The 144179-nt window shown below is 46.9% G+C and overlaps 1 protein-coding gene, 1 long non-coding RNA gene and 1 pseudogene across 2 annotated transcripts; 1 reads left to right on the top strand and 2 right to left on the bottom strand.

The window, feature by feature from the left end:
• The first annotated feature begins 23827 nt into the window (after positions 1–23827).
• On the top strand, positions 23828–63316 carry APOB (apolipoprotein B). The gene is made up of 29 exons (XM_004274849.3): positions 23828–24036; positions 24349–24387; positions 25414–25529; positions 26579–26724; positions 28979–29132; positions 29986–30141; positions 30584–30708; positions 31699–31784; positions 33274–33493; positions 34250–34477; positions 34699–34816; positions 34908–35054; positions 35760–35971; positions 36227–36464; positions 37025–37201; positions 38629–38820; positions 40316–40483; positions 40940–41151; positions 43688–43870; positions 44576–44697; positions 47585–47795; positions 48351–48526; positions 48653–48840; positions 49310–49455; positions 51243–51616; positions 52132–59691; positions 60072–60186; positions 60285–60471; positions 61376–63316. The coding sequence occupies exons 1-29, from the start codon at positions 23961–23963 to the stop codon at positions 63014–63016; spliced, it is 13713 nt and encodes a 4570-aa protein (XP_004274897.1). The 5' UTR covers positions 23828–23960; the 3' UTR covers positions 63017–63316.
• A 120-nt stretch (positions 63317–63436) lies between these two features.
• LOC125960903 (uncharacterized) lies at positions 63437–101788 on the bottom strand. Its single transcript, XR_007471055.1, has 3 exons — positions 101671–101788; positions 64187–64263; positions 63437–64080 (listed from the first exon to the last, which is right to left on the bottom strand). It is a non-coding gene; the product is annotated as an uncharacterized LOC125960903 (long non-coding RNA).
• A 7819-nt stretch (positions 101789–109607) lies between these two features.
• Positions 109608–110957, bottom strand: LOC101278983 (beta-1,4 N-acetylgalactosaminyltransferase 2-like; annotated as a pseudogene).
• Positions 110958–144179: the final 33222 nt, after the last annotated feature.

Here is a 144179-nt window from a genome sequence, read left to right on the forward strand (position 1 = left end):
ATTAAGGCACCGTTAAGGCACAGCAGGCCTCTGGGACAATGCCAAAGCCTCAGGATCAGGAGTTAAAGTCATGTCGCAGGTCACATGTACTTTAGGAAGGTTATAGCCTTGAAATACCCCTGGAAGCACAGATTGAGCCCACAGCTTTGGGACTTCCTTCTCTGTCCCCTGTCTGTCTGTCTCCCTCTCTCTCTCTTTCTCTCTCTCTCTCTCTCTCTCTCTCTCTCTCTCTCTCTCTCTCTCTCTCACACACACACACACACACACACACACACACACACGGCAACACCCTGAGGAAAACCCGATTCTAAGGCTGGAGCATGGACTACATTTGAAGCCATTTGCTGCATTCTTTCCATAGCACACATTTTCCCTGTCAAGACAATTGGTTCTGGACCTGTGACTCAGTGCACTCATTGTGTGGCTCCCTCCAGGATTTCTTGATGACACAGGAGCAGTTAACTGTACTATTTATTGAAGGATAGTGTTATTCTAGCATCTAATATCATGAGCCAAAGAACCAAAAACCCAGGTCATCCTAACAGCAGTGACCACACACTCATGACTTGCCCAGTGTGTTCAGGTTGGGGTTGCTACTGCCGGCATGTGGGTGTCCCCGACACCCAGTACTCACCGTGCTGCCCAGCCTTCTTGAAATCCTCTCTCCTGAACGCCCAGTGGCTGCAGTGGGCTGGGAGTGGGGAGGCAGGGTGGGACTAGACCTCTGGAGATGCTGGCACTAGTGCACTGAGTTTCTCGGAGGTTTCCTACCGGTGCTCTGGAGCTCCCTGTGGCTGAGAGCACCAACTCCGACCCCTGGTAAATTGTTCATTTCCAAAGACTCTGAAATCCTACTCTAGGCTGGTCACTGTGCTGGGAAGTTTAAAGATATAGAGACGGATAAAGTATGAACATGGTTAGTTGTCGCATTAAGCAACTTAACTAAGGAGTTGTTGGGGGCCATGGATGGACTCCAGGGGCTTCACAATTTCTTGAAGTTCTGTGCAAAACTTGCTGGTCCTTTGTAGATATTTCTAGGAAGAGGATGCTAGCTCTTGTTAGATCATCAAAGGGCAGGGTTCTGTGGCCCCCAAATTGTTAAGAACAATCAGTTTTCTCAAGTATAATTTTTAGATATTCTTATATTAAGAAGAGTAGTTCCATAACCCTGGATGAAAAGGAGAGAAAAGGCCTTTTGAGTAACAGAAGCTGACTTCTATCTGACTTACTGCCCCAGCATTTACTTAGTAAGTGGTCAGGGTCTTACTGCCTCAGTGGGAATGTGGACCCTTAGAAGATCAGTCAGAAGCGCTTTGACCAAATCTAAAGGCTGACCCTCAACTCCTTAAAATGTAGTGTCGTATGTCACTAATCCCTATACCATTGGTGCAAGCATTTGTTTCTGTCCTACTGTAGCAGCATGTTCAAAAGCAAGTAAATTGAAGAGAGTCGATTTGTTATGCAATACAGCCAATCCCACTGCTTCCGTCATCAGCGTGAAGGGTATAGATCGCCCCATGGTGGATTCTGTCCCTCTGATTGCTGCTGGTGAAAATATGGAGAGAATAGACTGTGTTGACTCTGTTGTATCCAGCTTGGCCATGAAGTTTCTTATTGAGTTGGCTTCTTGCAATTCAGAGTCCCATTTGCTAATTGTTATTGACCACATTGTGTATATACAGTCTAATTTTTAAAATTTTGAATCTAAGCAAATCTAAAATTTATTCTTTGAAATTGGGATTTCTCTTCTCTTCTCTTGTGGGAGAGGCATTCCTGTCTTTATTGCTGAATATCTGAGAAAAAAGTTTACCTGATGTCCTCTAAATGACTAAATAACTTTTACACAATTGTGTAATCTAAATCAAGGTGTTTTTATCAGAAGATTAACTGTGGCCTAATTTCACAGCCTGTAGCTTTCCTGAGTTCAAAGAAGGTTAATCCCATACCTAAACTGGAATTGCTTCTTTCTCTTTGTATGAAGATACCTAATTATTTAAGTATTACATTTCTTACAGATAATTAATATCAGCAAAATTAATTCATTCACTTTTAAAAGCAGTGGTCTGCGAACAAGTGAAAAATTCAGGCTGTAGAATATGTAAGTTATCCTCTGTTCACTCTTTAGTCTGTTGATAAATCAATAACTGTTTCTATCATAACTGAGTCATTACTGATGGAATAATGAAAAGTAGGAAAGTTAACAGTTAACCATACCATGTGACTTTAGTTATGTAATGTTGATTTTAGAGAGTTGCATAAAATAAGCTCTAGTTGGCTGCTGAAATAATAGAAAATAATATCAAGCAGCTTTATGACCAGTGGAAATCTAACATGACAATTTTAAAATATCCATTTAGTTTATGATGCTGTATTTCAAATATACATTTAAATGGTAATGGGAAAGATGATTAAAGTTGGCCCAGTGACATTTTTCAGATAGCTGAGAAATGAGAAATATATTCTTCCCTTCACAGCTTTATGTTTCATTGGTATGAATTGATAGGTTCTTTTGCTGAAGAAGTGAGCCAGTGGTCCATGTACCAGAGCATTTATATTTTCAATTCTAAACCACTTCATTTTTCTAAACCCCAAAGAATTTTACTAGAGTGGAAGTTATATCTCATTACATACAAATCATACAAAAAGAATTAAAAAGTAGGCTCTGTTCTTTTGCTCAGAGTAGAACAGTGTTTTATAAAGTGTAGAGCTAGAAGGAATTTCACATGACACAAAGGAGGAATATTTTCTCACTCTGACCAAACAGATAGTAGAAATTGCTAAAAACCATCTATTGCACTAAGACAATGTGAGTTGAGTTTTTTTCCTTGTTTATTCACTAAATGTTTTGAGGTTTGTGAACTTTTGCAAATGGTTGTGCAATAGAAATTATCTTTCTTAATCTTTTAAAATGCATGCCAGGTAAAAAGGAAACTTCTTGAAATACTAATGTCCTGTTCAAATCCAACTGTGCATTTAGGAAGCATTCCTATTAACAGTGTGCTTTAATTCAAACAATGATCTTTCCATGAACAATGGAAACTTCATTGGAGGTTTAAAAGTCTTATTTGTCACACTGTGTAGGAAACTGAGGCTTGAGAAGGGAACACGTTGTTAATGATAGATAAGAACTACTAGGTTATGAATCTCCATTAATCAAGACATATGATTAAATATGTGCCACCAAAGGTGATGAAAATGCCCACACTTAAGATACAGAAGGTGAAAAATATGTGTTCAACTAATTCATTCATTCAACAAACATGTCATGTTTGAAAGGTTTGTGGGATATCCAAGTGGAGATGTTTTGATGTGCCGGGCATTGAGATGACAAAAATGAAAACACAGGACCTCTGCCCTTAAAATGCTCAGAGTAATGAAGAGATGGGCAGACAAATGTTCAATTACAGTACAATCAGATATTACTATAATGGGAATATATACAAAGCACACAGATAGCATTAAGAGCAGCAACTAAATTTGTTGGGGACATCAGGGAAGGCTACAGAGAGGACTTTAAGTTTGTTTGTCAAACTAATGGGAGGAGAACATTCCAAGCAGAGAGAATGGCATCTTCAAGGACTCAGAGAAATGAAAGACCTTGAAATATTCAGGGAACTACATGTTGAATTGTGTGGCTGTAACTAGGGTGCAAGAAGGCTATTGCAGTAGTACAGGCAAGACATGTCCAGATCAGTGGCAGCAGAGAATGGCAGGAGAAACAAGTGATGGAGATATTTAGAAAGTAGACTTGACTAGGTTTTGTGAAGAGGGAGGAGGCTCTAATGACTCCTAGGGTTCTGCTTTGCACACACGGAGGACACCGTTTAGTAAAATAGGGAATGTACATGGGGAAGAGACTTAGATTCAAGGATGGGTGAGGTAGTGTATTCATTTTTGAATATGTTGTATTTGAGATGCCTGCAGGACATCCAATTGGATGGCAATTATATATGTAGGTGAGGATCCCAAATAAGAAAACTGGGCTGAAAATACAAATGAGAGGCCATCAGCATATAGATAGAGGTTGAAGCCACAGGATAGGTGAGGGAGAGAGTAATAAGAACAGAGCCCGAGGGAAGGCAGACACTTAAAGAACAGATAAAGCAATAGTTGGGTAAAGTAGGTTGCAAAGATTATACGCAGGATAGGAGGAGAACTAGCAGATTGTAATGACATGAAACTCATCAGGAGAGTAGGACTTCAAGAAAGAGGCAACACGTATCAGTATGGAAAGCTGAAGTTAAGTCAAGCAGAATAATGATTGAGATGCTGACACTGGATGTGTTAAATAAGTTTTGGCACCCTTAATAAAGCAGTTTTCATGGGTTTTAGTGGTGGAGAGGGTCTCCACCAGATTGCGTTGAGCTGAGACGTGAATTGGAAGTGAGAAAATGGAGGCAATGTATATGTGAACTGCATTTTGGAAAAGCTGTGGGAAAATCAAGGAGGAATAGAGGGTGGTAGTTAGTGATTCAGTATCAAAAACATTTTTTAAGATAGTCGGGAGTTGACAAGTTTTATATATGCAAACAACAGAGCATGTTTTATATGCAGTTTTAATCATTATAGATATGCATTCTTGGTTAATTTTCAGAATAATTCTGAGGTGGTAACAATAATATTTAACATTTATTGAGTGCTTCCTATGTTCCAGTGTAGGATATGGGCACTTTACATGTATTACCTCATTTAATCCTCAAAACGACTCTTATGAGATAACTGGTATTATCACCCCCATTTTGCAGATGAGAAAATTGAAGGACAGAGAAGTAATGTATAGCTCCAGGCATACAGTTACAAAACAGCAGTGTCAAAATTGAACCAAAAGTCTAATCCCAGAGTCTGTGAAGTAATAAGATAGTTCTTATCACCCTTTTAAAGATGAGAATACTGAGTCTAAGAGGTTAAACAGTTTGCCTACTGTTAGGTCAATCGATGAGTTTCAAAGCAGGATGGGCACAGGATGCCTGATTCCAAAGCTTGGAACAACCATGTTGCTGATGAGCAGAGTCTGGAGATAAGAGAGACAGGGCACAACACGTGGAATAATTCTGACCCAGCACAGCCAAATAAATATTTAAAAGAAAAAAAAAAAGGAAAAAAAGAAGAAAGAACCTCTAAAAGCGGAAGAAGATAACAACACAGGTGAAGCAATTAGTCCGTCACCTGCAACATGGGAACAAATCCAGGAATGTACAAATCACAGGATTGGAAGGAAACTCTTTGAGGCCAACCCTGCTGCTTTCTTAATACACCACAAGCAAAGCCAGACAGGCAAATGTATTGCTTGCCCAGGGAAGAAGGTCAAACACTTCTCTGCAGGCTCTCAAGGCACCAGTATAATATTTACTCCAGCATCCTCTCGGACGTTTGTCTCAGGGAAATGAAAACTTATGTTCCCGCAAAAACCCATACACAGTACTTATAGCAGTTTTTTCCTTAATAACCCAAAACCTGGAAACCACCCAGATGTCCTGTGAAGGGTGAGTGGTTAAACATACTCTGATAAATCTTCACCATGGAATACTACGCAGCCATAAAAAGGGAAAATTATTGATACACACAATTTCTATAGATCTGTAGCTAATTATGAGGGGTGAAAAAAGAAACAATCTCAAAAGTGTGTATACTGTCTAATTCCATTTATATAACATGCTTGAAATGACAAAATTATAGAAATGGAGAACAGATTAGTGGTTGCCAAGGGTTAAGGAGGGGGGTACTGAGCTGGAAGTAGTTGCAGTGATTAAAGGGTGCAAAGGAGTCTGTGAGGGAACAGATTTGTGTCTTGCTTGCGGGGAGCGCTCACACAAATCTACATATGTAATAAAATTGCACAGAACTATCTGCACACACACCACACACAAATGTATGCAAAACTGGTGACAGCTGTACATCAGCGGGTTGTACCAGTGTCATTTTCCTGGTTGTGATATTGTGCTGTAGTTTTAAAAAACGTTCCTATTGGGGGAATCCAGGTGAAGGCTATACAAGACCTCTCTGTATTATTTCTTACAACTGCATGTGAATATGCAATTATCTCAAAACTTGTTTAAAGCTACGTAAGTAAAAGCCTTAGAGATTGCTACGTAGGCTGTCTCTTTTTTTACTTGGATCACCCCAGAATAGATCCGGGGGAAAAACTGTGTGGTGCACTAAAATAGGAATATAAAGTTATTTGGACTTTCTTAAAACTGAGACAAATACATGTTGATCCATGTTTGTTGAATAAATGCAGGATGAATGAATAAAGACAGGACAAGTTTCTTTTTTCATTTCCTGCCAACTTTTTAATAATGTTGGTTTCTAAATCAGTGACTCACCCATACTCTAGACTCAAAGTTCTGTAATCGCCTCAGCTCCAGTGACTTTCACCTATATTCCAGCAACCCACATCCATGGTCACACTCCAAACGGTCTCTCCCTCCAGAACCCCAGAATGATTCTCCTTCTGAAATCTTTTTTTTTTTTTTTTTCCTGTACGTGGGCCTCTCACTGCTGTGGCCTCTCCCGTTGCGGAGCACAGGCTCCGGACGGGCAGGCCCAGTGGCCATGGCTCACGGGCCCAGCCGCTCTGCGGCATGTGGGATCCTTCTGGACAGGGGGACGAACCCGCGTCCCCTGCATCGGCAGGCGGATTCTCAACCACTGCGCCACCAGGGAAGCCCCTTCTGAAATCTTAAAACTCAGAAAGCCAACATCTGACCCTAACTTCTAGTAAGCTCTCTTTTTACCCTCATCAAGATCTTCAGTCCCTTCACCCTTTCTAATCTGTCCATGCTTCACTATCTTTATACCCTCTCATCTCTAGATTCCAGCTCACAGTGAATCCCTCCAAAGACTACCCTACCCTCCTTGGTTACCTGACTTTTTTGTTCTTCTTCACATCCCTAAGTCAATCCCAAATCCTGGCTTACTCTGGCTGTCCAGTATCTGTGTTTCAAGGCTGTGTATCTCTGCTGGAGAAAATTCCCACTGAGTTCTCAGGGTCATTTCAAACATTATTTCCAACTTCCATTAGACACTCAACTCTCCTTGAGAGGGAGTTCATCATCCTATTCTCAGTTTCTTTTCCCCACTGAGATATCCATTTTCAACCTTTACCACATCCCCTTCCCCCTCATTTCCCAACTCTTTTGGGAAAATACTCCGTCGGTTATTCTTTTTATACCATCGACTTTCTCCTTCATAACCTCAAAGCATATCTGTGTTTCCATCTTGCCAAAATAAATTCTTCTCTGTGCTCTTCTCTTCAGATCACCCTTTTTTCCCTATAACCAAATTTTTCAAAAGAGTCTCCTCCTTCTTCTCTCCCATTTACTTCCCAACTTGCTGTGATCTGGCTTTAGGCCTCACACTTTTTCCAAAAAACAAGATTTCAAATAATTTCCTAATTTCCACAACCAATGGGCATCTTCCATCCTTTGGTCCCATTGGACCTCTCTTTGAAGCCTTGGACCCTTCTTAACATCCTCACTTCTCTTAACTTCTGTGAGGCCACTTGTCATAACATGGAAGATGAGGAGCTTTCTAGGGCCTCAGTCCCGGGATAATGGGGGTTGGAGGGGGGCATTGAGGAGCCAGGAGTAGGCAGTGCCGGGACTTGAGGGGCTGACAGGGATCTAGAGCCAGTCTCCAGAAAGGTCAGGATTGTAATTCACAATGTTAAGTGGTGGTTGTCTGACAAACAGATTTTATGCCAAAAATGCTGCTTATTTTAGGTCAAACCACATGAAATTTTCAGTGTTCAGTTATTTGTGACCTACAAAAATGGCATGTCATACATGGTTCAAGCTAATAGTTAGATGCTAGTGTTTTAATAGGTGCTAGTATTTTATTTCCAGAGAAATTCCATCCTGGTTGAAGCAACAGAGAGGGCAACAGAAGAGGGACTGGCAAGGGCGAGGCAGGGCGTCCGCTGTGTAGTTTCCAGTAAGTGGAGGTCCAGTGCAAACCGTGGTTCTGGCAAACATAATACTTGTAACAATATATAAAGCTAATATTTGTATCATACTGCTGCCTACTTTTGTCAGATGCTGTTTACCTATATTAATACATTTAATCCTTATAACAACAGCAACCTTATAAGGTAGGGCTGTGGTTATCACCATTTTCATAGTAAGGAAACCAAAGCATAAGAAACTCAAGTGACTTGTTTAAGGTCGTACAACTGATAAAATGCCAGAGTATGGCTCAGACTGGGCAAGCTAGCCTTGAATGCCACATGCTTAACCACTGTGCCGCACTGCTGCTCTGACACAGAGGTGTAGCTTAGGGCATGGGTTCCAGGGGCACAGTGGAACTGGGACAGCAAGACCCACTTCTAACTTGATCGACTAGTGGGAATGAGGTGCCTCCTGGGCAGGTCACGTGAGCGCTGGGCCAGATGCAGCAGAGCCTGCACCTGAGCCTGCAGTGCCCACATTTACCTGCGTAGGGTGTGAGCAGGCAGGGGCAGGCACCACTGCTCTCTTCTGTGTCTCTTCTTACTCCTCTGAGCTCTTTTTTCTCTGTTTCTTTTTCCCTGTTCATTCTTTAAATGTTCTTGTTTCTGCTGGATCCATATCTATATGTAAAATCCCTCACTGAATCTTCTCTGTTTTATAGGGAGTCTAGAACCTTTAGCCTATCTTACAAAAGCCTTGGCAGTCAACAAATACATGTCAAAAAGCATATATGTAAGTTGAAATGAGTCTCTGTAATGGACATTTTTAAAATGATGTAGTAGTGTGGGTTTGAAAAGGTAGTGACTTTCAAAATATAATTAACATAAAATTACAGAGGATGAGAGCAGAGGGAATAAATAACCATAGAATAAGATTATTTAGTTAAACTCCTGTGATTTGGGGATGAGGTAAGAAGAAGATCCTTAGAGACTCAGAGACTTGGGCAAGGTCTGAAAGTCCGTTTTTCTTTTCTTTTTTTCTTCATGGATGTATCTGGGAGAGTCACAGCCTTAAGCAGCTTGGGAACAACCCATTAGATTAGTGGACAGTTAGAGGCATTTTATCCTCTAGTATTAACCTTTCATGAAACTAAAATTTTGGAGAATATCTCTCTACGTAACAAATCACAAAATTATGAATCCCAATTCTGAATTCTTCAACATAAGAATATCCCTTATCAGACTTCAGTGAGAGGGTTTACTTTCCACCCCTGACTGGAGACCAGAGACCTGGGCAGCCCATCCACTCCCACCCTGTTCAGAAGATTCTAAGGCAACTCAACTTTCAGCCTAACCATGGATATTTTAATTGTGTTACAAACTTTATAATGATACTTACGATGATATTTTTACAAATTGTGTGGGAAAAGAATTACTTGTTTTTCATAAACGTTAAAGCTAGATGAAGGAACTGCCTACCCAAAAATAATTTGAGAGTTTCTAGATTTCTGAGAATCTCCACTAAAAGTGTAAAGATACCAAATAAGAAGCTGAAACTCATTTTACAAAATGAGAAGTTAAGTGTTGCTACTTCAAATGCAAAGATAAATCCCACCTAATAAAGAAAATACCATGGACATATTTCGTAAAACATAAATATCACAAAAAAGTCAGTTGGCCATTCAGCTGGCATCCTAAGGAACTTATTGCAAAATTCCTCAAAGGTTTGGATCGTTCATCATAGCACTTTATCTCCCGTAACCACCTCATGTAACCGCAGCTGCTGCACCTCGTCTAGGGCAATAATATTTGGTCTTATAGTCTGGCTGTTCTCGTAGGTCTTACTTCCTCTATAAGAGTGTAAACTAGCAGAAAAACTTTTTATTCATCTTGGGAAAATACCTGAAGTAGACGTTACGTGTGCACATCAGTAGATCACAGACATTTGGGAGAAGAAAGGGAACTGAATGTGAAAGGATATATTGACAGACCGATGACATTAACTGATATTTATGGACTATTTACCATGCACAAGAACTGTGCCCAGTACCTTATCGGTATTAACTCATTTAATAATCGTAAAACCTTATCAGGTAGGAACAGTCTATTATGTATTATGATCCCCTTTTTACAGATAAGGAAACAGAGGCACAAGAGATTAAATAACATGCCCCCAATCACATAACCCATAAGTGACAGAGCTGTAGTGTAAGCCCAGACCTCTGGCTTCAGAATGTGTGCTCTTAACCATTCTGCTAATGCACTTCCTAAAAAGAAGAGATACATGAGCAAAGGAAGCATCGGGTCCCCAGCTCTGAAAAAAATGGTAGGTTTCTGGGTCTGCTGGAATCAGCTTGTTCTACAAGAAGATGTTGCTCAGTAGATCATCCAACCTGGAAGCCCAGCTTCCTTGTTGTTGGTTATCTAGAACAGAGTCTGGCTGACAGGATGAATTAATTGAACACATAAAGATCTTTATAAAGGGAAGTTACAAATATTTCAGCGTGTCATCATGAGCCCATACAAACTGATTTCATACATGACATAAATACCCAGTTTTCTTAACTAGATCCATATCTACTTTCTTTCACCACCCAGTATAGGATTGAGAGTGCTGAAAAATAATCAATAAATGCTCTTTTGCTGATTGATTGATTTACTGACTGACTGATAGGAGGAAGCCTTATTCTTTTTGTTTTTAGTCCCAGCTTCATTTATAGTCAGGTGCTTCAACACCCCACTCAGCAGCTCATAGAACCAATAAACAAAATCAGCAAGAATATAGAAGAACTCCTCAACCAACAGGATCTAATTAACATTTATAGAAAACTACAGCCAACTCAGTAGAATACACATTTTTTCAAGTGATCATTGAAACATTCACCGATATAGACCATATTCTGGGACATAAACAAGCCTCAACAAATTTAAAATAATTGAAATCATACAGAGTACATTCTCCGACCGTAAGGAAATCAAATTTCCTTTGGGTTCAGTCAAGCTACTCAACTAAATAATATAATGTTAATTTGGCCTTATTTTTGTCATGTTAACCAAATATGCTATTACTGTGCCTTTCTTCACAGGCTGGTTGATGTTAATGGTGTCACTTTAAAAATCTCATAAATATTTCTTCCAGCATTTTTTTGAGAAGCTGGGTATTTCATGTAAATGAGTCTTCTCTAATTTGTATATTTTTGCACCTATTTTTTCCTTGCAAGAGACGCTTTTATTTCTCCGTTCTCCACCCAAAGCATTCACAGTATTAAAGCATTAATCTGCCCTACATAATCAGACCAAGGTTGCTGGCTGCACTGCTCCTGAGCTAAGGGGATTGCTGGCCCACAGGTACAAGGGACTCCATAGTTCTCTGGGAGTCTGTCTTTAATCCCCTAGAGATGAGTTTATTCTGCTAGGAGAAAAATAGCCCCTAAAGAACGGAAGTCAATAAGCTCTGTTACTCTCCTTCTGAGTTATTTTGCTGCTGTTGATAGGCTGTCTAAACTTCCCAGACCAATTGCTTTCTGGATTTGTCCTACCCTTGGAATTACCACAGGATTTCCTGGCTGCCCAAAGGTATGTTCTAGAGGCATTGTTATCCAGCGATATCCTTCTACTGCAGTGATCACATGGCCAGAAGCCATCTCAGGACTCTGAGGAAGCCATTAACTCAGTGAGGCAGTTCCAAGACCATGTGGACCATAGTCCCTAGTCGGCTACTCAGCTAACAGGGTCTTCTTGAAGCTTTCCAGAGTCCTTCTCAGGAGTCACAAGGGGAGTCCATATCACTGTCAATTGTAAGGAAATCATGTACTTCTGTTTACAGAACCCATTCAGACTATTATGGACTCAAGTGTATCCCCCCAAAATTCATATGTTGCTCTGAACAAAATTGTGTTCACCCCAAATTCGTATGTTGAAGCCCTAATCCCCATTGTGATAGTATTTGGAAATAGGGCTTTTGGAGGTAATTAGGTTTAGACAAGGTCATGAAGGTTGTAGGCCTTCATGATGGGATTAGTTCCCTTATAAGAAGAGACACCAAAGAGCTACCCCGTTCTCTCTTTCGCTCTCGCTCTCGCTCTCGTTGTTTTTCTCTTTCTGTCTCCCCCACTATCTCCTACTCCCACTCCCCTGCCATGTGAGGACACAAGGAGTAGGTACCCGTCTGCAATCCAGGAAGAAAGCTCTCACCAGAATCTGATCTCAGACTTCCAGCTTCCAGACTGTGAGAAAATTAATTTCTATTGTTTAAGCCCCTCAGTCTATGGTATTTTGCTACAGCAATCTGAGCAGACTAAAGCATACTTTGAAGTCCTAACTTCCAGTATCTCAGAACATGACTGTATTTGGAGATAGGGCTCTCCGAGGGGTTATTAAGTAAAATGAGACCATTAAGGTGAACCCTAATCCACTAGGACTAGTGTCCTTATAAATAAGAAGAGGAAATTAGGACACAGAGAGGCACAGAGGGAAAACCATGTGAAGACACAGGGAAGAGGAGGTGGCTGTCCACAAGCCAAGGAGAGAGGCCTCAAAAGAAACCAACCTTGCCAGCACCTTGGTCTTGGACTTCTAGCCTCCAGAGTTGTGAGAAAATTAATTTCTGTTGTTTTAAGTCACCCAGTCTGCGGTACTTTGTATGGTAGCCCAGGCAAACTAATACACAGGCTATATTGGGAGTCATTACAGCATATTCACTTATATGCCAGCATCTCAGTCCATAAAGTAACTCAAAATATAAATCAATTCAGAGATAATGAGGTACTAAAATGGTGGCAATGATAAAGCACACATGAAAGAGGAGGAAGAATAGGACAGACAACCTTAATAGAGAAAATGGAGATTAGGGCTGAGGTTTGGTGACCAGGGCAGGAGAGAGAGTTCACTGAGGGAGTGAGAGCAGGAGTGAGAAGGAGCAAAGTAAGGGAGAGAGTGGGAGGGGAAGGAGGTCCCGTAAGGAAGTGCTTCCTCTGCCTCCGTGGGAGGATTTTAGGGAAGGGTGTATTAGGGGGTGAAAGCAGGGCAGCTGCTGCTCTGCCCTAAAGGTGGTGGTGTGCTCATCCATGGGATGGCCTTGGAAGCTGCTTGCGTTATCTGACTCTTCCACCCATGTACCTCCCTCCCTTGAGGAAGGTTCTAGCTTCTGTGAGCAGTAAGGATGCACATAGCTCCTCTGCCCTCTAACAAGGAGACACAGTTCTGTTATTAATGAAGTGAGAATGAAGTAATTATCTGGATAATTCAGACATCCATCACCGTATTCAACTAAGAAGTCCAAGTAAAAGGGGTGTAAGAGTCTAGAGGAATATATTGATTTGAATTAATTGCCTCAATTTACCATTTTATATTGGACTTGTCCAAATTAAGTTACATAGATGGCCTTTAGCTTTGCCTGTGGGTCAGCCAGTGTTCTGCCAGGGGCTCCAGTCCCAAGAGCTGGTCTGGAATAAGAAGACAGACATATCATTTCATACTGACTCATTCTCAGAGATACTTTCTGGATGTGATAACAGTGTCTCACATTCCAGAGTGTTAATCCATAGGAATAATCGTGCAAGGCCATTATGTGCAAGATAAGTATGGAAAAAGAACTGAGGTGTCTGAGCCAGCTTCTTGTTTACCTACTTAATAAAAATGCATGAAGGCATTTAGAAGGGGAAAATTGCAATAAACAGTATTTACATTAACACATCCAAGGAGCAGCGACCACAGGTATTTCACCACGTCTTTGCTTCTTCCCTAAGTACATTCATCAGACATCAGGATGTTATCAAAGGCAGCCCCTCGGAAATGCCGCCAAGCCCCACCTCCTTCTCTGGCAGTGGTTTGCTGCGGTATTTCTATGTTGCCTCTCTGAGTGTCCTCTCTGGGAGCCAGCTACGGCTCAGAACCCCCATGCCTTATCTCTCTACCAAATTCCATAAAAAGTCCTGGGTTCCCTAATCCTCTCATTAAGATTCAGGATGGTGGAGTATGAACTCCTTGGGATATGAAATCAGAACACCTGATTTTGAGTTCTAGCTCAGCTAGTTACATGCCAGGTGATCTCAGAAAGTCATTTAACTCCAGGGAGCCTCAGGTTCCTCACCTGTGATATCTAATATAAAACCCACAGGGTTATTAGAAAGATGAAAAGAAATAATGGATACCAAAGCCTTTAACAAACCTTAAAGCAACATGCAATTGCAGCTCTTGTTAATAAGACACTAGCTTATTTCCCCAGATAAAGGGCAACTTAAGTATATGTGCCCGGGGTCACTGAGATGAACCTTACGTTGCTCATTTGATCCTCTTATACATTCATAGTTGCCTCTTCTAGGGATCACAAGGAAGACATTGCATAACTTATGTAGACTTTAGCCCTTGCTTCCTTATTTGTAGGAACGAGGATTAAAAATACCTATTTTGCAGGTTTTATCTTTTGATTATTAAATCAGATAATTTATGAAAGTGAACTGTAACAATGATTAGTACATTTTGAGTTCTTGATAAATGTTAATTTTTTTTAACATTTATAATGATAGGACTGTTGTTCTGTTACCACTCAGGAGGAGACATGACTATCCCCCCTCCTCAGCATCGGGCACACTGGTACAGGTCTGCAAGGGCCCTCCGTCTCAGTTTGTTGGTTTATTTGTTTATTTTCCATCCTAACTCCCCATCCCCGCCCTCCAACTCCTGATCTTCTCCCCTTCCTCCCCAAAGCAACCATTCCAATGTGTTTGATGTCACTTTATTCTATTTATTTATTTGTTTGTTTGTTTCTAGTTCTGTATTTTTCCTTGTAAAACATGTGAGCTGTTTTGGGTGCAGAAAAGCCTCATTTCTTTAACCACTGGATACTTTCTGAAGGAAAAAGGAAGCATGGTTATCAGAGGATCATGGACTTGAAAAGGAGCTTGGGATTTTAGCTTCAGAGACCAAAAACATCATTTTTCTTTCTGAGAAGACAAGGGCTCAGGGCTTGTGCCCTCGCTGACTGTGGCTCTCAGTCACTGGTGACTGGTCACTGCCTGGAAAGCACCAGGGAGGAGCAGCACCCAATAAGGGACGGATCAGTTCACTGAGCAAAGGGGACTGACATCATTGTCAGGAACAGGTCATGCCCTATTAGCGGAGAGGTGGGAGAGGTTACTCAGAGTCAGGTACAAGCTCACAGAACCTAGAAATGTCCAAAAGCAAGGCTTAGAAGGTAACTTCTATGTACAAAATTTAACTCTAAATAGATCAGAGACATAAATATAGCACCTAATACTATACACCTCCTTGAAGAAAATATAGAAGTAAATTTTCTTGTCCTTGTTTTAGGCAGTGTCTCTTAGATATGACACCAAAAGAACACGTAACAAAAATAAATAAAGCGGACTTTATCAAAGGAGATGTGGGGATATATGTATATGTATAGCTGATTCACTTTGTTATAAAGCAGAAACTAACACACCATTGTAAAGCAATTATACTCCAATAAAGATGTTAAAAAAATAAATAATGAGGAAAAAAAATGTACTTCAAAGGACATCATCAAAAAAAGTGAAAAGACAACCCACAGAATGAGAGAAAATATTTGCAAATCCTGTATCTAATAAAAGGCTTGTATCTAGAATATGTGAAGAACTCTTACAACTTAATAATAAAAAGTCCAAATAACTCAAAAACCCAAGGATTTGAATAGACATTTCTCCAAAGCAGATATACAAATTTCCAGTAAGAGCACAAAAATATGCTCGATATCCTAGCCATCATGGAAGTGCCGATCAAAACCACAGTGAGATACTGCTTCACACCCACTAGGATGGCTGTAATCAAAAAAAACATACAATAACAAGTGTTGGCCAGGATACAGGGAGAGTGCATTACTGATGGGAACATAAAATGGTGCAGGCACTTTGGAAAAGTCTGGCTGTTCCCCAAATGATTAAACATAGAATTACCATATGACCCAGCAATTTCACTCTTAGGGCATATACTTAGGAGAAATGAAAACATATGTCCTCACAAGAACTTGTACACAAATGTTCATAGCAGCATTATGTATAATAGCCACTAAGTGGAAGCAACACAAATGTCCATCAGTTGATGAACAGATAAAATAAGCTGGTAAATCCAAACAATGGAATATTATTTGGCAATAAAAAAGAATGAAATGCTACAGCCTGGGTGACCCTTGAAAATGTTATGCTAGGTAAAAAAACCTGTCACAAAAGACCACACATTGTATGATCCCGTTATATGAAATGTCTAGAATAGGCAATTTGTGGCTGCCTAGGGATGAGGGAATGGGGAATTTAGGGGGTGCTGGCTAATCGGCACAGGATTTCTTTTTGAGGTGTTAAAATTTTTCTAAAAATCAGTTGTGGTAATGGTTGTACAAGTCTCTGAACACACGAAAAAACATTGAATTATATACTTGAAATGGGTGTATTTTATGGTATGAATTTTATCTCAATTAAGCTGATAAAAAAGAAGTCCTTTTCCAAGGTAGCTCTCAAAACAGCTGAACGTGGCCATTATTTTTTAAAATAACTATTAAAAGCTAAGTGCCACTATTAAAAAGAAGACAGAGATACTAAACAGCACGTTTCTACCCACTTTCTGCTTCGAATACCAAGACACCAAACCAGATTGGGTTCTGGGGATGGCCTGACTCCTCCCCCCATGCTAATAGGGAAGAAAGGATGTACAGATGAAAATAACATCAGCCAATCGGGCAGTTATTTGCTCTTGACTTCAAAATACAGATAAAGACAGAATCAGAAACTTCCATCCCCAAACTGGCACCTTTCTCAGCTTTCACTGTGATGGATGGATGGTCTGACCTGGACAGAGGACAGAAATAGAATAAACCTGAGATATGACCACAAGGCATTGCTGTCCATACACAGGATCCATCTGGTCCTCTGCAGATAAACAGGCTGGAGGAATGTCCCTTTTAGGGACTTTTAATTTCTGTGCTGACTAGAGCATCATGTAATTTCACAAAATTCCACCATTTAGGCAGGTTGCTAATGGGTGCCCAGCTATTCTCAGTCTGATGAGATCCCCGTATTAGGAGATGAGTTGGATGCAGTGACTTTAATGGCCCTTTGAAACCCTGAATCTCTGTGATTCTATGTAATTAGTAACATAACAATGTTTATTCTGAATACAAACCCACAAAAAAATCAATTAAGTTTTTCACTTTTAATGAGCAGTAGATTATAAGGAAATACACTGATATCAAAGATTCATTTTCAGTAAAGCAATCTCCAAGCAATTTTATGTAGTCAACATAGATTTAGTGCAATTGGAGTATAATGAATATTCTAAATTATAAACTAGGGGACCCAAGTTCTTGCCCTGCATTTGCCCTTGTTTGGGAAAAACAACAAGAACAAGAAAGAACCTCAGGCTGTCGAGACCTCAGTTTCTCTGTCTATAAAGTAAGAATATTGTCTAGAGTCTGCCTCTAAGACCTTCAGTATGGGACTTCCCTGGTAGCACAGTGGTTGAGAATCCACCTGCCAATGCATGGGATATGGGTTCGATCCCTGGTCCGGGAAGATCCCACATGCCGCGGAACAACTAAGCCCGTGAGCCACAACTACTGAGGCTGCACTCTAGAGCTTGTGCTCTGCAACAAGAAAGGCTACCGAGAAAGCCTGCTTGCAGCAACAAAGACCCAATGCAGCCAATTAATTAATTTGTGTGTGTGTGTGTGTGTGTGGTACACGGGCCTCTCACTGTTGTGGCCTCTCCCGTTGCGGAGCACAGGCTCCGGACGCACAGGCTCAGCGGCCATGCATGGCTCACGGGCCCAGCCACTCCGTGGCATGTGGGATCTTCCCGGACCGGGGCACGAACCCGTGTCCCCTGCATTGGCAGGCGGACTCTCAGCCACTGCGCCACCAGGGAAGCCCTAATTAATTATTTTTTAAAAGACCTTCTGTTTGTCTGACACTCTGGGAATCCCTGTTCCTCCATTTCCCTTCACAGCTCTGGACAAGGAGAATCCAGCCCAATAATCATAGCCTTCTCTACTAGCTAGAGTTTCAGTGCCATATGTTCCATATTTAATGCCAAATGTCTAATGTGCAGTTTACACAGTAACTCACAGTTAAATCAAAGACTGAATTAACCAGCACGCTCTCTGTCCTGAGCACAGCAAGGTGTGCTTCCTGCCGATCCCCATCCTGCTTTTCCCCAGGCTCTTCCACGGACTCAGCTGGCTGGCTGGGTTACAGACTGTCAGGCGTGTCAAACAGTGTCAGCTCCCTGCCGTTGCCCTTTCAGTGGTGCCACCCAGTCCAGTTACCCAAATCCTGCCCATCACCCACCCAAGATCCACTCAAGTCCCACCTCCTCCAGGACCTCTGAGACCCACATCAGATCACTGAAGTCTGGCTGTGCAGACCCCACTCTGGACGCTTTATCTTTTCATTTTTTTATTAGCTGTGATGTGTATTCAGGCCCTTCTCCTCCCCTGTAAGCTCTCAGGAGACAAAGTGCTCAGAGGCTTCCTAAATACCTGAAGAGAATCAGCAGTCACGTGGGGATGGCGAGGCTCATCTAGCCAGCCAGCCATCTGTGTATCATCAGCGCCAGTCAGCCCTTCGAGGCTAGCGCATTCTGAGCCTCAGTCCATGAGAAGACAAAGGAAACTTAGAAAAACAAAAATCAGCGAAGAGCAGCCGACCAAAACCAGCAAAAAGTCTTTCAAAGGAAAAGCTAAGGTATACCTAAGGAAGGCAAGGCAAGGATGACGCCTGAAGTTAGACATGAGGAAGAACTTCCCGAGAGTCCCCAGTATCCCCAGGAGGGCATGGCCTCTCTTTATTTGGAAATCTGTTTAAAATGGGTGAAGGGTTATATTCCTTGCACAGTACTATGAGTGCAGGTCTATGAGGTAGGTGGCCTTCTAGAAATCCATCCCGCTCAGTGATTCCAGATCCTAAGCCACAGCTCCTCATCACAGTGAGGTCCCAGCACAGGATAATTTATGTACTGTTTTATTTAAGCTCCAAAGTCTTCACAGAATCAAAGTAGTCAGAGCTGCAATGGGTTTAAAAGGTCACGTAGGGCTTCCCTGGTGGCGCAGTGGTTGGGAGTCCGCCTGCCGATGCAGGGGACACGGGTTCGTGCCCCGGTCCGGGAAGATCCCACGTGCCGCGGAGTGGCTGGGCCCGTGAGCCATGGCCGCTGAGCCTGCGCGTCCGGAGCCTGTGCTCCGCAACGGGAGAGGCCACAACAGTGAGAGGCCTGCGTACCGCAAAAAAAAAAAAAAAAGGTCACCTAGTCCTGTCCACTCATCACACAGGTGAGGGACCATACTCAGAGTCTGAGACTGTCCCGTGATCCCGGCTCCGAGATCCTGCCTCTCTCGTGCTGATTCAGATTCACCATGCAGTCTAAATTAAGATATAAGCATACACAGCGGCACCTGAGAGTAAAACTGAGTTGCAGGTATGAAAAACACCTGTCTCACAAGGACCATCTCACATTATAATCACAGCGTTTACTCCTTTGCTACCATCTGCCTTGCCTAGTGCGAGGTGCTGGTGAGGGAGAGGGAAGGCGAATACAAAGGTGAAAACGACGCTCAGTTCTCATCCTCCAAGCTTATCTCTCTGGTTGGCAAGTTAACATGTAAACACATGAAAAGTTAGATAATATCACCCGAGACAAATGTAAGTTCAGGGCAACAGCAGGTCTGTATGAAGGCCCTTCACTTGCCCTGTGAAGAAACTGCCTGATAAGAGACCAGGGTCAGACGCCATGAGGTCTTACTGGACTGGAGCCAGAGGAAGGCTCCTCGAAGGAGGTGGGGCTGGAGCAGGCCCCGGCAGGGTGGAGGGATGAGACCTTCATGGTCAAGGAAGTGATAGCTGCACACACATAGAACCTGACTGCACGCTAAACGGTGCTGACTTCGGACTTTTCTCTCCAGTAAGAACCGCTGCTCAACATTCTGAGCTTATCTCTTGGACAGCAGAATAACAAAGTAAGAAAGTTTCTTTCTGCTTCCTCACCGGAGGTTAATCATCCATCAGTAATGTCTTCATCTGGTCGACACTGGGCCCATCCCACCATCTTTCACTTGTACCACTCACCTCAATGCACTTTTTTTCCCTGACGTTTATCATTTGTGTCTGTGTTTGTATATGTGTGTGTGTGCACTTGTTATTAGCATGCACAGACCACGCTGGGCATGGCTCCATCTACAATTCTTGAAGTTTACTTTCCAGCTTCTGGGCATCATGTGCAATTATAATGCTGTCATAGGCAGAAAAGAGATAGGCTAATTAGTCATTGTCAGCACTGGTCCCTATTTGCCAGATGAGTTATTTGAACAGTACAGCTGGGAATAATTTGCATCAGATTGTATCTCCTTGTTTTATGTCACTGTAAAGATTTATTTAGCGTCATGGTCACTGTACATAAATATCCTGGAAGCCGTGGGGTGTAACTGAATGGCGTAGATTCGTTTGTATTCGGCAAATATATATTGAACACCTATTTCAGTATATGAACTACACTAACTCAGGATATTGGGCTGCTGAGGGGCTTTTAATAGTCTCCATAGGTCCCTGAACTTGACCAGGACCCTTCTGGTCACCTGCACATAAACAATGCGTAGTTTCACTTCTAGAGGCTGTTAACTGGAATCCTTGGCATTATCTAATTCCTTGAAGTTCCATTAATCAGGTGACTTTCTGATGGGTACGCAGAGCTTTGTGATTACTCAGACTGATGGTTCACCTTATGGGACTTTGCATTCACAGACTGTCAAGTCATAGCCACTAGCTGAGATTAATCTTTGTGATATCAGAACGTGTCTCTGCTAGAGTCACTAGTCTGCTTGCTGTAGGAAGGCCTCCATTCACCCCCAGAAAGGACAGTGATTTCACATCCCCAGAAAAGTTAGGAATCATCAGAGACAAATGGATGTTCTGTCTCCCCTATGCGCAGCCCTCAAGGATGCCCTGTCTTGTTTCTGCTCTCTTTCCCTAATGCGATTTCCTGTTTTTGTTCTGTCAATCTCTGTCTCTATATCCATTGTGGTTAGCTAGCTCAATAGCTACCCTCTAAATATACTTCCACTCCAACACACACACATAATAAATGATAATTTATCATTCATTGTCTTTTTTGCCAGGCATCGTGCTATCAATGCAATTATTTACATAATTGTTTCACTTAATTCTCACAAAAATTCCTATGAGGAAGGTTGCTATTTTTAATCCGGTTTTAGGGATGGCTAAACAGAGGTTTAGGAAAGTGAAGTCACCCAAGGTTACAAGCCACACAAGAAACCCAGCTAGGACACAATCCCAGGTCTTCTTGAGTCTAACACTCATACTGCTTTCCTTTACATCAGCTGACCTCGCTCGACCTGGGTTTTCTCTGTTCAATGAATACCTTATACTAGTAGATTTCCTGACTCCTGACACCATCTGATGTCTCTGTGAAGACAGGTCACTGTCCTTTGAAACTTTGAATGTGTTTAGTAGAGGGAACTGAGAAATGTTCTTCTTAAAGGCAAAGAGATGAAGGGTGATATCTGTGTTCACAAATAATGCTATATTTTAAAATAGCTTTTGACAAAAGATCTAAGTGGATTTAGTAATGTAAGAATAGTCTACGCATTAATCCTTACAGTATTTCTGTAAGTGTACCCAAGTCAACTCAACGATCCAACACTTCCTCTGTGGTGCTTCTGTACCTGACCTTGTCAGAGGATGAGTACTGCTGGCTGCTACCCAGCACTAGGGTGACCTTTCAGAGGAAATCAGGGGAAGAAAGAGAAGCTGAGCCCAATGCTTCCAAGTCTCCATTTAGAGATGGTGACAGTCACCTCAGGGGCATCTAAGCAACCCACAAGTTTTCCCTGCATCCAAGTTAGCAGATTCATTTTCTGATTCCCAAATCATAAAAATGATGTCCTCTACTTTTTTATATCATCATAATTCAGTATTTGTGTATGTTGTGAAATGATCACAATGCCAACATCTGACACTATACATGCCCCCGCACAATTTTTTCTTTTCTTGTGATAAAGACTTCTACGATCTACTCTCTTAGCAACTTGCAAATACACAAAATAGTGCTATGAACTATGTTCATCATGCTGTACATTACATCCCCAAGTCTTATGTAATGTTCTCTGCTGACAGACTATAGGACAGTGGCTTCATTTGTCATCCAACAGAGAAATCCTGGCCTTGTGCTTATAAATTGAAGTTAACCATCTCATTTCAGTTTCTTTATACCTAAATATTTTTACCCACGTGCATGGGAGCATGACCGTTTCCTGATCTACTAACAGCAGCTCCTCCTGTGGAAAGACAATCCACAGAAAATAGTTCAAATAAAGTGTTCAGAGAAATGGGGTTCGGGGGCAGTTACTTCTTCCAGAACTTTCTGAATTCAGTGGTGTGGGTGTGAGCAGCCTTGGGTTGAAACCTCTGTAATATCCACTTTTAACAATATTAATATACCCTGGATGCAAAGCAGCTCATCACTGAAGGGAGTTTAGCTGCCCACAGGGAGCTCCTGGCTAAGGAAAATACATGAATTGAGGAGAATTGTGGCAACCCAAGTGCCAGTAACAAGACAAACATCCTCCTGCAAGTCTCGGCTAAGGTAATGGGGGGTTTATACACTGTTACTATCTCAGAACTGACCCTTCTGACCATCATGTTTGGCACCAGAAGATTTAAATGACTTCACAGTTAGTTTGTTACATCTGGATACATCTCATAAATAACAAATCGTAACAACAAATACTGACTTCTGCCTCCGGTGCTTCATGTCCCCGTCAGTCCACAGCCCCTTTTCATTGCTCCAGGACCCCCGTCTCCCACGCCTCCCTTTGCTCTCCTCCAGCAGTTATACCCCACACAGTTTAGCATTGCTTTCAGCCTGCCTTCATTGCTCACCAGCAGTTTCCTGTCTACACACTTTGTCTCCCCAACCGGATTGGAGGTGCCTTGTGGACATGGCCAGTCCCAGACATTTGTCCATCCCATCACAGCACCATCCCATCATTCACCCTTTATCATCGCTTCTGAGTCAGTAAGTCAGTGTTGCTGAAATATCTATACTGTGCCTTGGCACAAGTTTCCTGTGGGAAATGGACAGTACCTAGAAAAGAAGGGAAGGATTCATGGAGATGTTTCCGGGATGTTTAGGAGGAACATTATGCATCCACCCACTACTCTACTTCTCCTCGCTGGCCTCCCCCATCCGTGAGGAAACCCAGAAGCTGTTCATGTAGGGAAAAGCCTCCTCTCCTCAATTTCTGAAGAAGAAATTGGGCTGCTGGGGGAAAGACGGGGGAGGCTGGTCTTTTCCAAAGGCCCCACCTTACTGGGGTTTCTAGAAGATTTAGGCTGCTGGATTTCTGCTTTGACTGAGACGTGGTCCCTCAGGTCGAGTGGGGGTCAGTCCCTCACCAGACCTCCCTCCTTCCCCTTGCTGTTTGCTCCCTCCAGATGGGCTGAATCCAGGGCATGTGATCCAGAGCCACGGGTACTGACCTGGGTTACAGGCCCCCATGCAAACTCAGAGTCCACTAAAGGGGGAGGAAGGGGGAGGAAAATGTCTCCACCAAGACGCTGTGAAGGACTGGCTCCCCAGTGGTTACAAAGCTCAGGGAGCAGGGGCGAGATTGGCTCCTGTGCTTGCATCTCCCGGAGGCACCCCTAGCTCAGGGCAGGCGCTTCGGGTGCTGAGCCCACTGGCCCGGGGCCCTGAGACCCCGGGGACAGGAGAGGCGAGAGGCAAGGCTCCAGTGGCCCTGGCTGAGTCCAGGCTGAGCCCCCTCCTCGGGGCTCAGAGCAGGGCCTGGGGCGGAAAAGCAAACAGGCCCAGGACGCTGCCCTTTGGACCTTTTGCAATTTGCCCGGCGCTCTTTCAGCTGCAGCCCTGCGCGGGCGGCGTCCTATAAATCGGGCCCGGGCGCCGGCCGCGCATTCCCAAGGCGGGTGCGGGTGCGGAGCTGCTGCCTGTGGGCGCCAGTCCCTAAGGAGCCAGCGAGCAGCGCGGAGGCCGGGCCCAGCCAGCGGACGGGAGGGAGCCGCCGGTCAGGTCGGCCATGGGCCCCCCGAGGCCTGCGCTGCTGCCGCTGCTGCTGCTGCCGCTGCTGCTGCTTGCCGCCAGCGCCCGGGCCAGTGAGTGAGGCCCCCCGGCCGCTGGGGCGCCAGGTCGGGGGTGGGGGGCGGAAGCCAGGGCACGGGCGGGGGTTGGGGCAGCTTGAGCCTGGGTCAGAGGGAGGACGGCCACAGGGTCGGGGGACAGGGGCACAGGACCAGCTGGGTGGCTTCTCCAGACTCAGGTAATGGGTGGGGCTGGGGATTGGGTTCCTCAAAACCTGCTTCCCTCCAAGACACTGAAAGTCCTCTGCAGTTGTCGTCCCCGTCAGACGCTAGGACCCATCCGGAAGGACGGGAACACCCACAGTTGTCGTTCTCCCTTTCTTACAGGAGACACCGTGCTGGAAAATGTCAGCCCGAGCTGCCCAAGTAAGGCATTTCCCGCAGGGGCAAGGAAGGGCCCCCCCACCCCTCCCCCACCCATCCCCCACCCATCCCCCTGCACCTCAGGCCACTTAAGTGCTGTGATGCTGTGATTGGCGTACCCTGCTCTGAGCCCAAGAAGCCAGTTCCTTGAGCCTCTGACCCCCCTCCAAGGGGTCTCCGCTCTCTTCTACCCACCCTTCCCGTCGGTCCTAAAAGTTCAGCCTGGGAGTAGGGTGGGGAAGGGACCGCCAACTGTTGGTCCATAGACAATTTAAAGAGACATCTGTCCTGTTTGTCAGGGGCTAATCATTAATTTGAAGCGCAGGAAGGTGAGGAAATGCTGACTTTAACCTTTGTGCAGAAATCCAGATGCCCACCCCTTTGTATTTACCTGACCCCTAGGGGTCAAAGGAGCTGGCCTTGCAGTGGTACCCTGTGTTCTCCCAAGAGCCGGAGGCTGCCCTCTGATGGAGCAGCACTGCCACCTCGTGGGCGTCTGGCATCACTGCATCTGGGCTCAGAACCCAAATGTTCTTTTTCTCAAATTGTTCAGAAAATGTCTCTCACGCCCTGTGGAAACCTCCGGAAATTCCTTCTTGGGGGTTTCTTAAATCAGCCGGATACCCTTAATGCTTAGTGAACTTAGCCTCAGATGTTTGGTAGAATCAAAAAAGAACCACAGAATTATGGTATTTTCAAGCTGAAAAGGCAATGAGAGATACTTGCTTTTATGCTATCGACTCTTAATTTTCCAGGGAGTCTTTCCTATAGACTTTCTGAGCCTCATTACTTGACACTCCCTGCCTTGTGTCTCAGATTATATATTCAAGGATTACCAGCTAATTTAAATATTAGCCTCAGCAAAATCATAATGCAGAAGCTAAATCTATAAAGGAAAATTAATAAAAAATAATTTGAGTTTAATTACCATTTTTTATTATCTTTGCCACTACCCCTCCCTGCCCAGGATTGACTGTCCTCGGGCGAGTTATTCCTGCTATGTAGCTGACTGACTTCTCCTCATTGCAGAAGATGCAACGCGTTTCAAGCACCTCAGGAAATATGTGTACAACTATGAGGCTGAGAGTTCCAGTGGAGTCCCCGGGACTGCTGATTCAAGAAGTTCCACCAAGATCAACTGCAAGGTATGAGGGGAGTTGGAGGGCCACTGGAGGACCCTGGAGCCCGGGGCTGAGCAAACCAGCTTGTGCCGGACTGTCGTAATCTCCAAGTGCTGGACTGGCCCTCAGTTTGAAAGTCAGCCACTTTGCTGAGAAGTTGTCTGCCACAGAAAAAAAAAATTTACCCACCAGGTTTATTTTCCCATTAGCTTCCAAGATGTAATTAGAATATGTGATCTAGAATATCAGGATTGCAGACCAGAAGATTTAATATGTTGAGAGATGTCCAGCGGGTGAGCCAAGGGAGGTGAGCATCCCAGGAAAGCATTCTGGAGAGCGGTTTTTATCATCTAAGTCAAATAGTATCTGCTACTACTTATTGTTGAGAATGACTGTACTCCTATCCATGTTCCTGTGGAACAGATCTAAGGGCCACTATTGGGGTTCGTGTGGGAAAGAGAAGTCAGGCTGGGCCACCCTCTTCTTTCTAGGGTCCCAGCATCTGTGCTGTCAGATAAGGTAGCCATTAGCCACGTGTGGATATTTAAATTGAATGAAAGTAAAAATTCAGATTCTTAGTCACACTAGCCACATTTCACATGCCCAATAGGCACCTATACGTAGCAGCCCCCATGTTGGATAGTGAGAATATAGAACATTTCCAGCACTGCAGAAAGTTCTTTAAACAGTGCTGGATAACAACTAGGGATCTGTTTAAACTACAGCTGCATGCAAAGCTCTGAATAGGCCCTGATAGGTACAGTGGTCTTGGATTTTTGGGTTTTCTATTTATATTAAGGAAACATTCGCTGTTGAAAGCAATGATAGCCCTCCTCCTGCCTCCTGGTTTTCTTCCAAACCCTCACTCCTAGGCTGCCTTTCTTCTAGCCAGTTGTACATCTTTAAAGCGCGTACATTTAGAACCAATAAAGATATCATCCTTTGCATGCATAGGGGAAAGCTTCAGAAGCATGGTACCCTAGGACATGGAAAAGGCCAGAAAGCCCTGGGCTGAGGGGGGATCTGGTGTTCTTGGTGGAGAGTCTTAATGTGCTGTTCCCCTCTGTTGTCAGGTTGAGCTGGAGGTCCCCCAACTCTGCAACTTCATCCTGAAGACGAGCCTCTGCACCCTGAAAGAGGTGTATGGCTTCAACCCTGAGGGCAAGGCCTTGCTGAAGAAGGCCAAGAACTCTGAGGAGTTTACTGCCGCCATGTCCAAGTAAGACGTGGGCCTGTGCATTTACATTTCTGAGCTGAGTACCGCTGCACGTGTCGTACATGAGCGTGTGGGTGTGTGTCCACTGAGGCATGAATGTGTGTGTTTATGTTGGGCACGTATGTGAGTGTAAGTATTGGTATTCTCTGTTCACCATGGATCAGGGAATTGCTGAGTTTTCACAACAATTCAAAAGAGGGAAGCAGTATTTACCCTCCCCTACTGAAGTTCCCCTAATTATCATTTAAATGTGGTTCTAAAAGATCTCACGTTTTAAAACTCCTTGAGACAGTAAATCTGAGATGGTTTGTTTAAACAAGTGAACTCACGTTTAAAGAATGAAATAAGACTACGCCTCGTAGTCTTCAGACAGGGTCCCGGCAGGAATTGCTGTGGCCAAACATGGCAGTGCAGGGCCTGCTCAGCAGAGGACACCAGCTTCAAGGGGTCCAGGGAGAGCTGAGGCCTGAGCTGATCTCCCTCCAGGGCTGGCATTTTGCCAGTGCACACTGACCAGGCCGTTCCTCTTGTTTATGACTGGCATCACTTCTGACTGATCCGTGTTCACGTTGTACTGGTTGTTAGATTTTTTTGTGTGTGTGTGGTACGCGGGCCTCTCACTGTTGTAGCCTCTCCCGTTGCGGAGCACAGGCTCCAGACGCGCAGGCTCAGCAGCCATGGCTCACGGGCCCAGCCGCTCCGCGGCACGTGGGATCTTCCCGGACCGGGGCACGAACCCGTGTCCCCTGCATCGGCAGGCGGACTCTCAGCCACTGCGCCACCGGGGAAGCCCTGTTAGATTTTTTGATCATCCCTGCCTCATCTCCAGATCACAGTTTGTAGTGTCCTGAGTGTGTGCAAATACAGACAGTCATGGATTTGTTGATTTGGTAACATCGGAAACTCCCCCCCCTCCGTGCCCTTCTTTCAGTTTGTTAAACATCAGACTCGGAAGCCAGAGTAGGCCTTGATGCTTCTGTCTCTAACCAATACATCTTATTTTATCCAAGACTTAGATGTATCTGAGGGAGTGGGGTGCAGTGACAGAAGGGAGTCAGTTCCTTTTTGGTCCTTACCCTCCTGCAAAAAAGGACTCCTGCTTTTGGCCACCTCAAGGCTTTCCTGTGAGCCTGCATCAGTGTCTGCAATTTTCTGAGAGGATGGACAGCTGTGGGAAACATGCCTGGTCTTCTTTTCTTTACTCTGACTTAACTAGAGCAGGTGCTGCCAGGCCATGTGAAACCCCCTAAGGAAGTCCCCAAAGAAAGGTCCCTTAGATCAGAGTTGACCCAGGCTTTAGACATAGCCTGAGATCATATAAAAGAGTGAATGAATGTCCAACAAATGTATGGAAAGAAGCTCCAATCGCCAGTGGTCGGGAAATGCAATTAATGTAACAATGAGATACTTATCACCTTATACCCATTAAGACTACAGAAATTGAAAACAGCTATAGCACTTGTTGCTAACAAGCCTATGAGGAAAAGTGTACCCTCGAGCACTGATGGTGAGAATGAGTGCCATTAGTCAATATCTACTATAATTAAAAATACTTGTAGCATTTGACACAGCAATTTCAAATGCTTGGATCTAGCCCATGAAAAGAAAAGTAGTAATGTGTGACAATAGATGCATAAAAATGTTTATTTCAGTGTCGTTCGTGTGGAAAAAAAAAACTAAAAAATCTAGGAAGAGAAAGTGAATGCCATCAAACGGGACTATGAATAAAGTATATATAACCACAGAATGGAATGTTATACAGCTTTTTAAAAAGAATCTGTTAGAGCGCTACCAAATGACTCAGAAGGCTTTTCATGGAGTATAATTAAATGAGAAAAGCAAGATAAAGACAAGCATGCATAATACCATCCCATTTGGATAAAACAAGGAACGACAAACTCTTTCTATGCAGATGTTTTCACTCCCACGCTTCTATACGGGATTGTCTGAGTGTGGAGATACAAATGGGGGATGCCCAGTAGGTTGTTCTGTGGGGGAGTGTGACTGCAGAGACCCGATGTGGGTAGAAAAGAGAGAGAGGATGAGTGAGCCAATCAAAGAAGGAAAAGAAATGAAAGAATACCAAAAGCATACACATATTTGTATGCTCTTGAAAAAAAATATATGTGTTGATATGTATGAAGAAAAAATGTAAAAAGAAAATAAGTAAAAAGGAGGCTACAAAGCCACCCAGCTTATGCCCATCAGGTTCATGGTGGAGAAAGGACACTGAGTGACCACACTCTCTCTGGGACAGGTACGATCTCAGGCTGGCTGTTCCTGAAGGGAAGCAAGTTTTACTTTACCCAGAGAAAGAAGAGCCTAAACACATCCTGAACATCAAGAGGGGCATCATCTCTGCCCTCCTGCTTCCCCCGGATACAGAAGAGGCTAAACAAGTGTTGTTTCTGGTGAGAATTTAGAAAGCTGATAACAGTGGCCCTTTGAACGCATCTTCACATATTGGAGCCGGGTCCCACTTATACATCAGGTGGATCATTGACTCAGCTGCATGGCTAGTTACATGGGAGGCCCGATATTGGTGTGAAGCACAGTGCCCAGGGCTTGCCCCAGCCTCTGGGCTCACTGAGGGCTCAGCCCACGCAGCCTGAGCAGGTTGGGTCTAATTTTATAGCAGTTTCTGGGGAGTCCCAACCACCCTACTCCTTTGTTTGATTTTGTTCTGTTTCCACAAGGTATAGCCTCTGTGTGTTTTAAACACAGAAAATAATTGAATCTACTTGCCAGCCTCTTTTAAGAATTTCAGGTTTTGATCGGAGAGAGAATTCAATTTACTTCAGTCCCACTAACACTTTTGAGCCCTTACTATGTTCTGAGTTCCATCCTGTGCTACTCGCAGAGAACTCACTGCTGCATCCTGCAGAGGCCTCTCCTCAGGGAGTTCTCAGGACCTGGGATGAGAACCAAGACACATATAACACAAGGCAGATTGGAATACGAGCCATAAATGAACAGCAGAGAAAACGCTCTGCGAGCACAGAATATAAAACCAGCACTGGCTAGGTCCTAGGAGGGCAGGCAGGTATGCCTCAGAACCAGGATCACCTGTAAGTGGTTTTCTCACTCCAGCTCTGGCCGCCCTTGGAACCAGCAATGCCCACGCTCTGTCAGAGAGGATGAAGCTTTCTCCCAAAGCCACGTTGCATCCGCCTTTTCTCCCTGGCTCCTTTCCCAGCCCCACCCCAAGAACCTAAAGATGTTTCCCCTTGTTGAATACACCAATTGTATCTTTTGCTCCCATAGGACACCGTGTATGGAAACTGCTCCAGTGACGTTACTGTTAAAACAAGGAAGGGAAATGTGGCAACAGAAATATCCATTGAAAGAAACCTGGAGAATTGTGATCACTTCCAGCCCATTAGCACGGCAGTTAGCCCCCTTGCTTTGATCAAAGGCTTGGTGAGTTTCACACCAGCATTGCTATTCACACTGGCAGCAGCCTCTTTACTATTAAAATGATGGAATGGTAGTGCTATAAGGGATCTCAAAGAAAAACTTCTAGGCAAAGAAAACATAAGGAGCAGTAGCAGCTGTGACGTGTTTATGTTTGGTGGGATGGACAGGCGTGTGTAGGACACCAGGTTATATGTACTTTGTGCAGGATCATAGGTCCACTGGGGTAGAATAAGAAGAGTCTGTAGCTTGACTCAGCTTTGGATTTGCCAAGTTGTTGCATCCCCTTGTCAAAATGTCAAGTACCAAGCTCTCTAACTGAATTTATCTAGTGGTACAGAACCCCCATTCCGCCACCTTCTTCCCTGAAGGTAAATACCTATGGCAGGAGACTCAGGTTCAAGCCCCAGGGACTGATGAAAATGCTTCTCCCCGATCTCATTCACAGACCCGCCCCTTGTCAACGCTGATTGGCAGCAGCCAGTCCTGCCACTACACCCTGGACCCTAAGAGGAAGCACGTGTCAGAAGCCATCTGCAAGGAGCAACACCTGTTCCTGCCTTTCTCCTATAAGTAGGTCACCCTCTGCAGCCTTGATTCATTATTTATGGAGCCAGTAGGAGCGGAATGCTTTTCAGGTGCCCTCTTGCAAGCTAGGCTGTGCCTGGGAGGGGGTTGTGAAGAGGTACAAAGCAGAGCCCATCCCTGTCCTCCTGTCTCAAGCTAACAGGCAATTTGGTAGGAAAGTCTTAGGCATGCAAAATAATTTGGAACCAACAAAAGATAGCTGAGACCCAGGCTTTAAGGGCTATAGGTCAGGAAAAACTGGGGATCATTACAGCCTGCCCTGGTTATAAAGGCTTTGCAGAAGATTTGGTAATTGGCATAGAGACTTGTGTATCCAAATCCATTCTGAAAACTGATCAGTCAACTAATGTATATTGAGTAACTGCTATAGTCTTGGCACTGTGCTGTGGGGGGTGCAAAGGAATTTCAAAGCACAATGTTAGTCCATTCCCTCTGGCCGCTCCAGAATGGTGGAGGGTGTAAGGTACATATGTCCTTCTGGTGGAAGGACAGCCAACATGACCAGAAGGAGGTGGTACTGTTCACCAGGGGGATCAAGGACAGTTGGCTTTTTTTTTTTTTAACTGGAGTATAGTTGCTTTACAATGTTGTGTTAGTTTCTGCCGTACAGCAAAGTGAATCAGCTATGCATATACATATATCCCCTCTTTTTTGGATTTCCTTTCCATTGAGGTCACCACAGGGCACTGAGTAGAGTTCCCTGTGCTATACAGCAGGTTCTCATTAGTTATCTATTTTATACATAGTAGTGTATATATGTCAATCCCAGTGCCCCAGTTCATCCCACCCCCCTCCCCCCTTGGTATCTATCTGTTTGTTCTCTACACCTGTGAAGGACAGTTGGCTATAACTATGGGTTGAAAGGTGAGCAGAATTTGGGTAGAAGCGGAGGTGGGGGAAACATTCAACGTGAAAAGAACAGAATGGTCTGGGGAGCCGGCCATTGACGACATGATGTGCCTCCTTTGTTACCAGGAATAAGTATGGGATGACGGCACAGGTTACACAGACTTTGAAACTTGAAGACACACCTAAGATCAACAGCCGCTTCTTTGATGAAGGTAAGACTTTATGTGCACCTGATTGCCAGGGCTGGGGAATCTGCCCACGATGTACCAGCCATGGCTTAGCTCCTTGCTGGGCCCGATGAAATGTCTGCAGGTGATGAGGTCATGGGCTCCAGTGTTCTGGCTGTGGGCCGTTCTACTGAGAAAGCATATTCGCCTCAGAATGTCAGGTGGCAATGGGATAAAGGAAAGGGAGTTCCCCAAAGCTACCTGGGTTTTTGTAAGTAGGAAACTGGTTTCCTAAGTCAACCTTTGGTAGATCTGACAACCTCATACACCCCATGATAAGGCCTGGGGCCTGGACAGGGTGGGGCAAGTGAGAGAGACCCTCAGGGTCAGGGATCAGTCTTTAGAGCTGACTGGAACTATAGAGACCTCTAGTCCAACCCCAGCCCTGCATGTCTTGTACGTGAAGCTGTCGTATGTCTTACCTCGTTGTTCTCAGCAACCTGTGATGTCAGGTGGTAGCAACGTGTGCTTTTATACCCATCAGAGGGGAGAGGGACCCAGAGAGAGGCTTAGTGATGTGTTCACAGTCACAGACTATTAGAGGTGGTGAAAAATAGGCCTCCAGGTCTACTCTAATCTAAGTGGACTCCTTCCACTGCACCGTATTTCCGTGCTGATTCACCTGCCTCCCTGGCACAGGTGAGAGCAGGGTGATGGAGGGGACACAAAAGCGTCTTCCCCTCCCCCACAAACTGCCATTAGATCCCCCTGGAAGAAAGGGTGGGCGAGCAGCAGTGAGTCAGCTTCAGCTGTTGCCACATCAGCAGCAGCGCCTCCTCACCAGGTCTTTTAGGCAGAAGGGTTATCCAATACCAGAGTCACAAAAGCCTGGATTCAGTTCCAGCTCTGCCTCTCACACCCAGAAAGGTCTTGGGCAAGGTGAGTGGCTCACTTAGTGGGTCTTAGTTCCCTTATCTTTATTTTTTTATTTTTTATAAGTTTATTTATTTTTGGCTGCATTGGGTCTTCGTTGCAGTGCGTGGTCTTCTCATTGAGGTGGCTGCTTCTCTTGTTGTGGAGCTCGGGCTGTAGGCGCACGGGCTTCAGTGGTTGCAGCACGCAGGCTCAGTAGTTGTGGCTCGCGGGCTCTAGGCGTGCGGGCTTCAGTAGTTGTGGCGCACGGGCTTAGTTGCTCCGCGGCACGTGGGATCTTCCCGGACCAGGGCTCGAACCCCTGCCCCCTGCACTGGCGGGTGGATTCTTAACCACTGCGCCACCAGGGAAGTCCCCCCTTATCTTTAAATTGAGGAATACTAATACCCTCAGGGAGAGTGTGATGAGTCAATGAAAACACTGAAGTCAGACCCCTAGCACAGAGCCAGATAGATACGTAATGGGCATCAAGTAGAGTACTGGATAGTTTTCTTTTCTTTTCCCCTTTGCTGACCCCTCCTTGATCTCCAGTTTCCAGTAGAAAGATGAGGGTGAGAAGCAGAGGTAAGCAAGAATCCCTCTGACACATTCCTCCTTCCAGGTGCCGAGGCGGTGGGTCTTGCCTTTGAGAGCACCAAGTCCACATCACCTCCAAAGCAGGCCGAGGACATCGTGAAGACCCTTCAGGAGCTGCAGAAACTGGATGTCTCCGAGCAGAATGCCCAGAGAGCTAACCTCTTCCATAAACTGGTGACTGAGCTGCGAGCCCTCAGCAATGAGGCAGTCACATCCCTCTTGCCAAAGCTGATCGAGGTGTCCAGGTATTTCTTGAACGGTCGCAGCTCAATCTTTCATAGATTATACACCTGTGGTAGCTGGCTGAGACCTTGGCCAAACAGAGAATCTCAGGGACCACTGAAATTTCAACCCAGTTAATCAATTAGTCAGTCAGTTAACGTTTACTGGATAGAGAAGTATCGGCTAAGGTGTCTAGAGTTCCATGGGCAAAACACACATACACACATTGCATCCAAGGTAGATACATATTTGTGTATTAAGACAGGAGGAAAATATTTCCCACATTTTGATGTGTATCTTCTAATTCCTAGTTCTATAATGGGTACCCTGGAGTGTTTGAGAGAAAAAGAAGTCTGTGCTCTCTGGAAGCCTATAGGCTAGAGGAGAGAGAACTCAGGCAAACAAAATAATACCGTGCCTTCTCTTTACTCCAATGCACTCACTGTTAGTGCCATGAAGACCAGAGAAGGGACTGAAGGCTGGATGAGTGTTTGCCTGGCATGTTCTGTGTTCTGACCAAAGGATGACAGACCTTTCTGGATGTTGAATCCAGGGGGTCCTTCTTCAGGCTTTGCTCCGTGGTGCTTCTCCGGTGGATAATGCTTATAGGGAAGGCTTTCTGGTTCTAGGGATCTGAGTTAGATTTTGGAAGATGGTTGGATTTGGATTGTGAATAAGGGGAATAAGGGCATTCCTGACAGAGGGAACACCATGGGCCAAGGATATTTTAGCTGCCTAGAAGGTGATGTTTATAACTCTCTCTGCCCTTTTCTTCTCAGCCCCATCACTTTACAAGCCTTGATTCAATGCGGACAGCCCCAGTGTTACACTCACATCCTCCAGTGGCTGAAAAGTGAGAAAGCCAACCCCCTTCTGATAGATGTTGTGACCTACCTGGTGGCCTTGATCCCAAAGCCCTCTGCCGAGAGGCTGCGAACAATCTTTAACATGGCAAAGGAGCAGCAGAGCCGGGCCACGTTTTATGCTCTGAGTCACGTGATCAACAAGTGAGTTCTACACTGGTTCTCCTCGTAGGAGCTAAGGAAGACCCCGCTTCTCTGTATTAAGTTTGTACCCTCCCTCCACTTTCAAATTATGATGCTTACTCTTTTGTTTTTCTACTGCTCATTTTGAGAGTAATGATTTGAAATAAGAAATCAGCAAATATAAGTGTATATTTTAAGATAAAGCTGGCTATGCTCGCTGAATCCTCCCTCTTATTCTGTAGCTATCATAAGACAAACCCTACGGGGACACAGGACCTGCTGGAAATTGCTGATTACCTGTCGGAACAGATTCGCAATGACTGCACTGGGAACGAAGATCACATCTACTTGATTCTGAGGGTATTTTCAGTTTTTTGTATGAAATGCAGTTTTCCTGTACACCCCTCACTTCTTCTGTGCCCTGATTCCCTCTTGTTTCTTTTCAATGCAGGTCATTGGAAATATTGGTAGAACCATGGAGCAACTAACCCCAAAACTCCAATCTTCAGTCCTGAAATGCATCAAAAGTAGACAGCCATCACTGCTGATTCAGAAGGCTGCCATCCAGGCCCTGCGGAAAATGGAGCTTAGAGACGAGGTAAAGTCCACAGAAGAGGACTGAAAGTGAAAAGTTTATTCAGACTGACAAGGATTTGGAATGAGATTCTAAATCTCATCATTCTAGTGACTTTATTCTACTGCTTTTTAATTGCAACTTTCAACACACCTGGTGACTGCCTAGCAGTAAGGTGGACGTGAGAGAAATATTTGAGCTTGTTGCTACTCCAGCAGGCGGAGTGTGAGCTATTCACTATATGCTGTCCTCCCACCAGACTGACCATCGTTCCCATCTTGGGAAAACATGTCTGATTTTTCCCGTTTCCCTAGACTAGGATAGTCAAACTGGCCTCAGAAAGTGGCAGTGGCTCCAGAGCTTTGCAGACAACCTGACTTACTTATTAGTACCAAATTCTCACTGTCCCTTCCCGCCTTTATCCTCATATTGAGATAATCTATGTTAAAACAACTTTATCTTCAGTGAGTGGCAGATCTCCGACAAGTTGTAACTTGGCCATAACTTGTGTATTTTAATGCAGTTGAATTCAACATGCATCTGATAGGTGTCTTCTGAGAACACTTCCTTCAGCTGGTTGCTCTGGGGGGAACACAGGCAAGAAGGTTCAGTACCAGCGTTTGAAGGATTCTTAGAGAGAAATTCAACTTGCGCATAATAAGACCAGGCACGTTTGCCAGGCATGTTCTGTGTTCTGACAGTGATAACAGTCTCCTCTTTTGGCTACAGGTCCGGGAAGTCCTACTTCAGACTTTCCTCGATGACACCTCTCCGGGGGATAAGCGACTGGCTGCCTATCTCATGCTGATGGGCGGCCCTTCCCAGTCAGATATTAACAAAATCACCCAACTCCTCACACGGGAAAAGAATGAGCAAGTGAAGAACTTTGTGGCTTCCCACATCACCAACATCTTAAACTCAGAAGAGCTGTATGTCCAGGAGTGAGTGAAGTCGTCCCCATCTGCCACAGGGGCCTGAAATTCCAAACCTCAATTCTGATTTAGCCGCCGCCTGCCCTTCATACATTGTTCTTTCTTCTGGAACAAACATCTGGGTGAAAGGGTGGCAGATCTGAGCCAAGCTCTTGGGGCAAATGAAACCCAAATAGCTTGGTAGCGATTGGAAATCCATATTTACTTGGGGGTGGAAGAGTAACGTGATGTGTGTCGGCTCACAATATCCTCCCCTTCATCTAGGTTGAAAGAGTTAGTGGAAGAAGCTCTGAAAACATCTCAACTTCCGACTGTCATGGACTTCAAAAAGTTTTCCCGGAACTATCACCTTTCCAAATCTATTTCTCTTCCATCACTTGACCCAGTCTCGGGCAGAATCGAAGGGAATCTTATATTTGATCCAAGTAATTACCTTCCTAAAGAAAGCATGCTGAAAATGACCCTCTCAGTCTTTGGATTTGCTCCAGCTGACCTCTTTGAGGTATGTGTGAGATTGAAGCAGAGCCTTATGTTTTCTAGGCCATTCTGTTCTACATCATAAAGTCAAATCAAGGGAGCCGTGAGCCAGCTACAGAGGAACAGGAATCATCAGGCAGTGGTACCATCACTTCTTGCCCTCCTCCCTTGCCTTCCTGCCTCCCCACTAGGGGCCATCTGAAGCATGACTCCTTATATGAATGGAAATGCAGATGTCTCAGAGAAGCCCTTAGACCCCAAATCCAAGGAAGTGCATGGGCTGCACAGTCAGACGGCTCTGGTTCAAACCCCAAGTCCACTCCCAACTCTGAATCTTTGGTTTAACTATTTATGCTCTCTGAACCTTAGCTGCCTCTTCCAGAAAACAGGCAAGTGATAAGTTCTGCCTGTCAAGATTCTGCTGAGATTTAAATAAGACAACTCACGTGGAGTGCTAAGCTCAGCTCCTGCCCTGTAGTTGTCACCGAATACTTGTTTAATGAATTGGGCATAAAGAGGGGAATGGAAGGCTGACGGACAACAGAGAAACATGATGGCATTTTCTTGCCTGATTTTCTTTCTCAGATTGGTCTGCAAGGAAAAGGCTTTGAGCCAACACTGGAAGCTCTTTTTGGGAAGCAAGGATTTTTCCCAGACAGTGTCAACAAGGCTTTGTACTGGGTTGATGGTCAAGTTCCTGATCATGTCTCCAAGGTCTTGGTGGATCACTTTGGCTACAACAAAGAGGATAAACGTGAGCAGGTATGTTTCTGTTAAGTATCCTCTCAATGAAAGCTTTGGGTTTCAATGCGAAAACATTCTTGTCTAAGCCTGGAAGTCACCAAGGTACTACCTAACTGAAGTGACAACTATGGCTATTATTAACCAGTCCAGTGAGGATAAGAGCCAGTATCCTCTGTAGGTGTGGCCTCCTGGAGATTCAGTCTACCCACATCCAGACGCATTAGAGGCCTCTCTAACATAATTAGAGGCTCTCTAACATTAGAGGCTCTCTAACATAGAGTTCAGAATAGTATGAACTCTGGGGCATGGGTTTGAAATCTAACCTCACTCTCTTCAAGCTCTGCATACCTGGACAAGTTGCTTGATGTTATGTCTGTTTCCACATCCCCAGATTGCTAATAATAATCCGTAGCCTTCACGAGGATATTTAAAGACTAAATGAACTGAAGTATGTAAAAAGCGAAGCCAAGTGCCTGACTCTTAACTTGATTACTCAAGAAGCAGATAGTATTATACTCGTTATTTTCATATTTTCATTATTACTAACTACTTTCTTTGGCTCTCACCCACACCAGTGCACTAGCTTATGGGAAGCTAGCATGAGCCTCCACTTAAGGAGTAGAAAATAGATTGTATGATCTGGAGCTTCTCATGCTTTAGCTTTTTGCTACCCAAAGTGTGGTCATCCTTGGCATCACATCAGAGCTTGTTAGAAATGCAGGTTCTCAGGCCCTCCTGGGCTCTGCTGAATCAGAACCTGCACTCTAACGAGACCCCCAAGGAACTGGTGTGCACATTTCAGTTTGAGAAGCAGGGCCATAATTTACTCCTCCATGCTCGCAAATGGTCCCACCTCTGTCTTCTAATTTACTTACCTCCACTTGAGGCTGAGGGTCTTTGATCTGTTTGGAGCCTTTCAGTCAATCACTCTTTTCTTCCTCAATGCCCAAGCATCAGTCTATGGAATCCTAATCTCTAAGAACTTACCTAGATAAGAACTTACCTAGACCAGGTGTTTTTCAAGCTTTTGGCCAATGTATGTAGCAGCTATGCTTTCCCAAGAAACCCCTAGTGTTTTTGCCTCGTCAAAGGAGAGAGGGAGTAAGCAGGGGAGGGGTTGGCAGACAGAGGGTCTTCTAATCTTGGGGAGCCGTTGGGATCCTGGCATCCTGGAAAGCGTCCCTTACCATGGCTACATCATTCAAGTTAAGAGCAGAGTGGAAGCGCCGTTGTCCCTGAGCGTCTTCGTCTCAGTCTGGAGGAGCTAGTATCTACCTTCTGATAAAAGGTGGGAGCCTGATTTCAGTGTCTGCCCTGTGCCCCCGCCTTGAGCATTTGTGTTTAGGCCCATCCCGGCTGCAGCAGGTAGGTCCCACATCTAAATCTATGGGTGTTTGTTTGACAACACTCACACCTCACTAGACATTTTGTTGTTAAAATCCCAGGACATGGTCAACGGAATTATGCTCAACGCTGAGAAGCTGATCAAAGATTTGAAATCCAAAGACTTCCCAGAAGCCAGAGCCTACCTCCACATCTTGGGCGAAGAGCTTGGCTTTGTCAAGCTCCAGGACCTCCAGCTCCTGGGGAGGCTGCTGCTCAGCGGTGCCCGTACCCTGCAGGGGGTCCCTCAGATGGTGAGTGGGTGACGGGATTAGCCTGGGCTCCTTTTAGGTCTCCCAGGCTCCCTTAAGACCCCAGCCACACAAACCAGAGAAAGTGCTTGTACATCCTTCAGAGAGGCAGGTTTGTCTTGAATTTCAGTGAAGAAGATTCTTGGATCCTAAGGATTGATAACATTTGGAAATTAAGCTATTCATCGTGTTAGATGTATCTTTTAACAGCGTTCGTTTGTTCATCTGGAAAACAATGTTAAGTGTGTCTCCCTCTACCTATGCTACAGGTTCCTTTTAATATTGAAATGATGCAGTGATTATGAAACAACGTATGTGGAAAACTGTAATCCACTATCTAAATATGAACTATAGGGGTTTTTTTTTTAAGTTTTTTTTTTTTTTTTTGGCTGCGTCAGGTCTTAGTTGTGGCACGCGGGCTCTTCGTTGCTGCGCGCGGGCTTCTCTCTTCATTGTGGCACATGGGCTTCTCTCTAGTTGTGGCGTGTAGGCTCCAGAGCACGTGGGCTCTGTAGTTGTGGCGTGTGGGTCCCAGAGCGCATGGGCTCTGTAGTTTGCGGCACGCAGGCTCTCTAGTTGAGGTGCGTGAGCTCAGTAGTTGTGGTGCGTGGGCTTAGTTGCCCCGCAGCATATGGGGTCTTAGTTCCCTGACCAGGGATTGAACCCACGTCCCCTGCATTGTAAGGTAGATTCTCTACCACTGGACCACCAGGGAAGTCCCTATAGTGTTTTATAATTATTAATTTATTAAAAAGGGAGAAAATATCCAAGTATACTCCCTAGGATATAATGAATAATAATGTGGCTTTAATAAAAGAGATCTCAAGTTATTTTGCAGGTGTGTTATAAAGAACAAAGAACAATACATACTTATATGTACATCATCTAAATAGCTCATCAGTTTTGTTTTTTTTATTATTTTTTAAAATATTTATTTATTTATTTGGCTGTGCTGGGTCTTAGTTGCGGCCTGCGGGATCTTCATTGTGGTGTGCAGTATCTTTGAGTTGCAGTATGTGGATCTAGTTCCCTGACCAGGGATCGAACCCAGGCCCCCTGCATTGGGAGCACGGAGTCTTAGCCACTGGACCACCAGGGAAGTCCCAGCTCATCAGTTTTTAAAAATCGGTTTTACCATAATATATTGTGCTGCAAGTTAAACCCTCATTTACATTTAGACTCCAGAAAATCAGAATTAAGCCATGCTATGCAGTGATATTTAAAGTTCATAAATCTCAGAGGCCCAGAAATATTCTGAAATGCCTTCTAAATCACCAGTTGAAAACAATGTGGTATTTACACAGGGCAATTTTCTGTATCCCAATTTGTTGAAATCAATCATCATTCATCTTATTAAACTATTCAGCTAATTAAAATATGCTGGTCCCTTCCTTTCTGGATAAAGAAGAATAACCATTGTCTAATGGGGGGGGAGGTCGCATTTCACAAAGCCCACTTTGATGAGGCGTACTTTTCGTCTCCCCTGTCGGATCTACAGATTAAAGAGCTCGTAAGGAAAGGTTCAAAGGGTGACTTGTTTCTTCACTACATCTTCATGGACAATGCCTTTGAACTCCCCACCGGACTTGGATTACAACTGCAGGTGTCCTCCTCTGGAGTCATCACTCCTGGAATCAAGGCTGGAGTGAAACTGGAAGTAGCCAGTGTAAGACTCCGTCCACTTTTTCCTTCCGTAGGTTGTTCTTTTCCTCCAGGGTGGGTGTCTTGTGCAAGTTAAAAAATGTGTTTCCAGTTCAAGATGAAGTGCGTCACCATTGGAATCACCTCGTTAACTGTTACGACAAACGTCAGGCTTCCACTAGGATGCCCCACCTTGCTAGTCCTGCTGGGGCACGGCAGTAGCATGAGAACTCAGCTGTTTCTGTCGTCCTTGTGTCTTGTTATGCTTCAAGTTAACTTGGGCACTTGCTATTCCTGGGTATCAGTCTGGCCCTGGACGACTGAGAACTTGGCTTTTCCTCCTACAAACGAATGTCAGTAACGTTTCCTCTGGTGTGAGCCATTCAGAGATATTTGCCCAGGGGCGGGAAGGATGGCTGATCTGACTGCAGGGGACTGAGGTTATTTAACAAAGCTGAATAGGTTGTTTTGTGACTTACAGATACAGGCAGAACTGGTGACAAAGCCGTCTGTGTCTGTGGAGTTTGTGACAAGTATGGGCATCATCATTCCGGACTTTGCTAGGAGTGGGGTCCAGATGAACACCAACTTCTTCCATGAGACAGGCCTGGAGGCGAGAGTAGCCCTGAAAGCTGGGCAGCTGGAGTTCATCGTTCCTTCTCCTAAGAGGCCAGTCAGGCTGTTCAGTGGCAGGTAATTCTTTCAGTTAGATCTGATGAGCCAGTCTGAAGGAAGGAATTATGACTACAGGGTTTGGCCAGGCTAGACAGCTGATTGAGATAATTCAGGCCCCAGTGGATCTGGGGGCGGTGGTGGCTGGAGAGAGAGAAGGTACTGGATTACCTATTTTTAACCTGGCCTAGACTCCGTATGTGATTACAGTTTCCTCGACTTTTCACATTTTACTAAGATGAGACTTAAGACCTACTGATTAATTAGTTGCTGTTAGGTTGTGTTTTCTTGTTGTTTGTTTTGAGAATGAAGAAGCACTAGCTATAGACAAGTCATCTTTGGGAAATGGGTATTTTTCCCAGGAAAACCACCAAAGGACATACTGATTTGCAGTGGCTAGTTCAGTGCATGAAGCATGGAAGTCCTACTCTCCTGATTATGGGATGCTGCCTCCTATCGAGAGCTCCATTTTCAATGAAATCTTCAAACATTGATTTACCTTAGTTTCCATATTTTGGACACATTAATTTGCCCATTCAGATATAGTGAGGCAGCAGTGACTATCGAGTGAGGGCTCGGTTAGAGGAAGCAGGAGAGGACCATGAAATGACATATCACGGAGCCTGTGGCAGTTAGGGAAAACCTTCTGAAGAAAGCCACACTTGAGCTGATCCCTGGAAGCTGTGTCGGAGTTATGCAGACAGAAGAGAAAGGAATGACTGTTCCCAGGCAGAGAGAAAAGCACATGAAATGGCCTGAAGGAAAAATGATACGGTTTGGGAACTACAAGAAATTCCATGAGGTCAAGTACATGGGGAGCATGGTGAGAGAGGAAGTGAGAGGCTGGCAAGGGTCAGCCTGTGAGCCGTCTTAGGGAGATTGGGCTCTTCTGAAGGCAAAAGGGTTTCAAGTGGGAGCATAAGTAAAATAAGGTCGGTGCTTTAGAAAACTCTGACTCCAGAGCGGGAAATGGGTGGAAAGGAGGCATGACTGGCAACAGGGAGACCAGTCAGGAGCCTGTTCCAATCACATACAGGAGGGAGACGATAGTGGCCACACCCGACAAGGGCCAGGTTGACAGATGAGTGAGCCAACCCCAGAAATCCTTAGGAGGTAGAAACACAAGTACTTGGTGATTGACTGACTGAATATGGTGGTCGTGGGGGGGGGGGGCGGAGAAAGAGGCAGGAGGAGTCAGGGGTGCCCTTCTTTGAAATAAGGACTAAAGAGGAAGAGCAGCTGGCGTGGGGGACAATGACGAAGTCTATTTTCAACACGCTGCACTGGAAGTCCTGTGAGCCAGCCGACGAGAACACCCAGGCGTCAGCGGACCAGTGGGTCTGAGCTCAGTGAAAAGGTCTGAGCTCTGAATACAGATCTGGGCATCACTGGCACATAGCGGCGGTTGAAGTCCAACAGTGATTAGTATAGAGTAAGGCATGAGGGACTAGGGCAGAAACAGCCAGAACAGACACACGAGAAGGGGAGAGGAATAAGCAGCAACGAGTGAGAAGGGGTGACCAAAGCCGGAAAGGGGCCCAGAAGCCCAGGAGTGGCCACGGGGTGGATCACCCCATAGACAGGCCAACGCTGGCACGTAGGGTCCCAGCCCACCAGCAAACGTTGGTCTTAGGGCACCCCAAGATGAGGAAACAATACTGAGAAAAGAACACGATATATCAAAGATCCTTTCGTCCTTGGATGAAATCAGGACATTGTTGAACTTTCTGGCACTTACTAATTTTTTAAGTACGTACTTGGGAGGAGGATACCATAATCTTTTCAGGGGGTTCGGGTTCAAAAGTCTTAATCTGGCCATAAGTGAGCAACTCTACTGAATGCTTCCAAGAGATCAAGGAAGGCAAAGCCTCAAAATGTCCTTTGGAGCTGACTGGAGCTGCTGATGAAAGCAATTCCAGAAGCACCATGGGGGTGAAAGTCAGATCCCTGTCCAGTGAGATGGGTGTTGAAAGAAAGTGGAGACTGCAAAGGCAGACAAATTTCTTGACTGTGAGGGAGACAAGAGGGGGCTAGAAGGGAAGGAAAGGGGTGTGTGTGTGTGTGTGTGTGTGTGTGTGTGTGTGTACACACAGTGGGAGAAGAAACTTGAGCATGTTTAATGCTGGTGGAAAGAAGCTAGTAGAGAGAGATTTCAGAGGAAAGAGAAGCAGGACACCTCTTATCCACACTTTAGGGAGGAAGGGGCAGCCCTGAGGTCAGATCCCAGCGATGATTACTGACCCCTCTGAGCCTCTTTCCTCTGTAAAAGGAGACTCTTAATGCCCACTGCTGTGGCTATTACAGATAACAAATGTGACGAACTTAGTGCAATATCTTAGTGCAAGTTGTTTCAGGAAACGTAAGAGTCACCGTGATTGTTAGCCTTGTTAATGTTCTTACTTTTCTTTGTTTCTGAGTAAATCAAAGAATCTGAGGTGGGTGTGGACAGAGGGGAGACAGAGGGCAGGATAAGGGGGCGTTTGTGCTGCGAGAATCAGTGATGTTCATTTCGGTCCGTGACTTGAAGATAACTCAGATTTTTTTCTTCCTTCACCAGTAACACATTGCATCTGGTGTCTACCACCAAAACGGAAGTGATCCCACCTCTCGTTGAGAACAGGCAGTCCTGGTCAACTTGCAAGCCTTTCTTTATTGGCCTGAACTACTGCACCACGGTTGCTTATTCCAACGCCAGCTCCACAGACTCTTCTTCCTACTACCCGCTGACTGGGGACAGCAGGTCAGAGATGTCTCAGTGTCCCCACCCAGCACATGCTTACCTCCTACCTTATGGCAACCGAGCAGGGCCAAGAAAAAACGCTGTGTGTTGTAGATGTCACGTCACCAGCCTCAGGAATTTGCACCGTCCTTTGATTATTTAGAACAGTTGTCCTTTGCCCAACACACCTGAAGGGTACCTACCTAACCTTTGAGTCTAGGGTGGGCGTCTTCATAGGTGGGTAGGAGTGGGGCGGTGCTGGAAGGTGAGGCGTCATGACCCCTAAGGGAGGTCTTTGCTCAAAAAATAAACAACAAGGGACTTCCCTGGTGGTCCAGTGGTTAAGACTCCACGCTTCCACTGCAGGGGTCACAGGTTCGATCCCAGGTCGGGGAACTAAGATCCCACATGCAGCACAGTGCAGCCAAAATATAAAATAAAATAAAATAAGAGTTACAGGACAAGTCTTATCCTCGTTCTCAGCTTTGCTGACACAACCAACCAACTCCTGCTTGTCCAAAACCCCAGGCACCCTGGGATCTGCCCTTGCCTTGGGCTTTCAGAGGGACTGAAAGGGATCGTAAAGATCATCATTAGTTAAGGACAAGAGACAATGTTAAATAAGGACCAGATTTTTGTTGCAGTTGAGGCTGACTTGTTTTGGGGACGTTGTCACCATCATGAAAGCTCTAACATTATGCATCACACGCATCGTAACATCTTTAGATTTGAACTGGAACTGAAGCCAACAGGAGAAGTAGAGCAGTATTCTGCCAGGGCATTCTACGAACTCCAGAGAGACGGTGAAGCTTTGGTGGACATGCTGAAGTTTGTAACTCAGGCAAAAGGCAAGTGCCCAGAAAAGGGTCCCTCTATGTCTCTGCCCTCGGTCTCAGGTCCAGGACTCACAAGCAGAATATATTTAATTTAATGTATTTAACAAATATTTACTGAGTGCCAGATAAGCGTCAGGCCTGTTCTGAGAGCTGAGGCTAGAATAGTAAACAATGGAGATAAAGTCCCCATCCTTGTGGAGTTACAGTAAACAACCAAGTAAATATTCAGAAAGTCAGATTAGTGCTGGGGAGAAGAATAGAGCACAGAGGGGTCTAGGGAATGTCAGGAGTGGCAGCAAGGAGGAAGGATGGGGGAAGCCAGTGCCATTTAGAATGATAAGTGAAACCCTCACTGGTAAAGGGAGCATAAAAAAAAGACGTGAAGGAGGGAAGGGGATAAGCCATGTGGAAAGAGCGTTACAGGCTGAGGGGCGAGCTGGTGCAGAGGCCCTGAGGCAGGTGCATGGCTACTGTGTTTGAGGAAAAGGAAGGAAGCCAGTGTGGCTGAAGCAGGAAGATCAGGGAGGAAAATGGTAGATGAAGTCAGAGAGGTAGGGGGTTGTGAGGGAAGGACAGTCTTCTAGGCTGTGTACGGATGTTAGTTTTTACGATGAGTGAAGTAAGAAGCTACTATTTTTTTTTAATTGAAGTATGCTTGATTTAAAATGGTGTGTTACTTTCAGGTGTACAGCAAAGTGATTCAGTTGTACATATATTCTTTTTCAGATTCTTTTCCATTATAGATTATTACAAGATACTGACTATAGTTTCCTGTGCTATACAGTAGATCCTTGTTTATCTCTTTTATATATAGTACTGTGTATCTGTTCATCTCAAACTTCTAGTATACCCATCCACCCCCTTTCCCCTTTAGTAACCATAAGTTTGTTTTCTATGTCTGTGAGTCTGTTTTGTAAATAAGTTCATTTGTATCATTTTTTTTTAGATTCCACATGTAAGTGATAGCATATGATATTTGTCTTTCTCTGACTTACTTCACTTAGTACAATAACCTCTAGGTCCATCCATGTTGCTACAAATAGCAGTGTTTCATTCTTTTTTTATGGCTGAGTAGTATTTCGTTGTATGTATATACCAGGTCTTCTTTACCCATTCATCTGTTGATGGACACTTAACGTTTCTTCCATGTCTTGACTATTACAGATAGTGTTGCTGTGAACATTAGGGTTCATGTATCTTTTCAAATTAGAGTTTTTGTCTAATTTGGATATATGCCCAGGAGTGGGATTGCTACATCGTATGGTAAGTCTCTTTTTAGTTTTTTAGGAAACCGCCATACTGTTCTCCATAGTGGCTGCACCAATTTACATTCCCATCAACAGTGCAGGAGGGTTCCCTTTTCTCCACACCCTCTCCAGCATTTGTTACTTTTAGACTTTCTGATCACGGCCATTCTGACTGGTGTGAGGTGACACCTCATTGTAGTTTTGATTCGTGTTTCTCTAATAATTAGCAGTGCTGAGCATCTTTTCACGTGCTTGTTTGCCATCTGTATGTCTGTTTAGTTCTTCTGCCCATTTTTTGATTGGGTTGTTTTTTTTGATATTGAGCCGTATAAAGCTGTTTGTATGCTTGGAAATTAATTAAGCCGTTGTTGGCCGCATCGTTTGCAAATATTTTCTCCCAGTCTGTAGGTTGTCTTTTCATCTTGTTCATGGTTTCCTTTGCTGTGGTTGTAAGTTTGATTATGTCCTATTTGTTTATTTTTGAAGAAGCTACTGTTTGATTTATGTTTATGTTGAAGAAAGACTTGAGGTGGGGACAAGAGCAGAGAAACTAGTATGTAGGCCGTCAGAGTAATCCAGGCCAGAGACAGTGGTGCTTTGGGTTGGAGTGGTGATGGCAAAGGCGGTTGGACTCGGCCATGTTTTAAAGACTGGGCAGACAACAATCTGCTGATACAGTAGGTGTTCAGGGTGAGAGAAAAAAGGCAATCAGAACGACTCGAAGTTTTTGGCCTGAACAGCTGAAGAACAGGGCTGCCACATCCTGAGATGGGGGCACAGGCTTTAAATGTTCACTTTGGAAGATTTTTTATGTAGGAATAATATGTCACAAAATTCAACAAGGAAAACAAAACCCGCAGGAAAGGCGGGGGGGCACGCAGGGGGCACATACTGAAAAAAAGTGTCAAGTAACGATTTTACAAGAGATGTAAAATGGGTATTGACCTGTGAATTCAAGGAAGCCTGGAAATCTTGTGGCAAAGAAAGGAGGAGCCGGGGAGAGGGGAAGGCAGGGCAGGGTGGCAGCGAACCAGGAACGGTGTCGTAGGCAGACGATCATACAGAGATGTCACGTGTGCCTGACACAGAAGGACCCCGAGCCCTTACTGGTCCCTGAACACGCTGAGTTTTTCTCATATCCGAACGTTTGCCTTTCTGATTCCCTCTGCCTGGAAGGCTCTCCCTGCAGAATGCAGCACAGCTCAGCCTCTCTCTTCATTCAGGTCTCTGCCCACATATCCTCTTGTCAGAACTTCTCTGACCACCACACGTGAAATAGCACCTGTTCTATCCCTTTCTCTCCTTTATCACCTTATCCGGTTTTACTTTTCTTCTGAACAAACATGTATTGCCACCTGACATAAATAATGTACTTGCTTATTGTCTGTACCCCTCCCATTAGAATGTCAGTTCCATGAGGGCAGGGGCTTCCAGTGCCAAGAGCAGTGCCTAGCACGCGATAAGCAATCAGTAAATACTTACAGATTGAACAAATGTGCAAGTACCACTGAGTTAAAAATTTAAGGTAAAATCCTGAACTGTGTCCTCATTTGAGCACATTAAGTACTTGAGGTTTCTCTGCCTTTTTCTCTCTTTCCTTCCTAAACATATCTTCTGAATAGACATCTTGATTCTCTTGTACACTTTTCCAGGTGTGAAGCAGACCGAGGCTACTATGATGTTCACATATAACCGGCAGAGTAAGACTTTGTCCAGTGAAATCCAGATTCCAGATTTTGATGTTGACCTTGGGACAGTCCTCAGAGTTCGTGATGAATCTGCTGAGGAAGAAAAGTCTTACAAGCTCACCCTTGACATTCAGAATAAGAAAATCACTGAGGTCACCCTCACCGGCCATATGAGGTAAGGAAGGCTCAAGGCGGGGTCTGACCTGAGCTGTGGGCCTTCGTGGCTCTTTCCTTTCTTCCTTTTCAGCTTGAAAGCTGACCAAGGGGTCTGCACTTTAAGGGGCAGACAGAGCCCTCAACACTGTGACCCTCTGCACGTGTCCAGTTGGATCTGCCTACCGTTCATTGGGTACTTACTATTCATCAGGCACTATACTGGGTACTTTAAAGAAATTATCTCAGCCCTCATAATAAACTGCAGATAGGTATGAGTTTCCCTGTTTTATAGATAAGGAAATGGTAGCTCGGAGGGGTTAAATAATTCGGCCAAGGCAGTAGAGCTAGTAAATGGTAGAGCAGGATTCAAACAGTTTTCGAAAACCTTCTCTCTCCCATACCTCCCTGGAGTGTCCTGAATTTGTAGTGAGTTAGCTTTAGAAGTTAAGGAGTTCAATCTCTGGTCATTTCTCTGAGCCATTCCACATTCGCCACAAGTGGAACTTGCATTGAACCCTGCCTATCTCTTTGGAATGAATGGAGTCACTGATGTCAACTTTTTCTTTTTCAATAGTTATGACAGGAAGGAAGAAGGCAAAATCAAAGGTGTTATCTCCATACCCCGTTTGCAAGCAGAAGCCAGAAGTGAGATCCTCACCCAGTGGTCTCCCTCAAAACTGCTCCTGCAGATGGACTCATCTGCTACAGCTTACGGCTCAACAGTTTCCAAGAAGGTGGCATGGCGTTATGGTAAGCACGTCTTCCCCACGTGAGCACTTCCAAGAGCACGGTGTACTCGACAGCAGTGCGTGTTGACAGCCACAGGTGGGAGCTGACCTGGCACTACTGACAACTATTTCACGTGTGTGTTTTCAGATGAAGAGAAGATTGAATTTGAATGGAACACAGGCACCAACGTGGATACCAAAAAAGCAGCTTCCAGTTTCCCTGTGGATCTCTCTGATTATCCTAAAAGTTTGCAAATGTATGCCAGTAGTCTCCTGGATCACAGAGTTCCTCAAACAAACATGACTTTCCGGCACATGGGTTCCAAATTAGCAGTTGTAAGTACACATCAGCCAGTCAATAAATACACAGTTATAAGTGCTAATTACATAGTCAGCTCTGAGTTAGGTGAAAGAGTATCCAGAGATGGATAAGGCATGCTTCCTACCCCCAGGGAATTCCTGGGGAGAAAAAGAAGCACTCACGTATGCATAGTTACCCAGTTACACAAGGCTATGTTTTTAAATACCAGATGAATACTACTAAGCAGAAGAGTTACCTAAGATATCACAGGGAGCTTCAGGACACTGACTAGGGGTTTGACTATGCTACGTATTCCTTTTATAAAATACAGGAAGAGATTAATTACTGACAACCAAAATTCATAATTTTTATGATTTATTTTTTAACTTTGAGTATACCGTCCTGCTTAGTGATCGAGCTGCCAAATACGGATTCTCACCTGATGTTAACTGTGTTTGATGCCCACCCATGCCCATTGCTTTCAAAACTTCTATTATTTTGTAGGCAACAAGTACATGGCTTCAGGAGGCATCGAGGAATCTTCCTTATGCCCAGAATTTACAAGATCATCTCAGTGGCCTACAAGAGTTGTACCTCCAGAAAATGGAATTGCCAGACTTCCACATCCCAGAAAACCTCTTCTTAAAAAGGTAAAAAGAGGAACCAGAAAAATTTCTTGAACCATGAAAAGTAAATGGAAGATTTTACTTAGCATGATCTAGACTTCTTTTAAATTTACATTTTTAAGGGAAACAAGGTAAGCATTTTAAGGAGATTAGTAACTGTCACATAAACATTGTGGCATTTTCGCATTTTTAAATATGAGGTCAGAATGTGAATGCCAACCCAGTCGGAAAAAAAAAAAAAAAAAACCTAAGAAAGTAATTAGGAGATGCTGGTACTTCCACCGTAAGATGTTTTATTCACTTAGTTTTAAAACTGAATTTGAAAGCCATTCACTTTTCCTCTGCTGTAAGTGAACTCGCCTTATGCTCAGGATCAGGATATACTCATAATCGTGAAGAATTCAAGAGTGGCTGGCAGACTTGTTGGCTACAGGCTTGCTGTTGAGCTCACAGGGTCAGAACAGCCATTGGGCATGGAATGAAGGCACATTCTGAGAGCATATGTCACTTTAGCAAAATAGCATCATCCTTATGGGGAAGTCAGATTGGAAAATGCTCGGTCCCCTTCTGTACTTACAGAAATACATGTGATGCTTTGATTTCTGTCATGAAAATTTAAAACTCAGAGCATGAGCTGAAAAGACTACAGTCTGTTCTGGATTGGCTGTTCTCTGTGTTATCCTCAGGGTTTAGAAAACAAGTGGCCTGTGTCACATGGGCCTTTCCATAGTCTGTGTCTGGGCAGCAAAGTGTAATAGGCCAGATAAGTGTGTGAAAGGGCTAAAATCTACCAAAACAGTCATATGGACAAAATATGAAGATAAGAGAAAAAAAGTGGCAGCTTCAGAGGACCCAGGAACCTCTTCCTTCACTCCTAGTGTTTCCAACCAACAGTCTTGTCTGTGCTGTGCTGAAAAGGCAGGACCACAGGACCTTAGAAGTGGATGGGGCCTTATCAAGCATGGGATCTCATCATGAATGTTGGGATCTGGATAGGCAGCATCCAGTCCTTGACGGAGTAATGCAATGAATAGTTGTTTGTTTACTACACTTACACTCTGCCATCCTACTTTCCTCTTGTGAGTTGTCAAAACAGTCCATTGTATGTGCATAGTATGGAAAAGATTGGTATTTTAGGTATTTTTTTCTCATTTCATATCCAAGACCAGCTCTGTGAGATCAGCAGAAACGGTACTGTCATCCTCACCACACAGATAACATCACTGAGACTCAGAAAGGCGAATTCACTAGCACAGCTCCCACTGATTGCTGATACTAACGTTATAACTCAAGATTACTGATGCCCATGCCTGTGCTCTTTCCACATGTCAAGATGCCTCAATTCAGTTGAGCAGATACGTATCAAGTATCCCGTGTGCCGTACTAGATTAGACTAGGTGCAGTGAGAAAATAAAAACTGGATAAGGTGTAATCCTTCCCCCCCACAGGAAGACACTGTGTAGACACTGACAACTGAACAAATAAGTGCTAGTTATATAAGCAGATTATGAAAAGATCTTTGAGATAGGTGGAAGCGACTGTGTCACTATAAGAACAAGAGAAATTGACTGTGACTTAGATGGGATGGTAGAAATAAGGACACAGCTCTTGGGAGGGATTTGAACGGATGTGAGTGTTTGTAGGTAGAGGTTAAAGCCAAGGGACGCCAGGCCCGGGGAGCAGCAGGAGGAACAGTGCAGTGCAGGATTGGAAATGAGACACATGCACTATCGCTCAGAAGCTCAGGTGGCAGAGAACTTCGAGGGCTTGCTGTCTTACTGTGGGGACATTGTCTTTGCTCTTCATTTCAGTGACGGTCGGATCAAATACACCCTGAACAAGAACAGTGTGAACATTGAGATCCCTTTGCCTTTTGGTGGCAAATCCTCCAAAGATCTAAAGATGTTAGAGACTATTCGGACACCGGCCCTCAACTTCCAGCCTGTGGGATTCCACCTGCCATCTCAAGAGTTCCAAGTCCCCACTTTTACAATCCCCAAGTTGTATCAACTGCGGGTGCCTCTCTTGGGTGTTCTAGACCTCTCCACAAATACCTACAGTAACTTGTATAACTGGTCCGCCTCCTATACTGGCGGCAACACCAGCACAGACTCCTTGAGCCTCCAGGCTCAGTGCCATGTGAAGGCAGACGCCGTGGTCGACCTGCTCTCCTACCATGTGCAAGGTGAGCCCTGCCCAAGGGGAGGTTCACAGAGCGAATTTGCTGCAGGTTCCAATGGGCTAGCCTCCTCTGGGAAGGGAAAAACTTGGGCTTTCTTGCAGACATTGTTCTTGCTACTTGGAACCCTATTCTTTTTCCTTCCTCCCTTCCTTCCTCCCTCCCTTCCTTCCTTCGGAAATATGTATTAAACACCTATGTATCAAGCATTCTACTAGGCAGTAACAGAGAAAACAGATAAACTGGCAATTAGAATTCAGTGTGAGAGGTGCTGTGATAGGGTATAGTGTGTAAGGTACAGTGGAGGACAAGGGAACCCAGCAAGGTCTGTGGTGGTCAGGGAAGGCCTCCAGGAGGAATGCCTTTTGCTATCAGATTTTGTGCTCATGTTATAAATGGAGGAGACTGTTGCACAACTGACCAAGACCAATGGGACTTCCTTATTGAAAGACTTTCAACATAGAAATTGTTGTGGAAGTGCATGACTTCATTTAACCAATGTGTTTTGATTTTTATGCTAGGATCTGCAAAAACAACGTATGACCACAGGAATACACTCACGTTTTCGGGTGATGGGTCTCTACACCACAAATTCCTGGATTCACACGTCAAATTCAGTCACGTGGAGAAAACTGGAAACAATCCAGCCTCAAAAGGTTTTCTGACATTTGATGCATCGAGTGCCTGGGGACCACAGATATCTGCTTCAGTCCATTTAGACTCAAAAAAGAAACAGCATTTGTATGTCAAAGAGGTCACGATTGATGGGCAGCTCAGAGCCTCTTCGTTCTACGCTAAAGGTGTATATGGCCTGTCTTATCAGAGGGATCCTACCACTGGCCAGCTAAGTGGAGAATCCAACATGAGGTTTAACTCCTCCTACCTCCAGGGCACCAACCAGATAACAGGAAGATATGAAGATGGAACAGTCTCTGTTACCTCCACCTTGGATCTGCAAGGTGGCCTCATGAAAAATACCGCTTCCCTGAAGTACGAGAACTACGAGCTGACTCTGAAATCTGACACCAATGGGAAGTATGAGGACTTTGCCACTTCGAACAAGATGGATCTGACGTTCTCTAAGCAAAGTGCATTGCTACGTTCTGAGTATCAGGCTGATTACAAGTCACTGAAGTTCTTCACCCTGCTTTCCGGATCACTAAACTCCCGTGGTCTTGAGTTAAATGCTGACATCTTGGGCACTGACAGAATTAATAGTGGTGCTCACAAGGCAACACTAAGGATTGCCCAAGATGGAATGTCTACCAGTGCAACGACCAACTTGAAGTATAGTCCCCTAATGCTAGAGAATGAACTCAATGCCGTGCTTGGCCTCTCTGGGGCATCCCTGAAATTAACAACAAATGGCCGCTTCCGGGAACACCATGCAAAATTCAGTCTAGATGGAAGAGCTACCCTCACAGAGGTGTCACTGGGAAGTGCTTATCAGGCCATGATTCTGGGGGTCGACAGCAAAAACATTTTCAACTTCAGAATCAACCAGGAAGGACTCAAGCTTTCAAATGACATGATGGGCTCATACGCTGAAATGAAACTTGACTACACAAACAATCTGAACATTGCAGGGTTATCACTGGACTTCTCTTCCAAACTTGACAACATTTATAGCTCTGACAAGTTTTATAAGCAAAATTTTAATCTACAGTTACAGCCCTATTCCCTGGTAACTACTTTAAACAACGACTTGAAATTCAGTGCTCTGGATATGACCAACAATGGAAAATTACGGCTTGAACCTCTGAAGCTGAATGTGGGTGGGACCATAAAAGGAGCCTACCAAAATAATGAACTAAAACACATCTACACTCTTTCTTATGCTGACTTATCAGCAAGTTATAAAGCAGACACTGTAGCTAAGGTGCAGGGGGCAGAGTTTAGCCATCGGCTCAACACTAACATCGCTGGGCTCGCTTCAACCGTTGACATCAGTACAAACTACAATTCAGACTCCCTGCATTTCAACAATGTTTTCCACTCTGCAGTGGCCCCATTTACAATGACCGTCGACACGCATACAAATGGCAATGGGAAACTGGTTCTCTGGGGACAACACACTGGGCAGCTGTATAGCAAATTCCTGTTGAAAGCAGAACCTCTGGCCTTTACTTTTTCTCATGATTACAGAGGATCCACAAGTCACCATCTCGTGTCCAGGAGGAGCATCAGGACTGCTCTTGATCACAAAATCAGTGCCCTGCTCACTCTGGCCGAGCAGACAGGCACCTGGAAACTCAAGACCCAATTGAACCAAAATGAATACAGCCAGGACTTCAGTGCTTACAACACTAAAGAAAAAGTTGGTGTTGAGCTCAGTGGACGAGCCCTGGCTGACCTCACTGTGCTGGACTCCCCTATTACAGTGCCACTTTTACTCAGTGAGCCCATCAGTGTAATTGACGCTTTAGAGCTGAGGGATGCTGTTGACCAGCCCCAAGAATTCACTCTTGTTGCTTCTGTAAAATATGATAAGAACCAAGAGGTTCACACCATCAACCTCCCATTCTTTAAAATCCTGCCAGAATATTTTGAGAAGACTCGAGAGGTAGTTATAGGTGCACTGGAAGCTATACAGAAAGAATTGAAACACATCAATATTGATGAACGCATGAGGAAATACACAGCAGCCTTGGACAAACTCCCACAGCAAGTTAATGATTATCTGAATGCATTCAACTGGGAGAAACAAGTTTTGAGTGCCAAGGAGAAACTAACTGCTTTCACAGAAAATTATAGAATTACAGAAAATGATCTGCAGATCGTATTAGACAATGCCAAAATCAACCTTAATGGAAAACTATCTCAGCTACAAACATATGTGATACAATTTGATCAGTATATTAAAGATAATTATGATTTACATGATTTTAAGGCAGCTATTGCTAAGATTATTGATCGAATCATTGAAAAATTGAAAACTCTTGATGAACGTTATCATATCCGTGTAACTGTACTAAAAGAAATCCGTGATCTGTGTTTTTTGATTGAAAATATTGATTTTAACAAAATTGGAAGTAGTACTGCATCTTGGATTCAAAATATGGATACTAAGTATCAAATCAGAATCCAGATACAAGAAAAACTGCAGCAGCTCCATGTGCAGATTCAGAATGTAGACATCCAGCACCTTGCGGACAAGGTCAGACAACAGGTTGAAGCTGTTGATGTCAGAGTGCTCTTAGATCAGTTGAGAACTACAATCTCATTTCAAAGAATAAAGGAAATTATTGAGCATGTCAAATACTGTGTTACACATCTTTTTGAAGATTTTGAAGTAATTGAGGAAATCAATGCTTTCAGAGTCATGGTCCATGAGTTCACTGAGACATATAAAATAGACCACCACATCCAGGTTTTAATGGATAAGTCAGTGCAGTTGGCCCACCAATACAAGCTGCAGGAGACTGTTCAGAAGCTAAGCAGTGTCCTACAGCAAGTCAAGATGGCAGATCTTGTTGAGGAATTGATTGGGTTTACCGACCATGCTCTCAGGCAGCTTGAAGCATTGTCTTTTAAACAATTCATTGAGGAAATAAACAGATTCCTTGACATGCTGGTAAAGAAGTTAAGGTCATTTGATTACCACCAGTTTGTAGGTGAAACCAATAATAAAATTCGTGAGGTGACTCAGAGAATCAATGGTGAAATTCGGGCTCTGGGACTTCCACAGAAAGCTAAAGCACTACAGCTGTTCACAGAGGACGTCAAGGCCACAGTCTCAGTCCATCTGGAAAACCTAAAGGCCACCAAAGTAACCTGGTTCCTTGATTGGTTACGGGTTTCTGTAGTTCACATGAAAGCCAAATTCCAAGACACCCTAGAAGATATACGAGACCGAGTGTATCAAATGGATATGCAGCAGGAAGTCCAGCGATACCTGTTCCTAGTTGGCCAGGTTTACAGCACACTTGTCACCTACATTTCCGATTGGTGGAATCTTGCTGCTAAGAACCTTACTGACTTTGCAGAACAGTATTCTCTCCAAGACTGGGCCAAAAACCTGAAAACATTAGTAGAACAAGGGTTCACTGTTCCCAAAATCCAGACCACCTTTGGGACCATACCTGCCTTTGAAGTCAGTCTCCGTGCCCTTCAGGAGGCTACATATCAGACTCCTGACTTCATTGTCCCCCTGACAGATCTGAAGATTCCATCCGTTCAGATCAACTTCAAAAAGTTGAAAGATATAAAAATCCCATCCAGGTTTTCCACGCCAGAATTTACTGTCCTCAATACCTTCCACATCCCTTCCTTTACAGTTGACTTGGTAGAAATAAAAACAAAGATCATCAGAACCATTGACCAAATGCTGAACAGTGAGCTGCAGTGGCCAGTCCCAGAAGTGTACCTGAGGGATCTGAGCGGGGTGGACACGGTTCTTGCTAGAATCCCTGTGCCAGACTTCCATTTACCAGAAATCACAATTCCAGAATTTGTCATACCACATCTCAATGTTACAGATTTTCAAGTTTCTGACCTTCACATACCAGAATTCCAGCTTCCCCACATCTCACACACAACTGAAGTACCTACTTTTGGCAAGCTGTATGGCATTTTGAAAATCCAATCTCCCCTTCTCATATTAGATGCAAATGCTGACATTCAGAATGTAACTGCTTCTGCAAACCAGGCAGAGATTGAGGCTTCTGTCACTGCCAAAGGAGAATCCAAATTAGAAGTTCTCAATTTTGATTTTCAAGCAAGCGCACAACTCTCAGACCCTAAGATTAATCCACTGGTTCTGAAGGAATCTATGAGGTTCTCCAGCAAGTACCTGAAAATGGAGCATGAGAGTGAAGTGCTATTTGTTGGAAATGCTACTGAGGGAAAATCAAACACAGTGGCAGGTTTACACACAGAAAAAAATACACTGGAGCTTAGTAACGGTGTGCTTGTCAAGATAAATCATCAGCTTACCCTGGACAGCAACACAAAGTACTTCCACAAATTGAACATCCCCAAACTGGACTTCTCCAGCCAGGCTGACCTGCGCAGTGAAATCAAGACCCTGTTGGAAGCTGGACACCTAGCATGGACTTCTTCTGGAACAGGGTCCTGGAAATTGGCCTGCCACAAATTCTCAGATGAGGGAACACAGGAATCCCAAAGTAACTTTACTGTGGAAGGACCCATCACGTCCTTTGGATTATCTAATAAGATCAATAGCAAACACCTAAGAGTAAACCAAAATATAGTTTATGAATCTCGCTTCCTCAACTTTTCTAAATTTGAAATCCAGTCACAAGCTGAATGCCAGTACTTGGGCCGCAGTGTTCTAACTGCTAAAGGTATGGCGCTGCTTAGAGAAGGGAAGGCAGAGATAACTGGCAACCACGATGCGCATTTAAATGGAAAGGTTATTGGAACTCTGAAAAATTCTCTTTTCTTTTCAGCACAGCCACATGCGCTTACCGCATCCACAAACAATGAAGGGAACTTGAGAGTTAGTTTTCCATTAAAATTGACAGGGAAGATAGACTTTTTGAATAATTATGCACTGTTTCTGAGTCCTGGTGCCCAGCAAGCAAGTTGGCAATCAAGTGCCAGGTTCAATCAGTATAAGTACAATCAGAATTTCTCTGCTGGAAACAATGAGAAAAGCATCGAGGCCCACATAGGGATAAATGGAGAAGCCAACCTGGATTTTTTAAACATTCCTTTAACAATCCCTGAAATGACTCTACCTTATACAAACCTCACAACACCCCAGGTGAAAGATATCTCCTTATGGGAAAAGACAGGCTTGAAGGAATTCTTGAAAACAACAAAGCAATCATTCGATTTAAGTGTAAAGGCTCAGTATAAGAAAAACAAAGACAAGCATTCCATCCCAGTTCCTCTGGCTGGATTTTATGCATTTATCAATCGTAACATCAATTCCTTCAACAGGCATTTCGAGACAGTCAGAAACAAGGCATTAGATTTTTTTATCAAATCCTACAATGAAGCAAAAATTACATTTGATAAGTACAAGGTTGAAAAATCCCTCAACCAGCAACCCAGGTTCTATAAAATTCCTGGATACACTATTCCAGTTACCAACATTGAAGTGTCTCCATTCACAGTGAAGATGTTGACATTCGGGTATGTGATCCCCAAAGAGATCAGTACCCCCAGCATCACCATCCCGGGTTCTGGCGCCTACGTGCCCTCATACACATTAGTCCCGCCATTCCTAGAGCTGCCAACCCTTCATGTCCCTAGGAATCTTCTTGAGCTTTCTCTTCCAGAGTTCAAGGTATTGAGTACCACAAACAAAATTCTAATTCCAGCCATGGGCAATATTACCTATGATTTTTCCTTTAAATCAAGTGTCATCACACTGAATACCAATGTTGGTCTTTATAACCAATCAGATATTGTGGCTCATTTTCTTACTTCCTCTTCTTCTGTCATTGATGCACTGCAGTACAAATTAGAGGGCACCTCAAGTTTGACAAGGAAAAGAGGGTTGAAGCTAGCCACAGCTTTGTCTCTGAGTAACAAACTCGTGGAGGGCAATCATGACAATACTATTAGCTTCACCAAGAAAAACATGGATGCATCCATGACAACAACTGCAAGAGTCCAAATTCCACTTTTGAGAATGAATTTCAAGCAAGAACTTAATGGAAATACCAAGTCAAAACCTACTGTCTCTTCATCCATTGAATTGAAGTATGATTTCAGTTGGCCCCATGTGTACACTACTGCTACAGGGGCGTTTGACCACAAGCTCAGCTTAGAATGTCTCACCTCTTACTTTTCCATTGAGTCATCTACCAAAGGAGGTGTCAAGGCTTTTATCCTTTCAAGGGAATATTCAGGAACTCTTGCCAGTGAGGCCAGCACTTACTTGAATTCCAAGGGTACTCGATCTTCTGTGAAGCTGCTAGGAGCTTCCAAAGTAGATGGTATCTGGAACCTTGAAGTAAAAGAAAATTTTGCTGGAGAAACCACTCTCCAACGCATATATGCCATCTGGGAACAAAATACGAAAAACCATTTACAGCTAGGGGGCCTCTTTTTAACATCTGGAGAGCATACAAGCAAAGCCACCCTGGAACTTTCCCTGTGGGAAATATCAGCCCTTGTTCAGGTCCGTGCACGTCAGCCCAATTCCCTCCTTAATATCAATTACCTTGGCCAGGAAGTGTCCCTGAATGCTAACACTGAGAACCAGAAAATGAGCTGGAAAAGTCAGGTCCAGGTTCATTCTGGGTCTCTCCAGAACAACATACAGCTTTCCAATGGCCAAGAAGAGGCACGCCTTGACATGGCAGGCTCCTTAGAAGGGTACCTATGGTTCCTCAAAGATGCTGTCTTACCAGTTTATGACAAGAGCATGTGGGACCTCCTAAAGCTGGATGTAACCACCACCAACGATAGGAAACAGTATCTCCGTGCTTCAACTGCCCTTGTATATACCAAAAACCCCAATGGCTATCCTGTTTCTATCCCCGTGCAAGAATTGGCTGATAAATTCATTATTCCTGGACTGAAACTAAATAACCTAAATTCCGTTCATGTCACACCTACATTCCACGTCCCCTTTACAGATCTTCAGGTTCCATCCTACATACTTGACTTCAGTGAAATAAAAATCTACAAGAAGCTAAGTACTTTGCCATTTGCCCTCAACATACCAACACTACCCAAAGTGAAATTCCCCAAAGTTGATGTGTTAGCACAATATTCTAAACCAGAAGTCTCCTCAGTTCCCTTTTTTGAGATAACTGTGCCTGCATCTCAGTTAACTGTGTCCCACTTCACCCTTCCAAAAAGTATTTCAGTTGGCAGTGCTGTTTTGGATCTAAATGTGGTGGCCAGCAACACTGCAGACTTCGAGTTGCCAACAGTCACCATGCCTGAGCAGACTATTGAGATTCCTTCCATGAAGTTCTCTGTACCTGCTGGAATTTTCATTCCTTCCTTTGGAACACTGACTGCACGTTTCGAGGTGGCCTCTCCCTTGTATAATGCCACTTGGAGTGCTGGTTTGAAAAATAAAGGGGATCACGTTGAAACATTCCTGGATTCCACATGCAGCTCCACCATTCAGTTCCTGGAATATGACCTAAACGGTAAGGAAATTTCCTGCCTCCCCTACACGCTTTATTTCTTCAGTGCGAGTTGTGAATAAATAATTATGTATTTAGATATGACTCGAAGCAAAATTGCTCTCTATAGCAAAATTGAAAAGAGGCGGGAAGGAGACACATGTATACCCCACATGTGAAAACCATCCTGTTGAAAACCTACTGACACTGCTGAAGGATAGGTTCAGAGAAAATAGATTTTTCTGTAATCATTTTAGGACTAAAAAGGTCTCCTGTTTTTTTAAGTGAGGACCGCATGTTTCAAACATATAAGACAGTTAAGATAGAATTCTCTGCTTTCACAATGAAAATGTTTATATCCTGCAGTTACTAATCTAATGAAATATAAAATCTTTCCCATACAGTCGTGGGAACACACAAAATTGAAGGTGGCATGTTAGTTTGTAAAACTAACGGATCATTTGCACACCGTGACTTCAGTGCAGAGTATGAAGAAGTTGGCAGATATCAAGGACTTGGGTATGGAACTTCTATTTTCATCTCTTTTCCAGTCATTGTGATGTTTGCCATCTCCACATCCCTTTCGTGACAGCCCATGTGCTTTCTTTTGCTTTCAGGTACTGGAATGGAAAGGTCGACCTTAACATCACCAGCCCGACATTAACTGATGTCCGTCTGCGCTACCAGGAAAGCGAGAACCACCACTCCTCCTCAGTAGCCTCCCCAGCCATAGGCACTGTGGTCATCGACATGAAGAACATTAACGATACCTTACTGAGATGGAACCTCTACTACCGCCCTCAGGTGAGTCCCATCTAGTGGGTTACACACCCCAAGAGCAAACAGAGAATATGGGCAGGTAATACAAAGTATTACCTAGGGGCTTTCCCAAACTAGGTGCAACACAAGCAATGAGCAGGTTGAACTTCTCTTCTGAGCTATTCTCCAGAACGTATTAGGAGTCTTTTATTGATTGTATTACATGCACACATGACCTCGTATGACCACTATTATTTTATTACATTTGGGCAGTTCTAGAAAGATGAGAGTTTTGCCTCATCACCTAAATCATGGAAAAACCCTGCCATATGCTGAGTACATTTTTCAGACTGGGGCTTCTTGGAGTATTTGAGGCTTCAAAATTCTTCCCCACAGTAGGATTGTTAGATGTGCCAGGTTTCTCTCATGTACTTTACAAGCTCTGCCAGGGCCCAGTCAAAGATGCCATCAGTAGAGGAGAGAAAATAATCGGGTTCTGTCATTAAAGTTTATCACAGGCTTAGAGGATGGATGGCCCCTGATATTGGGCTTCTAGGTCTCTGCTCGGTGGGCCCTGGACTTTTTTCTTTTTTGTTACTTCTCCTTTCTCTGAATTAGTCTCTCCCTGTGTTTTTCTCCCCGTTCTTTTCCTCCTCGTCCTCTTCTGATCTTCAGGCCTAGAAAGGCCTGAATGTTAAATGTTACTGTGTAAATGCCTTACATAATTTTGTCCTTTCTGGGGCATGTGTTAAAGAGGAATTAACAAGAGTGTATTTGTTTAACCGTAAGACAAACACATGAACTGACATATGAAAGATAAATCCCCATCAGAATATGAAAGATCCTCTGATCTTTACTTTTAACTGCTAATGAAGTTTTAGTGTAGTATATTATGTGAAATCAAGATAATTGAAAACATGTTCTTTTCATCCTTTTTTGCTGGTTTTAGTCCTCTCCAGATAAAACACTCAACATAGTCAAAATTGAGATGAGGGCCCCGGAATCAGATGATGAAGTTCAGATTAAAGCTAACTGGGAAGAAGAAGCAGTGTCTGAATTGCTAAGCTCTCTCAAAGACAATATGCCCAAGGCCATGGGGGCCTCTTATGACTATGTCAACAAGTACCACCAGGAGTACACGGGACTCGATCTGAGAGATGCTTCTTTAAAACTGAGAAGAGGTTTGCAGAACAGCGCTGAGCAGGTGTATCAAGGGGCCGTGAGGCAGATTGATGAGGTGGACGTGGGGCTCCGAAGGATAGCCAGAGGCACCACTAATACCTACCAGCAGTGGAAGGACACGGCCAAGAGTCTGTACCAGGAACTGTTGGCTCAGGAGGACCACAGTGGTTTCCAGAGACTCCAGAAGAAGGTGTTTGACAGCTTAATAGGAGTTACTCAGGAATACAATGTGACAGTCAACCGTGTGATTGACTCGTTCATTGATTTCCTAAAGTCCACCAGATTCCAGCTCCCAGGAAGAGCCGGGAACTACACTGAAGACGAACTCTACACTATGGTCCTGAAGAAAGTAGGTAAGCTACTGTCCCAGGTACATTCAAAGATCCATAGTGGGTTAGAAATACTGTTTTCCTATTTCCAAGACCTGATGGAGAAATCTGAATTAATCAAGGACCTAAAGAATAAATTTCCCTTTGATTCAGTGTACTATCAACTAATAGGTATAGGCTCAGAGTATGGAAAACTGTTGAAATCTTTATCACAAGAGATCCAAAAGGCACTTAGTGACCTCCAGTCTGTCAAGACTACAGAGATGCTAAGTAATCTTAAGAGGTTTCTACAAAGCATTTTCCAGGAGATAGAAGAAGACCTTAAACGCTTGAAGGAGAAGAAATTTACTGATCTCATTAATGATATCCAACACGACATCAGCATAACCTTCGACACATTCATTTCATTTGTTTTTAGACTCCTGAAAGAAAACCTAGGTCCTAACTTTGGTGAGTTTAATGAACTTGTTCAAAACAAACTTCAGGAAGCCTCTCAAGAGTTACAGCAGCTCCATCAGTATGTGCAGGCTCTTCGCAAAGAATATTTTGATCCAAGTATGGTTGGCTGGACAGTGAAATATTATGAACTTGAAGAAAAGTTCATCAACCTGATCAAGAAGCTAGTAGATGTCCTTAAGGACTTCCATTCCAAATACACTGTCAGTGCTGCTGGCTTTGCTTCCCAACTCTCAAGTCAGGTTGAGCAACTGGTGCAGAAAGATTTCCAGGAATATCTGAGCATCCTTGCCGATGCAGATGGAAAAGGGAAAGAGAAGATTGCAGAGCTTTCTACCAGTGCTCAGGAAATAATTAAAAGCTGGGCTGTTGCAGTGAAGGAAATCATCTCTGATTACCGCCAGCAGTTCACATATAAACTACAGGATTTTGCAGACCAACTCTCTGATTACTATGAAAAATTCATTGCTGAGTCCAAAAGATTGATTGACCTGTCCATTCAAAACTACCACATGTTTCTGAGATACATCATGGAGTTACTGAAAGAGCTACAATTGGCCACAGTCAATGGCATGAGCCCCTACATAAAGGTTGCTCCAGGAGAGTTTACTATCACCTTCTAATTTTTTATAGCAATTCTCATTTATTCTTCTGCTCCAATTAAACTTCCACATAGTAGGGAAAAAATTCAAACTGTATGTATTAATATAATCATCCACCAGCCAGCCCTGTAGCAGGGAGCTGACTACAAGCAGAAACACATATGAACTGGACCTGCATCGAAGCTGGCATCAGATCTCTGAGGGTCTCTGAACTCTGGGAAATGACATTTTTTGCAAGTTAAAGAAAACCAGGATCTGAGTTATTCTGCTAAACTTTGGGAGAGCGAGAACAAATAAATAAATTCTTTACTGTGTCTCATACCACTCAATGTGACTCATTCATATTGAAAGATAGAGAAATGAGGTAATTTATTCAAATGTCTGGCATTTCAAAACCTCTAGAACACACACTGTTTTGAGTGATAGGGGAAAAGGAGAATTTAGGGAGGGAAACACTTTGCCACCTTGAAGAAAGTAACTGATCTCAGAGACTGTATTTGCCAAGTGAGAATGAACAACTATTTGCAAAGGCTTTCACATAATTTGACCCACAGGAGCATCTCAGTATGTGCCACACAACCTTCCTCACCAACCAGTCTGCTTTTGCCAGGTAAGGCTCTCTGCTAGGCTCTGAGATAAACCATCAGGCCCTTTATTTGACTCACCTGCCAGCAGTGGAAAAGGAGTGGCTAAGAAAGAAGTCCTAACGGCAAGGGCTTCATGGCAGTAGGGATCCCAGAAGGCTCCCTGCGGCTCGGCCAGGATCCATTCGTGGCAGAGGAAGTAAGGGTGGGAGAGGAGACTTGGGACATGGGTTCCTAACATTTCTGGGACCAAGCATACATTAATGCTCTTGAATTTCTTTATTTCTCCAAGCTTAATATCCAGTAATCCTAAGTGTAATCAAAACCCAAGCGTTTCCCCTACTACATCCACTCACCTCAAACTCTGATTTTAAACACTGGCAACATCCAGTCAGAGCATCCAGGATGAGCTCTGGTGAGGGAAGGCTGCAGAGAAGCCGTGCAGCCCAGCTGTCCCTAATGTCATCGGGAAGGTCAGCGGTAACTTGCATTTCAGCGGCACTGGAGGACAAAGGAAGGGTGTGACCTTTGGGGAATAGGAAATTGGAGACCACCCCAAGTCCTACATGAGACCTGTTTGGAAAAGGCCCTTTTTATCCCCAGATACCTTCAAGCTGCAGCATTCTTTCATAAAGCCTTCAAATTCCCTTGGTAAAGGCCACTCTTACAACGCACAAGCGTTACCTGGAAAAGAAAACACATTAGCCTCTTGGTACCTTAGCAGGATTCTTCTGTCTAGAACCGAGGAGCCAGAAAGAGTCATAGGGAGGTGGGATATGTATGGATCTGGTGCTCAAAGAAAGTCTTTTGGCTAATGAATCAATAGATGGATGGATGGATGGATGAGTGGATGGGTAGATGGATGGACAGATAGTTGAGTGAATGAATGAGAGGGTAGATAAGGGGTCAGTTCCAAGCGCGAGATAAGGGGAGAAATTAGGCCCAGGTCCCACAGCAGCACGTGAGCGGTTCCAGACATAACTCTGAGACTTTCCCTGACGAGCTGTGAGCAGCAAGGATCTACTGAGTGTTCAAACTGAAAGGAGGCCTGGGATTATGGCTTAATTTGGAGGGAAAGGAGGAGTCCAAGCTTCCTGGTGCTCACGTGGCCATATCTGTGTCTGGGGCATGAGAGGAGGAAAAAATAGACACAAATTCAAAATGATCATAGAATCACACAGTGCCACCTGTTCAGTTCCCTGACTGGTATCCCTTATACGAGGTGCCCCTGGCTGGCTTAGAGTATCTTTATCATGCTCAGTAAAGTTGGAAGAAGGGATCTTTGGCAGGGCTTGGACTTTGCTTGTCCTCTACCTTGGTCTTCCACTACATATCAGGATACTTCTCTGGGTTCAGTTAGTGGCTACATTCCTTACTTGTTTGGAGCTTTGAGCATCTTATTTCCCCTCTGTGAGCTTCAGTTTTCTTATCTACAAAATGAGGATAATATCTATCCTACCTGCCTTGAAAGGCTGTCCCATGAAAATCAGTTGAAATAATAATGTGAAAGCGTTTTGTAACCTTTAATGTTGTGTAGAAACGAAGTGTTATTATTATTAGATGATTATTTAAACAAGTTTATGGCAAGGAGAGAGAATGGAGACAAGGAGAACTGGCCAGTTTAGTGAACATTTATTAAATGCTTCTATGTCCTAAGCACAAAAGCTCTACAGAGGAGACAAAAATCAGCAAGACACAGTTCCTGGATGTCTGTCTGTCCATCTGTTTATCAAAGGTGGAATGTGTTGTCGCGTGATGGGTATAAACAAAGTACTATGAAGGCTTTATAACAGGAAAGGATAAGAATCAAGAAGTTTTCATGGAGACCATTGAAATGGATCTTGAAGTTACATAGACTTTAATAAGAGATAAGGGAGAAATGACATTCTAGAAGAAGAAAATAGCAAATAAAGATAGATGGGTGTGTTTGAAGGTGGCCAAAGCACAGAAAAGTCAAGGGGAGACAGGACTGGAAAGGCAACAGAGGTCTTGAAAGCTGGAGTGAAAGGTGGTACTCTCTTGGCTGGAGAGGACATCCAATGAAAGTATTTGAACAGGAGGGTGTTATGGGTTGTGACTTAAGAAAACTGATAATGGCAGCTCTTGCAGGATGAATTGTAATGAGATGAATCTGGGTATGAGGCTGTTCCAAGGTCCAAGTAAAAGATGCTGAGCATCTGAGCCAAGTCATAGGTGCTGCAGATGGTGAGGACCGGTTGGATACAAGAAGCATCATGAGGACATACGACAGAGCCAGGGGGCTGACTGTTTAGGACAGAAGGGATGGGTACAAAAGCTATTAGAACTGAGCTGCCTTGAAAACTCACTGGAACCAAAAATTGGAGGGGTTGCTGGAGTGACCTGAAAACAAGGAAGAACGACTAAAGCAGACTTCAGAGTTACGAAATTTTGAACCTGCGTAACTTGAAGACCTATGGGGCATCACTAGAAATAGGAGAAACGTGTTGAGGGTAGACTATTAATGTAAGGCATGGACTCACAGATGATCAGTGACAGCTGGAAAGGGAGTGTGGGATCGCATGGTGAGTTTCAAGTTGCAGTGGTATGTCCAAGCAGAAGTATCTCCAACATTAAATTGGAAATGTGGGCTAGAGGAACAACATCCAAAGGAATGGGGACTAAGGGGAATTTTAACCAATTGTATTGATTTTATGTCTTTATACGTACCTTTAGAAACATAACAAGAAAACAAAGTTTGTCCTCTTGTACAATTAATTGGCCTATTGACCTGAGAGTGAGCCAACATGTACGTGTCCTGAGAACATACTGTGAGATGACTCGGAAAGCACTACTATAAACACAGCTATTCCTCCCGTAAAACAAATATCCAAAGTTTAAAACCAAAGGAGAAATAAGATAATGGCGCCCAGCCCAGGTCCCTGGAACTCTGGAAGCGTGATCAAGCTGTGTGCTTTGGTTTGACTCCCAGGTCCTGCCTTCGACAGTGGTGCTGTCCCCAGAAGAAACCTTGTGATCGTTGGGTCCACTGAGAGTGGGCACCACCAGGTGCATTTGGAGCCCCCTCAGTTCTCTTTGCTTTTCACCTGGCGGCTGGTCAGTTGGGGAACCCAATTGCACTTTATTGGTGAGATGAGCAAAACCCCCTCTGACTTCTCATTCTAGGTCCCTCTTCTGGCTCTAATTTATGACTTAGTCCCCATTCAGTCAGAGAAGGGGCCAAGCTGGCCCTCAAATGGGGCCTGTAACATGGGAGCCAGAGTGGACAAACAGATGTTCCCTCTAAAAGTGTCTAATAACCAGAGATAAATGTGCAGAAACAGACCCTACCTCTTAGCTCATCTCCTTGTCTTGCTGTTTCACATTAAGAGGTCAGCTGCACTCCCTTCAAGCACTCCATTTTTTGGTGCGATGGTTGGGTGGTCACTAACAAATAACATTCCAGGGCCTCGTAAAAGCTGGTGGAGTAGGAGGTACACACGTTTTAGGAGGAGAGGGCCCTGCCCTTCTCCTGTACAGACTGGCTCACGCCTCCTCCGAGTCTGAGCAGTGCTTTGGGTCAGTGATACCCAGGCACTAGGCACTGAGCTCTGACCTTTGTGTCAACTTTACCCCTCCACTGGCACCACCGAGGCCCAGTTTTAAGTGAGAGACACAACGCAGGCCTTGGAGGTAGCCTGGTCCGTGAGCTGTAGACCTGTGTCCCCACCCTTGCTTCTAAGCTGTGTCTGGGCCATAGCTGTGCAGCATGAGTACCACACAGAGAGCAGAGGCATCCACAGTTCAGACTGTAAGCTACAGAGTAGCCTGAGGAAAGGGCAGTTCAGTCAGCAGCCCAGCTCCCCAGTTCTCCCTGGCCCCTCAGGTGGACTCTCCACTCCTTCTCTTCCCTTCCATCAAGCAGGTCCCACTCAGACCGGCACCTAGGCCCCTATAGAGCAGTGAGGTCCAGGACAGCTCCAGGAGCCTTGTACCTGGGCTGGGCTAGAGGGATCGGAGCTGAGGTCATTAGAACACTCCTGGAATTACATGATGCCTGGGAAGTTCACGGAGAGAACAGTAGAAAGATGGCAGAGTCCTGCCTGTAATTTTGCTGAGCTGGGGCAGCCACTACTTCCCTCTTCTCAAAAGAAGGCTAGGCTCTGGAGCCACATTCAGGCTTCACCATTCATGAGTTATATAACCTCAGGAAAGTTACCTGATTTTTCTAGTTTCACCTTTCAAATGGGAATAATGAAAGAACAGGTTGAAGCACTCTGAGCAGGAATAGAGGGTGGTTCCCTCTTACATTATAGGCTTGTAATGAAGGTGAAATGAAATAATGTATCTGAAGTACCTGGCACACAGAAAGTGGATTAATTGAATGTATCGTATTGACAGAAGTTAAAGCGAATGAAGTATAATTACAATTACACACAACCATGTAGAGGAATTTTACCAACATAAATGGAGCAAGAAGGTAAGTCCCAGAAGACTAAACACAGCATGATACCCTTTTAATAAAGTTAAAATCAACTAAAACCAAACAATTTATTTTCTGGAATTATAGTTTTAAAGGAAAGGAATGGTAGACTCAAGATTCAAAATAGGTTACATATGGTGGAGAGAGACAGGGGAAAGGATGGGTGTATTAGACTTCTCCAGAGAAACAGAATTAATAGTGTGTGTGTGTGTGTGTGTGTGTGTGTATATATACACATATATATGTATATATATATATGTGTGTGTGTGTATATATACACACACACACACACACACACACACACACACACACACACAGAAACAGATTTAACAGGAAATTTATTATAGGAATTGTCTAGAAAATGGAGGCCAAGAAGTCCCATGATCTACCATCTGCAACCTGGAGAACCAGGCAAGCCAGCAGTGTCTGGGTTTGAAGGCCTGAGAATCTGGGGGCCAATTGTGTGAGCCCTGGTCAGAGTCCAAAGGCCCAAGAACCAGGAGCAGTAATGTCCGAGAGCAGGAGGAGATGGACGTCCCAGCTCAGGAAAGAGCAAATTCACCCTTCCTCTGCCTTTTGTTCTATCCAGGCCTCAACAGATTGGTTGGTGCTCACCAGTATTGTGACTGCTATCTGTTTTACTCAGTCTACCAATTCAAGGACTAATCTCTTCTGGAAGCGACCTTACAGACACACCCAGAAATAATGTTTACCAGCTACTGGGTATCCCTTGGCTCAGTCAAGGTGACACATAAAATTAACTGTCACAATGGGTGAGGACACAAAGGTAGGTGTGAGTTATGTCATGCTTTCACTCTCATGCTGGATGAGTTTGGGGGCATTTATTATGTTATTAATTAATTTAAATATATTATTATTTTTTACTTTATTCAAAAATGTAAAGAGAGAAAAGAAAACCTGCAAGGGCCTGACAAATATTAAGTACTTAATTTAATTTGTGGTTCCCTTTCTTTATGGCATCAACCTGGGATTTTTGGATGGACAAACTCCTCTTTGAAAAGAAAATTATTTCATATCTTCAGCAGCTGTTCATTAAGCCCCTTCCCTAGGCCAGGCACTGTCCTAAGCATTCAGGACACAGAAATGCACAAGGCTCTGCAGTGGGAGGCTAGGGGAGGCCCAGATGGGAAGGACTCACAGGAACCCTAGGGTCCCAGGGGACAGTGGGGGCAGGGAGGGAGAGAGGGAAACTAGTTGTGGGGTCCTGGGAGAGTCACTCTGCCTCTCAGTCCTCAGTTTCTACATCTGCGAAATGGGAACACAAAAGTCATGCACTCCAGATAAAGTGAATTAGTCTTGGTCCTCTTCACTATCTAAACTTTATTTCTTATCTCCATGACTGATCCTTTTTAATTCTCCCTAGGAAAATCCTTCAAGCCTCAGCAAAAAATGGCTCTTACATAAAGGTGGCCAGTAGGCACATGAAAAGATGCTCAACATCGCTAATTATTAGAGAAAAGCAAAGCAAAACCACAACGAGCTACACCTCGCACCGGTCAGAATGGCCATCATTAAAAAGTCTACAAATAACAAATGCTGGAGAGGGTGTGGAGAAAAGGGAACCCTCCTACACTGTTGGTTTGCCATGTAAATTGGTGCAGCCACTATGGAGAACAGTATGGAGGTTCCTCAAAAAACTAAAAACAGAGTTACCATATGATCCAGCAATCCCACTCCTGGGCATATATCCAGAATATAATTCAAAAAGATACATGCACTTCTGTGTTCACAGCAGCACTATATACAATAGCTAAGACATGGAAACAACTTAAAAGTCCATTGACAGATGAACAGATAAAGAAAATGTGGTATGTGTATGTATATATATATATATATACACACACACACAATGTACAATGTATATATATATTGTATATATACTATATATATATGTATATATATATATACAATGGAATATTACTCAGCCATAAAAAGGAATGAAATAATGCCATTTGCAGCAACATGGATGGACCTAGAGATTATCACACTAAGCAAAGTAAGTCAGACAGAGAAAGACAAATACCATATGATATCACCTTTATGTGGAGTCTAAAATATGACACAAATGAACTTGTCCATGAAGCAGAAACAGACTCACAGATGTAAAGAACAGACCTGTGGTTGTCAAGGGGGAAGGGGGACAGGGGAAGGATGGATTAGGAGGTTGGGACTAGCAGATGCAAACTATTATATATAGAATGGATAAATAAAAAAGTCCTATTATATAGAACAGGGAACTATATTCCATATCCTGTAATAAACCACAATGGAAAAGAATATGAAAAAGGATATATATGTGTGTGTATGTGTATATATATATATCTGAATCACTTTGCTGTATACCAGAAACTAATACAACAATACAACATTGTAAATTAACTATACTTGATTTAAAAAAAAAATATATATATATATATATATATATATATATATATATGAAAATAATAGGTCTTAGTCCTTGAAACCTCTGGTCACCTATGATGCACACCCAGGCCACATGCTGGCATTGACCCATGTTCTTTGCTGCCCCAGACCAAATTCTGAAATCAACCAGGCTATTGCAATGGGCTTCCACTAAGACTTTGTCAGTTTTCTTCTACGTTCCACCTTGTGGCTGGGTGCTTGAAGGTCCCAGCCTCTTTTGAGGATCCCCTGAGTTTGGTGAAACAACAATTCCCTTCTGTGAACTCCTCTGAGACAACCCACTCAGCCCTGCTGTGGGCTGTTTGTTGACTGCCTGAGTGACCATTGCACTGAAGTCGTACTTGTAGACTTTTTCTCTCACGAAAGGGTTTGAATGGAAGAAGGAGGGGGCTGAAAACCCACAAGGCTGATGTTGGCTCTTTGGGGAGAGACTATCCATGTCCTCCAAGGAGGCTGAGCTGCCAGGGGCTGCTCAGGGTGGTGGGAAGCTGAAGTGTCTCTTCTTTCCTCCACACCTGCCCTGGAACTGCCCCTCCACACACCCACTCCCCCCAGTAAAAACTGGCCTCCTCCTAACTCCAACCCCCTTCCAACCTACCTGCTGCCTTCCCAGCCTCCACACAGCCACCACTACTTCCTCTGCTCCAAGATGACTGGGTGTGCATTTTAATTAATCAGGCCAGTTCATTTGGTCCATTTTTAGTGGCATTTCCCATTGTACATCGTTTCTCTGATGTCTTAGATCACTTCGTCTGCCTGCTTTATTACCTTGACCTCTGGTCAGGGCTCTTAATGCCCCGGGTGATGGATAACAGAAGGCCACCTTCACTGACTGCAGCCTGATACTCTGGACTGCCTTCTTCCCTTCCCTCTGGGTGCTTGCTCCCAGGCCAGATTCTGTGTTTTTACCTCAGCTTTATCCTCCCCGGCCCTGGCACCCCACCTCCCCATTCACAGGTCTCCTAGGCCATGCAGGACTGAGTCTTATTCTGTATCAGGTACAGATGCAAACTCTCCTCAGGTCTGTGTATGGGGCAAAGCCATGGGGCTAGGACAGAAGGCACGTAAAGCCTCAACTCCCCAGTGACACCGGAGGCGGGGATAATCCAAACATGGGACACACCAACCCCAACTCCTCACTCCTCCTCTGACGGCCGCTTAGCTTCTCCATGCTCCCCACAGGGCCACCGTGTCCTGGGAAACCCCAGTGGAAATCTGGCCTCCCGGGAGTCCTCCATCTGGCCAGTGGGGCAGTCTCCATCTGCAAGCAGAGCCTCTACTTGGAGGAGTCCCTCCACGGCAGTCAGGAGGCCTGGCTCCATCTCTGCTGCAGACCTGGCTGGCTCTGTGACGCTGCACAGGTCACCCTGCCTCCTATGGTCCTCCCAGGACTGACAGCCTGTGGGTCCAGTATGACCACGGCGTGCCCCACTTTGAGCAAATCCATATACACAGAGCACAAACCTAAAACTCATTATGCAACCAAGTGCTGGCTGCCTGGATGTGCCCACATTATGCAGCCTCCAAGGTCTCCCTCCTCTTTAACATCGGAATCAACCCACTGAGCTCCAGCCCACATACACCCCCTCCCCGAGGTCCCCTAACCCATGGCTGTCCTGTGAGCCAACTGCTCCCATCTCTCTAGGGCTCTCTTCTCCTCCCCCTTCAACTCTCCCCAGGTCCCCAAACCCTGCCTGCCCACCCAACAGTGGAAGACTCCAGTCACTGTGGACGGCAGGAGGATTTGACTCTTCCTGGGGAGGCAGTGGGGCCTCCCGTTTTCCAACAAACGCCCATCGACCTATTTTCCTTTAAGACAAAACAAGCAGCCTTCTTACCAGGAAACATTTTGCCTTCCTCTTAGGCCAACAGGCTCCAACTGCAGCTGGCTTTAAAATACTTTTTTCCTACCTTTCACAAATAAAATGGGGCAGTGATTCATCCTACCATGTTTTTAAAAGAATCTGTTTATCGAAAATTCTTCACGCAGTTTTCCTGGGACAAGGTAGATAGGTAACGAGAGGCCCCCACGTGTTTCTGCCTTCTCCCGAGAGGGTGAGATGAAAACCTTGCACGGGGAAACTTAGTCAAGGCGTTGGTTTTGTTGTGAGGGGTAGGTCCTGTGGATGCAGGTTCCTGATAGAATATTCTCTGCGGGGGCTTCCCAGGTTGTGCAGTGGGTAACAATCCGCCTGCCAATGCAGGGGACACAGGTTCGAGCCCGGGTCCGGGAAGATCCCACATGCCGCGGAGCCGCTAAGCCTGTGCGCCACAACTACTGAGCCTGCACTCTACAGTCCGTGAGCCACAACTACTGAGCCTGCGTGCCACAAATACTGAGCCTGCATGCCGCAACTACTGAAGCCCACGCACCTGGAGCCCGTGCTCCGCAACAAGAGAGGTCACTGCAGTGAGAGGCCCACGCACTGCAATGAAGAGTAGCCCCCACTCACCACAACTAGAGAACGCCCGCGTGCAGAAATGAAGACCCAGCGCAGCCAAAATTAATAAATAAAAAATAAATAATTTTTTAAAAATTTTTTTAAAAAAAAGAATATTCTCTGCATTCCCTTTTGGTGTCTAAGGGAAGGAAACAGGTAGGAGAGAGCGGAGGATAGAATTTGCAGGCGATTCTTCTGCTGCAAAATAGTCACTTACATTGGAAGGTGATTTCTAAGCCAATCACATCCCTGACTCACTTTACACATTTACTAGGTCCAAGAAAATGTGAGCGTTCACTTTGATAAATCAAAGAATATCTGAGGGACTTCCCTGGCGATCCAGTGGTTAAGACTCTGCATTTCCACTTCAGGAGGCACAGGTTCGATCCCACACGCCGCATGGCGCGGCCACATAAATAAACAAATTAAATAATGAAGGGAAAATAAAGGGAAATAAGTGTCTTTAAAATAACATTTCAGTAGCTGATGTTGCCAAAGAATGTTTGAAATGTACAATATAAGAGAATCTGATGGGAAGATTCTTGTAAAGCAGTTTCCTCTTATCCTATGAAACATTCTCCCTAAAATGAATGTTCTTCGCAGTTTTCAGAGTTTTATGGAGTTTTCTTCAATCAGGGTGGTACCCAGCCACGTCCTACTGAGGCCACTGGAAGGCACTGGAAGACAGTGTGCAGTAAATATACCAGGTTACATCAGGGAGGATTTGTTTCTACTGTTACAGAAATACTTCTATTCTAGGAAAAATCCAATTGAGAAATCAGGCCGGTCACTTGGTTTGTACATATGGTGCATTTTCCTCACAGAGGTCCCAGTCTGACACGGAGGCAGGAGGTGTTTCCTGCCACGTCATCATCACCGGCACATACATGAGGGCAAGGTTACCCTGGGGAGTCCGTCAGCGGATCCAGCCTCCTCTCTCACCTAGAGCGCGGGCTCCGCCGGCCCCCTCTCCTGAGTTCCCTAAGTCTTGACTACCTGTCTGCCCACAATGCAGCCCCACTGTCTCCATCGTATGATGCGTCCTCTGGGCCTGACACAGGCTGGTCTCGCTGTGACACCTCAGCAGTACCGGCCTGGGGCCCTCTTCTCAGAGTACGGACGAGGTTCCCTACTCCCCTCAGCTCACTGAGGGCACAGAGCTTGGTTGTACTCCCCCAAGAGAAGGAATGACGACACACCCCAGCCCTGGAAGCGGCCCTGCTTCCGGCCAGCCAGCAATTTCTTTGTGGTGGAAAGGGCAGGTCAGGTGGAAAGCAGACTGGACTTGGGAGTCAAGTGGTCTGGGTTCTGGTCCCAGCTCATCCTCACTCGCACCTCTGACCTAAGTCTGGGAGGTCACGTAACTTCCCTGAGCCTCCATTTCTGCATCTTATAAAAATCCCTCTCACAGGAGCACGGAAACACCGGTGCCCGCTGAAGGCATGGCACACTCAGCCTGCCCACGGCCTGGCACACAAGGAGATGCTGAGTAACGTGTGTTGATGGGGTGAAGGATGGTGCAGGCTCTCCCGGAGGGCTGAGCCCTCCCCTGCCGGCTCTGACCCAGGAACGGGCCTGGCTCACCGGCCCGCCCAGCAAGGCTGCTTCTCTGCACCATCTTGATTCCCGCAGAAACTTTCTCTTGTCGGACAGAACACACGCTTCCCGTCATCTTTTATTTCTGTGAGGGCTTGCTTACGAGCAGGGCATTCTGTTCTTGGAATTTCTTGTTAAAATATTTCATTTAATTAAGTTTTTACAACCAGCTCTGCTTTGTGTCTGTCAGAAGGTAGGGGCCATGGCCGCCCTCTCCCCAGCTCCCTGGGAGGCCAGGTCACAGAGCCTCTGGGGAGGGACAAGCCCAGGCCTAGGGGCTGTGGCCTAGGTCTCCAGGCATGCAGCCACCAAAGCTGAAATTGTCAACAGGTGGACGCCCTCGACGGGCCCCACTGGAGAACTCAGTGCCACCAGAAAGGTTGCCGAGGACTCCACATGGGTATCTCTCTCTGCCCAGGAACTGCCCTGTCTCTGAGCCGGAAACACAGTCCAGGGCAAGCACACCGTAGATGATCACAGCCACCTCTCAGAACCTCCGAAACTCCAACCAAGACCAACACCTTGTGGCCTTCCTTCCCAGGCCCCCACCTCGCCTACTCCTCTGCCTGTACAAGCCTTGCTCAATTCCTTCTCTGCGGGCCCCGTGGTCAGATCTGCCTCCCCACTCCAGCCACATCATGAAATGCAGACCGTACCCACTGCCCGACTGGTTGTTCATCCATCCTCTCCTCCGGACCGACAGACCGTTGCCTCCACCACACCAGGCCACGGCGGGGTCACCACGTCCACGTGGGCCCCAGTTCATGGCCTTGCTAGGGAACCTCAGGAGATGCTGAACTCACCATGCCCTTTCTCCCCCAGGGCCCGGCTGCCACTGGGCAGGAATCTGTGGTCAGAGAGGAGGCAGGAGGTGCTGTGCCCCCCACACTCGGGTTTTGGAAGGATACAGACCATGGACACCTAACAGGTAGAACATGAGGTCACTTAGATGGGGGCGGGAGACGCAGGTGAGCAGATGGGTTTGTGCAGGGACGTGGCTGCGCCCAGCACCCAGCACGGAGCCTTAGGAAACTCTCTTACACAGCAAACCAACCGGCGCTCCCCTGCTAGTCTCCCGTGGTCCCTGGCAGAGCTCCCCCAGTGCTTCTGGAAAGCAGGACCCAGGGTGAGGGAGCTTAGGAGGGGTCCGTCCTGTGCCCCAGGCTAAGGCCGCACCCTGGTCTGTCTCAGGAGCACTGGAGGCCAAGGTTCCCCCTTCCTTTCTCTGGACCCGGCCTGTACCTGCCCTAAGGGAAGCACCGTGGCCCCTGGATAATTCCAGGCTCCTGGTGGCGTTGCTAAGAGCCCGGCTGCCACCTGTCAGGAATTTGCAGTCAGGGATGTGGCAGAATGCGCTGTTTTCCCACACTCATATTTTAAAAGGTTACAGACCATGTGTGCGTAACAGGCAGAACATTAGGTCACTTGTCTCACTTAGAACAATAATCCGTTTTGCTAGGGGTCAGGTTGACACAAAGAATCTGTCCAGACCAGGTCTCTGGATGGGACTTAGCCCTCCCCTCAAACTAATGAAATTTTCAACTCGTGGGTACTTGAGTTAATAAAGTGTGCCACACATCTGCTCGGGCCGCTGGCAGAAGAAAGCCCTGGGGTTCAGTTTTGAGATCACTGACATAATGTTTGAGTGGCCTCCCGCTGCTGCCCGGCGGGACACCAAATTAAGGAAAGCCGCACAATGAATGTGTGAGAAAAAACATTAGTGTCTAAACACAGAGGCCAAGGCTCCCCGAGGAGAGGGTGAGCGAGGGGAGGCCAAGGAATTACAGAGAGAGGGTCAGTGGGTGCTACCGCTGGGATTTCACACCAGCGGCCTACAGGTAATGAATTATTTTAAAGGAAATTGGCACCAACATGATCTTAGGTCAAAAAGATGAAAAAAGTAAAAAGAGCGTATTTTCTGTGGCTGTTGAATTAAGTGCTAAAGTATAATGGGAACAGTTCTGAACGAAACATAAAGCTGGAGGCGAGAATACAAAACGGCCCCGGGAGAGGTTACGTTTCAAGGCCCACCGACCCCTGAGAACCAAGCCACCGCTCCCCATGCCACCAGCCTGGCAGGGGCGGGGTCATTGGGCTTGACTGAGACCTACTCAGGGCGGGGAGGAAGGAGCCTGTCGCCCGTGGGCACACTCTCCACAGGCTTTCCCAGCTGCCCACAGACAGAAAATCAAACTTAAAGGTCTTCAGGGTATGTAATTCCTGATGACCCCTCTGCTAGAGATGTGGAGAGGACGGCAAGAGGCCGGCCCTGAATTTTCCGTGGTGTTCCCTTGGCGATGAGGGAGAAGCCTTCTTACTTCCGTGGCCTGGCTCCCAAGAAACGCCACTGCGTTTGCTTTGAGGTCAGTCTAAACCAAGGTAGGGCCAAGGGTGTTCCCCGCCCCCCAAAACCAATGAGTAAGGGGAACTGATCAGGGCTGAGGCCCCCTGCTGACACTGCCCGGCATCTCCCCCAGTCCTGCCTGGTGACAGGGTGTAAGGGGGAAGGGCGCTGACGGCTCCCCAGGGCCCCCGGCCAGGTGCCTGGGCTGAGGGTGGTACCCTGGAGAAGAACGCAGCACCCTCAGGGGCAGCTGCCCCATACACGAATCCTGGGCTCAGGCGGGCTGGAGAGGCACACAGCTAAGGTGAAGGAAGACCATGCTTATGTCCTCCAGGCTTGGCCCGGGCTTCTGCTGCAGGCAGGCTCTGCTGGGGAATCACCCGGTTACTTGTCCTTAGTTCCTTTGTTCCTCTAAGTGCTGCCCATGTGCTCTGGGCCCTGCCCCGTGGGGCGCACAGAGGGGTGAGGCCAGTACACAGGGGTGAATACCGGAGCCTGCATGATGGGGCCCTGTGGCCCAGCACCACGAGGGGTCTCAGCCCTCCTGACCCGGGAGGAAAAGGGCTCAACAAACGTGGCCCCAAGGGCTTTGCCAGCAGCCCCTGTCACTCCCACTCTTTTCCCAGTAGCAGGCCACACCTGTCTGCTCACCCCTTTGCCACAAAGCTCCCAGATTCCCCCTCCTCTGGGAAGCCTTCTCTGACCCAGTGCCCCAACCCTCAGGGCCCCTGGTGCTCCCGTGAGCCTGCCCTCTTGGCTCCTGGCCGTGTGGCCTGTGCGTGCCCTGGGCCAGGCCTGGGTTTCATACATCTCATCCCATCCATAGCCCACGACTGGGCCTCGTGGACCCAAGCCCCTGGCAGGGACACAGAAAAACCTTAAAGATCAACTTTAGGGCAGAGTTGGTTCCAACTACACACCCGTGGGAGGCCAGGAGCCCACCCTTCAAGGGAAGGCCACTCTCCCTTTCTCAGTGAGAATTCGGCAAGTGAGCGAGGAGGGGCAGGGCGGGTGGGGCCAGTCCCCACGAGGGGCCACGCCGTGATTAATGATGCTCCCCAGAGGCTCTCCAGGCAACCGCGCGTGGCCGCCGTGGAATGCAGAGTAAGCCGCTTCTCAAGCCGCCCAGCCCCGCGCGGAGCTCCAGGGCTTCCTGTGCCGAAGAAATGCCCATGCTTTCAGTTTCCCAACACGCGGCCCAGATCTCACTCTGGAGAAGGAAGGGGCCTTGTCCTTCGAGCCGATCCTCCAACAGAGGACGCAGAGCAGACTCCAGGGCCTGGTCACCTGGATCTAATTCCAGTTCCCTCGTGTGCCCGGGCTGTGGGCTTCTGAGATCCCTGGGCTATTCTGTATCTGCGTTTCCTCAAATGTAAAATGGGGATTATAATAGTACCTACCTCAGAGGTTCTTGGGAAAATTATAGGCATTAACACATGTCAGTTGCTTAGAGTGGTGACTGACACAATGTGAAGGCCATAGAAGTACCTGCTATCTTTAGTATCTCATGATCTGACTTCTGAAACCCACTATTCTCTGAGAACCACCTGAACACCTTGTGGGCCATCAGCCTCCACCTCCTTCACCAGCCCCAAAAGGAGCAATAAGTTCCTGTAACCTTGGTACCTGGGGAACTAGGAGGCCTTGTCTTGACTCAGTTTCTGCCTCTAACTTTAAGGCAGCGTCTACACAGACCTCACAACATGGAGAGGATGTTTCTCAGGTGACGGGGCCAGGGCAGCCCTGACCTGGGTAAGCCAGCCAGGCTACTGCTGTGTCCAGCAGAGAAGAGGCTCCACGATGCCCTCCCCGCTCCTCCCCTTGCTCCAAAGTTACTAGGAGCCCAGGTTTCAGGGAGGCTGCTGACACAACACACATACAAAGAATGGGAGTTGTCAGCGATGAGCAACAATTGACAAGCTGATCAAAAGTCATGAAAGGCGTGTGTGGCACCAACGTCTTGCAAAGTCCCAAGGTCAGCTGCGGTCACACAGGTCACAAGGTCACTAAGTCCCAGGACTCAGCAAAGTGAAGAAAGCCATCCCAGCTGAAGGCCCATTGGCCTTCTCATGCCTCAGTGGGCCCCTCAGGAGGTCAGTCCCATGTCACATTTCTCCAGACCACAGCAGAACCAGGTAATGTCTAAAGGCCTTCAGGTTCTGATAGACTGTGTCTCTTCTTTTACCATCATCATCATCAGAAATAATATTAATGGACTCATCTATAGATTACTTCCTATGTGTGAGACAGTGTTCACAGTATTACAACAAACCCATTGCAGCACACTGTGGTCTTTATTTTACAGACAGGGAAACTGAGGCTCACAGAAGTTGAGTAGCTTCAATTTTACAACTTATACACAGAAAACTGGCCTTAAAATTCAGATCTGTGTGATCTCCAAAACCATACCTGGAAGCATATACTGTGCCATTTGTATAATACAAATGATAACACCAATAATTTTAACAACTTTCCCGCCCATGCACACTGTGTGGGTTTATCTCGTTTCATCTTTACCTCATCCTTACGTAAAGGTGGGTGCGGTCATCCCAGTTTACAGGAGGATTGACAGAGCGCCCTTTCTAACATGTAAATCCGATCCTATGGGCTCCCTTTGTTGAAAACCTAACAGAGCTGAAATATATTTTCCTAGTTACTCACCCAAGTTTATTTTTTGTGACAGCAGAACTGATGCACTAGGAAGGCCATGCCAGCTATTAAAATACTGAAATATATCTGAACCAGTCAGTACCTCTGCACATGCCTGCCTCCTGCCCCGCCCCCGTCACCCTAGCCCCTCCTACGGGATCCGCTGGGCCACCCTACCCCTACTCCAGCCGCTGCCCTGTTACTGACAGCGTCATTCTGATTGGTCAGTGCCTGTGCTAGTCTGAGTGTGGGCCCTTGGTGACAGTAACCTAAGCACACACACAGGCATGTGAGCACACACGTTACATCGACCAGGGCCGTATGCATTTGTGCACGTGGGACACAGGATCGCAGAAACAGAAATACCTGTTAAAAATTAAACATACTGAGGTGGTTCTAATGCCTCAGTAGCCTATGTAAGCAAACCAAAATGGAAACCTAAGAACCACCAGTCACAAGCAGCCAACTAGGCGCTCCCAAATAAGGCAACCCCTTCAGCTGTAGCCAATCAAATAATAGGTGCTCCCAAATAAGGCAACCCCTTCAGCTATAGCCAATCAAATAATAGGCGCTCCCAAATAAAGCAACCCCTTCAGCTGTAGCCAATCAAATAATAGGTGCTCCTAAATAGGCAACCCCTTCAGCTGTAGCCAATCAAGTAATGTCCTCGCTTTGCTTCTGCCCCTTCTCCACAAAAGTCTTGCCCCATCTCCTCTTGCACTGCCCAGTTCAAATCGACTTTGCTCCCATAAACTCTTAAGGTGTTTAGTATGCCTCAATTTATCTTTTAACACCTGTATATAGACACCAGGCACGCACACACGTGGCTACACACATCTGCATGACCGTACACACGTACCCGTACACACGTACCCACGTACCCGTACACACGTACCCATACACACACAAATGAACAGATGCACCCCGCACTTACATACCCCCCAGTGCATCCTCCCTCTTGGTGCCTCCCTGTAGCTGCTAGAGACGTACCATCCCAGGTCCGCTGCCCACCTCTGCTTCTGAAATTCTCCCTTTCCTGTTCCACGGTACGTTCAGCTGCTCCCTTGAAAGCCAGGGTTATGCCATCTGGTACCTGGAAGCAGAGAGGGGCTCCACAGCCATGGTCAGATGGCTGGTCCTTGAGAAAGGGGGCTGAGAGCAAGGTCTCCGTCAACCCAGCCTGGCGTCCCCGGCACACACCAGTGCTCTGCTTGTTAGACACCAGCTCAACTAGGAGAGAAACAGCCCAATCACAGGCAGGCAGGTTTGATTGCCTGATTGCCCACAGCCGCCGAGCTCCCGGTAAGTCCACAGCCAGCTCTGGGTGAGCCCCAGCTGGGCACCGGCCACGAGGCAGGGGCAGGAGAGTTCCTCGCTTGGACTGTTACTCCCCATGGGGTACAGCTCCTGGAGCTGTTGTAGAAATCCCCAGAGTACGTCGCAGCACTTTGCTCTCAAATGAGCTCCTGTGCAGGTCAGCCCACACCCCCTGCCTGAGCACAAGTCTGGGACCCCTCACCTCCCTGCCTCCTACTCCAGCCAGCATCGAAGTGTGGGGAGAAGGGCGCAGAAGTGGAGATGGGCTGTGCTCTTTCATTCAACAGTTACTGAGCACCTGCCGTGTGCCTGCCGCTTTCCTAGGAGACAGCAAACAAACGCAAATCTCTCCACTCTGCCTGGGTAGCTCTGCCTGCAAAGCCGTCCCCTATCCTGCAGTAACATGTCACTTGTTGGCCTCTGACTCTTTCTCTTGGGGCCACAAACTCCCTTTCTGTTCTATGAGTTGTTTGGGTCTCAGAACCTCCCAGCTCGGACTTTTGTCAGGGTAGCTCCCAGAGACGTCTAATCTCTCATGGCCAGGAGAGCAGCTGAGCTTCCAAGGAAAGGCCTGGAGTGTCTGAGCAGGCAGTCATCTCTGCTGCAGAAAGCGCTCCCTCCCAGCACCGGCCCCAGGCTTGCGTTTCTCCGGGGAGTGTCTCTCATTTGAGTAAGATGTCCCAGAAATAAGCCCCCTCCTGCCTCAAGAACTGCATCCAAGAGCTGCCTGGGGCCCTGACTGCTGCGGAAACGCACTTCCAGCTGCACACGTGCGGTCTCTGTTTCACTCCATGTAGAGGGGCCCCTGGGAATTTCAGAGGTGACACTGATGAATAGAACGCACACAGCCTGACTGCCAAGACCAACAGGACTGTTTGGAGGGACTTTCCACCAAATTTCTGTGCTTGAGGAGTCGCTCACCAGAGCTGCTGCCACTGGACCAAGCCACTCTCCATTGGGACCACCCCCCAGCCTATAGCCTGGAAGAGCCCTGCACCCCTCCCTGCATGCAAGGAGCACACCCATAGCATCTTTACCACCAGCACAAGACCAGACACAGAGCAATGACCCCCTAAACACACTGCTTGTGTTTGCCTTCCGCAGAATCAGCTCAACGAAGGCAGGGTCTCTGTTTCAAACCCCTTCCTGGATGCCCATGTGTCCTCCCCCACCACCATCACCGCTTGTGCCATCTGGCTCCAGGTCAACACCAGCTGAAGGGGTCAGGGGAGGGAGCCAGTTTTCTGCACAGCTCCTGCCTCCAAGGAGTTGGCTTGAATCATCCCCACTGCTCGCCTCCATCCTCCCCGTGTACCTGTGCCCCTCCGGACGGAGGAGGTCACATCAGCACACCGGCTGTCCTTCACCCAAGGAGACTGATATTTCACACACAGCCTCGAGGTTCAGGGTAAGTCCCACTGTTGGCTCCAAGCCAACTTTCAAAATTAACTTAAAGCTCAAAATGTGCCGTAAATGCTCAGCCCAGGACCGGGATTTACAGAGAGCTGCCCGGGCCGTGGGTGTTAAGCTGACTGTGCATATTCCTCACTGGATGCAGGACGAGAGTGGACCAGACTTGGAACTACTCTCAGACCCCCCAAATCCTCCCCGAGTGGGGGTCTTCTACCCTGGCCTCGCCACCCAACCTTGCCCGAGAGCGCCTCAGGCACGACCAGCAGGAGGAAGCCTCACTGCAAGCTTCCGGAGCAGAACAAGGATAGAAAAGACAAGAACAAAATGTTGCTTTGACTCACCTTGGTAATAATATTTCCCATTCCCTAGATGACCTTCCAACCCCAGAAAACCCATATAAAAACCTTCAGCCCGCTCAATAACATCAAGAGTTTGCAAAACATGTGCGCCCATTGAAATGACAGCTAGATCGAGGCCTGAACTTCGTACTGTGATCTCAATGCCCAGAACAAGGTGGTCACTGGCTCCTTATTCTCTAATGAGTGACAAGAGCCACGTTGTTACGGTTTGGCTTGGTTTGGTTTTTGTCTGTCTCTTAAGCCTCTCAGCATGTTATGTTCGTGCCACACAAAGAAAGCCTTAGCCATGAAGACAGGCATCGTGGGGCCAGTAAGAACGTGGACCCGTAGGAAAGCCGCAGGACGAAAGGCAAACCTGGGCCGAGGGCCTCGGGCTCCACAATTTCCTAAGAGCCGTGAGCATCGCTTCCTTTCTCTTCTGAGGCTGTAGGCTCTGGCTCTTTCTGTGGCCTTGGCTGTCTGTATATCAGGTTCTGCCAGCTTCTAGCTTTTTATTCAATTATGCCTTTCAGTGTCTGGGCAATAACTTTTGGGAGGATGAAAAAGTCACGGCACCACCAAATTCATCAGATGTCTGGGGAGCTTAAGAAAAATGCCTGTCTGGCAAATAGAAGGGTATCAGAAAATAATGGAACTGGGAAATGGGCAGGAGTTCTATTTCCAGTCCTAGTTCTGCCCCCAACTTCCCATGAAATCTTGGGAAACTCCTTCTAGTCTTCAGTTTCCTTAGTTTCTTCAGAGGGAGGCCAAGAGGCAGAAAATTCCTGAGGGGCCTGGAGAACTGCCTCCCTGGAAGAAGATGCTGAGGCAGCTGGAGCCCAATTAGGGGCTAATTGCCGAGGCTACTGTGCTGGCTGACAGGTGAGGCCAGAACCCTTCTCCTCGGCCCTGGGAACCAAGCAAGCAGTCAGGATCTCAGACTCACACAGAAGATAACAGGGAGATGTGAGGTTGGAGGGTCCCCTCAGGGCCCTCCCTCCCAACTGCGGGGTGCACGGCAGGCTTCCTGAGTCACTGCATGCAGCAGAGTCCCCAGGGCAGCAACCCAAGCTGCACGCGGGCATTGTGCTCCTTAGGAAGGGGCACTGGTTGACGTGGTCCAGCGCACTCAATGCAGGCTTCTACCAGGCAGAGGGCCGGCCAACCAGCCCTGAGGCAGCTCATTCTAATGCGTGAGAGAGTCAAATGGGATTTTAGGCTCAGAAAGACTTTTGACCACCACTGCCTCTTTGAGAGTGAAAATGGATGGTAATCCCCATGTCCCAGAATTCTCATGGTCTGTCTGTGAGATGCCAACACTGTGACAACCCCACACTCTTCCTGGCCTTCCCTCCACCCCGGGATACAAGGCTGGTGATGCAATGGGAACTTGGGCTCCAGAAGGGTGAAGGGCGAGCAGGGCAGCAGGGGAATGCTCACCCACCCTAGACTGGCAAACCAACTAAACCAGCACCTCCCTAACCCTCCCTTTGGTCCCTTTGCCTTGAGTGAAATCCAGGCCATGAGGATTCAAGAATGTGCCTCACAGTGATCCCAGACCCCAGCTCCTTATTAGACGTTTCCATACTCATTTGAGCACAATCAGAATTTTTTAATCATCTTCCTGAACATCCATTTATGGGGACAGATCATTTCCAGATGTGATTCAATATACAAAAAAAAAAAAAAAGCACATTCATTGATTAACAAATGATTTCTAGATGGAGAAATGCAATTAGCAATTAGCAATCCCCAGCTGAAACTTGCATCAAATTCTGTTTGAGTGATACAGAAGCCAGGTATCCCCTAGTGTGGTCTATCTCTTTTCAGCTGAGGTCTCTTCCCTAGGCTGACTCCAGATGTATCTGTTTCTGACCAGAACAAACAGGAGCTGGAGAGAGTGCTTTGGCCTTGACCAGATTCTCTCTCCCACTTCTGTTGGTGATTTCTCACAGCCCCCAAGCTCTGAGCCACAGGCAAAAGCAAATGGTCCACAGAAGAGTTCAGAGCTGCCCATCAGAAGACAGCTTTCTAGTCCACACTCGACAACGAATTGCCTGGGAGCTTTAGGAAGACACCTGCTCTGTCCGTTCTATTCATTCCTCATTTGGCTACTCGCTGTACCAACATTTCTAAATCACGTACTGGGCACTAGTCCCTGATCAGCCTATGCTGTGTGTGCCCTTGTCCACAGCAGACATTGCTAATCGATGATTGTACACTTTCCCAAGATCCTTCCCTTGGTGCACTAGGCACCCACTAAAAACCTACTCCTGCTGCAGAGATTCAAATCTGGGCATGACTCGGTGTCTTCAGCCTGAGCTGGCAAGTCAGCAGAAGAGGCAGATCCAGACACACTTGCCACAGAAAGCGGCAGGAAAGCAAAGCCACAAGTGAGGGGAAACTGGAGATTCCAGAAAGGGCAGAACCGGGGCTTGATGTTTGGGCTCTGATGTAGGAACTTACCAGTTCAAAGAGAGATGTGCCCATCCTAGAAAGAAAATAAGGATAGTGAGAATTTGGGAGATTGCCCCAGTGCCAGTCAAAACCACTAGACTGGCTTTAGTTCTGCCCAGACTTAGCACCAGCAGCTGACTCCTGTCCACCTGGGGCCTGCTTTGCTGCTTTTCTTCTTTGGCCTTTCAGAGCCCCTGCGGTTCCCCTAGATGCCCCACATTCCATCAGTTAATTGGTTTGTTCCTTCTATTCTGTGCACAGCAGATACCACGTGACATTTGCATTATTCCCAGCCCTCTTTCAAATGATATCAATTCCTCCAATGACCGTAAGTGATTCTCAGTTCCTGAATGTTTCGCGGGGCCTCTGGAAGGGCAGATGCGCCTATCAAAAAGGAAAATGTCTGCATCTTGGGCTGCAACCAAGCCACAACTTAATTTCCTCTTCTGGCTGTACTTCTTGAGAAGTAAATATGAAAAATGGGGCTGGGGTGACTTTGTCTCAGATAAATATGCGACACCCTGTAGCTGGACAAACAAGGTGCTTGGCTGGAAATACGATGTTCTTTGGCTGGCATCTCCAAAACGTGACAGATTCTTCCCAGATGCTACTTAAAGCATGCAGTGAGCTTTTCCTGCCTTGATACACTGCCTACACCAGACTTTAAAACTCAGGCAGAACGCAAACATAGCACCAATAAAGCTGATGCTTTTCAAATAAATACTAGGTCGTAGTCACTAACAGAAGCATTTTGCCTGTGTTTTCTCCTTTAATCCTCACTGCAACCCTCTGAAGTTGTTTATTACTATTACTATTAATATTTTCCCATTTTACCAATGAGGGAACTGAGGCTCGGTGGGGTTAAACCAATTGCCTGAAGACACACAGCTAGTAAGTGATGCGGCACGGATTTGAACCAAAACCTAACTCCAAAAACTGTCATCTTAATTGCTACCGTGCGCTAGCTTAATTGCTTTAAGTGTCAGCTTAAAGGCTAGAGGCCACGCCTATGGACTCTGTCTACCTCATGCCCACAGGGTCCCAGCTGAAGCTTGTCACCATGACAACAAGCATTTATTTGGGCCACAGAGATTCTAAGATCCTCAACAAATCAGAACTCCCTTTTGTTCTCCTTCCGGGAAGTTTGGGGGCCTCATTCTGCCGGTGGGACCTCTGGCTGGCCCGGAAAGCAGAGGGGCTTGAGCGCTAGGGCTCACCCTCAACAGAATGGTCACAGCTCTGGTCGAGAGACAGGAGCATTTCTGAGGAGCCTGGGGCAGGCGGAGAGAAGGTATGTGCCTGGTTACTGCCTCACAGCAGGGAAGGAAATGCAGTGTGAAGGCCAAAATACAGACAATTGACAATGTGCCACTTTCACAGCCAAAAGCTAGTTTTCCAGGCAAAGCAGAAATTCTATATTGAGCAAACCCCTCTGTCACAGCCCAGGACGACGACTTTTAAATACAAATATAAAATAATAACATGCAGAAATTTGTCATGGATCTCGGTTAATGACTCACTTTCACCCTCCAGATATATCCATTACCACCAGCAGGAACTACCAGCCGCCCTTTCTTTACGGCTTCCTCCGCATCGCATCGGCAGGGCCCCGGTGAGCCAGGGAGGGGCTGGGGCTGGGGCTTGCGCAGGCGCTTCTGAGCAGGCCGCCCCCTGTCCCGCCCTCCTCGTTCCTGTCACCTGAATCAGATGGCAAAAAGGTGGGTCAGGCCGCTTCTTCATGTGCCACTGTGGAAGTCTCTGAGGGAGAAAGATGGTCTTTTCTCTTTCAGGCTATCAGTTCAGCCCTGGACATGTTTTCTGAGTTAAACTGGATCCTTTTAGTACAGGACAGAGCTCCTTCCTGGACGGTCCCTGCAAGGGTATAGGTTCGATTTTCCCCCTGAGTGACCTTGCCCCTGGGGACTACCCAGGCCTTCGAGCACACTCCTGGTGACCTCTGACCCTGTCTTTCCATCCTGGAAAGTCACTAGGGTTTAAGCCCCTAAGACTCTCTCCCTCCTCTCCTGGGGCCCAGGGGCTCTCACACTCTCCTTTATGGTTCTAGAATTTGCCTTGCTCTTTCCTCCAATATGCTCTTTGGACTTCGTCCTCGTGGTTATTCTCTCACCTCCAAACTGGCCTTGAAACCAGGGCTTTCCCAACTAGTAGCTCAGCTTCCAGCCGAAGTGCAGATGACTTCAGTGAGTGGAGCTCTTGTGGGGGCCCCAAAACAAACCAACTCTGTTCAAAAGTCTCTCCTCGGAAGGAGCTTGGGACAGGTTTCCTGGGGCAGGATTGGAGAAAACTGTGGGACCTTATTCCCTCCCTCCCCACAGTGAGTGACCATCGTCTCTGAAGGGTCTTCATCTCTGCAGCCCAGGAGACTGTCCCAGATGTGGGTCCTAGAGAACCCGCCCCCCGCAGAGAGGAGCGTTGTGTGCATCTTCCGCGCCTCCAGAAGCTCGACTGACCTGCCTACGACAAGAGTGTCAAGCTCAGGGGATCTGAACTCAACTTTCCCATCACCCCCCACCACTCAGCACCAAACCTACTTAACGCCCAACTCTCTTCTCTCTCTCTTTTTTTTTTTTTTTTTTTTGGCCACACTGCACAGCCTGTGGGCTATTAGTTTCCCAACCAGGGATTGAACCCGGGCCCTCAGCAGTGAAAGCACAGAGTCTTAAGCGCTGGATGGGTTTGTCACCTCGGAGCCCTTCCCACATGTCACCAGTCAGCCACAACTCCAGAGACTCCCTCTCATTCGTTCCACGTACATTTGTGGCATGCCTTGCATCTGTCTCTGCTGAAATGTCCCCACTGCACACGCCCCTTTCCTCTGAGTTTTGTTACAGCCCTACTGTGAGCCTAGTGACTGGGGTGGAGGAGAGAGAAGCAGCCAGGCTGAACCTTTCTCTCTCTCCGTTTTCTTTCTCTCTAGAATTTGAACTAAGAGAGACAGAAACTGCAGTAAAAACGTTTGAGGCTCTCAAGGTCATGCATAGTTTGGACCAGAGTAGGTGTCAGGGCAACCCAAAGCCGTGGGCAAGCTGAGATTCTGAAGGAACAGAAATGAAGGGCCTCGTAGAGGAAGCTCCAGGGAAGGAACCTGGAGCCGAAAGAAGCAGAGAGACAATGTCGTCTCAGAGAGCGAGACACAGATAGTCTGACAAGCACCCCTTGGAGACTCTCCAGACTCCGTGAAGCCTGGCAGTGCTCTCAGCCCCTCCCTCTGCTTACTGTTTATCCTCCTGTTTTGCTTAAGCTCATTTGAGTAGTTTTTGTTTTTGTTTCTTATGATCAAATAACCCTCAACTGAGCCGAAAGCTTAGAATGAAGCTTTACTTTTCACATGTTCATGATGAGACTCCTCCCCAAAATGGGCAACCCCCGAAGGCAGGTCCCACACCCTGCGCATCCGAGTCTCTTTGGACAAGGGGCAGACCTGGGCATCCGTGGAGGCACCTGTCAGCAGCATCATAATTCTCCAAGAACACTTTCATTTCTTCAAATCTATTCACTGCCCAATCAGTCATGGAATACTGACCATGGCCCAGCATGGCCCTATGGCCCCCTCCCAGATTCTCCTTTTGTTCTCTTTTCAACCTTTCCTGTCCCCAGAGACATCCCTCAGGGGGCAGATATCAGGGAGAGGGGCCAAACATCATTCACCTTGCAGGCGGCCAACAAATGCCCTGAAAAATTGCTAATTGTTCATCTTTCATTACATATCCACCCACCCATCCATCCATCCATCCATCCATGCAGTCTATATAGAGCACCACTCCGGGACTCACTGGGATTGGAGACACAGAGATAAACAGCATCACGTCTCTGCCCTGAACTCAAGGAGCTCATACTCTTGAGTCCACGTAACATCAGGAACCAGCGTGCTCAATCTCACCCCAAAAGCATAGCCAGAAATAGATGGGGGAGAAGTTACTGCAATCTTGCCCAGAAATCTTCCAGCTAACATCTACTATCCCTAGAATAGGGGAGGAGCTGTCAGGCAGCAGAGGAGGGCAGGACCCTCTGTACCTGCTGACATCACGTGAGAGGTTGACTGTCATCCTTGCCCAGGTATGAGGCCAGCCTAGGAATACTCACTTGCCCTTTGTAATGGCAGAGGAAGAGTTTATGTTAATGCTTCAGTGAGCAGATGTACCCATCATCACCACCACCATCGCCGTCATCACTACAACCTCCATCACCACCACCAGCATCATCGTAACCATGATCATCGTCACCATCATTACCCCCACAAAACTTACACAGCGATCACTACATGCCAGGCAGAATTAAATACATATTATCTCATTTAAGCTTGTGGCAACTCTACAGGACAGACATTATCAGTATCCCCATTTCACAGATAAGGATGTGGAGACATGAAAAGATTAACTAGCTCAGGGTCACCAGTTTGTAAGTTGTGAAGCTGGAATTCTACTCTAAGCATCTGGCACTTGTGTCTGTACTCTTCACCCCCCTGTGAAACTGCTTCCGATGAAAAGAGATGGACGTCCTGCCCTGGTGATGAATGGACAGTTGAGACCAGCACATAAAGAACAAGGTGAGAACAAGGCAGCAGGCGCCTGAAGGGGGGCTTTAAGTGAAAGGGGGGTTGCAGAGAGTGAGCACTGCAGTGGGGAGAAAGGTAGCCAACGGCTGGGGAAAGCCTCTCTCCACCTTCCGGTCACAACATGGTAAAGCGTGCTTCCACTGGGCCAGACACTGTGTAGGTCCTGGGGCCATCGCGATTTCTCTTTAAAAGTCGGCCACACCTGCCTTATGCCTTGTTGACCCCGAGCGTGTGGGATTGGGAAGAACTAAATCACGGTCCCAGAGCCACAGAGCAAGCTTGGGCCTTATTAGAGTTCAGTACTGGGGAGGAGTGAGGTGAGTGGGCAGAGGGAAGGGGCTTTGGCTGGCATTCTTGGGACCCCTCACCAGGCTATAGCGGCCCTATGACTGGGAACCCAACCAACCCGTCAACTCCCCATTACAATTGTCACTCCCTTGCTGCCCAAAGATACTTCCGAAGGATCTATCCTTTGTGATACCCAGTTATCACTAAGGTATCCTTCAAGCTGAGCCCCATTTCTCTGGATGTTAAAGTGACCTTCAGAAGTTAGTCTTAGATTCATAAGCAGCTCTGAGCCTGGGGTAGGAGTTGTCAAGGGAAAATCCACAACAGGTAACACAGTGGCAAATGGTCTTAAGGGCTACGTAAAAGAGATTGCGAACTCTTGAGAGTCAAGTTAGTCTTTGAGAGATAAGACTGTGATTAGCATGTTAATTAGAGCTACATTTTATTTAGTGCTTAATATTTACCAGACTCTGTGCTGAAGACTTACACACAAAAATCACATTTAATCCTCACAACAACAGTGCAAATTGGTTCTAACTTGAACAAAGTCTGGTTTTCTGGTTCTGCTTTTGAAAGAATTGTCTCAGCATGATGCCACACTCAAAGGAAACTCTGTGGAGACATCAAAGGGATAGAAGAACCGACTCAATCAGCACTGTAGTCCCTCAAGGAAAAACCAAAGTGGCATCACCATCCTAACAGAGAGAATCTTCTCAAAGATCGTCTTTCCCTAGTTCCTTCTCTTACCACCTGTTTCACATGCTTGACAGATGTCCCCAATCCTCTCTCTTCCCTCATCCCTAATGGGTAAGAAAACGATGGCTCCCAACTAAGCGAGCACAGGCTCCAACTCCTGCCCCACTTCCCCTTTCTGGCTGGGCCCCTGTCCTTCAGCAGCACCCTGCCCTTTGCAGTGGATATCCTATAAGCCCCCATGTCTTCCCCTCACCCACATCCCCCAATCTGGGTAATAAAGACGCCATAACTTTCAGGCAAGAACAGCAGATGTGTTTGTTAGCCAGCAAGGGGAGGGCAGGAGAGAGATGTCTTATTATGGTGGAGACTGAGCTTTGGTACTTTCTGGACCATCATAAATGAATTATCAGCTACAATTTACAGATCAAAAAACTGAGGATCTGAAGCATTGAGTAACTTTTCCAAATCAAACTACTAAATGGATTTGAACCCAGGTCATTTGCAAATAAATGATGAAAAACTGTAAATAGCTGTCATCTAGCCAAATGCTACTAACTCCTGTGGCTAATGCTAGATTAATGACATGAATACACTCTTCCCACTACTCTTCCGTGGGCCGAGACACAAAATATCCTTTCCCATTTTTGATCTTGTGACCTCTGGGATGTCACAAGCACAGATATACACCTGATGCACGCATGCAGATCTGTGCACACGATACGCACTCATGCACAAAAGGCACACTCCCACGACCTCACCTCCTGTGTCTGTGAAATCTCGGCAGCTTCTACACTGGCAAAAGGGAGTCTAGTATTTGAAACGGCTCCTGAGAATCCAGCACTTCTGCATTTTAGCCTCCTCTCCTACTGTGCAAGGGAACGCATTCTCTTCACCAAAGTAGAAATAGCCTTAGGAAATGCTGGATAAAGCTTTAGGTAAAGCCTTAGGTTTGTGCTGTAGGGAAGGGAGCAACTGAAAGACGTTCAGTTACCAAGACCAGAGCAAAAAGGCAACCAGCTGGGGCCCATCCTGTTACCCACTGGGAGGAAAGAGGGGGATGGGGTTTGCCTCCTAGAAGAAGTGGAGGATTTTTTAATAATAGATTGAACACTTTGTTTATATTTGTAAGAGTAATACTTTTTCTCTTTTGTATTCCCCTGAGCATGACCTAGTCCTTAACCAGCTAAGGTATATATTAGTTGGGTGGAGTGGTATGGGGTGGCTAGTAATGGTATAGCAGGAATGCATAGAAAAAGAGTTAATATTCAGCTCATATTATTGAAATACGATTTCACAGTAAGACAATAGGCCTGAAAGCTAGGCACTGACTAGAGAGAAAAGATGTTCTAAATCTCTTTAGGTTCTATTCAACATACTGACAATCAGTCAGGCATGCAGTCATCAATATCTACTGAGCCCTTCTCTGTCCATTCTAGAAAAATAGCCTCATCCTCAAGAAACTTAGGGGGGACAGACCACAAATAAACTAACGTAATACAATATCAGATATTGATCAATACTAAGAAGATAACATTGGGTAATGTGATGTGTCTGTCTGTTTTGCAGGGGTGGGTAGAGGGCCTGTGGTCCTCAGGGAAGTCAGGAAAGACTGATTGAGGAGGGGACATTTAACCTGAGACCTGAGTGATGACATAGCAACCAAGCAAAATCTAGAGAACACAGAAGTAACAGCAAGTGCAAAGGCCCTGAGACAGGAATGTGTTCAGGAAATTGGAGAGAAAGACGAAGGATCATTGCTGCTGGAGGATTGTAAATGAGCAGAATGGAGAAATAGGAAACAGGGGAGGTCTAAAGAGGGTAGGTCCTATGGGGCCTTCGAAACTAGAATAAATAATTTAAATTTTGTTCTTATTACACTAGCAAGCCACACTGTTTTAAGCACGGGCGTGACACAATTTAATTTATACTTAAGAAAGACCACCCTGACTACTATGTTGGGAGACTGGCAGGGTTTTTCAACCTTGCCACAGTTGAAATATTGGGCCAGGTAATTCTTTTTTTTTTTCCCTAATAAATTTGTTTTATTTATTTATTTTTGGCTGTGTTGGGTCTTTGTTGCTGCGTGCGGGCTTTCTCTACTTGCAGCAAGCGGGGGCTACTCTTCATTGCGGTGCACGGGCTCTCACTGCAGTGGTTTCTCTTGTTGCGGAGCATGGGTTCTAGGTGTGTGGGCTTCAGTAGTTGTGGCTCGCAGGCTCAGTAGTTGTAGCTCGCGGGCTGTAGTGCGCAGGCTCAGTAGTTGTGGCACACAGGCTTAGTTGCGTGGCACATAGGATCTTCCCAGACCAGGGCTCAAACCAGTGTCCCCTGCATTGGCAGGTGGATTCTTAACCACTGTGCCACCAGGGAAGCCTCCAGGTAATTCTTGGTTGTGGGGAGCTGTCCTGTATCTTACAGAACTGCTAGCAGCATCCTGGCTTCTCTCCACTAGATGCCAGTAGCACCCTCCCACCTTCCAGTAGAGACAGCCAAAAGTATTTCTAAACATGGCAAAATGTACCCCCAGGGGGACAAAATCACCCCCAGATAAGAAACTCTGCTCTATGGGGACACAAGTAGAAGAAGGAATCCCAGTTAGGAGACTGTAGCCATGGCCCAAGTGGGAGAAATGGTAGCGTAGATGCTGATGGTAACCATGGAGATGATGAGAAATGTTTTGGGTCCAAGATATATTTTGAAATTAGAGCCAATGGGATTTTCTGATGGATTAGACGTGGGAATGTGAGAGAAAGAAGAGTCAAAAATGACTCTAAAATTTGTGGTCTGGGCAACTGAGTAGATGGCAGTTCTAGTCACCAAAATGAAAAATGCTTGGAATAGGGGACAGATACGGGGACAGGGCAGCCAAACAGTTACAGTGTTGATTATGCTAAGGTTGAGCTTCTTATTAGATATCCAAGTGTAAAGACTGAGAAAACAATTCAGGCAGACAGACAGATCAATAGATAGAGATTCAGGCAGAAGATAAGTGTAAATTTGAGAGTGACTCACGTAGCAATTGAAGAAATTCAGACTATGGAATTTTTTTCTACAGTGTATACAGGCCATGAGACTTGCTGTCAAATTCAGGAAGAGGATAATATACAGAGGAAGGAAAAGCTAGGAGTTCACCCCTCCCAGTCCTGAGGGATTAGGAGGAGAAGGGGGAACAAGCAGAAGAGACAGGGAGTGAGATAAGAGGCTCCAATATGTTGAATAATCGGAGGGAAAGCCAGAAGCGTCTCCTGTCCTGGTTCCCAGTTGGGACTCTGGGTTAATTTCACTTCAAAGTCTATTCCTGTACCAACATGGCAGCAACCACACCAAAGTAAAGTTAATTGTGAAGCGTACTAGAGCCAAGGGAAGACCAAGCTTGAGTTACCTTTTCTGAGCCATTTTCAGTTTCCTTTTGGCGTGTCTGGGACCCAGACATTCCCACAGGCCCTCCAAGGGGGGTTTGTATGGCCACTGCATTGGGAGCCAGAGTGTCTGCATGGATCGCCATGGCAGGCGGAATAATGACCCACTGCAGAGACCTCTCAGGTCAGAGTCAGACGTAGGATGCAGCAGACCCTGAGTCAGCCAAGCAGGGCAACTGAGGATAGAGAAGTAAAGTCACATGTCTCACCGGCTGCTGACCTCAGCCATCAAAGACAGCAAGGCAAGCAGTGACCAGACCAAAGGACACTGCCTCAGAAATTGGAGGGTCATCAACGCCTGAGGGATCTGAGAACATAGTATTCCCTCTTCCCACACCCAAATGCCATATGGAGTAAGAGAAAGGAGAAGACAAGAGAGCTGGAATCAGTTTGAAATTATTCAATTGGACCAAAATTTAGTTTTATTTCTTCTTTCACCACCCTGTGTGTGGGAGCTCATGTGGAATATCAGATCAGTTTTAGGAAAATAAAGAAAGAACAATTTCTTTCATCAGTGTGGTTAGCATGGATAAACTTATTACTGCAGGACATATTGGTCAAATAGCCAATCCAGGGCTGTTTAGCAAACCATCTTTGAGATCCAGCTGTGCTCTGACTCTTGTACTAGGAGCTGAGTATTTGTAGGCTCCCATTCATCGTGCAAGAGCTACATACACCAACGTAGTTCAGAAGCACACAACAGTCTTTGCTAGTGTCAGCAGGACAGTCCCAAGAGGAGTGGCAGGCTGTGAGCATGTCTTTGGCTGAAGGTCCCCATTCCAGGCTCTGTGGGAGCGGTGACACACATGATGAACTTCACACCTCAAAGAGTATGTGGTTCAAGTGGGAAAAACTGTCCACCATTAGCCCGTATCACTGTTTAAATAAGAAAAACATATAAACAAAAATGATAGAGTCACAGATCCAAAGAGTAGTGGAGCTGGAAGAGACTTCAGCACTTGGTGGTCTGATCCCTCATTTAACTGAGAGGACACTGGAGCATGGCCAAGGATCAGACCCCTTCTTGATCACACAGCAGATTCCAGGTGGAGATGGAACTTGTCATATCCTACAGCTCCTCAGTGATAAGAGCCACATAAGTGATTTTAAGGAGTTACTGAAAAACTAAGCCTATAGCTATCAAGGAGATGAACTTTAAAGAGAATCATCTACTTCCTGGGCTAGGGCTAGGTTGGAGACAGATGGTGTCCTAGCTCAGGCTGCTATAACAAAATACCATAAACTGGGTGGCTTAAACAACAGAAATTTATTTCTTACAGTTCTGGACACGGGAAGTCTGAGATCAGGGTGCCAGCCTTGTCAGGTTCTGGTGAAGGTCCTGGTTTGCAAGCAGCTGCTTTCTTCCTATATCCTCATGTGGAGGAGAGAAGGGGTGGCATGGAGGGAGGAGGGAGACAGGCATCGGGTCTCTTCAACTTCTTATAAGGGCACTAATCCCATTGTGGGGGCCCTACTCTCATGACCTCATCTGAACCTAATTACCTCCCAAAGGCCCCACCTCCAAATACTATTACACTGAGGATTCAAAATATGAATTTGGAGGAGACAAAACATTTAATCCATAGCAGATGGTCTAGGAAGATGCCGTTAGAGAGGCTGGGCACCCCAGCACCATCAAGGGTCTTGGTGCCATCCCCATAGGCATGATGCTACCTCATATAACAAGCACCTTCAGTGCCTATGGCGGTTGAGCTGTCACCAAGCCAGCAGGCAGAGCAAGGCCACAGGGAATTGCCCTCCGTGGCTCTTTCTCCAGCAGCACTGACCAGCTGCGGTAGTTGGCTGTGGTGTTGCGGGCGGGTGCGGGGTGGGGTGGATAAACAGAGCTAATACTTTGAGTACTAGCTCTCTGAAGCTGCACCCTACAAAACATGGGCTGCTTAATTTTTTTGATTTATGACAATTGTATTCTCATTTTACTGAGACACATTCTCCATACATAAAATGGAACCAACTTGCCATTCCATGCCTACAATTCAATCTTGCCATGAATCAGAAACCCAAGGACCTAGTTCTTCCCTTGGCTCTGACACTTGCTCTAGAACCTGGGTGGTGTTCTTTCCCTCTCTGGATCTTCCTTTCTGGGCAATGAAGGGATTAAACCTCCTGTCCGTCTTCTAGCTCTGCCAACCTGGGCTTTGAAGAATGAACTTGGTGCAAGAAGAGGTTCCCCACCTGCCCTCCTTAACCGTAGATGGTGGGAGTGACTACACAACCAATCACCCTACTCCTGGTCCTTAACTCTTTGACCTTCAGGAAACCTGGGGTCTCCTTCTGTCCTGGATGGCATTCTTAGCCCGGCAGAGTTGGCCTCAGGGGCCGGGAGTGGTAAGACTTGAGAATATTCCCCCTGGTGGCCAGAAAGCCCATCAGAAAGAAAAGGCCCCGTTTTCTTTCTTGGATTCCCTAGCACTTCCTTGAAGCTGAAGGAATGACATCACAACAAAACAAAGTTGCCAAGACATACTCTAGAAAAATGTCCTCACATGGTTACGTTTTCTGCAAATTACAGCGTTTGGAATATAAATCAGAGTAATTGTTTAAATCAGAGTGACTGTTGAAACAGATTTCCAGTGATCAAATCAAAAACGCAATCATTCTTGCGGTTCCTCCAGTGCTTAGAGCCCCACACGCTCTGAAACTGTCGGTTGTCAGTTACACGGAGTGTTTACATTAACATGCTGCCCTAACAGAGAAAATATATATTTTAAGAAGAAAATGTGAATCCAGGGTTACAAGAATGTTTCTGAAACAGCTAAGTCATCTTGTTTCAAGTAAAACCAGATGTTTGCATCAAGAGAAAGCCAATCATTTCTTTTAATTATGCTCAATGGTCAGGCCACCAAGAATACCCACATGTGTACACATGAGCCGATGGAAATCAAAGGCTTTGTGACAGAGAAAGCAATCAGCAACTCCCAGACCACCAAATGGCATCCCCAGCACCAGCTCTGGGCACTTTTTGAGTTCCTTCTCTGAGAAAACCAGGGTCCCGAGCAGGGCCAGGCTCAGGAGTGGATTCTCCAGTCACGACTGAGGTTCCACAGAAAAGACGCCTCGACAGTTAAGTTGTCCTCTTAAGCACCCTGCCCAGGACACCCCCCTATCAGCAAAGACTCAGAAAAGTGATTAAAGACAAGAGCCTGTTCCCCTTGTTGTCTTTATCCTGAAGGAGATGCAGTGGACTCACATGCCAGCCTGCATGCCCAGGTGGTGAGTAGAAGGTACACCTGTTAGTTTGGGCTCCACTCTGATGCACTGTGAGGTGTGATAGCCCTGGTGGAAGGTTCTCCAAGGGCCAGGCAATGACATCCCCGGCAGGTGGGCAGACGGGAAGGCTTTTGGAGCTATCAGCTTCCCTCTGAGATCCAGGCTCAGTCTGAGAGAAGGTCTGCTCTCCTGAGCAGACGTCACTGCCTGCTGGGGGTCTTCACTGATGGACTCACAGAGATTCGTTCTAGAAAGATCCTGGAGCCAAGTGTTCCCCACAACCAAAAAGACTGGCTGTGCCCTTAAGGCTTCCTTCCAAGCACATCCACAGTCCCTGAGCCTTCCCCCAAGTCCTGAATATTTGTTCCAAACAAGACTCCAGCATCTGCGTACTGCTTCTAGTAACACTACAAAAATTTAATGCTTGCTTTCAATCTGTTCAGCAAACTTCATTGTTTAGGCACCAGCCTCACAATTTTCACTATTATTAGTTTTCTTTAAATTAACACGCTTTCCTTTCTTTTTTGGTTTTCACTTAAATAGCTTCTTTAGTCTTTTCCTAAAATAGTCAAGAACTCACAGGTGTGCTAGTTATATATCTTTTAAATATGTGTTAAAATAAATATATGCCGGGCTTCCCTGGTGGCGCAGTGGTTGAGAATCTGCCTGCCAATGCAGGGGACACAGGTTCGAGCCCTGGTCTGGGAAGATCCCACATGCCGCGGAGCAACTAGGCCCGTGAGCCACAATTACTGAGCCTGCGCATCTGGAGCTTGTGCTCCACAACAAGAGAGGCCGCGACAGTGAGAGGCACGCGCACCGCGATGAAGAGTGGCCCCTGCTCGCCGCAACTAGAGAAAGCCCTCGCACAGAAACGAAGACCCAACCCAGCCATAAATAAATAAATAAATTTTAAAAATAAATAAATGCCATTGAAATGAAAATATTCACCCATATCTGGGCTAAAATCTTCTCACATGCTACCATCAGTACTTGTCCACAGCTTTGGACAATTATTCTGTAGAATCCTAGCATTTCTTCCGAACTTTTAATCAGATTCCTTTAAATGACCTGGCAATCAGTGAACGCAAGCCTGTATCCTTCGTGAGCTCTGGAACCACCTTTCAGCACATTGGTGATGGGAGGAGTTCAAGACCTGCTTTGTTCTTCCCATTAGAAATAACCACCATTTCCCACCAAGAGAATTAAGGGAGGGTTATTTTCTCCATGATTCATTATGAGAGGATGTGAACAAGAATGCAAATATGCACTAAATGTTTTCTCCAAGTCTTCACTGTGCCCCCAAAGTTCCATGGACATTGCAGCGTTTTCTTCAAAATAGATCCAGCATGGGGAGTTGTAAAGGAAAGCTAATCCTGTATTATTATTAAACTAAGAACTCTGCTTTGAACTCAGCCCAGAAGTCAGACCACGTCTGGGGAGCAGGCACTCGCTAATCACTTCCTGGCTGCGGCTGACCGGTAATGTCCTCAAAACCAAGCCATTCTGGGCAGGCCCTTCAGACCCCCCATAAGAATAAGACAGTGGTCTAATACTCTAAACGATTGTTTTGAAAAGTGTTTAACTCCATTTTGTCGAATGTTTGCTTGGGTCTTTCAACCTCGTGGATAAAGCACCCTGATTTGGCCCCAGGTCACTGTCCTGTTGTGTAACAGTGGGGTTTGCACTGTGGCTTCAGAGCTCAGAAGCTTCATCTGAAGGGCCATTGCTGCGATTCCACCCATTCTTTCCTCCAACCTTTTCACAGACAAGTATTAGGCACCTGTTGAATGCAATGATCCAAGATATTTGCTTTGGGGGATTTGAAGATGCCTTACTCACGCCAGCAATTGACCTTTTTAAATCCAGAGACAATGCCAGGAACATTCAGTCCTCTTTTAGTTCTCTAGACATAAATCTCAGAACAATGCAGCATGCTGTTTAAGTAAGAAATTTTTTGGAAAATCACTTCTCTTGCAAGAGGTTGGGTCAAAGACTGAAGGGAATTTAATTAGAGCCTTGGAGATGCAAATAGGTGCTGATACCATCAAAAAAAGAAGAGGTTGAAGAAAGTGGCAAGACAAACTCCATGTTCTAAATGTTTGATCCCACTCTCAGCAGCTTCAAAAAATACGATCAGGCCTAGCAGGCGCATCTGGATGCCTGGCATACAGCTAAGCAGAGATCCAAAGAGATCCAAAGCAGGTGGGTCCCTTCACACCTTTGGCTACCTGGTATTTCCCCTGGGAGGAAGCCTCGGCCCTCGGCCCTGGAAGTTGACGTTTGGTAAAGATGCCTGCAGGGAAGGAGGCCAGCTGTGGGCAAAGGTCAAGAAGATACATCACCATCTTAGGACTCAGGGTCCTCACGCTGCCACCCCAGAAATGTTGACCTTCAACCCCACAATGAATTCCCACACTGTGAAAAGCCAGCAGCTGACCAGGCTGGTGAAGGCTGCTATCTTAATCTCACGGCCTGAAGTCTCCCATAGCCGAACTTCACACAATTTGGAAGGTTATTCAATATTCATGGACAAATGGATCTTTGAGTGAAAGATCTGTACTGTACACTATCGCATGGGAGTATTTCAACTGGCAGAGTATTTGAGCAGCTGGGGCCTTTGCGGAGAACTCAACACATGTGTGGGGTTCTATACACTCCACCTCGCGGTGAGGCTCACCTAGAATATGGACAGCTCCACGCCAATCAGCAATCTTACAGTTCACCACCAGAGGGCAGCAGTTCACACAGACACAATGGAACCTCCCCATTTGAGAGGGGAGAAAACTGAGGTTGGAAGAGGGGTTAGCAACGCACCCATGGCTCACAGGGAGGACTCGACAGATCCAGGTTCAGAACCCCAGCCTCCCTACTCCCAGCCAATGCTCCTCCACTGACCCCACCCCCACCCCACCCAAGGTCTCCGGGAAGGAACATTTTGGATGGTTTATGCATCTTTATTTACAGTTCATGAAGTTGCCTGGTCAGACCTGCAGCTTCTCCCGCCAGGAGTCGCTGGATCCCCCAGCGATTCCTGAGATGCTCTATTTTTACTTGACCCGCATTAAGAAATACATTGCACCTTGCAACCCACATTTAGTATACTATATACCATACACAAAACTGAAACACGTTTTCACAGAGTAATACGGTTATTCCTGAGATATACTAGGATATTTTCAACTGTGCTTGATTCTATGTGGGTTTTTTTCTTAATGCTAGGTGGGTCTCCATCCACTCTGTTGATTTCACCATCCACTAATTGGTTGCCAGGCCTGGTTTGAAGCGTGGCCTGGAGGATGGCCCTCGAAAGAATGCAGGATGAAGTCTAATGCGTTGCCACCCCTGTACGTTCCAGGTCCTGGCAAGAGCTTAGGCGGGGCTAAGGATGCTGAGCTTCTGCCGTCTAGGAGGGAGATGATGGCCCAGGGGAAGTAGCAAGGCAACCTTGATTCTCCATTCAGCCTCCCTTGGTCTGTGTGAGTCCCCCTGAGAGTTCAGCCCTGTCCTTAGCCTGCTCTGCCAGGATTTCTTGCTTCAGACATCCCTGTGATCAGCCTTCCCCTGCAGCCTATGGGTCCTAGAACTGTGTGGGGTCCCCATTCTGAAGCTCTGAGTGAAGAAGAAGAAGGTAAGAATGAAGGAGAACAATCTGAGGCCAGAGGGCAGAAGATGCTCAGAGCCTAGGGGCCTTACCGGGCAGGCACTGCAAGGGGAACTTTTTGACTGGAGACCAGAATCTCCCAGGCGTCCCTCGACTCTGGCAGCAGCCCCTCCCTCTGGGGCACAGCAAACAGATCTGCCCAGAGAGTCCTTCTTGACACTCTGCCAAGTATTTCACTTGCTCAGTTTCATCCCCCTCGCTCCTCGCATGTGACTTTATGAAGAAATTCAAAGGACGAGCCATCCCTCACTGATCAAACCCCGCCCCCCCCCCCCACCAGTGATCCTAAAGTCCTGCTTGAAACCAAGGGCAGGGTCTCAAATCCGGTTCCCTGATGTCTGGGGAGATTCCTGGTGAGGCCCCACAACTGGATGTGGAGCTTCCAGCTTCAATCACCTCCAATGGGAGGAAAATGTACAATAATGAAGAAAATCCTTCAAACCCTCGGCCAGGGCTCTGCCCCAGGATGCTGGCTCCGTCCCTGATTTCCCGTCACATCACAGCTCCAAAACTGTGGCCCCAAAGAGAAAAATGACTCTGAAAGAGTTGAACCAGTTCACTGCAGGTGGAATTTATTGGGTGTCTACCAGGCACAAAGCAGTGAGCCCAGCTTCAAAAGAAGGAAGAGGATGAGTTAGGTTCAGTCCTGCCTTCGAGTTTTTCCACAGCTTAGTAGAGGAGTGAAGCCAAGCGCTGGCTTGGGTACCATCCCCTGGGGAGCCTCCCTGCCTTGCACGCTCCCACCCTGCTCCCTGCCCAACCCACTCCTCACTTACCATATAGGACTGCACTTCTTGGCTTACCCGTCTGCTTCCAATAGGATGTCGCTTCCTTGTGAGCAGGTCAGAGAGAGGCGATGCCGGGGCCATGAGGCTAAGAAGGAGGACTGCCTCTAGAGGGTGGAAAACACAGGGGAATTCATTCACCTCTAGAGCCTCAGGAATGGAACACAGCCCTCCAACTCCTTAATCCTAGCCCAGTGTCCTTCTACAGACCCCATAAGATAACCAACTTGGGCTGTTTTAAGTCACCACGCTGTGGTGATTTGTTACAGCAGCAAAAGGAAGCTAATACAGAGTTTGGTCATTTCGTTTGGAGCCAATACGCTGTGGACATCTCTCTGTGTTTCAGAGCAAGAGGAGACATGGTCAGGTGAGATAAGCTCACCTCTTGAAAGCCACATCCACAAGGGCGTTTATGTAGTTTTGTCTTAGTGGGAAAGGGATTGGAAGCTGGGAAGAGGGAAGTGGCCATCTCTAGGGAATTAAATTCTGAGGCCGGAGGATGGAAGGGATCCTGCCTCACTGTACACAGAGCCCAGGAGCAGTGGGACCTGCTGAGGGGCACCCACAGAGACGTAGACAAGGAACACTAGAGCCTGAGCCAACCCTTAAGTTCGCACAGCAGAGCAGGTGCACAGCCAACGGAGGCCACCTTCGAATGAACCGCCTGGCCCTGGACAGGTTGGGCGCCGGATCCCCACTCTCACGGGTTTTCCTTCTAGGAGGGGCCAGACAGCAGACGTATAAACAAAGAAACCAAGACACGTCCATGCTTTGCAGAGAACAGGGCACTCAGTGGACCAGAGCTGGGTAACTGCATTAGACTCGGGGATGGGGTATCAGAGACGGCCCCTCTGACCCTCTGACCTATGACCTGAATGACAAGAAGGAGGCAAGTAGATCAGGGTTCACCTTTGACGTGCCAAGCACTTTCCATGTGCTGTTTTATTTAATTCTCCCAGCCGACCTACAGAATCTACATTATTGTCTTCTCCGTTTTACAGATGAGGAAACTGAGGTTCACAGACATTAAGTTCCTTGTCTAAGATAACACAGCCAACCGCAAAAGAATGAGGACCAGGCAGACGTGCGCTCTGTTGTCTGGCTCTGAAGCCACAATCCTTTCTATTCTGCTCATAGGGGCTCCAGTTGCATCCTTCTTGGAATTGTCCCAAATGTTCCAGACAGAAATTTCTTTCCCGCTAGGTGCTGACATTTTGATCTTTCCTCCTTGGTCCCCTGGCAAGGGCAACGCACGAGGAGGTTTCCACCCTCCCAGCCATCCCTCACGGGAGAGGATGAAGCTGGTCAACCGCTCCCACCCCCTCCACCTTCCTGACCTCGCTCCTGTGCTGTCCTGCCCTCCCTCCTGCCAGTGGTCCCCTGGGGCCCTGGTCCAGAGACCCAGCACCCGCTCTCTGTGCGGCCTTGCCCTGTGGGCCAGTGGGTGGGAGAGAGAGCAAGGCCAGATGGGCCGAGCGGAGCCCGGAGTGACGGGCTGGTGGTATTCGAGCCTATTTTTATTCACAAAAATCTGTTCTGTATTTTATTCAGCTTTGGGGCAAAGAGAGGTCAACTCTCTTCACCTCTGCTGTAAGATGAGAATAGTGCAGGAAATGAAATGACAGGGAAGCCAGCCGGGGAGAGGGAGAAAGGGCAAATTACAGGGAAATTAAAAACCTGTGCTCAGATCAGAGTGGAGGGTGTCAAAGCTCTCCTTCCACAGGGCCTTTCTCCCCAAGACCGCGGGGCCTGGAGATGTGAGCCCTGCTGCCATGCTCGGCAACCCCCGTGTGAGGCCCGGTGACTGGGCATGGTGGTCCGGCATATGTGCTGCCCCAGCCAGGCTTCCTGAGGAAGGGCCTGGCTCTGACTACTGCACCATCTCCTGGGCCTTCCGGGTCCAGTGGGGTCACTGGAAGGAACCTCCCCAGGGAGCAGAGCCCGAGAGCCTGACGTGCTGGCATATGGCCCGTCTTCACCTTCTTCATGGTTACAGAGTCCCTTCTGTGTGCCAGGCACCGGGGTCCTGTGCGTATGAGTCAAAAGGCATGAAATTATTTGGAAACAGATAAAGTAGCATCTGCTCCTTCGCTCCACAGAGGCATGACTTCAGCTCCTACGTGCCCTTCAAGGCCTACCTGCGATGCTGCAGCCTCCCCTCCCTCCTGGGATGGAGCAGAGACTGTGGCTGTGGTCCCAGCATCCAAGAGCAGGAATATGGCAGGCAGACAGCAGGTGCTCACTTTCCTCTTGACCTGGCGGATGCGGAGACATGGTCTCAGTTCCATCCAGAAAATAATCTTGGAACACCTGTTAAGTGCTGGGTATGGGGACAGGGGACAAGTTTCTACTCCCAGAGATCCAACAATAGGGGGGGAGGAATAGACACGCTTGACTCACTTCAGCAGAAAGCGGAGTGAGAGAAAGGCTGAACGGAAGTTTCCACCAGCTCTGGGAGCACAGAAGAGAAGGGCTCATTGCCGTGAATGGGCCAGGGTGAGCTTACTGGGCAGGGAGGCATTTGGGTGAGGCCCTTAAAGACGAGCAGAATTTTATTTTATTTTGGTTTTGTTTGTTTGCTGCTAAAAGAAATGCAGTGGCAGAGCCCTGAAAGAGATGGGGGAATGGCATCCAGGAGGAAGAGTGGAGAAGCCAAATGGTGGCTGGGAACACTGACCTATTGTGGTACATTTGGGAAGCAGTGGGGAGCACCGTGAATTAGTCTGCTTGGGGACCCATCACACAAACCCCAGACTGGGGGCTTCCATGGCAGAAACTTCTCTCTCACGGCTCTAGAGGCTGGAGGTCTGGGATCAAGGTGTTGGCAGGGTTGGTCTCTTCTGAGGCCTCTCTCCCTGGCTTGTGGGCGGCTGCCTCCTTGCTGTGTCCTCCTGTGAGTCATCTCACTGTGTCTGCTGTCTCTCTGTGTGTCCTGATCTCCTCTTCCTATAAGGGCACCAGTCAGACTGGATTTAAAGCCCACCCAAGCAGCCTCATTTCAATTTAACTACCTCTTTAAGGGTAATTTAAATACTCCAAATACAGTCAGATTCTGAGGTCCTGAGGGTTAGGACTTCAACACATGAATTTTAGGGAGACATAATTCAGCCCATGACAGGCAGCATGCCTGTCTGAAGGGGAGGCATGGGCTGAGGAGAGAGGAGCACCATGGTGGTGAGATGGGGAGAACCTTAGGTCGAGGCCAGATGCCATAATCTTCTGAGTGTAAGCCTAATTCATTTGGCTTTTATGTTATTGGTTAATGTTATCAAAACATGCCCTGTACCCTGCTGTGTGCTAATAGATGGTAAGCAAACAAAAGACAGACCTTGGTGTCCCATGGTTGAGCTTGGGAAACCAATTTCTTCCCCGCAGGTCCTCTCAGGGCCCTTAAGTATGCTAATGTGTGTTGTGAATTCTCAAGAGGGAAGCATGATCACTGAAACCAATTTTTAATAGCTAGGAGACACCACTGAAAATACCGGGGAGCCAGCAAAGATTTTTGAACAGAAAAGCAACATGACCAAATCTTAAGTTTCTCATGCACAGGAGTTGAAAACCTTGAGGTTGATGGGCCATCAGAGATGGTTAAACACCAGCCTCTGGGTGAGGTTATGTACCAGAAGGCCTGGCCTCCATGGGTAGGGTAGCCTGTGTCTGGGCACAGCTCTCTGGAATCCAGGGGCACCCCTCTGCTGCCTCACCATCCCTTCTTCCATTCAACAAGTATAAATTAGGCCCCTACTGTGTACAGGCACTCTGGTCTGCCAGCCTGCTTGTCCCTCAACCTGGAGAGCCTTGCTTATTGTCTGTGTCTCTGGGCAGGTTTTCTGTTCCATGTGGATAAGGGAACTCCAAGGAGTCTGAAAGCACCAGCCATCTGGGGCCTGCTGCCCTGGTCCCCTCTCTCCTCTTCAAGTATACGCCACACCCGATGCAAAGACCTAGGACACATATTAGGGTGACTAGGACACTCCTGGTACCTCAAGGCTGAGCTGAGGCCCTGTTGCTCTAGGCAACAAAGCAATCACAGGAATGCAAGTGCAATCCTTCTGGAACAAAGGCCTCCATTTTCCAGCTCACAGGAGGCCCAGGAGGTGTAGACACATCCCTGGAGGCAGGCATTCTCAAGAATTCACAAGGTTCAGTTAAATGTGCTAAACTGGGGGAAATGGGACCCAAGTCTCAGACTCGGGCAGAGGAGCCGTGGGCCTGACAGCAGCAGGGACGGGCCTGCCCACACCCAGTGGCCTCAGGGACACAGGTGGGCCTGCCTGTTCAAAGGCTTTCTCCTCTCTGCCTGGCCTAAGTCAGGGCTTTGCCTGCATCCCCACTAAGAAGCCAGGGGTAGGATGCAGCCCTGCAGGAGCAGAGCCCTGATGCAGCCCTGCAGGAGCAGAGCTCTGGGGGAGCGGAGTGCACAGGGTTACAGGGAGGGGCCGGAGGAGGGTGACTGAGAGCTCTGGGGTGCTGGGCACCCAGACTGGTGGTAAAAGGCCAAGTCGGGCTGTCGGGCCGCAGCCTCTCAGCCAGACACCTCCGAGGCTGCTGGGAATTTCGATGCAGCAATCTGTGATTGGCGATTTGGGGATGCGGTCTCCTCCATATAGAAAAATTCTGATTTTTTTTACTTGTTTTTGCCAGTAACATACGTGACTAAAACCCCTGTCTATTTCTCAGCCACAAGTTTCATTATCCCTGAGCCTGGATGCAGAGGGACACTTTTACCCACATTACTTAGTAACTACAATAAAAAAGAAAAATGAACAGAAAAAAAACAGAGCATTTCACACTGTATTTTTTTCTGCCACTACAACATGTCCCTGTGTCAAATGACCCATCAGAATGTCAGGTGCCCTCCAGGGCCAAGGGAAGTCCTCTTGCCCTGCACTCCCTTCACCCTCCCCACACCCGTGTGTTCTGATGCTCTCGGGGTGAGTCTGGCCTTGAGGCAGAAGAGAACCCCTTCCCACTTCCCTCACGGGACTTTCTCGGTCATTCCCAAGCATCACGGATCCGAGGAACAGCCTGCCCCCACTCAGTACACTTTCCTGGCCTGGCCAGCCTGTCATTGGCATTTGCTGGTGTTCATCTCCAAGGGCTCAGATGGCATAAATTTATGGAGCCTTTCCTTCCCATTTTCCCTCTGGTTCTTTGGAGGAAAAAAGTTAAGTACCCAGCTTACTACCATGAGCTTTCCCTGCCACGATGGAACCAACGTCTTTGGGTGTCCCAAGTGGCACAGAAATCTAAAAAGACTGCAATCCCTCGGGCTCACGTCACCTCATCCCAGTCTGTGACCAAACGCCTGCAGCATACAAATGGAAGTTGACATGACTAAGCCCAGCTATGGCCCCAGGGAATTTCAATGTCCCCACGCTCCTGAGAAGCAGCAAGAGTCCTGGGGACTCCCAATCCTGACCTTGCATCCTGGCTCCAGACAAACAGCCTCCCACTCTGGACCACAGTCTCTTCTTCTGTAAAATAAACTCTAAGATTCCTTCCAATTCCCCAAGTCTATAATCCCATATGCCTACGGTTGAGTACCTGTAATGTTTATTTTTGGGGAAAGGGGATTTTTTTATTTTAGGACTTGAAAGTTTTAACTTCAGACTGATAGTCATTTTGGATGATTAATTCAAGGCTAAGTGAATAGCTAGACTATTGCTGTAGCCCGTTTTTTATGGGGAAAACAGAATGACTGGGGAAATTTCCTGTCCCCAAAAACATGTGTTTTGAGCAGTCTTTCTTTCTCTGCTTTGCATGTACAATGGGATTTTGCCCGTTTCTTCCACACTAGGGGGACAGGTCAGGGGGCCCCCGCTCCTGGCTCCCTTCAGAATGCAGATGCCTACAATTCTCAGCAACAGGGTGGAAGCAAGCAGGTGGTGAAACAGGAAGTGAGTGGCTCTGCTGACAAAGAGACCTGACTTCATACCAGCACCTGGTGCTCTGCCTGACGCTATGCTTCTGTCTAGGGCAACCTCACCCCGGGGCCGGGGGAGCGTCAGGCCCTGAGGACTCCTGACCTGCAAGCTTCACACAGCTGCTTGGGGCCAAATGGTGACAGCTTGGGGCCAAATGGTCGAGTAACCCTTTGGGCATCACCACACTCCCATTCAGCTTTAAGACCTGCTAGATGCCAGGGGGCGGCCTGAGCCATGGGTGCCAGAACCATCTGGTGGTACCAGGAAATGTGAGCTAACCTTCGGTCCTTTTTCGAGAAAACAGTTGCTATGAAATAGAGCCTTGGATTAATGTGGTTTGTAAATGTAAAAAGTTGCTACTGAGGACCTCCGATCTCCCCAGATGTGTCAAAGTTCAATGTTGAGAGAAGGCTCTGAGAGAAGAAGGGCCCAGGCACTGGAGTGGACTTCAGGCCCTTGGATAGGGCCGTGACATTGCCCAAGACCTTTGGAGTTTCACACCGAACCCTAATTCCAGGCTGTACGTCAGGTTGGCTGGGACGAGGCAGGGCAGAAAGCACAGGTGTTTCAGAACATCCAAGGAGTGCAACGTTGGCTGCTATGCAGAGCCCCGTCCGTGACTCTTGGAAGCCAATGAGGCCACATTTTCTGATGTGAGGCCAGGAAATCATGTAGGGTCCTCTTTGTTTCTCTCTGCAACTGGCCAACACGTGAAGTCCCGGGAACAAACTTAAACTCAAATTGTGAATTTCTAGGTCACACGAGGACACAGATTAATCAGAATATTTACCAAACGCTGTCAACACAAGCTGGAGGGAGCAGGCCTGTCGATGCCAGTGACATTTTGTGGATTTCTTGTAGCATGTTTTGTCCATCCTTTCCTTATTAAACATTCAAATCCTCTTCATGTTCTCTAAAACTAGATGCTGTCGTCTGCTCACCCGCTGAGCACCAGTATTCCAAGACACATGCCTGGAGCCACACTGGGCTGGAGGGCCCCAGGGCCCAGTTTCACCACATCATACACAACAGACACAGATGCACACACCAGGCATGTATCACGCAGATGCTACAAAGCATGCAAAGCCAGAAACCTCCCGTGAGACCCAGTCCCTTAGCCAAAACCCCGGAAGTTTTAGGCTGTCCTTGCAGAGCTGAACTATCCTGGCCCACAACACAAAACACCTGGTTCTCACAAGCGCCTCCCGACATTAACATGGCAAGCGCCACCCCATGTTTTCTATGGAGAAACTAAGGCCCAGCTGGCCCAGTCACAGAAGTAGTTTAGTAGTCAGGTTTCTTTTTCATTTTTCATGAAGTTTTATTAATATCTCACAGACACATTTTCAGAGATCCTGAGCTACCCTCGGCCATCTCCAGTAGGAAAGAGTAGAAACGAAAAGGCAGAGCCAGTGCGGCACTAGGAGAATCTCCTGACTCCCAAGGTAACCGAGAGAGCCTGCCTCATCGTGACGGCTCCACTCTGCAGATGACACGGGTCTCGAGCGGTCAGCAGCTGATCTCAAGGCCCTGGAATTTAGTGGCTTGGCCACTGCACTTACGCTGTTTATCATGGCTCCTCAGCACAGGGCCCGACTTCAATCCCAGGCATTCTGGAATCTGTCTTTATGATAGGGAGTCTGATGCCAGGGAAAGCTTTATTCCAGCAGTGAGTGGACTCTACCCCAGTGATCTCATCCCTCCAACTGCCCGCGTCCCATCTGTGTGCCGGGCTCCAGGTGAGCTGACTCCCTCCTCGCCTGCCTGGTCCGCCTCTCATCCTCTGACCCGATTCCACTAGCGGACCAAACTGAACCAGGCTTCCACCTTCTCCAGGCAAGGACCCTGGGTTATTCACGTTATTTGAGTCCACAAGGTAGGACCAGAAAAATTTGTGAATGACAGTGATGCTGGAGATGATCTGTGATATAATTTCCAGCAAATAACCCTCAAGGACCCAGCGGCCATCTTTTTGACTGAGGATACCAACCCATCATATACTTTCATGTGAGATGAAATGAGATAATGTGAGATACTATATGTACAAATGCTTCATAAATTGTAAGACCTCATACAAACAATAATGAATACAGTCTCCCTTGCCCTGATCAGTGATTGGTCCATTTCTAATGACCCTTAGCTTTTGATTGTTATTTCCAATACCTGAGCCAGACCCATCTGCCCTGTCCGTCTTATCAGGAGTTCAAATTTTGATAGCCTATCCACCAGTTCCTCTGTTTTAGATAGCTGCAACTGGTCAGCCTAACGCTTTTCTGATGCCCAGACAACATTTATGTGGCACATTGGAGATGGTTCTTGAAGTAGTGGAGAGCCAGCTTGAACTAGACCTAAGCTTTGGTGTTGGTTCAGTATACGTTGTAGCTCTTCTCCAGGGCTGCCAGCTCTGGGTCCACCACTGGAGAACACGGCTGGTGACCTACAATCACATTTGAGCGGGACGCCACGAGCAGGCTCCCGAGCCCATCAGTAAGGAACTCTGAGTGAGCCACTCGCTGCAGGCGGGGGTTGAAGCCAACTCTTTGGAGCCGTCCTGTGTGGGCCAGGAAGAAGCTGACAGCACCGCTGGTCACCACGCATCTGGGGAAGCCGTCCAGGGGCCGGAGAGATCCTGACCGCCAGTGGAGACAGTCCCCATTCTCACTGTGCTCCACGAACAGCTTAAACTGGAACACGTTTCCAAGCACACTGAACGCCTACCACGTCCAGTTCCGTCTTCTCTAGGACATCCACCAGCACCTCAATCTTGGTCTTGTCGTTGAAGAGAAAGTCATCGTTCACCCAGAGGACGTATTTGGTGATGACCTGAGATATGGCCAGGTTCCTACCGGCAAACCAATCCTTTCCGTAAGGCATGGTGTAATATTCCACGTGGCTGTTATTAATTTTCAGGGGCTCCTTGCTGTCATCAGCCACGATCACGGCCAAGTCTGGGTAATACTCACGTATGCTCCGGAGCACGGTCATGAGCTTGTGGAGATGGAGGAAAGTTTTGGTGGCAATGCTCACCAGGTCTCTGAGCTTCCTCTCTGGTCCAGGGTCATATAACTTGGGCATAACAGGAAGGCGGATGGTCACTGGAAATTTGGCCACTGAGGACTTGGACTCCAGACTCATCACACCCACCCTGCAGCGCTGGTACTCTGTGCTTGTGTATGTCACATGCTGGAGTATGAAATTCAAAAGCTTCCGGTTACTGGTCGAAGTGGTCAGCTGCTTCTGGCCTCTGCCCTGCAGCACACTGTCTGGGATGTCAGCAAGGGTGTCCAGTGTGCCCAGAGAAGCTGTCGGGGTGACCTCGCAGAAGGGAGCATCTGGTCCTTCAAACTGGAGACCCGCACGAAGTCATCCCGAAACCCGCCGCCTCACACATTCCAGGCTGGTGGAGCTGGGCAGCCACCCTGCCAACTGTCCAGCCCTTGGCACCCTAGTAGTCACTTTAGTAGTCAGTCAAGGTTTAGGTTAAAAGCAAAGAAAGGTTTCTTCCCCTACCCGTAGAGGAAAGGGGCTCTTCCTGGCCTGAGGGAGTGCCAGCAGCCCAGGCCTTGCCTCTGCTCTCTGTCCCAGTTTGGGGACTGACCACTGCTCACCACTGCCCTTCTTACATACCACCTACTCAGAGTCTGGCAAACCCTAAACTTTCGCCATAAAGGCCACATTCTGATGGCCGTGCTATGCTGAAGCTGGCTCGTCCCGCCCCCTGACAGCCTGTTGTTAAATATTCAGGAAACTTGCTAGTCAGGTGTTTAAAGGTTGGTATTATGAAACTGACCGTGGTGGGAACATTTATACCATGGAAATCAGCAAATGCAACAAGCCACACATCAGGGACTTTTTTTTTTTCCTAGAAAGATAGTTCATCAGCATATCACTGCTCGCCAGAGAGAATCACCCTGACTTCAATAAGACCTCAGGACTGGGACTTTCCTGGTGGCACAGTGGTTAAGAATCTGCCTGCCAATTCAGGGGATATGGGTTCGAGCCCTGGTCCGGGAAGATCCCACATGCCGCAAAGCAACTAAGCCTGTGAGCCACAATTACTGAGCCACAACTACTGAGCCCACGTGCCACAACTACTGAAGGCCACGCACCTAGAGCCCGTGCTCCACAAGAGAAGCCGCCGCAATAAGCCCGCGCACTGCAACAACGAGTAGAACCCACTCGCCACAACTAGGGAAAGCCCGCACGCAGCAACAAAGACCCAACGCAGCCAAAAATAATAAATAAATTAATTAATTAATTTTTAAAAAAGACCTCAGGACTTTGTGAGCAGAGGGGATTTCTCTCAGGATTCACGGTGCATACAACAGAACCCGACTCTGGTAAGCAGACAGGGGATTTTGGGGATGGATGTCAGAGAACTTACAGAATCCATAGGATATCTGGAGAATCAGAATCAGGAAAACAGGCTGGAACTGAGCATGGCCAGTCAGGGTGTGCCAGACCGGGCCACCGTGCGGCTGGATGCTCGCGTCTCAGTTCTGCTGCCACAGGGCCCTGAACCTCAACCCCGAGCACCTCCCCCTCAGCCAGAGAGAAGTCTAAGCGCACCTGCTCCTTGACAGCCCTTGCTCTGGCTCTGAATGGGTGCATGTGATTGGCTGACTTTAGGTCGTATCTGCAACTCCCAGAAGTCAGGGTCATGAAGAACAATTCTCAGGCCTTTTCTGCTGCTGTAGCAGAGGTAGGAAGGTGACAACACGAGCGGATTTGCCAAAGAGAAGAAATACTGAGAATGCCCTCTGCAGAAAGGCTCTCCCGAGCCTGTAGGCTGCTGAGTTGATTGGTCCTAAAGCAACAGAAGGGAGTGAGAGCCTTAAAGTGTCCTACCCTCAAATCTGCTCCCACCCTGACATAAGTTCTTCCCTCCTCTGCCCACCTAGTTGTGATTTTTACAACCAAAATCTTGCTTTTAGTGAATAAGATCCCTTTCTGAAATGAAATAGCCTTCCCAGATACATCCAGGGCTTGGGTGGCATATTAGTCACTCACACCTTAGTGTGGATCAGTTTAATCTGACATTTTCCCCTTATCCTCTTCATTCAGCTCAACTAAAAGAGTGGGAGTAATTCTTGATCACATACATTAGTGGAAGAGTTAAGCATGGATAATCCAGAACAGGTAATCCAAGAAATATTTCCATGTGGCTCTGGCATAGAGCATTTGAGTCATTCATTATATAAAGGCATTAGAACTGCCTGTGTAAATTATGAGCACAATGGATGGAGAAAGGGCCGTCATAGTCCATAAGTCCAGTGGTGCCTTTCAGCTTACAGACTGTAAAATCAACGGCACCCCTTGGAGTTGTGCAGTGCACAACCTATACAACTGTATATGGTAGCCCTAGTGGAGGCTGTTCAGGGCTCTCTGAGCAGGAAGGGAAGAAAGTTAAGAAGAAACAACACCAAAGACCCCATAGAATTGATCTTATCACTGGGAGAAGATATATTACAAGATTTAATACATAAAACGTAAACATACGCACAGCACATGAACACTTATAATAAGGCATCTTCATACTCATCCAGACTCACCCTAATTCATCTAAAAAAGAATCCGAGAAGAACCAAAGAGCTTCTCAGTGTTTAACTATGCTTATGAAAAACAAAACATTAGAGATCTTTTCATCATTCAAGGATGTGCTGGTGGGAGGAGGGAGGGGCTGCTGGTAGACAGGTGGGATGACACTGAGCTGCTCAGAAGCCTGGTCCTCAGGTTGTCGAGTGACAAGGGGCTGAGAGGAGAGAAGCACACAGCCCGCCCTGCTCCCCCGAAGGCATGTTCCTTTATAACATGTGAAAGGAACTTACAGAGTAACAAGTACCCGATGCAGGAAGACTTTGGTCTCTAAGTGATCCCATGTTTGCAGCCTGTTGTTGATTTTACCCAAAGGAAAGGAAACAAATCACCACTTTTCTCTTGGAGGCCATGGTTGCAGCCCTGCCTTGGTTTTCTTGCCATCCCAGCAGACCTGGCGTCCAGAGCAGGAGTCAGAGCTCGGCCAGGTCCAGACCGTACAGCAGACCTCAGGAGACATGTGGGCCCGTCAGCCCCGGACCTGGGCACTCTGTCTCGTGAGCTCTCTGGTTCAACTGAAATCAAGCTGGACTTGGGCCGCCAAGTCCAGAAAACAAGGTCTTAGCCTGTGGTTAGGAGGCCTGGGCGCTAATCCTGCTGCCACCCAACTCACGGGGTGAGCTAAGAAAGCCCCTTCCCTTTCTGGGCCCCAGTTGGAGGCTACTGGGGCTCTTGCTCGTTCCCGCCATGGCTGCTGAAGTGCTCAGGCTGCTCTAGAGACCTCTGTCTGATCCATAACTGCACACACCACACAGTGCTGACCTCAAGCACATACATGGAGCTGGATGTTCCCTTGGGCCTCCTCCTCTTGCCACCTCCCAAAGACCCATTCTCTCAGAGTCAGTCCAGGCTCCCAGTAGCCTGCCACCCCAGGAAGGACCTCACAAGGATTAAACGTGAAAAACAAAAGCAGGTGAAGGAAACTCAGGAAAATATATTTTATAATCCCTTAGGGGAAATGCCTTTTCAGGCATGTCACAAAACCTCGATATCCATAAAATAGGAGATCGACAACTTTGACTAGATTTCCATATTAAGAAGAAGAACACCAAACAGCAAAAGCAAAGATAAATGAAAAGCTAGAAGAAAATATTTGGAACTTATATCACAGGTAAAAGATTAATTTCCTTGAGACTTAAAAAGCTCCTTTGGAGTTTGAGAGATCTAATAACTAGTATCCCTTTTCCTACCAAAATTCCAAACTAACCTGTAATAGGCACAGGAATAGGTAAATGAGGACCCCAAAACCAGCTTTATTACTCACAGAGCTTTTGAAGGACATACTTTAGGGATGCAAACAATGGGCCTCCTAATGCCAGACCCCGGGATGAAGCATGTCTGCCCCCAGATCACAGGCAGCTGTGGAAACTTGCACGCCTCACCTGGCAAGGGCAGGGCCTCTGTTGCTAAGTGGACTGCAGAGCCAGGGGCCACCAGGAGCGCCTGTGTTCTGCAGGCAGGCAGATCCCAAAGGGCAGGAAGAGGGAGGCAAGGCCTGTCCACTTCCTCCTCCCAAACTTACCAATCAGATAATTTACTTCTCTTCCCCACAGTTGAAGTGAGTGAAGGGGGAGAGGGTCAGAAAGAGAACAAGATTTACATTTACCGATGTCCTTTCACTCGGAAATACAAAGCATGGAGAAGGGAAATCCTCCCCCCGCTTCCAATAAATTCGAATAAGTCAGTAGAAGGAGAGAAATAGTACAATAGAAAAATGGGAGAAGATGTGAACAGACCATGCATGGAAAAGGAATTCAGATACGCGCACAAACGTGTGAAAGAGGCAAAACCTCACTCGCATTTTACAAGAATCCAAATCACAGCTACCATGAAATATCACCCTGTACTCCTCAAACTGGCAAACGTCAAAAGCTTTGTCGCCACGTTGTGTTGGTGCAAATGTGGGGAATCAACACCCTCAGACATTGCTGGGGAGATGGCATAGCTTTTATGCAGGACAGTTAGGCAACAGGAATCAAAATTCAAAAGGCAATTACCTTTGACCCAGCAAAGGCACTTCTAGTTATTTATCCTACAGATCTGAGATATGTGATATTCACGGCAGTATTGTTTTTGTAAATGCAAAAGATTGAAACCAACCCACATGTACATCAACAGAGGACTAATAAATCAAAGTACATCAATGCAATATAATAATATAGAGCTATAAATATATTTAGGTAGTTCTGTATGTACTAATATGAAATGACCTCCAAGGAAAGTCATATGAAATAGAGATACAAAATATTTTGTACAGAATGGTACCAGGTCCTTAAAGAAAATAATATATGTGCTTAGATATGCATAGACTCCTCCTAGAAGTTCACATAAGGAACTGGTTCCTTTAGACAAACTGGGAGATGGGGGATAAAGTGAGTAGGAGACCCACTTTTCACTGCATCATTGTATGATGACAAGGGCCCATAGGATGAGTAAGGTAGGCTATCTGTCTCTTCCTACTTAATGTGAATTTTCCTTAATGGATGACTTTCACCTAGTGGAGAGCTGCTGTCATGATGTGGTAGGTTTGGAAAGAGGCTGCTTTTGGAGCTGAGGCTCTTGGGGGAGGCAACAGGCCTTGTGGGCCATCAAGATAGTGGGTTTCGAGTAGCCAGAGGCCAAAACAAACACACACAGAAGAGCTAAGTGTAAAAGAGGGATCAGAGATGAGGACACACCTCATGAACTAAAAGGCTGGGTCTGCTAAACTCTTACGGTAGAGGCAGACATGTCTGAGGACAGGAAAATGCATGCCCTGCTGTTCAGAGCACCTGCTTCAGAGCTGCGAATGAAGACAAAGGACCTTTGAGCCACAGCCTCCTGACTCTCTGCTCCCCAGCCACTGTGGCAGCTGTTGAAATAGCCCTTCCATCCCACTAGAATCTGGAGAAAAACATCCTGTGAGGAAACCACAGCAAAGAGAAATTGTTCACTGTGGGCCATTCGTCAGTGGGAAGCCTCTGTCACAGAGCTCCACTCCTGGAGCTAAAGACTGCCCCCAAAGGGCAGGCATCACAGTGCACGGCCCCCGTCAGGAGCAGGAACATCCAACACTGCCAAGGGATCAGTGCTGCTGCTGAAGAAGCCACACAGCATGCACTGCCCACAAGGCCAGACCGTACAGCTGCAAACCAGGGTGCATCCATGAGGGTATGTGTGACAGTTGACTATGTGTCAACTTGACTGGGCCACAGTGTACCTGATATGTGGCCAGACGTCATTCTGGGTGTCTGTGAGGGTGTCTCTGGATGATATTAACATCTGAGTCAGTAAACTGAGTAAAGCAGACTGCCCTCCCTAACACAGATGGGCCTCATCCAATCAGTTGAAGGCCTGAATAAAACAGAAAGGCTGACCTTTTCTTAGGGAAGAGGGCACTCCTCCTGCCCCTCTGTTTGAACTGGGACATTGGTCTTTTCCAGCCTTCAGACTAGGACTTGGCGCACACAAGTGTTCTGGGCAGTCACTGCTTCAAAGTCTTCTGGCTTCTGTCATTTCCACCACACGCGTGGGTGCAGCAGCAGGAGAAGAGGGAATGTGGTTGACCGCTACTGTGGTGCACTCCGAAAATGCCTTCACTGACTTCAAACCTCAGCTCCCTTACCAGAGACCCTTACACCCATGAATGCTCTGTCCTAATCTGTCCAATTAACCTCCCTAATAGACCATAGGTTATAAACCCTAGGGTCCACAGGGACCCGGCTGGTAACAAAAATGTCTGAAATGTGAGTGGTGGAGACTGTGACAAGGTGGAGAGCGGGTACCCAATCAAGCACATGCAAATTCAAATTTTTATTAAACAACATGCTGTCAACACAAAACACACCATTGTGTAACCTTGTGGGCTATAAGCTCCCCATGGCTAGTTACAATGAAAATTAAGTTTCAGATCAAAATAATGACAAACAATAGCATTGCAATTAACAACCAGGAACTTCTCTAAGATAGAGTGCGAAATAAAAATCCTTACAACAATCCCATGAGGGAGGCGCTACTATTATTTATTTTACAGGTGAGAAAACTGAGGCACAGAGAGGTTAAGTAGCTTATCTAAGATCACACAGCTCGTAGTATTAGAGTCAGAACTTGAACTTAAGTATTCTGTCTGCAAAGCCATTGAAATTGGGCTTGTTGTGAATTCAAAAGCTACAAGAGAACTGGACTCTGTTACACAGGGGCATGATTATTTACGTCTCTGGCTATATTCCTACAAAGTGCCCTGGAATCCTGAGCGTACATCCAGGGATTTCCAATCCCTATATAGAACCAATCCCTGTCAAGAAATTCCCTCTTTTATCAATGGGGTTTGCTTGGTGGATTAGCTGGATAATTGACTCTGTTCTCTCCTTTCTTCAGTGTAGATGGACACAGTGACCAGTAAAAGCCAATGTCTTTCTGACTTGAAAGCCAAGGCTTTGCTGTGGTAGGATGCTCACGATGTGGAGGGCTTTCTCCACACAGCTTTGTGACCTTGAGCAAGTCCCCAGGTCATGAGAGCTTTCACCTGTGAGCAGATCAGGCTGGAGGAGATGTTCTCTTAGGTTCACCTGGGCCCATGAGACAAAGTTAAAAGGAGGGTTTTAGGGCTTGGCTTAGTCGGTGCAGGCTGCTATAACAAAATACTATAAACTGGGTGGCTTAAACAACAAACATTTCTCACAGTTCTGGAGGCTGGGAAGTTCAAGATCAAAGTGCCAACAGCTTCAGTGTCTGGGGAGGGCCCTCTTTCTGATTTGCAGACAGCCACCTTCTTGCTGTGTCCTCCCATGGCAGAGGGGGCTCTGGTCTCTTCTTCTTCTTGTAAGGGCACTAATCCATCATGGGGGCTCCACCCACATGACCTCATCTAAACCTAACTATCCCCCAACTACAAATACTATCACATTGGCGATTAGGGCTTCACATCATGAATTTGGAGGGGTGGGGCCACACACATTCAGTCCATAGCAGAGCTGACAGCTGAGTATAGTTGCTGAAAACACACCTTGAAAGAGTGTACCATGCTTATCACACAACTTCATGGCAGCCTTCCCTGGCCTTCCTTTCTGTCTGACCACCTGCTTGCTAGCTAACGGCATGTATTATAATTCTGGGGAACCTCAGTCCTATCGTCCAAGTCTCCATTCCCAGACCACTGCATAATCTGAGTCTTCACACCCAGTGAGGGCTTTGAGCACAAGCCAGAGGGTAACTAGAAACCCCTTTACTCTTGTGGTTCCTAGATTTACCCCCTGAGGACCTGCATGTTCGAATTTTGTTGTTGTATTCATTTGCAAAAAGCCAAATAAAGAACTTGCACCTGAAAAATATTGAACCTTATATGGTACTTGGAGTTCCAGGATGTAAAACTAGAGGTTAATCATATACTCCTGCACAGGGGAGAGAGCTGAGGAACTAGAGAAGTAGCTTTCCAAAGCACACAGCTGGCCCTGGATATCTTCCCAGCTCTGCTGGAGACGGAAGGGTAGGTTGCTCCCCAGGGGCCAGGCAGCCAACGCCTCCCCAGGCAAGGTGGCCAGCCAGAAGAATTCCATAGTCCAAGGTCTCTGGCAATCCTGAGGTCCGGCATGCAGGTTGGGCAGGAGGCTGCTGCTACAGCCTGGAGCCACTGCCCACCACCAGCTGGTGGTGGCACTTGAGGCCTCTCCAGAGGGCATGGCTTGTGGCTCTCATGACCATACAAATAGCCAAAAGAGCTATTTAAGTGATCAGTGATCTAAGTATCTATTAATGCTCAACAAGTCACCTCAACCCAATGGCATTAAACAACGATCCCTTATTATTGTTATTTCTCATGGGTCGAGGAATTGAATGGGCTCCGCTAGATGGTTCTCATCCAGGTCCCTCATGCCGTTGTGGGCAGGCAGTGGCTGGCGCAGGAGAAGTCTCTGAGGCTTCCTCCCTTAAGGGAGGAAACTGGGACCTCAGCTGAACACTCCCAGCATGGCCTTTCCATGTGGCCTGGGCTCCCTTACTTTAGTCTTCATTAAGGTTCTGCTCTGCAATGGGAGATACAGGGAACAAGCAGGTTTTAGACCATGGTATCCATCCTCCATAAATTCAGTCTCACTCAGGAGATGGCAACAACAACAACAAAAAAAATCAAGGAAACTAAAGAGCCACAGGAGGTAGCAATGAAGCAGGCAGTGTGGGCAAGGAGGGTGAGATGAGTCGATTCCAGCCTAGAGGAGGAGTGACCCGCCAAGGGAATATGCTGGGAGTGGGTCATAAACTTACACCGTCGGCACTATCTTCGGTGCTGCCATTCTTCCCATTGCTGTTAGCAAGTCTGTTTATTTTGCTTGTGTTTCTTTTGCTCTGTGTTGCTGTCAAACTGGAGTGAGTAGAGCAGGTGATGAAAGTAGTGTTTGGCCCACCATGTAGGAATGGAGGGGAAAGATACAGGATGCACTAACTCCTGCCCAACTTTAGGCATTTATTCTTCTCATGGGGGGTTGAGGTCACCCACCTGAGGGAAGCAGAGCAGTGCAGAGCTGGTATGTGGGATGCAGGGATTAGAGCTAACATAGGAGGCCCTGTCTAAGGCAGCTGAAACAGCCCAAGGGGTGTCCGAGTCAAATCCTAGGACAATATGCAGTGTCACCCTTCTTGGTAAACAAAGCTCATATGATGAGCCCAAAGTGTACGGGCTGGCCCGAGAGTGGGAGGCAGCCAAAGGCCAGAGATGGTTGAAACTGTAATCAAACAAGGGCTCCATCACGAGCAAGGGGAGCAGGGTACGGAGTGCCTGGTTTTGCCTTTACTGAACTTAAGCCATGTGGTGTGTGGGTGAGTCAGACTGTGTGCCAAACGACCTAACCTCTGCTTCAACAATAGCAATGACGGTCAGGACTGACTGCCTACCACGTGGCAGGCACTCTGCTAAGCACTTCCTGTGCAAATTTCCTTTAATCCTCTTAACAACCCTGTGAGGGGTTATTATCCCCATTTTACAGATGAGAAAACTGAGGCTCAGAGAGGGGAAAGTATTTGTTCATGATCAACAGTTAACTCTGACCCTTGGCAGTCAGACTCTGCCCCAAAAGGAGCTTTCACTGGGGCCACCACGCAATGCACCTGTGACGGTGGTGGGTTTTTTCCTTTTATTCCCAATGAGAAAAATGGAAAATAAGAGACTTGCCTGAGCTCCAACAAAGCGGGTAAGTGGCAGAATAGGGATCTGAGCCCATTCTAATTCCCCAATCCAAGCTCTTTCCACCACTCCAAAGGCTCTTATTTGTGGGGTGTCCTCTCCTGCAGACTCGAATGGCCTGGTACAAAGTTAAGGAGGAAAAGAATGCAAAACAGAGCTCCTCATAGCCCCAGCCGGGGGAAGAAAGCAGATCGTTAACGGAGGTGAAGGGCAGGGCAGGGAGCAATGCTAACCATATGCCATCTCCCATTTTTCACTTAAAAAAAGAAAATCACCTTGTCATTTTTTAAAATTACCTGTCCTGAAGGGGGAAAGGAGCAGGTACTCCAAAGGGCTAGGCACCTGCTTTCCTCACCGTCTGCTTCCAATCTGTTATCTGGCCTGGTGCATGTCTCCTGTTCCCAGGATGTTTTAAGGGGCCTTCCTAGCTGGGTCCAAAGAAAACATTCATTTTGATTACAGAAAAGAGGCGCATCTGCTAGCCTGGATTTGTGGGAGAGCCCATAATCCCTGCATTTTACCTCCTATTAGCCTTCTTCTCCAGGAAAGAAATGTCCTACTCTTTAAAGTCGAGGCCATAAAATTGTGACAGCTCGCTTGCAAACAGAGCTGATTCTGGAACATGAAACAGCCCTTCAGATAAAATATACAACTCAGGTGTGGGAGTGAGAGGGCTGAGGTTTTAAAACTGAATCAGCTGTTAGTTACATTTTGTTTTATGGCTCTATCTGGGCAGTTCCCTACTGTAGAGCATCACCAGTTCCAACATTTTGGACATATTTCCCATTAGCCCTTTATTTGAAATTTTATGCTTCCCCTCATAAAAACCTTCAGCAGATTAATGTGCTTGGGATGTTTATTTATAAGTACAGCTGGTCTCCCTTCAAGTTGCTTTTATTGTCGAGTTGCCTGAGTGTGCCCTTAGTGTAGCAGCAGAAGGGTGGGACAGCAACCCAGCAACTAGCATTATCGCAGAGATGAGGAGACACATGGCGAGGGTGGGGTCAGGGGTGATGGAGGACACCAGGCAGGCCTTTGAGGTTTGCCACGCAGCGAGGCACTTGGGAGCCTTCTGTGGCCTGGCTGCCATTATATGCATTGGGAACAGGCTATGTGTGGATGGAGGTACAGATGGAAACTGAGACAGCCATCCTCATCTCCCAGAGGGACCTATCCTGTGGACCCTTCCCCTCAAGACATCAGGAGTGGCTTGACTTTGTTCAAGTAGGAGCTATTCACCCTTGAGCTGAAGAAGAAGATAAAGTACTGACCAAGATTGCCAGTATTACTCTAATCTTGGATGAAGAATCATCACTTCTTTTACAAGATACATGATAATCAAATGTCTCGTAAATTTCTAAATTTGTACCATTCTTTCCTCCTTCCTCCTGCTTCATTATTTTTGCACTAAACGTGAGCAATATCGTTATGTTTTAAAAGGTCAGGTCTTTAATCAGGTTTTTTTGGTGTGTGTGTAATTTTATTAAGGACCACCAGATCGTACGGTCTTTTGCACTTTTGGCTTCTTAGGTCTTACGCATCATAGGAACACTCTTAGCAACATCAGGGATGAGTATTCCTCCAGCTTCTGCTGTCTTTCCCCAGAACTGGAGGCAACGATTAGAAAGTTCTGCCTTCTGTTGGTGTCAGATCTACCTCTCTACACAACTCCCATCTTGCAAGTCCTACGCCTGTCCTCCGGGCCACACAGCCTATTTCCTCTCCTTCTTCCCTTTGAGAGATTTAAGGACCATGCTTAGTCCCCCCAAATCATACTTTTCCCACGCAATATGTCCTGTGCTCTCCCATGCTCTGAGTGAGAATCCAAACGAGGGTTGGCCAAGTTAAGTCTTTTCCATCTTCCTTCGACTAATGGTTTCTTCTGCCAGCAAGACCACTAAGCCCTTGCCACACACGCCAGCCACCATGCGGTCATGTACTCTTGGCAAAGACTGTCTCTGAACTCCTGCTTCTGGGCTACAGAGAGAAATATATATATATATTTTTTGAGGTACACGGGCCTCTCACTGCTGTGGCCTCTCCCGTTGCGGAGCACAGGCCCCGGACGCGCAGGCCCAGCGGCCATGGCTCACGGGCCCAGCCTCTCCACGGCACGAATCCGTGTCCCCTGCATCGGCAGGCGGACTCTCAACCGCTGCGCCACCAGGGAAGCCAGAGAGAAATATTTTTTGTCAGTCAGATGCCTTTTGATTACCCAGGAATTATAAGAGGCAGCAGACACTGAAACCAAAGAAAGAAGGAAAAAACTTTATACCAAATGGCAAGAGACTGATATTTGTCTTGCCCTCGCTCCCAGAAATGTTTGGTGATGCCCAATAGTGCAAGAAAATGCAGCCCAAGTATCAGATAATAAAAGTCATTCATGTGGTCTCTGGAGAGACAAATGCCCCATCCTCTGCCAAACTCTCTATGAACCCCTCACCTCCTTGCTGTGTAACTGGTTCTCAAAGGCCCTCTGAGTGTCAGGAAACCCTTGCCCGCCCTCCACATCTCAGAGGCCAAAGGAAGCCGGGGTAAAAGCGACTGTGGTCAAGGCCTCAGGTCATTTAAGGGAAAAGATGAACAGCTGTTGGCATAAATAATCTCTTTGAAATACTAATGATTTTAACAAAGATGTAGCCCTGGGACCTAAAACTTTCCATTACACCCATGGCAAGACAGAAGGCCGTGGGACGTTGGGAAGAGCAGAGACCCATCCACCAAGCATTTGGGGCCTGGATCACACCATACTTTGGGCACTTGCTGGGAAAAGTCAGTGTGACCCTCCTGATAAGGTGTCCCGATCACACATGACCTCACTTCCATCAACCCCATCTACCTGGTTAAGCTCCTGGGTCTAAGTCCTTTTTTCCCCCAAACTGGTCAAGCTTACAGATGACAGTTCCTTAGGAGAGAGAAGACCTTCTATAGGAAAAGTCTGGAAGCAAAGCTGGGCTATTTCCCATGCTGGCCTTCACCCTGTCAGGCACTCCTGGCAAAGACCAAGGATACTCTGGACTACCGGAGGGTGAGGGCTCTGACTTGGGATGAGCAGGGAAGACTCCCTAAAGAAGAGGCCTGGGGAGGGAGGGAGGTGGAAGAGGCAGCGCTTGAGGAATGGGAATGGGGCGGGGGGACCCTACTTGTCAGTCAGCAGTGTACTTGAGCAGGGATAGATGGGCACACTCACTGTATAAAACTGTCTGACTCAGAAAAAGACTTGGTACGTGTGAGCATCTGTGCTTTCCACGGCTGGGCTAATCACAGCGCAGAACTCCAGTGCTTAAGAAACAAGAGGGAAGAGAGATGGGAACATATGTATATGTATAACTGATTCACTTTGTTATAAAGCAGAAACTAACACACCATTGTAAAGCAATTATACTCCAATAAAGATGTTAAAAAAACAAAACAAAACACTTCTGGCCCCTCGGAAGGGCTGGAGTCTGTTTTGATCTCTCCCGCCACACACCAGGGGCTCACCCCTGCCTCCCCAGCACTGCCCAGGACCCTTAGAATGCTGGGCTCTGACTTCAGGGAAGCGAATCCTAGGAGGCGCCTTCTTCCAGCTGAGACAACCCAAGGACTGGGCTCTTTCCTTATGAGAAGCAATGGAGGGAATTCCCTGGCAGTCCAGTGCTTAGGACTCCTTGCGCTTTCCCGAGGGCCTGGGTTCAATCCCTGGTCAGGGAACTAAGATCCCACAAACCGTACAGTGCAGCCGAAGAAGAAGAAGAAGAAGAAGAAGAAGAAGGGGAAAAAGCAGCAGCAACAGAACTACAATCCTGGCTCTTGGACTCCGGAAACTGCAGCTCTGGTGCTCTGGAGCCCTAGGTGGCCTCCACCAAAGTCAAATGATTCAGCCAACTCCCAGGGAGAGGGAGAGGGCGAGGCATACAGGGAAGGACTGCTCAGAGGACTCATCAACCACCGGCCTTGCAAAGACAAAGCTTCCTTCCAACCGGAGCTGGGTGTGCATTTCACAGACAACTTGAATGTAAGGGACTTTGGTTGTTCTCTACTGCCGAGCAGGACAGACCTTTACAGACCATCAGGTTCATCTGCTGCCACTGAATAGGGCAAGAGCCCAGTCAAACCTCCCAAATAAATAAGAGCCTTTCCCAAAGCTGGGACTCATAGAACAAGAGGTGGTTTCCACAAAACGTCCCAGTGTTCCTATGCTCTCCCAGGCCTCAAAGCCTACCTCATTCAGTCAAAATATCTCATACACACACACGCACACACACACGCGCACACGCACACGCACACGCACATATGAAAGCGTACCCAGCCCAGTGTGTCTTAAGAGTATAACTACTCCCCAACCTACTTTGCAGGGTTTCATTCACTTGCCAAGTACGGCTACTTGACGCATCCTATTTATGAAGAAACTGTTCATTGAAACAGAGCCAGCCGCCCTCCCACAAAAGACTCTGTAGCCAATACAGTGTGAGTAATACCATGAGCATACGTGTAGGCATGTGTGAGCGTGGGTATGGGGGGCACCGGGCAACTTGGCTCCAAACAAATCTTGGGATTGTGTACATCCTGCATGACACACCCAGGCCAAGTTCTAGGGCTCCCACAGCCTCCAAGAGGGTGTGGGCAACAGGCCGGTGGCACAAGGCCAGGAAGCAGGGAAGAGAGGAAAGTATCTCTCAGGGGTCTGGCAAGAGTGGCTGCAGCCCCTGGAAGTGGCCCCCTCTAATGCTTTGGGGGTTCAGGATCCTGCCCATCTTATTCTCTCTCTCCTCCAGGGAGGGGCAGCTAGCAGCTCTGGACTCTTGTGTCCCACGCAAGGCAGCCTCCTGTGGCACTGTCATCTACGGCAGTCTCTTATCCCTGATTCAAGTTCCCCCCACCATGGGCCCCCAGGTCTGTCCTCATGGCGTCTCTGTAGCCAGGCCATTCCTGTTCTGATTTTGTGTAGTCAGCTTTTTAAAAATAGGTTGTTTCACAGTTACCAAAGCCAGAGGTGTTTTATTTCCTCTTTTTTATCAAAAAAAGTAAAAAGCACCTATAGTGTCATCCCTTCAACTTGTGCAGACCATTGTATTTATCATTCCACCCCATCTGGCTAGATTTAGATTTTTTTTGAGATTATCTCTAAACTATATATAACAGCTAATGGAATATGGGAGAAAGCGTTAGTCTCATAAAACAGTGGGGAGAAGTAAATGAGATCAGGAAGGAGAAGAGCTTTGTAACTGACCTGGTGCAGGGCATGCTGAAATTAACGTGATCATTCCCACCAGGTCCCTGCCATCTGGACCACCAAGGGCACTCTCTCCTACCACGAGGGTCTCCTGCCTGGACTTCAAATGCTGCCTGCCGGAGGCTGACCAGAGAAGATACCCTCGGGTCCTTCGAAGCCTTGGGAAAGTCACTGCACCTCACTGGGGCTGATCAATGGAGGGACTCCAGAGTTGTCAAAAGACAACAACTCTGAGTTCCCATCCAGCCTGATGTCCTACAAATCATTGGTCCAGATTTGCGCATCAATGCCCTGGGAAGGACAAGGGCTCCTGCAGGTTCTCAGGCCCAGCTGATCAGATCTTTCACATGCGTGCGACCAGATGCAGATGGGGCGTATAACATTCACACAAGTGAAAACAGTCACCTTCCTTGCAGGTTCTGGGCTGCAAAAGGTGAAGGGAACTCATGAATTCTCTAGTTCATGTTTCACTTTAGATTAGAAGAAAAACCACAGAAAAATAAACCGTGTCAATCAGCCCCGCTGTGTAAACAAGTGATTGATGATAACTCGTGAGACAGTTTGCATTTCTTTATGGAGTGGCCAGCGACAAAGACCCCCAAACAAACCTTCTCTTTTATGGTTATTTGGAAAAGGAGCGAGGGAAGCATTGGTTTTACCTCTGGGAGCTGCTACAACCAGTCCCTCGCTCCCCGGACAGCCCCTCTGGCGCATCAAGCCTGTGGCTTTTCTACTGTGTGGTCACCAGCAGCCTGCGTGGGTTGGGGTGAGGCCTTGTGAGCACTGCTCCCCAAGGCCCCCACCCTCAGGGGCAGGGCTGGGCTCTCCTCCTTAGGAGAGAGATCCTAAGGTGCCTGCTCGTTCACAAGGCACCTTTGTGCAAATTAGAAAAAGCCGGCCCCCATCTTCCAGATGCAATTCTGGCTTGGAAGACAGACAGAGCCTTTGCAAATTAGAAAAAGGTGCCCCTACCTCCAGATCAGTGGTCTGCGAACTTTTTCTATCAAGGGCCAGATAGTAAATATTTTAGGCTTTGTGGGCCAGGAGGTCTCCATTGTCACACAAAAGCAGCCATAGACAGCACATTGACAAATGAGCGTAGCTGTGTTCCAAAATGTTTTTATTTATAAAAACAGGCAGTGGACCTGATTTGACCCACGGGCTATTGTTTCCCAGCCCCTGCTCCAGGCGGATTGAGCCAAGCACCAGCTTGGTAAATGGGACACAGGCTAGAACTTGCCCACTGATCACCCCTTTGACTAGCTGCTCTTGTGCAAAAGCTACACAATCCTATATGGTGGCTCTTCCCTGAATCCCCAGGGTGCTGGGAACCTAAGGGGACACACTTCTTAGACCTGGAATGGACCACCCCAGTGAGTCTTAGCATCCTTAATCCCCAACTCTCTCCTGCTCTTACTGCCTCCAGATCTTCTTGCCAATCAGAATGCCAATTCCCTGCAGACCCAAAGCCTCTTCCTCATTCCACTGAGTAGCCCCAAGCCAGTGACCTGCACTGGGCCTGGATTTTAAAACCACACTTCTATTTACTTGAAGAGATAAAGACAAGGTCTATGAAGACAGGAAATCCAGCAGAGCCAGATCTCAAGGATTCTCACATGGGCAAAGCTGCCTGTCTCCTGAGACCTCTGCTTTGGCAAAACACCAATTAACCAACAAATAATCGGTTGGAGTGGAAGATTAAGACAGTTGGCAGAAACAAGTTATTTCTGGACATTTTCCAGTTATTTTTCCAACCAGTCTTCCAATTATAATTAGAATATAGTTGTGGCTTCATGTAAACACTGGACAGTCCACAACCTTGCAATACAAGCAAAGTCTACAGAAAATTCATTTCTTAGAGCACCAAAGGGCAGCCGTGACAGTGGTTCCCAGGAACACTGGTCTGACTTTAAGTGGAATACTCCATTACTCACCCTTCATCTGACCTTCATAAATATCAAAACCTTACCACCCTGCATCCTGACATTTAATTCTTTCCTGTCACCTAATGAGGCCACATTAGGTTAGAAGGTCCCTTGTCATTTACAACGCTGAGAGAGACATATCATTTTAATGAAGCTCCTAATTCAGAGAGCAATGAACCTGTGGACAAGGTTACAACGCGTGCTGGCCGGGAGACAATGGAGGCCTCGGACTTAGCCAGGCCTTTGTGAAATCACACCGAAAGAATGAAAAACAACTGAGGAAGGCTGGCATTCCTGCGTAAGCTGCAGAGTCTGGCTGATGTCACTCTAAATTCAACTATCCAGGAGAAAGTGTGGATTCATGTTAATATATTTTACAAGGTCCTATAATTTATCATCCTTTGTTTTTCTTTATGAATAACAGATTTTCCCTCAGCTAAAAAGCACATTGGGGGTTGGGTGGATGGGAGAGAGACCAAGAGCCACTTGCTTTTTCTTCAGTGGAATGGAAGGTCATACAAATTCTTCTCCCTGTGAGAGCTTGGCAAAGTTTCGACGGGGAGAATTGCTAGGAAGTCCATGGCAGAGACCCGGATTGCAGATGCAGCCACACTTCACGCTGGGGAGGGAAATGAGGCACATGGAATGCTCTAGATAGCAATGGCGGTTGACGGTGATGCTGAGCCCTGCCCTGGCCTGCAGAAAATGAGGACATAGCCTTTCTGAGCAGCAAGAGGAACTGTCCAGATACCACCCAGAATTCAGCCCAGAGAGACGAGCCTGCACGCAGGGGTAAGGATGGATGACAAGCATACGGGGCTTTGACCTACTTGGGGAAGGCAAAGCCGTTTCAGATTGCCTATTCCTGACACACCACTGTATTCAGTCATCATCTCAGAACTCGAGTCTCTGGCAGGAATCAATCTTTGCCCAAAGACCACTGACAGCAATGCTTCCTGCCACGCCCCCTCCTCGCCAACACACACCCAGGGGATGAGATTCCACACTGGCTCCTGAGGTTAATATCATCCTCTGGTTTGGCCAGGAAACAGGGCACCACGTCGTAGTTGACGCGAATCTAGTCAAAAGTACCCGCGGAGTTCTTTGGTGTGAGAGCTAGGGGGACTGGCAGCTCTTTTCTCAGATGGAGACGTGAGAACAGAAGAGAGCAAGCTCCAGAGAGGGGAGGGGATTCTCCGACTGGAGCTGATGGAGGCATTCCTGGGAAGGGAAAGGGCTGTTACAGGAAGGGCAAGGGGACGTCAGACAGACCAAGTGCTGGCCAGGTGAGCTTTTCCCATGGTGACTGGGACGGACTCTATTTTCCAAAGATGAACGCAACAATTTCTGCCACCCACATGCTTTTCTGCAAGTTGATCTTGGCACTCTCCCACCCCCTTGAACCTAGGAGGGCTCTTGGCGGCTGTGACAAGTCAAATGTGGTGGAGATGGCGCCAGGCCAGTTTGGCTTCCTGCCCTTGGCATGCGGGCTCTCGGGATGCTCCCTCTGGGAAATCAGCTTCCCTGCTGTGAGAAGCTCAAGCCATTTGGAGAGGCCAAATGTAGGTGCCCCAGTAGGGTGGACAGCCCCACTGAGCTCCCAGCTGATGGCCAACCACCAAGTGCCAGCCACTGAAACAAGCTGTGTTAGATGTGCGGCCCAGATGAGCCTTCAGATAACATCAACTCCAACACCATCTGACCTCAATCACATGAGAGACTCCAAGCGGGAAAACATGCAGCTGAGCCTGGTTAACCCACAGAACTCTGAGAGATGATAATAAACTGTTCTTTTAAGCCACCAAGTCTCAGAGTGGTTTGTTGCATATCAATAGTTAACTAAAATATAGGTATGGCATGAACCCTGACCTCTCAGAATAGATGCTGAGTGGCAGTAGGGCTGCAGCAGGGTCCTTAGAGACCTCCTGCTGTGCCAGATGTTTACCCTCTAATTCCCGGAATGTGAGGAGGTCCAGTAATGACTAGGGGAGGGGCTAAGGGGGCAGAAGGGCACCCAGGGAGACTGGGACCACAAGCATTTCAGTATTTTAACAGACATGTTCACAAGCATCAGCTGGCATCCCTGGCATCCCTCATCCTGGAATTCATACCTACATCCTTGCTGGGCTGTATCAGATATGGGAAGGTAACCTGTGCCACTCCTGGGATTCAAGAGTCTCCTGAAAACCCAACACTTGCACTTTTCTAGAACCGTTTTCTATCCGTGATTGCATTGGATCTTTAAAATTGTCCTGAGAGGCAGATGTTACTGGCCCCCGTTTGACATGTGAGAAAAATCTGCGGTCCAAAGAAATTGAGGAGGGACAGAGACACTCATAGGAAGTATACTGGTCGGGACATTTTATTTCTGGTTCTGACACTGCCTCGGTCTGGGACCTTAAGCCATTGCTGTGACCTCTTAGAGGCTCCCCATCTCTAAAGTGAACAAATGGGAAGATGATTTCCGAGGGTGCACGTGGCATTACCATTTTCTGACTTTGTGACTCGCCTGAGGTCACCAGGAAGGGAACAGCAGAATCAGGACATGGTCTCAAGGGCCATGACTCCTTGTCCAGTGCTCACACGACTGCCTCCACAGCTGCCTTCCTAAGACATCTTGGTGTCATTACACAACGGGCAGCCCACCTCGATCCCCGGGCCTGGACAGGAGAATGTTTCTCGGTCTATACCCAAAGAAGAGTTTCTCTGCTTGTGCCTCGGGACCTGGGCCTTTTATTCTGATATCCAAGGACTAAATCTTTGGCGGAAGTATGGGCGTGAGTGGAGACAAGGATGGGGAGAGACATGAGGTGGGCAGTTCACACTGAATTTCAGCCAGATCTGCCTAGGCTAGCTCTGAGAAAATCCTGCAGCCACCACACAGGAAGCTGCTCAACAGGGCAGACACTGTCTCACTCAGAGGTCCAGGGCCCATCTTGACCTAGACCTAAGGCAGCATCAGGAGGTGATGGATCTCTCCTGAGACTGTGTGGTTTCCAGGAAAGCATTCCAGAATCTGAAACCGGCTTCAAAGGAATGCGTATTTGCTCACTCCCACCCTGGCTGGGAACCAGCCCAGGGCACCTTATTCTTATTAGGCTGGAGATGTCTTGGACACTAAGCTTGAAAAATGCACCGAGGATTCTGGCACAGATGGGGAATGGTGTGGCTATGCAGAAAACCCTGTTGCTGGCAGCACTAGACTTTCTCTGAAAGATTTTTGGGGCAAGTAATTTAACTCCTTTCTATCTCACATTTTCCAACTTTGAAATGGAAATGAGAAATTTCTTTGTCTTAAAACCTTCTTATACCTGTGCGGCTAGATGGGACAGAGTGGGAGCTGAAGCTTCCATTACCTGCTAGAAGGCGCAATAGATCAAATACCAGAATCAAATGTGAGGGAGAATCTCCAAGTAGAGAACAAAGAAGAGTGTCCAAAGTGGGACTGACGTGAGAATTAGGGTGGAGAATCGGGAAAGATCAGGTTGGAAGGAGCAAATGTGATTGGATAGAAATGTGGACAAATTCCTGAGAAGGGCACCAACACCCCCGCTCCTCCATACCCTGCGTGTGTGTGTGTGTGTGTGTGTGTGTGTGTGTGCGCGCGCGTGTGCGTGTGTGTGCATGTGTGTGTGTGTGCGTGTGTGGGGGCATTGGCCATTAAAGCAATGAGGAAGATACAGGTTATGCTTTATTATTTATTTACTCTCATCTGAACCTGTCTGCAAGGCTGCCAGGGGGTGCCCCACCTCGAGATGATTAATTTTACGTATCAACTTGACCACAGCACCCAGGTATTTAGTCAGACACTAGTCTAGATATTGCTGTGAAGGTATTTCTTTTAGATGGCATGAACATTTAAATCAGTAGACCTGATCAGCTCAGTGCTTTGTGACCCCCTAGAGGGGTGGGATAGGGAGGGTGGGAGGGAGATGCAAGAGGGAGGAGATATGGGGATATACATATAGTTGATTCACTTTGTTATAAAGCAGAAACTAACACACCATTGTAAAGCAATTATACTCCAATAAAGACGTTTAAAAAATCAATCAATCAATCAACAGACCTTGCATAAGGCGGATCGCTCTCTCCATAATGTGGGTGGGCCTCATTCCATCAGTGGAAGGTCTTAAGAGAAAAAAAGATTGACGTCCCGCAAGAAAGGAATTCAGCTTCCAGACTGGCTTCAGGGTCAAAACTGCAACATCCACTCTTCCCTGGGTCTCAAGCCTGTTGGCCAAGCCTGCAGCTTTTGGACTTGCCAACCTCCATAATCACAGGAACTAACTCCTTAAAATAAACCGGTCTAAATCTAAATCTACATTTATATCTATCTATATTTCAGAGGAGAGTGGAGGAGAGGAGATTGGGCTGATGTCAGACTGGTGGTGAAGGGGTCTGGGAGCAGTTGATGAGAGCCCTGTGGCAGACTCGTTGATCAGCACCTCGGCCTCAGCACACCAGAAAATGCAGAAATTCCACCAAGATCTATTCTCTGCCTTCCTCTCCCCTCACTCTACACACAGTTTCCCTGGTTGATCTCATCTGCCATCTCCCATCTGTTCAACCATGTCCTCTTCTTCAAGGATTCCCAGATCTTGATCACTGGCCCTGACCTCTCTGCTGAGCTCCAAAACTGTGTTCCCAACTCCTGCTGGACAATCCGTCTAAGAGTTCCATTAGTACCTCACACTCAACATTTATAATCCGAACTCATCATTCCTCACCTCGGAAGAAACCCTGCTGCTCCTCCTGGTGAATGGCACTATCACCTACCCACCTTCCCAAGCAATTAACTTGAGAGTCAAGGATAACTCCTCTCTGTGCCGGCCCCTATCCAATAATCACTAAGGCATGCTGGTGTTGCCATTAGGATTTTCCCAGTGATAAAGTTACTGTCCTAATTCCACACTCATCTCTGGCCTAACTGCTCAAATAGCCCTCTGTTGGTTTCACTGGTCACATCCACAGTCTACCAGGAGGATGCCCCAAGTTGCTCCCTTCATGTTTAGACTCTAAAAAGCAGCATTTTTCTATTTCTTAGAGGTGATGATAACATACCGGTGTGGGGCTTCCCTGGTGGCGCAGTGGTTGAGAGTCCGCCTGCCAATGCAGGGGATGCGGGTTCGTGGCCCGGTCCGGGAAGATCCCACATGCCGCAGAGCGGCTGGGCCCGTGAGCCATGGCCGCTGAGCCTGCGCGTCCGGAGCCTGTGCTCCGCGATGGGAGAGGCCACAACAGTGAGAGGCCCGCATACCGCGAAAAAAAAAAAGAAAGAAAAAGAAAAAAATATACTGGTGTGGACATATCTGACTCAAGGGCGGCTGCTTCCAAGGCATTTTGAGCCAGGCTCCTCCAGGCAACTTGGAGAGGCACCATTCTCATTGACATCCTCAAGTCTGCTTGGAGCCTTTGGTCAGTCTTCCCACCCCAATCTAGACAGCCTAACCAGCAACTTCTTCCACTCAACTCTATCAGAGGGTCCTCCTGGTCACAAGAATGGAGGCAGAGAAAGGTCCCCCAGGTGACCTGGGTGGGCTTCAAAGCACATTTGCAGTGGAATATGCCCTCTGGGGAAGTTGGCCTGGAGCATCAGCACCTTGGAGAGCTCTGACCTCTGTTGGGGAGTTAACTGGACCAGAGTCCTGGATTCTTCTGGGAGTCGGGGCAGGGATGGAAAGGGTTGATGCTGTCCACCTCATTAACTAGATCCCCGGCCCAGCAATTTCAGGGATCTGAAAAACATGAATGGCCGTGAAGTCAGCCCAGACTTGGGTTTCAGGGCCTCTACCTCTGCTCAGATGGACCACGAGAGGTCGGTGGTTAGGAACCTGAGTCCTGGCCAAGCCAGTCTGACATTGAAGGCAAGTGCTCCCCAGGGTCCGGTGCTCAGACTGCGCGGCATTCAGCAGCTTTCACAATTTCACTTCAGGTTAATTGCCAACGAAAAGACAAGCCACCTTCAGAAGTTACGCATCTTTCTGAACTATTGCCATTTGTGCTTTGTTTACTGGAGTCCACCCCTGCTGTCCTCACTGTGGACTTTGCAGCAACCTCTGCCCCAGCACCATAAGATGAACTGGGCGGCGAGGACTTCAGGGAAATGGAGGCTTCAACTCACCTCTTGCTCAGTGCGGCAGGGCCTTGCACATTTGAGGGAGGAGATGTTGCCTCTGGTCACACGCTCAGGAAACTCTGAGATTAATTCACTGAGTCTGTCTCCAGAGCTGCTCTTTGCTCCCATTTGACCAGAGGCCTCTAAGGCTGGACTAGATGGAGGAGTAGAGCTCCACGTGAAGACAGCTATGTCTGGGCAGTCACAGAAAACACCACTGCTCTCCGAAGTTAACTCAACTGCTTCTCCGCTCACTTCTGCTCCCTTGGATCTAGCCCTGCTCTGCCACAGGGCTCTTCCACCTGCCTCTCTGTGTGACAGCCCTCCTGAGCTCCTGCCGCTGAGTTGTCACAGCCTCTGAGTTGCTTTCAAAGTGTTTCCCATTCTCCAGTGTCCCATCCAGTTTTCATAACGGCTCAGAGACACAGGTAGGCTTTTTGGTCATCCCTCCTTACAAACGAGAAAACCACTGACAGCTTAGGTGACTTGTCTAGACACACAGAGCTCCTGACTCCAGTTAGCTGCTCTTTATAATTTCTTAAAAACTGCCGTCGGACCAGGACTCCACCATGGTGCCCAGAAACACTGCAGCATGGGCTTGTAACGCCGCCAGCGAAAAAGCAACAAGAAAGAAAACTACCTTTTGAAGATTATACTCATCGGCCTGAGGTTTGTCCAAGTCCATCTGTTACTCTCTGCCTTCGGAGCACAAGCAAAGTGCAGTTCACTGGAAGCTTGTCAACAGCTTCCTCTGAGGTTCTTGAGATTTCCTGGGGACATTTCCCCCTCCTCACCCACGGAGGTCAACCAAGGCTCCAAGAGAAAAAGCAGTCCTTTCTAACAAAGACTCACTGGCAAACATTTTGATCCCTGTTTATTTTGTCAAGCTTGCTTTAACACGTCATATACAATGTCATTACAAAGAAGATTTGAATCCAATAAAAAGAGAGACTTTTAGCTTTGCCTTCATCTCCAAATGCCTGAGAGATGCGGCCATAAAGGGAAGACGTTCCTAATTAGCCGAGGAAATTGTGCGAGGCGGGAGGGGTTCATTTGTCCACAGCTGGGATCAAGCAGCAGCTGTGATGGTGCATGTGCTGGTCTCAAAGGATATCATTTTTTTTTTAAGTTTGGTTGTGGTACATCACTCTGTGTTGTATCTTTAGCCATACTGGACCAGCTAAAAGTAAGGCCACATGGGTACCCCATGTTGAAGACCAGTAAGTTCACATTTCTCTCACCCTCTTCCTCCCTGGGTCCCTGTATCTGACTCAAATGTAACACCATTCAGAATCAGCAAAGATGGTTTATATGCAGTCATGCCTTACTCTCTAACAAGGGGAAAAAAAATAATCTCTTTGTTTTTGTTTAATTACTTTCGAGGTCCAATTAGAATTCTGCTTTGCATAATAGATGTGCTCTTGGAGGTGTGAAGGTAAATCACTTTCTCTGTATGTGACTCAAATCCTATTTGAAATTCGCTCTTTAAGAAAGCTCAGCTCTGAGCCTTTTTATGAAGAGAGGATCACTGTTGCAAGTTGAAGAATTAACCATCACCTTTATTAGTTAAGGATGGTCAGACCTAGGGCTATCCTTGTCCCAAGGGGCAGAAAACAGCCTCACCTCAAAGTGCCCCACAAGATTGGGCTCTTTCTCCACCTGCTTTTTCCTGGGGCAAAACCGGTCAGGCGGCCTAGACCACCTGAGGATCTCAAACACTCCCCTTTGTTATTTCCTCTCCTCTCTTCTCTGTGATCCTGTCCTAGGATCCCAGCCTCTTGGGGCCCTCATGCTTTCTATCCCTGTAGAAATGTCTGCTCTTGAGGAAGAGGCAACACAGGCCACTCACCCCAACATGACGATTAGACCCTTATCTCCCTCTTCTGCGGTATTAGCATCCCTAACCTCAATTCCAGGGCAGAAGAGGCTCTGTCTTCTGGGAAAGGGTTTCAAGTCTTCTTGGATGGGCAGGCAGAGGAAGAATGTCGGGACAGAGGCATCTGATGGGGACCGTTAGCCTGGTCTCCCTACAGGTAAGAACGACCCCACAAAGGGCTGCCTTAAGATAAGAGGGGTCACCCTTAAAATGCTCCCTGGAATTGGGTGCTGAGCACCTGCCAGACAGAACCTGAGGTCAGGAGTGAGAGGTTGAAGAAGAGACTGTAGCAGCTGTGAGTAAGCATCCAATGCACTCCAGAGCAAGTGTTTTTCTTACCTTCTTGGGCGAAGAGTGGGAAATTGGGGTTCCCTCTGTGACACTCACACCCTTGCTGTGACCCACTGGGGTGGCACCATCTGTGAGCTGGGAATTCATGGCAGAGTCACCCCTGCAGCACGTGGGAGGCGCGATGTGAGATCCGCCCTGCCAGGAAGAGCAGGAGTTGGGAAAGGAAGCTGCACACTCTTGATACTCAACCCGAACACTTGGAAAATGACCCATCATCTTTGCCTTAAACTTTTCCATACGCTCAACATTATTAGAATTTCTCCTTAACTACACAAATCATCCTCAGGATCCGGGACAGCTGTACGACAAAATGTTTTGTTCCCCACCCTTTCCCTTGAGCTCTTATAATGAAAGCCCTTAGTTAACACAAATTACCAGCTTTGCTCTTTACTTTTCTGACAGATGAACAAACATAGGATCATCATTTCTATATAGGCCGGCTAGCCAAATCCATTTCAATTATCTATCACCGGGGTAGAATTCTCCTGGTGAGACAGGAAGACATGGAGGGAGATTTCCGGGTTGTACTATTAATTCCAGTAAGAAGTTTCATGCTCGTCCCTGGAATATAAGAAGGCCTTGAATATAAACCAAACTATAGAGGTGGGGTATCTAACTTATTTAAAAACAAATAACAACAAAACACTTTTTTACTAATACAAATTGGGAAAAATAGATAGAGAATATAGTTGAAAAGGCCCAGAGGTGAGATGCAAGAGACCTAAGTTCTCACCGCAGCCCAGCACCTATCCTCCATGTGGCCTCGACATGACCTTGTCACATTCCAGGCCTCAGTTTACTCATCTGTGATACAAAGGGGTGGATTCAATCAGCAATTTCCCATCACACGCTCTGGGCCCTAAAGACCCCAGAAGTTACTTTATGTTTTATTTCAAAATTTTATATTTAAAAATATTTTTAGGCATTGATGAAAGTGTGATTTTAAAACAAGAAGGATAGCCATTTTTAACATTGTGCAAACAGACAATAACTTATGTGACCAGTTTAACTCAGTTTTGTGGCAGCCTCAAAACAGAGCTCCCCTTCCACCACCTGTCCCGTTAACTGAAGGACGTGGAGACTGCAAGACAAACTGCTGCAAAAGAGCAATCGTTTGGATCTACCCATCACTGCCAGTCAGGATTTTCCCCAGACTGTGAAAACAAAATATATGCATGAATTGCATTCTGAAACTAAAACACAGCAAGGATCACCATAACACTTAATTTCTAATTTTTTGCACTGATCAAAACAATCTCATTGTGCTTTTTTATTTGTTATAAGCTTGATATTATACGATAAATACGTTTGCTGGTTTATTTATTGTGACTTAATTAATCATTAATTAATAATAAATATTAATATATTCATAAATAATGCTTTGACTGCTTCAAGTTCCATATAAAATTTCATTTGAAAAAATGGTTCCAGTCCTTTACAAATTTTGAAAACCACTGGACTAATTATCTCTAATTTTCCTTCCAGCAAGAGGATACTTTATTCAAATCCTTCTCTGGGGATAGGGGAATTGTATGACTTCAGGAAGTTTCTGGCTTAATCAGAACCTTCATAAGAAAAACAAACAAACAAACTTGATTCCCAAATCTACAAATCGCCCTGAAGAGCTCGGTTCCTTCTCCACAGGGAAGGAATTCTGCAGAAGCAGATTGCCAGTTACTGTGCAAGATTCGGATTCTATGCCATGGATCTCACGTCCTAGTTGCAGAGGCTTGTGTGTAGATGGCTGACAGTGAGATAGAAGGAAGTCAGGGAGTGGGAAGGAGCTGTGCCCTGTCTGAGCATCTACGCTGTGCCAGGCTCTGTAACTGGCATTACACACGTCATTTGATTTATTCTATTTATTGCTACTCAAAACTCTTTGCAATATTTTCTTCCCTCGTACAGATGAGAAAATCGAGGTGGATACCCAGGCAGTAAGTGGCAGACGCAGGTCTCAGATCTGCGTCACCCCCCTGCCCCCCAAAACAAGCTCCCAGTGGGTGGCGAACAGCACAGCCCGCTCCCCAGCGTGGGGTTCCAGAGGCAGGGATCATCCCTGCAGGCCACAGCAGTCAGGGAATGCTGCACGGAGGAGGTGGCCTTCGAGCTGGATCTTGAAGGATGAGGAGAAATGCTCCAGGAATCAAAGAGAGGAAAAGTTTCCCAAGAAGAGACAGTGTGAGAAAAGCACAGAGAGAAATGTTTCAGGAGAATGACTGTTCCGGTGGCGGAGAACATCTTGTGTGACACCACCCTGCCCTCCCAGCCGAATCTGCCAGCACCCTGGCACAGGACCCTGGCTGCCAGCAACTCAGACTACCCTCTGTGCCTTCATGTCCCCCCTCCATTTACCGGGCAAGCTTTTCCTAGCCCACTTCTGCCCGGGGAAGTCTTTCCTGGCCTTCCAGAATTCTGCCAAATCCCACCTGCTATGTGCAGCCACTCCTTACCCCCTCGACCAGATGCAATCTCTCTTGACTCTGAACACCCAGAGTTCTTTTTATTTATTTTATTTATTTGCGGTATGCGGTCCTCTCACTGCTGTAGCCTCTCCCATTGCGGAGCACAGGCTCTGGACGCGCAGGCTCAGCGGCCATGGCTCACAGCTTCAGCCGCTCCGCGGCACGTGGGATCTTCCCGGACCGGGGCACAAACCCGTGTCCCCTGCATCGGCAGGCGGACTCTCAACCACTACGCCACCAGGGAAGCCCCAGAGTTCTTTTATTTATTCACTGTAAGGTCTCAATGGCTGAACACGCAAGAAACGTTTTCTAGGAAAGATACTGAAATGGAGGCTGGGGTATCAGCCTCAGCAGCATCTCTATGTCGACTTCACGTGTCAGCAGGGCCATCTTCAACCCCCTGCCCCCGGCCCCTGCCCTTGTGGCTCCAGACACTGGAATTCCTCCCCTCGGAGCTGTGATGCTAGGCACGGCTCTGGGTAGAGCGTGCATCTATAGGACATTTCTTCTCCCTGTGGCCGAGGCCCTAGCACCTAGGAGGTGCTGAGAAGTATTTGTTGAACCCAACTGAACTCTAGTCCCAGATTCTCCCAGTTCTAACCCATGCCAATGTATTATGCATCTTTTCAAGTAACTCAGGTACTCTGATGATGACCATATTAGTAAGTTGCAGAAAACACCATCACCTTCAGATTAAACATAAAGTTCATCTTTCTCACATTTCTCCCAGCAAAACAAAACAAAACAAAAAAAAGATTTTTATTGTTACCACTGTTTCCAGACCATTATCCATAAGCTTCAGTCTGCCTTCAAGGACCAGCTCAGGCCACACAGTAGGGCCACCCAGCAGCCCTGCACACACAGAGCTACCCCTACCTGTGGCCTCTGTGCCTGTGATTCCCTCCATTCCCTCCCCCATACTGCCCAGCCTCTGAGCATCTACCCCCGTGAAAAACCCATAGACTGAAGGGCTGTTCCAGACCTCTTAGCCCAAATCAATTCAGTCGTGCTGGCCAACTGTCTTGCATGAGCTCTGCCCCCAAATGGGGGACTGAGGGCAGAGTGAGTAACTTCTCTCAGATCGCCATGGTCTGGCAGAGAAGTGGGCGCTCAGCAAGTGCTCAAGAGAGATTCATCCTCCAAGCTCTATTTCCTGTGCAGACGTGGGGCTGGGACCCAGAACTCTCTTCCACTGGCCCTGAGGGAAGCATTCAGAGCAACCCTCCAAAACAAAGCCTGGCCCTGGTGGCCAGCTCGGCATGCACAGAACATCAAATGGCTGGACATGAAAGGGCTGAGGAGGAAGCTTGCTGGAGAGGCACTTAGCCTGAAAAACCTGAAACCATCCCCTTGACTGAGGGCCGCTAACCACAGCTTCCATGAATGATTAATGATTATGGCCAGAGCTTATTGCAAACAGGCATGTGACAGCAGAGCCACTACCCTCCCACAGGACCTGCCCGCGTGACTGATGAGCCACCGAGGGGTGCAGAGGGGCTGCAGGGGAACGAGCCAGCTCAGGCTGCAGCCACCAGGCAGCACCCAACCTTGGGGAGAGCTGGAGGGATGCCAGTGCCTGTGCTCTGGGTGGCTGGCTTGAAGCCAGCCAGCAGTGCGTAGCTACCTGGGCGATGTGGGGAGGGCTGGGAGGCCTGGACTAAACTCTAATGAGGAGAGAGGTGCTGAAATGCATGAGATGTGGCCCCTGGCCCTGCAGGGGTTCCTATCCAGTGTGGCGCATCAAGCGGTATCACTGTAGTTCCAGAATGAGCAGGAGTGTGCAGCAGGAATGAGAGACAGCTAAGTGCTCTGTGTGGACAGAACAGGCTGCAGAAATGAGGTACCTGGCCTCAGACGCCTCCCCTCCGCCTTCTCCACCACCCACCACCGCTGCCAGCCAGACACAACTCCCGCCATCCTTGTATCACCAGGATTTGCAACGGGCGAGGAGAGGGCGGCTGACGTGAAGTCTCTGCTCTCATGCTTTCTCTGTCCTTTCCCAGAAAGGTCAATTAGTACTGTGTCCTCACGGTGCCTGCCTCCTCCCAACCTGCACCCTCTAGGATGCTGTGCAACCTCTAGGATGCCGTGCGCCCTCTAGGATGGCTGAACCAGGGTTTCTGACTCTCTGACACATGGATTCGGTACAAACCTACCAGATTCACTGAGCACAGATTGTGCGGGCTGGAGAAGGCACAGCCCCTACCTTCAGGAGTTTAGCGTCAGCCAGACAAGCTTCCCTCATGTGAAACAAGCACAGACGGAAGAAAGCACAGCCCCCAACGTGCTGCCAAGAGAGAGTGAGGAAAGGGAGAGTGACAATGCTGGGGGAGGCCAGGGACGCTGCGAAGGGCCCTCAAGGCTCCCCTGAGCTGAAGCCTCTGCCCCAGGCAGAGCCACTGTCCAGCCCGGGCCACCAAGATTTCCAAGGCCACCACCTTCCACCTGGGTCTCCGGAGGCACCTCTGAGTGGCCCGGAGGCCGTGGCAGCAGCCAGCAAACTCAGCAAACACCTAGGACCTGGCACAGGCCTGGGGCTCTGAGAGGACCCTGGGAGGAGCCGGGTACGACCCTTGAGGGGGTCTGGCCAGTCTGCAGACTCTGGCTCCGTTTCATCTTAATCCACTCCCGCATGTACCTGACATCGGATACTCGTCCTAGAGCATGCAAATCTAATAAATTCTTGGCTCCTGCAAGTTTCTTTAAAAAATATAAAAGAGGATCATATAGAAAGAAGTTGATTAATATACACCCTGCTAAAACAGCCTGGAACATCTGTGTATTAAGTTCATTTATTAAATTACACCAATCTGTATTTTAATGAGTGAAAGATACAGTACTTATTCTGTCATCCATCAAAATAAACTCAGGAAATACTTAACATTATAATCATTTTTCTTGTTTGAACACGAGTTATGAAATATGAATCCTGCACTAAGAATGCTGGACTTGCCATCATGATCAAATATGTTTTCACAGGTGCAGCAAATATTCAGTTTTCATTTCTTTCTCCAACTGTTGAAAATATAAACCATGTTTTCTAGTTCTTTAGCTGGGTAACATTGCCTTCCCTCCACATGGCAGCCATTATTACAGACTTATTACCCACCGTCTTTCTTTCCCCAAACTCACTCCTCCTAAGTTGCTTAGTAATGAAAACACAGGCTTCTGTGAGGCCCCTGCAGCACAAGCTCTGCCCTCACAGGGCTCTCTGGCTCAGACTGGTGGCACCTATATCCTCCAGGTTAGGGCCTGAGGTTCCAAAGCCATTTGAGGCAAACAGTGCCTTTGGCAGAAACACAAAAGGCAGCTGGGCCTCAGCTTCACTATTGAACTTCCCCTGGCCGTGGGGTTTCCACGCCCAATCCCCCCCTCAATCCCCCAGAAACCACTCCACTCAGGTGAGGCGCAACTTTAACACAGTCTGAAGCCTCAGGAGTGAGTCCAGCCTTTACCTGTGTTCAGCTATCCTTGAGCCAGAAGTCCCAGGACCCTTGGAGCGATGCCTTCAGCTCCCAGGAGCTGAGGAGGGCTGATTCCCCTCGCCAGTGACGAGTGGGAGCTCACTGGGGTGCAGGACGCAGGAGAGAGGCCCCAGCTGGGTAAGCGGCTGAGCAGAGCCACGGGATGGGCTGATGAAACCCAGTCATGAGCTGGCGGGCTTCTGCCTGCTTAACCCCTCAGGAGGCTCCCCCCACCTCTCCCCACACCGTTGTCGCCAGAGTCCCACTTCGACCAAGTCCACGCCTATCTCTTTGATCTCTTTCCTGGCCACGCTGGTCCCCCAACACATCCACCACAGCCACTCTTCTCTCCAGCCCTCCTGAGCTACCTCCTGCTACTGCACAAATCCTTCACACCCCCTCCCACCCCAGGCTTTTGCCCAGGCAATTGCCTCCACCTGGGATACCCCTCTCTGCTTTCTCTTTACTTCGCCTGGTTAATTACTTAATTTGGATTTCAAGCCCCACCTGTTTGGAAAACCCAGTGGGAGGAGCCACTAGGAATCAGGGAAACCTGACAGAGGGATTGACTCCGAAGGAAAGAATGGGAAGGAATTCAAGGCAAAGGAATCCCCTGGAGCAAATGCATGGGGGTGTGGACGCCCTAGGCTCTTCTGGGAATAGAGGAGAGACAAAGGGTAGATGTGAGGGTTGCCGGGCCTGGGATGAGAGTTTGGGGCCATTTCAGGGAGGGTCTTGTGTGCTGATCAATAAAGGGACTTTATGCTAAAAGGGAATAAGGAGCTGCTTTTTTTTTTTTTTTTAACCTCTCACTTTTATTCTTGGCAGATTAAAAAAAAAATTCAGGTTCAGCTTGGTGGACATTAAACATGTAAAACAATGAAGGGGGAAGGGGGGGTGGGGGGTGGGGGTGTGGTGGTGTGATGAAGTGGGAGATTAGGATTGACATGTATACACTGATATGTATAAAATAGATAACTAATAAGAACCTGCTGAATGAAAAATTAAATTAAATTTTAAAAATACCCATGTAAAACAATGAATGTAACCATTTCAGATTAGTATAATCCAAAAACAGTCTTAGTAATATGAAAAGAATTCCTTTTCAAGTTTTTTGAATGTTTACACCTAAAAGCTCACCATTCTAAACAATTAAACTATATACAAACTTCTTTTTTTTTTTGGTGAGGAACATTTATATTTTTATCCATCATATAAAACTGAAAGGACCCCCAGCCAATTATCCTCCCTGGATGACCAAAATACTAGTAAAAGTGAGGGGCTTTTGAAGGGTTTTGAAAATTCAAGGGATATGTCTGGATTTGCCTTTAAGAAATAAAGACTACTCGGGATTCAGTGTAAAGAACAGGTGTACGGGAGAACCCAGAGCAGGCGGGGGCTAGCGGGAAGTGGTTAGAGTAGTTAATTGAGGGAGGGGTGTTGAGCTAGAGTGAAGGCGGTGGCAGGGAGCCTCCTCCCCATGCAGCCCGAAAGCACACAGTAGGTATTCAGGAGGACTTCCTGAGAATGTCATTGATGACCCAGGCTCCCAGTAAGTACAGGTTCAGGCCCCTGCTCTTCTGTGTCCAAGGAACCCCCAATCTCTTCAGCCCTGGAGTACCATCCTCACCAGCTACTATTCAGTTTGTTGGTGAGAAAGGGACTCCCCCGACACTGAATAGGTGAGACTGACAGTTTATCAGTCACATAAACTCACAGTCACCACACACCACACAGGGGCCCACGGGGCTGTACTTGGGAGCAGAGAGAACCAGAAAGGACTGTGCAAGGCAGGCTTTCTGGTAACAGGAAGGTGGGCGCTCCCTGTGCCCACAGGAAGGTGTGATTGGCTAGCCTGAATAATTCCACAGCCTGGCAGGGAGGTGAAACCCATTAGGTCGAGGACCGGGTGGGAGGCAGCTGATCCGGCTGACAGGAGAACTAGCAGAGGGGAACATTTCCCTTTGGGTAGGGGCATATCTGGTGAGAGCTGGGAGCTCATAGCAAGGCCTTTGGGGCCCTGTGAGGCTCAGAGGTGCCCAGGAAGCAAATGGCATTTCAGGCCTTACAATACAAGTGGGTTCCAGTGGAGAGAGGATGGGATAGAGATGGTGGGGGGAAAGTAAAACAAAACAAGACAGGCCTTGACGTTAGTGTGACATGAACTGGGGCATACGTATACCTCAATTCTGTACACTTGAGGCCCTCGGGGGGAAAAAATAATATTTTTTAAAAAAACAACAAGGAACAAGAAAGAATGAGGTTCAGATTGGGGGGAAGGGATGGGCTAGGCTCTCAAATATAAACAGGCTGCAGGCCAGGGGTCTGTGTTCTCAGCAGAACAGAAAATGCTATTTGTTACAAAATGTCCTGGGAGCGATTGCCCATTGAGATAGCAAGAATAGAGGGAAATAAAA

The sequence above is a fragment of the Orcinus orca genome, chromosome 13 (genome assembly GCF_937001465.1).
Source record: "Orcinus orca chromosome 13, mOrcOrc1.1, whole genome shotgun sequence".
NCBI classification, from domain to species: domain Eukaryota; kingdom Metazoa; phylum Chordata; class Mammalia; order Artiodactyla; family Delphinidae; genus Orcinus; species Orcinus orca.

What these genes read in the sequence shown, in the direction of transcription:
- APOB (XM_004274849.3), top strand. Translation starts at nt 23,961, where the DNA reads ATGGGCCCCCCGAGGCCTGCGCTGCTGCCGCTGCTGCTGCTGCCGCTG. An exon ending in CCACCAAGATCAACTGCAAG is followed by an intron (nt 25,530 to 26,578) that starts GTATGAGGGGAG and finishes CTCTGTTGTCAG; the next exon opens with GTTGAGCTGGAGGTCCCCCA. An exon ending in CCTGGAATATGACCTAAACG is followed by an intron (nt 59,692 to 60,071) that starts GTAAGGAAATTT and finishes TTTCCCATACAG; the next exon opens with TCGTGGGAACACACAAAATT.